At 44.5% G+C, this 144179-nt stretch overlaps 1 protein-coding gene and 1 long non-coding RNA gene across 2 annotated transcripts; both read left to right on the top strand.

Annotated features, from left to right (window-relative positions):
- The first annotated feature begins 38310 nt into the window (after positions 1-38310).
- LOC129160677 (uncharacterized) lies at positions 38311-39062 on the top strand. The gene is made up of 3 exons (XR_008561238.2): positions 38311-38398; positions 38472-38602; positions 38818-39062. It is a non-coding gene; the product is annotated as an uncharacterized lncRNA (long non-coding RNA).
- Positions 39063-41107: 2045 nt separating this feature from the next.
- LOC107372994 (zinc finger protein 665) lies at positions 41108-113160 on the top strand. Its single transcript, XM_070542567.1, has 3 exons — positions 41108-41199; positions 110423-110538; positions 110777-113160. The coding sequence occupies exons 2-3, from the start codon at positions 110502-110504 to the stop codon at positions 112723-112725; spliced, it is 1986 nt and encodes a 661-aa protein (XP_070398668.1). The 5' UTR covers positions 41108-41199; positions 110423-110501; the 3' UTR covers positions 112726-113160.
- The last annotated feature ends 31019 nt before the right edge of the window (positions 113161-144179 follow it).

Raw genomic sequence — 144179 nt, 5'->3', positions numbered from 1 at the left:
GTGCTGTTTGAATGTATAAACTGAACGCCAAGAGAAATCACTAGTTTGATTTTTTTCCCGTGAATAAAATAAATATGTCAGGCAGGAGCGTCTCAGGATCTGTCTGAGAGCTGTCTCGGTGAGACAGATAATAGCAATCCAAAGTGCTTTTTATGTGTGATCTGACAATTGATCAACCATTGCTTAAAAATTAAATACAGCTTAGCCGGTTAATTGCTGTGATCATAAAACACGTAAACAGCAGCCTGCAGAAATCACGAGGCAACGTTTTACGTGATGTTTACTTGCTGCTATGAGTAATAAGACAGAAAAATCCACGCCAAAATACGTTTAGGAAGCCCACTAAGAATCGTAATAAAAGCATTTAAAAAAAATAACATACACAGTTGAGGAAACGTTGGTTTAAGTATCTGATATGAAGTGGTCGCTGCATAAGTGAAAACCTTTACTCTCGGGATCCCACAGTTTCATTTTAGCCCAGTCACTAGCGCGTTTTATTACAATGATCCAACGTTTGCGGCGCTACGGATCTTGGGGAATCCTGTAGATGGCTCATTCCTTATGTTGTCCGCGTCTGTTCTGCATCCTGGGACACAACAGGAATCTACCATATTTCCCGTTTTATTGAGTTTTCTGACAATAACAAATAGTCCAGCTGCCGGCTTCTACCTGCCAATATGGCGCCGTTTCGATTTGAACCGTTGCATGCTGGGAGAAGTGACGTCAACTCTCGGAGCTCTATAGGAGGATCCGACATCTAAAAAGAAAAGCCTACAAGGGAGCCTCATGAGTAAAGCCGCGTGATAAAGCGTCAGCGATGATGTTCTCAGATCCCTTCTTGTGCCGAATCTCCAAGTTGAATTCTTGTAGCAAAAGTGCCCACCGCATCAGCCGCTGGTTGTGATTGTACATACGGGACAAGAAGACGAGGGGGTTGTGATCTGTGAAAACAAGAGTGGCAAATTTACTGTTCCCAACATAAACTTGGAAATGTTGCAGAGCCCAGATGAGAGCTATTGTTTCCTTTTCTATTGTAGAGTAGTTTAGTTGAGCTTGGTTGAATTTCCGGGAAAAGTAGCACACGGGGTGACCAAGTCCATTGGCATCCTCCTGGGTGAGGACAGCTCCAGCCCCTGCTTGGCTGGCGTCAACCTCCAACTTGAAAGGTCGGGTGAGATCTGGAGCAGCTAAGACAGGAGCACAACAGAGTAATTTTTGCAGAGAAACAAAATCACTTAGGCACTCCGGGGTCCAGGAGAAAGGGACACGAGTACTGAGCATATCAGTTAGGGGCTGAGCTACCACTGAGAAGTTGCGGCAGAAACAGCCATGCCGAGAAATCGTCGAAGCTCACGGCGGGTGGTTGGAGGCGGAAACGAGACCATGGCTTGGATCTTATCAGATAAGGCCCGTACCTGGCCATGACCAACTTCTTTTCCTAGGTAGCGGACCGTGGCTTTCACAAACTCACATTTAGCTAGATTCAGAGTGAGGTTAGCAGATTTCAGGCGATCGAACACTTGCTGAAGAGTCTGGATATGCAAATCCCACGACGACGTATACACAACAGTGTCATCCAGATATGCGCTACAACAGGGTATATCACCCAAAACGTGGTTTACAAGCCTCTGGAAGGTAGCCGGAGCATTTCTCATGCCAAACGGCAACACCGTATACTGCAACAGATTATCCGGAGTCACAAAAGCCGAGACCTTAGATACAAAAGGGGTTAACGGGACTTGCCAGTACCCTTTTAAAAGGTCCAGTCTAGACACAAAAGTCGCCGCCCCCACACTATCGACACGGTCGTCAATCCGAGGTAACGGGAACGAGTCAGGAACAGTGGCAGCGTTTAGCTTACGATAATCTGTGACAAATCTATAAGTACCATCAGGTTTATCTTCTAACAGGCAGGACGAACTCCAGGAGCTGGTGCTTGGTTTTGCTAGGCCGTTCATGAGTAAGTAATTTACCTCTTGCTTCATTAACTCACGCTTATGAGGACTGGCGCAGTAGGCGTGCATCCGTACCGGCGTAGGACCGGGTAACGATCCAGGCTGTCTAGGGGGCCTGGGGTAACAATTGAGGACGCATGTTCTCGTGTTAAAAGTAACAACATTTATTTACATAAATATAAACACAAAGTGCTGTGTCGCTAAAAAACAAGGGATTTGTTACAAAATGAATGGAATATTTACAAAGAATCCAAAGAACAATACTATATACAAAACAAAAGGAGCTATATTTAAAAAGGGAGAAATGGAAAATGCCACCCCAGAAGGGGGTGGGAAGAAAACCAAGAATAATAAATATATATATTCAAAAGGTGAGATCCGAGGTCAGGGTCTAAAGCCAGTCCGAAGTCTATACGCCAAATGCTGTAATCCGAAATCCAAATCCGAAATCCTATTGAGAGCAAACCGAACACTAGCGAGTGAACCGAGTTGTACCAAAAGCGAACCGAGGAGAAGAGAATAGTATAAACTGTTCCCAGTCTACACTACCCTTGACCTTCTCCTCGAACTGGTGGCTGGGAGCAGCTTTTAACTGCTGCCAAGTGATCATCAATGATTTGGAACAGCTGGGCACCGGGAGACGGGCGAGACAAAGGCCACTGAGGCCATCTTGTGGCCGAAAAGGGACACGGCACGTAACAACTACTGATCACAGGATTATAATATCAAGTAGTACATTGTCATTTCACAAAATGATTGAACATCTGATTCACATTATAATTTGCAATAACAAACGTTGTTTGATTATGTATTTATCAAAATAGTTCTCCGTCTTGTCTTGAGCTGTAAGGAAGTGAAGCAGTTTAGATGAGCAGAGGGCATGAAAGGCCTTGGGCCAATATCTCATGTAGATTAGGCCTCCCGACGGAGACATCACGTCTCCGCTCGAGGAGATGCAGCAGAGCATGTCCTTTTAGGCCAAAAACAGGACATTTCGTGACGCTACTATATATATATATATATATATATATATATATATATATATATATATATATATATATATTAGTGGTGGGCATAGATTAATTTTTTTAATCTAGATTTATCTCACTGTAATCTTGGAATTAATCTAGATTAAAATGGCTCATTCAAATTCTGCCAAAGGCATATGTGTGTGCTACCTAGATAATGAATAAAAGCAAGTCTTTGAGAATGGAGGCGTATTTCTTGATTCAATAATGCATCACAGACTGATAAAGCAGTTTTACTACGATAACTGATGATGAAAATAAATAATGATCAATAAGTATTTGTGTTTAATAGCTGTTTATTCAGTTTAGGGCTGCACGGTATTAGGAAAACGTACGATACTCGATAACAGTGCTTAATATTGCGATATCGATATTACTCACGATAAATGAACAAATACTAAAGTATGCAGTGTTGATGTCGTCTGGCGTGTGACGTCTGCTCTGGGTTCAACGCAAACAAAAACTAATGCATGAATTCCTTTACAACATAACATTTTTATTGCAAAAATATGCAGCTGCACCTGCTACTGTATTAGCAGCAAAACAACAAACTGCATGCATGCAGTTTCTCAGTGACTTTAAAACATCACCTCCACCATAAAACTTTTTCTGATGCTCCAAATACAGAAAAACATCCCTTACCAGGGTTTTTGAATAAATAAAAAAATCAGAAAATAAGTTTAAATGTTAAATAATAGTTAACATCACTTAAATGCAACAGCAAATTCTCTCATTGCTACTGAACATTTTCTCCACTTATGTGGTTATGATATAAGGCTGTTGCTGCAATTGGGAAGTGATCTGTGCTGGCCCAAACTAGGAGAACATTAAGATTTTCTGAGGGAAAGCAAAACAATTGTCTACCTTTCAGAGGTGGAACTGGCAAAAAACTACATGGAAAATATGTGAAAATGTTTGGTTTTAACCCCAAACTGAACAAGTTTACCTGGATCTTAAAAAGCAGCTCAGATGATGAAACTGCAACTATGATCCTGATAACAAGCTAACAAACTGAACTAGCTCCTCTTAAGATAACCGGCTAGCAGAGCTTCTGACTGACAGTTTATGTGCAGCAGCAAATCAACTATCCCGATTAACAAGGTTATAAAAGCTCATAAATGAAAAATCACTTTGATGTGTGGGGGAACTTTTCCCGGCCCTCTTTAGCAGCTCAGGGAGGGACTGGGAGGAGAGTGCTGTAGCCTTTTAGCTGGAAGCTAACCGGAGCCAGAAACCTCAGCACAAAGTGCGTTCGTTAAAGAAGTGGTAATGTTCCCCTCAGAGTCTTACTCCACCCACGTATCAATTTTAAAAACTGCAACATTAGTAGGCGTTGCCTGGAGGACCGAGAGGGCAGAGCCGCGGCAGTGACGAAGACGACGGCTAACTAGACGATGCTAGCTCCCTTCACTCTGAGCAGTTATTAGAAGTGGAGGACGTATCTCCCCCTCCTTACCCAGACACTCGAGAAGGAAGGGACCAAGTCTATTTGGAGGAGGCAAGCGGACCTGAGCCTTATTGTTTTAAGCTTGTGAGTTGCCTGAAACTAGCGGAACCGACCCAACAGAACCAGCTCTGAATGGTAAGTAGCCGTTAGCCATAGCATCAGATTAGCTGCAGGGTTTGACTCCACGGCCCTAGAGCTAGTATTCAGCATGTTTTAGAGATTTATTTGCTTCAACACACCTGGTTTTAATCAGCAACAAATAGCTGAGCTGCTTAACAGCTAATCCAACCTGTTAAAGCAGGAAAACCACTGAAACGTGCTGGATAGCAGCTTTCCAGGAGCCCTGGGCTCAAGTTAGTCTGCTGCATAGAAAGTTATGAAAATACCCCATGAGAAAATTATTCTGTAATGTGTTCAGCCCACTAAAACAGCCCTGATTTCATTATTTATTTACTGATAACAGCTGCTCTCTTGGTTCTAGGTCCTCTGGTGTCTGCAGCTGGTCTCCTGCTGGTGTCGTCAGGATCAGGAGCTTCCAGAAGAATGTGCCTTTCAGTGACTCGTTCCCCCTTATTTGTTATATTAATTAAATAAATCTCAATTTATATATTTCCTGTTTTTGTTCATGTCCATAAACACTTAAACATGCTTGAAATTAAAACAAGCTTTTAACAGTGAGGTGCTAGTTTAATTCATCACAATAGAGCTAGTTAAACATGCAACAATGTGATAATTCAATTGATGTAATTTATAAATATCCATTAAAATATCAAAGCTGGAATCAAAATGAGATATTTGGCAGCACAAAAAACTTGTCAAACACAATATTTATTATAATAATTGTAGGCAGACAGGAGACAGAGCTGATGGAGGTTCTCAGTCATCGAAGGATGGCTGAAGGCTTTCCAGGAACAGGAGATGTGGTGTTGTCTCTTCTCGCTCTATTCTGCCAGATGAGCTGATAGGTTACAGGTGTGTGAGGACATCCTCATGCTGTCATAACCAGATGACAGGAGTTATCAGGTGATCAGCCAGGCTAATGATGAGATGCAGAAAGAAAAATCCAGGACAGTGTACAGTAATAACAATAATAATATGTGGTGTTGCTCACTATGTGCTCTTATAGAGTATTAACGTGTGCCTGCCCATATTTTGCTGAGTGTCCTGCAATAATGCAGGTTATTAGTTAATTTACTTTTGATAGCAAAAACAAAATATTTAATGTAAAATTTATTTACCAGGTGAATCAGCTCACACGTCACCACCAAGTGTCACAGGGCCAGAATAAGTAGCCTCCTTCATGATGTCATGATGTAATCACATACTTATTTAATTGTTAATATCTTAAAAATTCTGAAATGTTTTAATTGTTTTTTACCTTGAACAGTTCACTGAGCTTGCACTGTCACTGACATGGAAGCTGGAATCAACAGCAGACACCTCACATCTTGGTCTTTTCAGGGGTGTGGACGCTGCTCTGGGACTTTCTGGAAGATGAATTTCCGTCATGGTCTCTGTGTCACAAGACACACTGCGGCTGTGAGCTCTTCTGGGTGCCTCTCCACAGTGTTGTCTACTGGTGTCTCCTCATCTGAATCTGAGTCTGATCCCATTAGTAGAAGGGTTCTTTTCTTCTTGGGTGGCTCAGGGTTCTTCTCCCTGAGTGGCTTCAGAGTAGGTTCTTATCCCTTCACCAACTCACGTAGCTTTACCCACACCGACTCCCTCTCTGCTCTGGGCAAGCACTTAAGGTCAGGGGTGGACCGTTAAAGCGCCCGAGCGCCAATGGCGCTAAATTTTAAATACTTGACGACTTACCGCCCGGGTGGTGCCCAAGCCTTATTTGTCATTTACACACCGGCTTTCACCTGCATCATGGCTCCGCCCTGTAGGAAGCCGCCGTTTTCGTTTCGCGCGAGTGAACCTGCGCGCCTCTAGCCACGTACTGCACTTGTACGATTCGTGCACGTACTGCACGATTCTAGTTATAGTCACGTGAACTATAAGTTCACTATTAAAGACGAAGTGGAACCACGCTAGAAACACACAAGCATGCAGGAAGATGGCGCCACCACAGGGATGGGATTTCTTGATGAAATCTCCGGCAAAATGCTTTAAAACTGGTGAGGAGAAGCGAGACAGTTCGAAACGGTATGAAGCAGAGAAGCATGTGCGTAAGTGGAATGATTCTTGGCAGTTTAAAGAAGACGGGAGGCACAGAGAATGGCCGTGTTCAAGTTGAGCAGCGCCTCGCCTGGAAAACAGACGAGAGCAGACGAAAGCAGCAGGGGGAGTGGCTGAAAGCCGGCGTTTAACGCCGGGGACACACCGGCCGTGGAAGCGCCGAGAAGCGAATCGCTCACGAAATTCGGCCGCTGCTCGCTGCTCCTCAGTTCAGATCAGACGCGCCCCAGTCGAGGCGCGCCTCGGCTCAGCTGTAGTTTTTCTTTTAACTACTTGGTGTCCTCCATTTCCTCTCTGCCTTTTCTCAGCTCTTTTCCTCTACGTTTGTGTGTGTGTGTGTGTGTGTGTGTGTGTGAGAGAGAGAGAGAGAGAGAGAGAGAGAGAGAGAGAGAGAGAGAGAGAGAGAGAGGGGGGGGGGGGGGGGGGGGAGAGAGAGAGAGAGAGAGAGAGAGAGAGAGAGAGAGAGAGAGATGTTTCTGCCAGTTGAATCTCTTGGAACCCGCTCCAATTCTGCAGCTGCATCCTAGCAGTTTCTTCCGAAATGGGTACGTAACAGTAGCGGCTGGTGAAAAATATTTTTGGTGGGGCTGTGCTATTTTTTTTTAAACAAACTTGTGCTTTCTGAGCTTTGTGAACAACTTCACTATTTCCTGAATTAAGCACAGCTCTTTTATTTCCTGTCTTACATTATTGGACAAAGTGATTAATCCACGTGTGTCTGACTATTGGCACACTGCCTTGCGGACCAAGGTTGAAAAATACTGCATTAAATTGCACATAAAATAACATGACCATAAATGGTCCACATCCACATTACTGTTTGTGAAACTAACATAGTGGAGAATTTCATCACAATGATATTAAATAAACAAGTATGTACCTGATCTTTTGCATACTGTTGGTGAAGCTCTGGATGACCCCTGTGATGGAGACAGAGTCAATGTTCCTCTTCTGCAGCTGGTTGAACAGCATGTCCACATGTGGCATGATCTTGTGACACAATGTCAGCAGAAAGCCGAAATCTTCTTCCTCCAGCATTCTCACAAAGTCTCCTGCCTCTCTCTCAGTGATTGGATCAAAGTCATCAGAGTCTCTGATCATCTGGAAAAATCTGAGGAGGTCATCCTTGTGCTCATACACTGTGTTGACATATCTCTCTTGGACAAAATGTGCCGGTTCTGATCCACTTCTTCATTGTGCTTCTTCACTGCAAGCCTGTGCTCGTCTCTAGCTGCATGGCAACGTTAGCTCTGCCTAGCATAGCTAGCTTCACCGTGTTGTCCATGTGTGCCCGGGATAACTCATGTTTCTTCACCTTCTCAGAAAAATGTTTCATGTCCGTAACTCCTGACTCAATCCATGCCTCATCTGTCCCAGTCGTTTTGAATAACAAACACGGAAAGCAAAATAACGCATTAGCGTGATTGCATCCAGCTAGTGAAAATATATTCTCATATGAGCTCTTTTATATTAGTATAAGCTCTTTTATATGAACAAATATGTATCTCTCACTTATGCCCCTTATATATTATCATGAATACATTATTATATGCCTTTTCTTGGAATCTTGTTATAATATCGAAAACCTCTCTGTGCCTTTTCTGCTCAAGCTGAACAGCTGCATAAGGGAGTGAAAGTGTTCCTTCCTTCATTTCCTCAATACAAGAACAACTGTCTTTGTTAGCAAAGGATGTTGCAGGATGTGTCCTGATCATCTCAAGGTTGCATGTCCTTGGGATGAATTGGTCTTTCATTAACAAGGCTATTAGCTGACGTGCGTCTGCAGGTGCAGATGGCAGAATTACGTGTGTGTATGGTAAACTACGTATGTAACATTCCTGTAATCTTCAATAAAAATCAGCCGTTTTCAGCAGAACGGCGAGAGTCTGTCCGAAGCAACTGGCAAGAGCAGATCGCGGGACCTGCTGTGTGTTGCAAAGGCTCTCCCCCTCTCGAGCGGTGAAACAGTGACTGGACTCATTTGTCTCCTCATTCTACCAACTCAAAAGGTGTTTAACTCCATCTTCTCCGTACCCGTGCTTGGTCTAACAGAAGAAAGACCAACAAATTTGGCGTCACGAACAGGATTTTTTCTTTTTGAAGAAAAAGGAGTTTTTGGAGGACGATTCGACCCACTGACCCAGCGAACAATCTTGGCACAAAAACACCGCGGTGGAAATAAGGTAAGCAGAGCCTATTATCTAAAATCAGCTCATTGGATTTATCCAAAGCCTTTGTGTCCAGAATCATAGTAGCTGCGGTCCTAAAATAATAGTTGGAGAAGAAAGTGGAGACAAGTGCAGAAAGAATAAGAGATTTTTTTGTAATGGTTTAATGGTGAAATGAAATGAGGATTTTTCTAATGGTTTAATGGTAAATGAGATAAGGAAATAGTACAGAAGAAGGGATGGTGGCCCAGGGTTATTAGAAGAGCCCTAAAGTTCCATTTCCAGGTCGTGGCTGACCACACTATTTGCTGACGAGCGAATAGAATATATAACGAGGTTATATAAGAGCTTGGCGAAGAGTCCATAGGTGTGGGAACCCTAAAAGTCCACAGGTCGAGGACCTGGTTTGTGTTGAGGCCCTGGGAGGCTAAAGAGAGCTCCCTAAAGTACAGGTCGAGGACCTGGTTCGGGTTAAGGGCAGGGGAGGCTAAAGAGAGCTCCCTAGATTTTAAAGGTCAAGGACCTTTTGTATGAGATGAGAAAAATGTTCTAAGGTAACTGTTTTTGCATAAAATAAGCAATGTTTTAAATATGACAAGCAGCCCAGTTGAAGCCATGAGAAATAAGGTTTTATTGAGAAAGTCAGCAGAAAAGGCGATGAAGGAAAAGGGGTAGATGTTAACAGTAGAGGTAACTGGAGCAAGATTTGGGAAGTGAAGGCTGCAGAATCGAGAGAAAAAGGCACAGCTGTAGACAAGCTTCACTGTGTGTGTAAGCTGAGTTCAGCCTGTGTGTGTGAGGCGCAGCAAGAGGCTGCTTACGGCTCTGGATTGAAAGTGCAGCACTAGGAGAGTGCAGAATGCAGAGCAGAGTTTTGGGAGCTCCGTGTGTGTGTGTGTGTGTACAGCGCTGGGTGTGTGTGTGAAGGCCTGATGCGGTACCAGAAAATAAATAAATAAGATAAATAAGAACTTTAAAAAGTTGCAACTCTTATATGTAAATTACACTGCAGTGCTAAAATTAATGTTTGGAGCTACGCAAAATTCAAATTCTGCAACCCTGTTCTGATCAGTCTTTGAACAGAACACCATAAGTTAATAAATAAAAGGTTTTTAAAGTAGCATATGTGTATGTATGTATGTATATGTGTATACATATATACATATGTAGTGTACAAGCGTGATAATCATTTGTGTGCGGGGCAGCATGTGAGTGACCCCGATCTGGGGGTTAAGTGGCCTGGAGATAAAAAAAAAAATAAATAAATAAAAAAATAAAAAAAAAAGACTGTGACAAACAAAGAATGTCTCTGTGCCTTGTGAATGAGTGGATGCGTGTCTTCTTGCATGAGAAGTAAATGCTGCTTTCGCTGGATCTTCTCCTGAAATGACTCAGTTTTTAATAGAGGGAGCAGCTGCTTGAGAAACGGTGCGGTCCATGTTTTTGCTAGACGGTTATTTAGTTCAAGAGACTGTGGAAACAATAGAAAAAGAATTTATCGTTAGTGTGATGACAAGTAAATCCTTTAAAATACAAAAGTTGCATGGTTGTGGTTATAAAGGAAGTATTTTGTCTGATTGTGGGCCGTGGAGTCAGCTGGACTCCCTCGCTCTCACTGTTTTTCTGTGTAACATGCAGTTTTAAGCAATTTGTGACTTTAGAAAGGATATTTTTCGGTGTTTTGGACGTACCTTAAGGCTCCTGGTTAGGGTATTCAGGAGATCCTTCCTCTCGGACAGATCTAGTGAGAATGACTGGAGTTTCAGCCTGGGGACCTGACTCCACCCACTTTTACACACAAGAATCCCATAGTCTAAAAATAGCACAGGGTGCTGCGAAAAGCAGCTCTGAACTTCTCAGGATCATCTTTATGAAAACCATAAAATTAACAAATAATCAGTCAAGAAATAAAATATTTGTTAAATCTTGCTATAAAACAAAATCCAATAATTGTCTTGCCTCAACTTTAAGAACCAGTAACGTTAATGGCTGGATTTTGGGACGCTGAATAATGAAAAAACAGATAAACTAAGTATTATTTCCTGTAACCTGGCTAGAAACTGTACTAGGCTGTTTTGAGTTAAAAACTGGTAGTTATTTTCCTAAAATAAAAATAGATAAATAAAAAATGAAAGGAGGGATCTTGCATTTGGGATAGATTGTGCCTAACGTTTAAAACCTGTGTAGAACTGATTTGATGATTCAGAACAAATTGTGCATAGGAAGTAGTCTAGATTTACCTTTGGGTCAATAAAGTCGACTAATTATTAGAAACCATCGTTGATTTTGATTTGTAAAAAGAGAAAGTTCTGTCATTTCAATCCAATCAACATATTTAAGGAAAACGTTTGCTGTGCATTGTGGTGGGCATGAACTTTACTGGGTGGGCCTGTCACAACCAGCTGCAAAGAATGTTTGGCTCTGACTTCTATACAAAGAGAACCTGGAAGCCCTCACCAAAAGCTGTGACTTATAACATCAAGACGGGGAGCACTACAAGATGGACAAAGAGGCAGAAACTTATTTGCCCTGCTGCTGATGAAACAAAGTACAAAAGGGGGAGCATGTGTGCTAACATGTGAACTTTAATCAATGACGGTGGTCATCCTGGACTTACAAAGAGAGGCTCAAAAGAGACTGTTTCCTATGGTTACACCCAGTAAAAGAGTGCTTGCTGCAGTCAGGTAATGAACAAGGCTTTTTGGCAACAACCAGTTGAATTGATGAAATGTCAGAACTGTGGAAAATTTACTAAACTACTGTAGAACATAGTTAACTGAGAAAGTTAGCCTAAAAAAAAAAAAAAAAAGATAATAATAATATCAATAAATAAATAAATAATAGGATTAGTAACCTGGATTTCAGCCCAACTCACCATTGGACGTCAATATAATCTTTATTGTCTTAGGATTCTCAGCTGCAGCGGACATGCAGTAAAGCCTTATTTTCTTTTCAAAACGGAATACATCAGCGTCATCACTTATTTTCATTGGTTAAGGAAACGGTGTCTATTTATAAGTCTAGGAGAACGCTTTAGGCTTCAACAGTTTTCTCCTTCGAGCAAACATGCGCAAATTTCCGGATAGTTTATAGTAACGTTCCATCCCATTCCATTCATTGCATAAAAATAAACATTAAATGAATAATTTGGCATTCAGCTGACTAAATGATTCATGGAACATCTCATCCGAGACAACAGTGTTGTTTCAGCTCCGTTGAGTTTCCCAACAGATCTAGCCAAACCTAGCTGATCCTATATTTTTCTATCAGCTGTAAGTTCTAACGTAGAAAATAATGTCACAAAAATATTGAATAATTGTACCCCTCATTCGATAAAAATTATGTTCACATTTTTATCTTGTGAAATCTTTAACATAATATTTTTAATTGGCCTTTTTGACGACAATTGGCTAAAAAGTCTTTAAGATTATCATCACAGGATGGCATGATAAATAAGTAAATAACATAAATAAATAAATAGATAAAAATAAGAGAAAAAAAGCAAAATTAATTAAATGAAACGTAATAGTAATAAAAAAACGTTAAATTGATCTAAAATCTGTCATTCAGTGCCACTGGAAAAAGGAAGAGGATAGGGGAGTATTTCTTAGCACAAATCATGTTATTGATTTAGCAATGCAGCTTAATTTCAGATGCTTTAAGGATGATACTAACTTGTGTTATAGATGGAGGAGTAGCACAGAAACACTTCTAGATGAGGAGATAAGGAAAAAAAAAAAAAAACTGCTGATTACCAATACTATGCACAAACAAACCTGTAACTGCAGTTTCGTTATTTATGAATTGACCTTAAGTAGTGAATTAATTCTTAGGATTTCTTGTGCGAGTAGTGTTTTTAAAAAAAAAAAGAAAGAAAGAAGGTAAGAAAGACAGGTAGTTTAGGTAAGGGACAACCTGAAACTATTTGGTTGAATTGATAGTAAAAGTGGTTGTCCTAATTTCTAATTGGAGAGATCACACCGCAACATGAGTTTAGAACAGCAGTTATGGGAAGTTTTGTTGGATTAATTTAATTACACGCTTTAGGTCTTATTTTTTTCTTTCCACTGATTTAGCGTTAGGTTGAGTGTTTTCACACTTTCGCTTCAGTCTGACATTTGCTTGGTGTGTGGGGGCACAGAGACGTGTATGGACCGTGTGTTTGACTGTGTTTGTCTTGTTTGTTTGTTTATTTATCTATATGGGTGTGGCTGAGCCTTGAGAAACATCAACAAAGCCATTGGGCTATTCTGAGTAAATTGACCAATTCAAATTCAGGATCCTGAAACAATTTGGCTATAACCTCTAATTGATGAAGGACATCTTAAGAATTCATTGTACAAGGCTTCCTCTCCAGTGTTGCCGGAACTGTTGTAAACCCATGCATGGTTGTATATTTTAGTTTGATCATTTATACTCATTGAATTATTGTTGTTTGCTTTGTGTTTTAATTTCTTTGTAATTTTTTCTCTGTGACACAGGTGAAGATGCTGGTGGCAAAGTGGATCCCACTCATTTCTTTCTCCCACACACATTCTTACTCTCTCCCTCTCTCTCTGTGTATGTGCATGTGTATGTGTTTGTGTGTCTGTGTGTGTTCATGTCGTGATGTCACTGTACCTTTAATTGCGCTTGCTGTTCGTAACTGTATGTGTCTGATGTTGAAGGTATCAGAGGCTAGGGTCAGTAAGAGCTAGGACATTTTTGTGCATAACCTTTAATCCCTAGGCGATCGGTTCGGGGAACTTCTGGTCCGGCCGGAGTGTGAATCTTCCTACCAACTATCTGCCAAGATCAATTGGACTGCACAAGCCGAGAAAGCCTTCATTGGACCAAAACCACACATGAAGATACTTCGCCTTCGGTGCCAGGCGTCGTCTGGGTCCTGCTGAAGGTCACCAAAAGAAAGTAGACGGAACCAAGGTGGAATGGGCCATACAGGATCACGGAGAGGACATCACACGCTGTCCGGCTGGACGGGAGGATCCTAACCTGGAAGAGAAGCAGCCGACATCTGCCTGACCAGAAAAAGTACCCAAGGACCAGGACGAGAAGCAGCTGACATCTGCCTAACTAAAAAAAAAGGATCACAGACTAAAACCTGGAAGATAAGTTGCTGACTACAGTAGCGTGCCAAGCTACCAATTCTGCGGGACGAGGTAGCATGCCAAGCTGCCACCACATCCTGCAGGACGAGAATTGTGATATCATCACCCCCTGCAGCTGCCTGGAGCCAGTGAAGGGACCTCAACAGGGGGAAGAAGTAACCACCCTATGAACATTCTACAAGGGTTCTATTTAACACCCTCATTTATTTTACAAGGGTAATATTTTACACCCTCCACCTGCTGACCCAATTATCCAGATGCCCTTGTTACTAGCCAATCCTAACATCTATTTGGGAGGGGAACCCTCTGATGAAAGTGATGACTCTCATGATGAAGAAGATGTTGTTAGAGTGTGAGAATATTGAGTGATTTATGTAACAATCCCTTAAACTGTTTATTTCTATGAGTTTTTTGATTGTGTTGTTTTTATTTTTTGATCATTGATGTCCTAGGCATGCCCACTCTGTGCCAACAGGCGTTCGCCTCAAAATGAGGGGACATGGGGGAATTTTCCCTATTTGACGTACGATAATTAGGGTTTTTCGCCCTCATACGGGTGTGCATGCGATCCGTTCATGTTGTAACATGTTCAGTCAAAAATATGATCATGTTTTTGTATTAGTTTACTGCTAGAAATATGAGGAAATGTAATCTGATTGATTGTTTGTATTGGTATTTTAAAACTTTGCTTATTAGATTTTTTTTTATGAAATTTGGTGTTGTTGTTTTGATTTCCTACATCTTTGTTGAACTCTTAAAAGAGTTCAAAAGGGGGATTGAAAATATATTCTCATATGAGCTCTTTTATATTAGTATAAGCTCTTTTATATGAACAAATATGTATCTCTCACTTATGCCCCTTATATATTATCATGAATACATTATTATATGCCTTTTCTTGGAATCTTGTTATAATATCGAAAACCTCTCTGTGCCTTTTCTGCTCAAGCTGAACAGCTGCATAAGGGAGTGAAAGTGTTCCTTCCTTCATTTCCTCAATACAAGAACAACTGTCTTTGTTAGCAAAGGATGTTGCAGGATGTGTCCTGATCATCTCAAGGTTGCATGTCCTTGGGATGAATTGGTATTTCATTAACAAGGCTATTAGCTGACGTGCGTCTGCAGGTGCAGATGGCAGAATTACGTGTGTGTATGGTAAACTACGTATGTAACATTCCTGTAATCTTCAATAAAAATCAGCCGTTTTCAGCAGAACGGCGAGAGTCTGTCCGAAGCAACTGGCAAGAGCAGATCGCGGGACCTGCTGTGTGTTGCAAAGGCTCTCCCCCTCTCGAGCGGTGAAACAGTGACTGGACTCATTTGTCTCCTCATTCTACCAACTCAAAAGGTGTTTAACTCCATCTTCTCCGTACCCGTGCTTGGTCTAACAGAAGAAAGACCAACACTAGCCAAGCCTTCCTGGTGTACCAATTTCGGGAGAAGCCTCGTGTGTACAGTTTACCTCTTTCCTTCTCCTGCTGGCGTATCTTTACATCTGGCTGATCTGGTCCAAGCTCTTTGACATTAACTTTTTCCACCATAGTTCTCCTCTCGAACGGATACTGGAGAAGACCAAACTGAATTCAGTGGCTGCTGAGATCCGGTATCCATGCTGGTTGTAGGCTCATTGGCGTCCATGTCTATTACATCTGCATCACGACCAAAAACGTGCTGGAGTAGTTGAGACTCTGCCGAGTTCTACCGAACACCAACGAAAGCCTTGGGCGGTAGCTCTATCGCCCATAATGCTTCTGAATCGATGTCGACGCTGATTGGATACATTCCCATTCCTACCGTTTGATTTTCTTGTCAGCAATTCGCTGGCTGCTTCAGTGCTGTTTGGGCGATTGAAACACAGCCCACAGCCTTTCTGTCCTCCACCGCTCGGCAGAGAGTTTCTCACCAATATATATATATATATATGATTTGTTTTTGTTACAAAACACACAATTAACTTAGAATATGTGATTATTGTTAATTTTATTTATTTTTTTAAATAAAAATTAAAAACACTGGGGAAAACTGGGAGGGCGGCGCCCTATCGCCCTCTACTGGCCAGCCGCCACTGGTACGTAAATAACCATGTTTTTTGGGGGTCGTACAGCTCCTTGTGTTTCTCATCTTCCATAATTAATTTAAAGTCATCCATCTTAACTGCTTGCCTCAGACTTTCTGCCTCTCTGTCCTGTTTGCTCCGGTAAAAAGACACCCAAAACCACACCCCCCTTCACGTGGTCACACACGCACACAAGTTCGATGTGTGTGTGTGTTCGTGTGGTTTTTCTGCAGTGTCTGATTACGAACACATTTGCCTATTGCGGAATTTTATTTTGAAATGCTTTATTTTGTTAACTTTACCGGCCTTCCTCTTATGTCTAGGTTTGACTTCCTGCCAGAATTGACGCGATTCACCCGCGGCTTGCGAAAAAAATAGAGCAGAAGCCGAAATGATCGCTGCACGGCGCGGGCTGGAGCGCCGGCGCGAGGCGATTCGCGGTGCTTCGGCGGCCCATGTGGTCTATAGAATAGCTTAACAAGGGCGCCGAATGAAGGCGGTCCCATTTTCGCGGCGCTTCCGCGGGCGGTGTGTCCCGTCGGACAGATTTCCCTACATGTGTAGCTCGGGGGTGACGATGGCTGAAGATATCGCGTTAGCATTCACACTTGTTCAATTTTCAATTTTAATTCTGGTGCCTGTTAGCAGCTGAAACACATCCTCACGTGCTTGTGGATATCATATATTCTATATGAAATCATGACTGTAATAATAAGTAAAGGTTATCAGCTGTAGCTTCAGTGTGCTCATAGGAAACGTGACAAAAGAACACAAAACACATTTCTCTTTATGGCCTATATTGTTGTCATCATCAACATAACGTGATTAACAGAATACATGTGACCAGCTAACATTTCATGTTCTACCACCGGATGTTTGGATCAAAATATGAACCAATCAGATCTTAGATAGGGTGAGAGCCAGGCGTTTCCCATCATCCCCTAGGTTTTGCAGCCAGTGGAGAGCAACTGCAGCACCTTGCTCCAAAATCTGCGGCCGCCTTGATCTCACAAGGTTATCGTTGCCTACGTATGCATGACGTCAGAGCAAGTCGGCGTCAATTCGGACACAAATCTAACCGGCATGCACTGCTCGCCGATCACTGCTGGTCTAATCTGCGCAGAACTGGCTCATCTCAAACACAGTCAATGGCTCGAGTACAGCAAAGCGGAGTTGGTGATGTACTGCGTTGTATGCCGGAAGTATGTGACGACAAAATCGAGTTTTGTTGAGGGAACAAACAAATTCAAACTTGAATACGTTATTATGTTTGTGAATGTGTACAAAATAAAGGTTTATTACATTTAAAACGGTTCAGTTGTTATTTTGACTCGTTTTGGCAGCTGACCAGCGGGGCCGGTAGATTCTTGGCGGGGCCGGTAAATATTCAGAGTTACCGGCCCGGCTGGCTGGTTGGTTTTGAAGTTAATGTCCACCCCTGCTTGAGGTCCTTAAATCGTGGATCTAAGGCAGTCGCCACCTTTAATAAATAAAACATAATAATTATTATTGATGAAAATTTCACTTTCCAAATCTAACCTCCATATTTGTTCATGACTCCTTCATCTATTCATTTGACCAACCTACTAGATGGCTTTCATTTCCACTGCGCAGACCGCAAGAGCGATCTCTCTGGCAAAACCAAAAGGTGTAGGTGTCTGTTATACTAACAACAGTTTGTTTGGTGTTCTGATGTGACCATAATCTCCCAGCACTGTTCTCCTGATTTAGAATGCCTACTCTTCAACTGTAACCGTTTGTACTCTCCCCATGATTTCTCCTCATTTATTCTGGCCATGTCTACATCCTGCCGAGCGCAGACATGCACGCAGCGCAGCGTGCACTTGTGGATAAAATTTTGTGCGTGGAGCAAAAATATTGTGATTACAGCATTGTTCCAACACTCACCAGACTGTATTTCAATAACGACAAACCATGGCCAAACTCAGTCAGCTCAAGATGGAGTGCGTTTACGTGCAACCAGTAACCCTTTTAAAACCCGAATATTCACAATAACCCGGTTCCGCACGGCCATGTAAACACCGCCAAAAACCCGGATATGCTCGGGTTAAGGTCGGTATTCGGGTTTCTGAGTTGATCAGAATAACTCGTTTACAAGCATAAATAGAAAGAGTTACCTCTAACTTGCATAACCCAATTTAAATGCGGACGTTGGGGTAGCGTCAGGACGTTTGGACTACGTCCAGACGCAATATGCGTCATTTCCGGTTCTTCTTGTTCTGGTATCCGTGAAAACAACAACATGCTTTCCAGTTCGGAAGAGATAGCGACCGCGTTTGTTTGCGCTTTAGTTTCCTCGTCACTCAAAGTGTGGTGCTGTGCGCAACTCGCACAGGGATAAAGCATTTTTGACGAATACGAGCATGAAATGAGTAAACCTCGTAAATATAATCGTGCTGAAGGAAAATCCTCATTGGGTAACTGACTGTCTTCACGTTCTGTGATTGGCCAGTCACATAGAGCGCCCGCCCCTCCCTACACACAAAGCTCTCTAGCCAGCCGGGAGCGCAGTCCGTCTGGCTCATCCACACACACACACAGACAGTAACGGATCTTGCTGTGATTGCTTCACTGTTGCTCACGTTTCTTCAGTTTTCCCTAGGTTTTCTTCAGCTCGCCTCTTTTTCGGCTGAATATTTAAAGTTACTTTTTTGTAACTTACATGGTGCATTTGACAAGACAGAGCTGACGTTCTGCATCAGTCACTCACTACCTCCGCTCCAGTCGGGTTTTTTATTTTTTTATCTCCATCTCTCTCCCTCTCACCCTCTCTATCTCTCTCAGACACACACACACCTTAATCAACATTGTTTTGTTTAACTTTGTGTGTGGCAAAATGCCAAGAACGTTAAGAAAAAAATCAGTTTAATCAAGTTAAAATAAAAAAAATGTACATAAAGTTGTGTCTGGTTCTACCATTTCATATTTCCTAGTTCCTACTGCATGAGTTCAGATGTATTAATCCATGCACGTAAATATTAATGTTCTAATTTTATTGAAACACTTGTTCTGAAATGGTTCCTTTACTTTTGTGATCAAAAATATTTAATCTCAATTCTGAGGCTGCTCTGTAAATAGCTTTCAAATAAACAATACACATATCAACTTCTGATCATTCCATATCAATTTCAGACTTAAAATAATATATTGATGTAAACCACACCCACTTCCGGGTTATGCCTCGCCCATTCTGAGGACAGATACAGATAATTTAGTTGGTTGAACAGATACAGATAGTGGTGTACTCGCTCATCCCTAGTTGAAATATGACGGAGCTCTCGGAGGGACACTTCTGTGTTCCATTCTTCCACCCGGTTCTCCCCAGCGGTCAGCCCGGCGCAGCTCTGACTGCTTCGGCGCCTGGCTGCTGTGTGGGCTGACCGCTTGTGGAGCGGACTCGGAGAGAGACCTGACCGCAGAAATACTGCAGCTCGGTGAGTTGGTTGATAGCAGAGGCGGTTTTACCGTTAGGCATAGGTCGGCGGCCGCCTGGGGCCCCATTGTGTTGGGGGCCCCCTAGCCCTGACCGCCGGCACCCCTCTGTTAATGCCACAATAATCTTATTACCAACCTGTCACCGCAGACGGGATTGGACATGCACACTTCTCATTACCATAATTCCTGAACCATTCAATATATCGTTAAAATTCCAAAAGTGCTGAAAAGATTAAAAATGGGGCTTTTTGTGCATGTACAATACATTACGGTAGCCACGGGGATCCCCTTTCTTGAGCGCAACGAATCACAACACAGATTCAGAGACGTGCTGAGTTTGTCATCCAAAATGCTCTGTTTTATAACTATTGGAAGGCTGATCAGATTCAAAAAATTCCAGTGGTTGCTAAAAGTACATAAAAACAGCTTTCCAACGATCTATAGCATGAAGCAATCAGAGTTATGGACAATATCGCTACGAGGGGAAATCCTGCTGTACAGCCTGATTGAAACGGAGTGCAGCGCCGTAGTGAAAGTGGATAACGGGACGGGTAAGCTAATTATTATAATTTTAAAACTGAGGCTGTAAAGGACCACGAGAAAGCTCGAAGTCACCAGGAAAGCCTCCTAATGAAGATTGCTAAGGCAGTTCCAGTTGAAGAGAGTGTTGCTGGGAAAAGCCTCTTCACTCAGAAGTTTGGAGTTGGAAAAGATGTAGCTTCTTTTTAGAAATGCTCGTGCCATCGCAAAAAAGGGAAGGCCTTTCGCCGACTTCGCATGGATGTGTGAGTAAGTAAATCAATCATTCTGTTGGGGTTATTAGGAGCGAACAATTAGTAAGCTTCAACTTACTTTTGGATTCTTCAATAAATTCTGTAAATATGGGAATATTTACTGATTTATTAATTAATTAAGATATTCTTAGATATACGGGGCACCATTCCCCTTTTTCCGGGGAAAAATTGAATCCAAAACTCTTATCAGTCTTTCTTGAAGTTCGTAGAATCCTTGGAGCAGAGACTTCTCTTCGACACAACAAAGCTACTGGACACAAAAATCTGAATTTTATAACATTTAATTAACAATTTGTCAAATGAATAAACAGTGGAATAGATGAATAATAACCATGTGATATGATTGAAGATGGATGTGTTTGCATGTGATGGAGGATGTATGAATGGGGTCCTTTGTTCTCACAAAGGAGTAGTGTGTATGTGTGTGTGTGTGTGTGTGTGTGTGTGTGCGTGTGTATGGATTCAAAATGGAGTCTTGAATACAAGATGGCTGACCCCTTTGTCTGGCTAAAGTGTGGGTGGCAACTTGCACTTTAACTTCCAAAGCACTTAGAATCAGTAGTAACTTAACCTTAAATCACTCAAAACATTTCAAAAGATCATGAAACAACACAAAAGATTAATCACAAATTAATATCTTTTAGTTTCAGCCTGGCCATGACAGAAACCATTTTAAGATACCAAACAATGATCAATAAGCAGTTTATTCTTTCAAAATGACCCGACGGACGTGTTTGGGACGAAAGAGGAAAACACGAAGCTACTTTTTAAGCAATAGACGCGGTTTATTGCTTATTCGAGACTATAGAGGAAACGGGAGAAGGAAAGAATGAGAGAAAGAGATGAGTTTCTGATCACCAGAACAGTGAAGCGTCCCTCACTGTTTTGATTTGACGGTTCTCCGTGTTTCTCCGCAGCTTTCGGCGTCGTCCGTCGGTTTGATGCTTTCTCCGTTGTTTGGCGTTCACGAGTGTTTCTCCACGGGCTGGACAGAGACAGCAAAGTTTCTTTCTGTGCTGAGTTATAACTTACAGCGTGCTTGATGGAGTTGTTGCTTTCCTCCGCAGTTCTGTGTCCTCAAACATCAGCTGGAGGGGAGCAGAAACGAGCAGATCTGATGGGCTTGCAGTTTAGTTTCCAGCAGTTCCGTGGGCTCAACTTGGCACTTAGAGCTTCCGCGTGCTCAAGTTGACGGAGCGTTCGACAAGCGTGTCCTTACCGCCAGGTATCCTGGGCAAAAGAAACGAGGTTTCTTTGTCTCTGCTGAAGATTTATGGTCTTAGTTCGCGGGAAAAGCTCCACGGCTTCCCGCACATGCGCAGAACGTGTTTCTGGTACTAGGCGGTAACATCACCCAATGCTTCCGTGTGCAAAGCATCATGGGAAATGAAGTTTCTTGGCGCTGATGTGATTATTTGCTTTTCAGAGCAATTTAAGCACAGTCATTTTGGAGAAAATCACTGCATAGTAATTTCCTCATGAGGTCAGACCCTCAACATTCCCCCTTTTGGTTTCGGGGATCGCGCCCAAAGCTCGATCGTCGGAAGCACAGATGGGTTTGTTCCTCATGAACGTAGGTCGACTTGATTGTCGGAAGCACAGGTGGGTTTGTCCCTTAGGACGTTGGTCTCCTTGGACGCCCTTGTCTTTGGTCTTTGTCTTGGATCCTGGCGCCTTTGGTCTTTGTCTTTGTCAGGCACAAAGAGGATAGGAAACGGGATAGTCCCCAACGCGCATAACGAGAAGAAGCCACTCACGCAGGTGGTACGCAATGATGATGTCGTCCATGCGAGAGGTAGTAGTGTAGAAGGAGGAAGGTCGGTGGGCGGTTAACTCCACGAGTGGACACAAAGGCATCTCACCGCCGGCCATACAGTTCAGTTTATGGAGCACGCGGTGATGTACGAGGTCCATAGTTCGCAAACGCGCATTGACCTATGTGGTCCCAAGATTCCCCCCTTTTTTGGTCCAAAGGGTGGATCAGGACAGTCTTTGGGCTAAAACAAGGACCATAAAACTAAGAGGTACTACAATGTGCTGGTGCGTCAGACAGAGTCATTGACAGACTGAGCTGGGCCGGCACATAACCACTAGTCAATATGTGACCAAGTAAGAAACAAAAATACAGAAAACCCAAAAAAAAAAAAAACATGTAACATATAACATCCAAGAAAATTCATAGCAACCTTGAGGTCTCATAAAATACATTCTTAGGTCATACATTCAGTGTGTAGCTTATAAAGAATGTGACATAATGCAACACTCAGATAAAAATGTGAGGTAGACTAAAGTGAGAACTACTCTTAGGGTTACAAAATAATAAAGAAAATGTTGCTCACCCCCTTTAGACAGGTGTGGTACATTCACGCTTGGATTCTCCCCGAACGCGGTCACGAGGCACACCGTAGGTGAGCAAGTGCATCTTATCTTGGAGTTTCTTAACACGCCTGTAGGCGGAATAAGCTATCACGGCCGTGATGAGCCATCCCATCCCCAGGGCGACCAATGTGCAGATTAAGGTGGTATAATCTGTGTCAATGTAGCGTCTTGGGTATCTATTCATGGGCGTCAAAGTAAGTTCACGCGGGGTTTGTGTGAACTTAACAAGTTTGGTTCCTTCAATCAGTAATTGTTGGTCAATTTCTAAATCGATGGTAAAGTTATAACCCTGGAAAGCGTCCATGATCTCAATCTCCGAATCATGCTGTTCGAGGTTGAGGTGATGGAGTGCCAGGTTTTCCAGGTGTACAATTGCACCTGGCGGAACTGAGAGGAAAAAGGTTTGGTTCGGCAGTTGTAACTCAGTGGCAACGTTATGCTGGTCATAAGTTACAAGGGCCGAGTCTACTGGGGTGCTGATAAGCCATCTGTCACCTGCACGTTCCACTCTGGTATCCATGTCAACATCTTTTAACGTGACCGTAGCTTGGCAATTCTGCAGGGGCGCATCGCTCCTGAGGCCGCATTGATAATTGGCAACGTCTCGGACAAATGGGTTACCAAGACACACCCAGTGAATATCTTTGGTTTTTGTGCATAAATCTAAGTTAGGGGTTAGATAGAGTTTGCTATCAGCATCTTGGTAAGCAAGGAAGCTCGGAGTTTTAAGGTGGAAATGTTTACCGTTTTTCCAGAAACCAACGTTTAGCATGGACTTAAGCCTATAGATGTGAGGTGTCTCAATTATGGGAACATTTAACAGGAAACCGAGTTCTAATTTTTCTGCATCAACGTGAATGGGAATTGCACTGCCTAGGCTGTACGCTAGGTGGATTTGTGAAGTGTGTACAGTGGAGGGAGTAGCAGCAGTCAAAACATCTTTGAGCAGATCCATTGGTACCAAATACGCAGGAATGCGACCTTCAACCAGGCTGTCCAGAGTAGAACCAATTTCCCTGAGCAGGTCCTGCATCAAATCTCTCACCACTCGTGTGTACACAATATCCTGATGTATGGTGTCAGACAAAGTCTTGATTGCACGTAGAGATTCATTAATCAGAGCAGAATGTAGGTTGACCGTTACAAGAGTACCCTGTAAGGTTTTAGTAAGAGCTTCCTGTTTGCGGTCTAGGAGGAGGAGGTTCCCCTGGATCTCTGGCATCTCATCCTGGAGTTCGGCAATGTGTCGTTGGACAGTCTTAAGACTAATTGTGTTAGCCGCCGAAAGTCCAACTGAAAAGAGGGAACCCACCGCGGACACCGCAGCGATGAGTCCACCTAGAAACCTTTTTGGGCGGTTATTTTCTCCGAGGTCATCTTCAGTGACTATAAATTTTTGAAGTTGTGCCAACATGTAAGCGGTGGTGCGCTTGGCATGTTGAACAGTACCAATAATGGACTTGTGAGGAGGAGGGGCCGGTATCACGTGTTTGTGATAGACGTCCCACGGGTCCAAACGGACAACGATACGTTGCGTATGAATGCGGCAGTGTGTGATCAACAATCCGGGGTTGTCTTGGAGGACCATCCCGGTTGGTGGTCCCGGTTTAATGATGGCTGATGGAGTGGCTGCCGTTGATCCAAAGAGGATGCAGAAGATCCAGAGGAACTCCATCCTGTAATGGAGAGACTCGTGGTTAGTGAAAAGAACGGCGGGGGGGGGCTTGGTTCTTTGTCGGTTAGTACATGTTAGTGGGTTAAACGTGCACTTCCCCCCCTTTTCCATTTCCATGCATAGAACTATATAGCGACTACGTCTACCTCCTGCGGGGAGTCTGGTCTCTGTACCCGCGGGGATGGTTTGACGTAGGGTTTGATTTGGTTTGCATGCACCCATTTGTAGACAGGCTCCTGTCTCGCTTTGGTGATGCGTAACCTGTATGCAACTGGAGAGAGTTTTGCCACGATCTCAAATGGTCCTGACCAGCAGGGCAGGAACTTCTTAGCTTTGCGTGCCGGTTGGGCGAACCGAAAGTAGAATACTTTGTCACCCACCTCATATTCGCGGCTGGTTGTCTTTTGGTCGTAGTAGGCTTTAGCGCCTTCTACGTTGGTCTCCAGTTTCTTCTGAGCGTGCGCGAACGTAGCTCTGAGGTGTGTTTTCAAGTCTGCCACATACTGATGAGCGGTATAGGCAGTGGCAACACTGACATCCTCTGGGTGATACAGGAGGTGCAGTGGTAGAGTCATCAGTCTGCCGGTCATCATCTCAAAGGGCGTAACCCCCGTGGATCGCTGTGGAGTGGACCGTATGGCCATCAGGACCAGAGGGAGCTTGACGTCCCAGTCCTTCCCAGTGGAGCAGACATACTTTTTGAGCATAGAGACGACCGTGCGGTTCATCCGTTCGACCTGTCCGGATGACTGTGGGTGATAGGGGAGGTGGAATCTCACTTCCACTCCCAGAAGTTCAAACAGGGACGTCATTACACTGGATGTGAAATGAGTTCCCCGGTCAGAGTCAATGCAGAGTGGAAGTCCCCATCGACTGAAAACGTGGTTAATCAGCAGTACAGCGGTTGTGACGGCTGTATCGTTTGGCGCTGGAAGGCACTCAACCCACTTTGTGAAACTGCAAGTTACAGTTAGCATATATTTGTTTCCTCTTGCCGATTTGGGAACCGGTCCAACCCAGTCGATCTGCAGGTGGGACCAAGGGAAGGTTATTCCCCTGCGTTGCAGTGGTGCCCTAGCAAGCGGCTGGGAGGGTTGAAACTGGGCACAGATGAGGCAGCCTTGGACATAGCTGTGTACATCCTTGGACATCGATGGCCAATATGCTACTTCTGTCAGTGACGCGAGGGTAGCTTTTGTTCCGCGGTGACCTCCAACCGGAGTGTCGTGGGCGTAGGCAAGCATCACTCCTCTGTGGTCGAGTGGAACAACCCAGCGCGGCGGGCTGTGATCGTCACGTATGTAAACTAACAAATCGTTTTGTAGTTTCAGATGCGCGAGTTGACGATGCAGGGTTACCAAATCTTGGCTTGCACCAATAGGTGGTGATGGTTGTTTAGACATCGGGCCCTTTTGGAGAAGCTCGCGGATGAGCTTCAGGTCAGGATCTTGTTCCTGCATGGTGACTAGGTCCGCGTCCTGTGGTTTTCTGCCTAGAAACACGGGTACCCCAACGTTCTGAGGTTCGTCTGCCTGTTTAGCATGGCGACGAGTAATCGCGCAGACCTCGTGAACGGCCTTGGGTGGAAGCCACTCGTCTTTGAATTCCCAGCAGGTTCCCTGGTCAGCACCGAGCTTAGCAAGGCGGTCAGCTTCGTCATTACCATCTTTCTCTGGACCTAGGGTCCTGGAGTGACCTTTGACCTTTTTCCAGTAGACCATTATGCCTTTCTCAGTGGTGAGCAGATCACACGCTAGGAATAACTCCGAGTGTTTCACGTCTCTGTTCCTGGCATTTTTCATGTTGTTCTCCTTCCACATGGGGAAGTGAGAGATGAAGCTGTGTCTAGCGTAGTTTGAATCAGAGCAAAGGACGATTTGAGTGATGTCCAAGGCTGCCGCCTGCTGGAGGGTTATCAACACTGCAGCAATTTCGGCGTACTGACTAGACTTTTGGCCCAACCGGTAGTGATTTGGTTGCTTGGTGTCACAGTCCACCCAAACGACTCCAACCCCGGCACGGAGCTGGCCTTCGTGAAGATAGGCACATCCGTCAGTGTAAACTTTCGGAAGCCCTTGGCAAACATTCTCATCAAAGTAGCGATGATTGGATGCGGTTGGGTAGACTGCGGCAGGTGTGTCCAGGGGGCCCCTGACGGAGTCAGAGTCACAGTGCTGGCAGCCTGCTAGCCCTTGTCCTAGCGCTAGCTTGGTGTTCTGACCATACTTGACCTCAATGTTGTATCCTTGGAGCACCATCATCCACGTCGCAATGCGGCTGTTTGACACTCTTCCTTCGCGCAGACGCTGGCTGTTTAGGAAGGTAACAGGCTGATGACACGTTTCAATGATCACTTTCTGTCCACCGATGTAACTACGAAAGTGTTCGACGGCCCAGACTGTAGAGAGGAGAGCTCTCTCGCAGTCTGAGAACTGGAGTTCCACCTTGCTCAGAGGCTTGCTGGCGTATGCCACAACTCTCATGTCCTGATCGTGTTTCTGCTTCAAAGCAGCGCTCAGGCAGTGAGAGGAGAAAGTAGCCTCTATGTAGAACTCTTTATCCTTGTCTGGGTAAGCCAGACAGGGTGGGGACGCCAACTTCTGTTTTAGGAACTGGAAGGAGTGTTCTTGGGGTCTGTCCCACACGAAAGGTGTGTCGTTCTGAAGCAGCTCAGTGAGGGGCCTCGCTATTTCAGCGTACTCCTCAATGAACTGTCTGGAGTAGTTGCAGACTCCGAGGAAGCTCCTGAGTTCAGTCAGATTAGCTGGGGCTTTGATGTCCTGAATGGCTCTAATGCGTCCCGCTTGGGGCTCGACTCCATTAGGGCCAACCAGCAGTCCAACATACTCCACTTTGGTTCGACACCACTGTCCCTTGAGAATCGCCAATTTAGCTCCGGCATCAGCGAGCTGTTGCAGCACGTGACGGAGTTCGGCCAGGTGCTCCTCGAAGGTTCGACTCCTCATCAAGATGTCATCGACATATATGAGGTTCCCTCTGGAAGCAGCATCTGACATGGCTTTGTGGAGGAAGATGTTGAACTCTGCAGGTGAGTTAGAGTAGCCAAAAGGGCAGCGGTTCCAAGTATATTGGCGATTTCCAAAGGAGAAAGCTAGTTTATACTGGTCCGCCGGCTCAACCTTCATGGTCCAGAAGCCGTTGGCTACGTCAACCGTAGAGAAGAAACGAGCATCTCTGACTCTGGCTAGCTCTTGATCTAAATGGATCATAGGCCACCTGGAGAGAGGTACCTGTTTGTTCAGTGCACGATAGTCTATGGTGAGACGCCATTTCCCAGTCGGTTTCAGAACCGGCCAGATGGGAGAGTTGTAAGTGGAGTTACACTCTCTGATGATGTTTTTCTCCTTCAGCTGATTGAGGATCTCCTGGATCGACTCATAAGCAGCGAGGGGAATCTTGTACTGACGTACATAAGTAGGAGGGGCATTCGGGTTCGTCGGAATGCGAACCGTGTGCAGGTTTGTGAGTCCACAGTCCAGGGAGTCCCTGGATAAGACGGACTGAAACTCATAGAACAGGCTTCTAAGCGCTGCTCTCTGCTCCTCTGACTCCAGCGCATCCGCTTTGTCAAGCTGCTGGCTGACTTCGGCCTCGAAGCCGTCATAAGGTTCAGAGGAGGAGGGTCTCTGGTGTTCCGGGCTTTCAACCGGTGACTCAGAGGGTTGAGTATTTATCGCAAAAACCGCTAGACACTGACCGCCGTCAGTATCTAAGGTTGCACTGCAAATGGGTTCCTCAGGAAGGGCTTCATGCCGCTTGATGGTAATCATTTGTGAGGGGAAAGTACTGAATGTGTCTGCACCAACCTGTCTGTCGTTCAAGAACAACGGAAGTTGTCCGATCACGGGGACTGAAAGTTCGAAGTCATGGAATGAGCTATCTATCAGCATGCCCAAGGGCTTTCCTGCCGGCATGTGGATAGGACTCTGGGTCGGATTTTCGACCAACAAGTACGCAGAACGATTGTTCAGCTCCAAGAGTGGCGTGCCACAGACGGCTAAGTTGAGCTCCAAGAAGTGTGGTGATGGCTGGAAGAAGGCCTGTGTGCCTGGCAGCTTCTGATGCTTCATCAGAGTCAGACGAACAGGCACTCCTTTGACCAGTGGGGGCAGAACCGTGCTGGCCTCAACCACTGCACGGCAGGCCTGTGGAATGGTCTGACCGGACAGCAAGTGTTCAGGGCCTTCTGAGCAAGGCTCAGAGGATGGTGTGGCCCGGGCCCAAAGGACTTGATTGCAAGTGTCCAGCTGGGCACCGAGTCGAACCAGCAGATCTGCTCCGATGAGTGCAGGTGGATCAAGCTGTGGTATGATGCTGAATGTATGTGTGAGCTGTCTTACTCCAAGTTGGATAGTCAGAGAGCAGACCTCTGGCGCTTTCAGGAGCCTCTGCGGCCAAGTAGCTGACAAGAGCCGGTGGCTACATGTCACACTGAAAAGAAGGGGGTCCTTCTGACGCAGGTGTTCAAACGTCTGCTGGCTGATGGCTGACTTTTCAGACCAAAGAGCAAGGCGAGCATCTGAGATGTGGGTGCAGTTGATGGTAAGACCACCAACTATGTGTGGTGCATATGGCTGCAGGCTGACGTTCTTCAGCGAGCAGAGAAAAGATGAATGTGTGCGGAACGGAGTTCCAGGAGCGGTTTCATGCCTTTGCAGGCGGTCATCGTCTGTGGGAGCCGTAGGGAGGGGCATGACCTTGGAACAAGGGTTTTGCTGCTCACTTATGCTGACTTCAAGAATGGAGGATGGTCGGCTGCTATCCGGGTTCCAGGGCTTAGGTGTGTCCACCTGGGCCCACAGTTGACCCTTCTGGCAGTCGATGAGGGGAGCTAGACGTTCAAGCAGGTCCTGACCAATGAGAAGTGGTTCAGTGTCTAGCTGGCAGACATAAAACGGGTGAACCAGAGTCATGTCTTGGAAGGTGATATCCAGCCACGCCCGGTGAGTGATACACTCCCGGGTCTGGGTGTAGCTGGTGATTTTCAGGTCACAGGGTTCTACCTGGACTGGTTTCCCGAGCGACCGCATGGTGTCAGACAAGCGATGGAACAGTGTGGAGCATATCAGGGTGATTTCTGAGCCAGTATCCAGCAGAGCATCAACCTGTATGCATCCACCTACGTTGGTGCTACAGTACAAACGGCGAGCATGATCATGGTTTGTTAAGTCACCAAGGAACTTCAGAAATTTAGTATCAGGTTTCTCTGGGGGGTAGATTTCAGGAGACTCCTGTGATCTACCCGTAGTGTTCCCCCAGCTGATCAGGTAGGTCCTGTTCACGCTGGGGGGTTGAGCCACGCCTAGTCATGCTGACGTTGGCTCTGGGTCTGGCTTCTTAGAAGACGACTTTGGTGTAAGGGTTTCTTCTGCAGATCTCAGCTGTTCCTTCTGTTTAGCTAGGAACTGCTGAAACATCTCCTGGACGTCGGCTTTGGTCAGAAACTCATCTGCGGACTCGCGTCCGGGACCTACCTGTGGGCGGCGCTCCTTAAACCTTCCATTGTTCCGACCTGCCTGCCGTTGGTTTTGGTTGGGCCACTTCCTGTCTGATTGTCCAGACCTAGGTGGCCAATCAGCACCCCCCTTCCCCTGTTGAGGAGATTGGGACTGCTCTCGCAGTTTAGCAGGTCTAGGTTTAGCAGATTTTGGCTTAGTGGGTGGAGCTTCTGTGCCTTCAAGCTCCAAACGCGGCTCGGCGTCGGGAGCTAGGTGCATGACGCGGTGATGTGCGTCAGGCTTTTGGGGCTTTCCGCCGGCTTCCCAAGCCTGTTGAGCGTATCTCCTAATCTCCTGAGTTGTCAGTTTTTTCATCCGACAATACATTGAGACTTCGGAGCGAACACACTCGTGCAGGTTGTGAATGAAAAGGGATCTGAAGGCAGGGTCTTCCTCGAGCCCAGGGCCGTTTCGACCTTGGAAATAAGCACTTTTGAGTCTGCGATAATACTCTCTGGGGGGTTTGTTCCTCCCGTGTTTGATGGAGAAGGCCCCCATTGTAGCTGACGCGGAGTCTGCATACGTGGCGTATTCATCCCTCAACGCTCGGCAGAGCGAGGAGTACCGATCTCGAATGTCAGATGGTAGAGTTTCCATGAAACCATGCACCGTTCTAGATGTAGTTTTCCAAATTAGCTTGAGCTTTTCCCTTGAAGAGGGTGCTGGAAGATCAAGCAGACAACGTTCTATCTCCCTGAGATAATCGTCAACATTGGATTCATTGGTGTTAGGATCAAAGCGTTCTATGTCTTTAGCTAGCGATTCAATTTGACGTACACGGAGCCCTGACTCACGGTACGGCGCGTCATCCTCTGACTCTGACCCACGGTCTGTCTCAGAGGGCGCTGGATATCGCTGGTGTGCTCTGGGCTCCCAATGTTGACTCCTGGGGCCCAAATCGGGGTCCGGCATGTTGTGGCGGGCTGCTGGCACGTCACGTGGGTGTCCTGGGAGATCCTCCTCCCGGGGCACGTCTGCGTAGTGCAGCCTGCGTCTTTCAACTGGGGCTTCTGCGTAATACGCTCTGTCCGGGTACGGACTGGCGTATGATGCTTGGTCATGCAGCTGGTTATCGGCATGCCGAATACCGGAGTAGCTAGGATGGGTGGATGGTTGAGGTGCAGCTTGGGGTGCATAACCCCAATCGGCACCTTGCACCCTTCGTGGACTGGGGGAGCGGTCTAAATAGAGGTGCCGCTCAGCTGGTCGACTTCTCACTGATTGAGAAGGTCGTGAAGATGAGGGTCCAACCTGGGATTCGAGGGTGAACTGCTCTCGGCCCCTAGGTGGTCCTGAATGCCCTATAGTGTGTGTAGGGAACGGGGCCGAAGGTTGGAACAGATGAGCTTCATCTCTCCCCTGCGGCGTGCGTCCGTCCAGAGAGTCCTGGTGTTTCCCCCCTTCCCACTGTCTGTTGTCATCAGCAGAGGGGGGCGGGGTCTCCTCCCCATCTTCCCCAGAATCGGTGCGGGTGTCGTCTTCCTCGATCAGCCTTCCATTTCGCTGTTTTTCAGCTAGCATACTCTGGAGGTTCATGATCTTCTGACCACGTTGGAGTCCTCTCTGATAGAGGATCAGGGCTAACTTAGCTAAGTGAACCTGGATTGGTTTTGTACCATCCGGGTTTTCTATTCGATCGATTACAGCTTCTAGCTCGACGCTACGCTGTTCTTCAGTGAAATCCCTAGAAGGGTAGTCGGGTTCTCGAGCAACCGCGACCAGTTTGGACAATATTTGTCCAGAAAGTAGGCCAGGTTCATAGTCGTGGGCCGCAGCGCCACCTGGTTGCTGGGAGTTGGTCAGTTCACTACTCTGTCCCTCCATTTTAACAACCGAACCAAAAATAGCCTAGTAGAGCTTCTGCAGATAGCTCAAGGCTGCACCTTTGGCAGCAACTGCTAGCTTTGTAGCAGAAAAACACTAAATTAACCTTTGTGCGCACAGGTTTTAGCGTTTTAAGATTGCACGGAATGCCGTGACTAACGCCTAAAATACTATTCCTTTCAGTATTTTAGCAAAAGCTGGTGCGTTGCCGTAGCAACGTCTTACAACACTTGCAGTGTTAAATATGCTAGTTATTCCTTCAGAATATTAGCAAACAAGGTGTTATCAGTCTTTGAGTGAAGGTTTCAGTTAGTTACAATAGCCACTGTGAGTTAAAGTCGCTAAATTAGCAGTTAATTTTAGCCTAAAAGGGTTAGTCAGAATTACTTACACACTGCACCTTTAATGAAGAACTGAATTTTAACCTAAAAGGTTAACCAGAATTAATTACACGTTGCACCTTTAAGGAAAAACTGAATTTTAACCTAAAAGTCAACCAGAATTAATTTACACGTTGCACCTTTAAAGAAACACTGAGTTACTGGTGAGAGTTCGATGCAGCTTCCTGCTCAGCGAAATCAGCACCACTCTGTTGCTGGTTCAAGGCTGAACAACGGATTATTTTTAATTCAAGCTCTTTGGATTTATTTGTTTGTTTGTGCCGGATAGAAATCTCTGTGTATCCAAGCCTCACGCGGGCTGCACCAATAAAATGTTGGGGTTATTAGGAGCGAACAATTAGTAAGCTTCAACTTACTTTTGGATTCTTCAATAAATTCTGTAAATATGGGAATATTTACTGATTTATTAATTAATTAAGATATTCTTAGATATACGGGGCACCATTCCCCTTTTTCCGGGGAAAAATTGAATCCAAAACTCTTATCAGTCTTTCTTGAAGTTCGTAGAATCCTTGGAGCAGAGACTTCTCTTCGACACAACAAAGCTACTGGACACAAAAATCTGAATTTTATAACATTTAATTAACAATTTGTCAAATGAATAAACAGTGGAATAGATGAATAATAACCATGTGATATGATTGAAGATGGATGTGTTTGCATGTGATGGAGGATGTATGAATGGGGTCCTTTGTTCTCACAAAGGAGTAGTGTGTATGTGTGTGTGTGTGTGTGTGTGTGTGTGCGTGTGTATGGATTCAAAATGGAGTCTTGAATACAAGATGGCTGACCCCTTTGTCTGGCTAAAGTGTGGGTGGCAACTTGCACTTTAACTTCCAAAGCACTTAGAATCAGTAGTAACTTAACCTTAAATCACTCAAAACATTTCAAAAGATCATGAAACAACACAAAAGATTAATCACAAATTAATATCTTTTAGTTTCAGCCTGGCCATGACAGAAACCATTTTAAGATACCAAACAATGATCAATAAGCAGTTTATTCTTTCAAAATGACCCGACGGACGTGTTTGGGACGAAAGAGGAAAACACGAAGCTACTTTTTAAGCAATAGACGCGGTTTATTGCTTATTCGAGACTATAGAGGAAACGGGAGAAGGAAAGAATGAGAGAAAGAGATGAGTTTCTGATCACCAGAACAGTGAAGCGTCCCTCACTGTTTTGATTTGACGGTTCTCCGTGTTTCTCCGCAGCTTTCGGCGTCGTCCGTCGGTTTGATGCTTTCTCCGTTGTTTGGCGTTCACGAGTGTTTCTCCACGGGCTGGACAGAGACAGCAAAGTTTCTTTCTGTGCTGAGTTATAACTTACAGCGTGCTTGATGGAGTTGTTGCTTTCCTCCGCAGTTCTGTGTCCTCAAACATCAGCTGGAGGGGAGCAGAAACGAGCAGATCTGATGGGCTTGCAGTTTAGTTTCCAGCAGTTCCGTGGGCTCAACTTGGCACTTAGAGCTTCCGCGTGCTCAAGTTGACGGAGCGTTCGACAAGCGTGTCCTTACCGCCAGGTATCCTGGGCAAAAGAAACGAGGTTTCTTTGTCTCTGCTGAAGATTTATGGTCTTAGTTCGCGGGAAAAGCTCCACGGCTTCCCGCACATGCGCAGAACGTGTTTCTGGTACTAGGCGGTAACATCACCCAATGCTTCCGTGTGCAAAGCATCATGGGAAATGAAGTTTCTTGGCGCTGATGTGATTATTTGCTTTTCAGAGCAATTTAAGCACAGTCATTTTGGAGAAAATCACTGCATAGTAATTTCCTCATGAGGTCAGACCCTCAACAATTCCATTTACATGTTTCAGAATCACTGCATTTAAACTGATACAGAGTAATGATGTACATGCCTTTACTGACACAAATGAAATGTTATGCTTGATTTCAAAAAGAAAAAATAAAAGAACTCAGTAACTGAACTCTGCACTAACTTTGGCTTTATTCACATGATTAATTTAGGGTGGACAGAAAGAAAGGCTTGAAGATAGGAGAGACATATACAAATGACCACCAAGCAAAATAATTCATACACTACATAGCAGAGGATGAGAGGAGAAAAATGAAGACAAGATTATTAGATGGCAAGTTCATGTCAGTCATGTCAGATGTGTTGGGGTTATTAGGAGCGAACAATTAGTAAGCTTCAACTTACTTTTGGATTCTTCAATAAATTCTGTAAATATGTAAATATTTACTGATTTATTAATTAATTAAGATATTCTTAGATATACGGGGCACCATTCCCCTTCAACCGGGGAAAAATTGAATCCAAAACTCTTATCAGTCTTTCTTGAAGTTCGTAGAATCCTTGGAGCAGAGACTTCTCTTCGACACAACAAAGCTACTGGAGACGAAAATCTGAATTTTATAACGTTTAATTAACAATTTGTCAAATGAATAAACAGTGGCATAAATGAATAATAACGATTTGATATAAGAAAAGGATGTATATTCAAATTAATGTTCAAGGTGTTTTGTGTGTATGTATGTGTGTGTGTGTTTCTAAAATGGAGTCTGTATACAAGATGGCTGACCCCTTTGTCTGGCTAAAGTGTGGGTGGCAACTTGCGCTTTAACTTCCAAGGCATTTAGAATCATAAGTAACTTAACCTTAAATCACTCAAAACATTTCAAAGGATCATGAAACAACACAAAAGATTAATCACAAGTTAATATCCTTTAGTTTATCAGCCTGGCCATGGCCAAAACATTTAAAGATACCAAACAATGATTAATAAGCAGTTTATTCTTTCAAAATGACCCGACGGACGTGTTTGGGAACGAAAGAGGAAAACACGAAGCTACTTTTTAAGCAATAGCGCGGTTTTATTGCTTATTCTGGACTATAGAGGAAACGGGAGAAGAAAAGGAGAGAGAGAAATGAGTTTTCTGATCACCAGAACAGCAAGGCATCCCCAGATGTTTGATTTGACGGTTCTCCGTGTTTCTCCGCAGTTTGGCGTCGTCCGTCGGTTTGATGCTTTCTCCGTTGTTTACCTCCACGAGTGTTTCTCCACGGGCTGGACACAAAGAGAACGAAGTTTCTTTTGTGCTGAGTTTGACAACTTACAGCGTCTCTGAGAGCTGGATGGAGCTCCGCTCCTTCCCAGTCAGGTCCCGATGGAGTTGGAGTGGTTTCCAGCGGTTGCGTGGCTCAACTTGGGCACTTAGAGCTTCCGCGTGCTCAAGTTGTCGGAGTGTTCGACAAGCGTATCCTTACCACCAGGTATCCTGGGCAAAAGAACGAGGTTTCTTTGTCTCTGCTGAAGATTTATGGTCTTAGTTCGCGGGAAAAGCTCCACGCTCCCGCCTCCCGCAGATCGTGTTTCTGGTATTAGGCTGTGACGTCATCACAATGCTTCCGTGTGCAAAGCATCATGGGAAATGAAGTTTCTTGGCGCTGATGTGATTATTTGCTTTTCAGAGCAATTTAAGCACAGTCATTTTGGAGAAAATCACTGCATAGTAATTTCCTCATGAGGTCAGACCCTCAACAGATGGATCCCTGGACAGTGCAGTGATAGAAGAAGAAATTGTTTATGTCAGGAGTGCCAGTGAAGGAGAAGGTAAAGTTGACTTTGTTGGGGTTAAATCAGTCTCAAAGCCAGATGCTGCAAATATAGCTGAAGCTGTGTGCGGTATGTTGGACAGTGAAGTCAGCACTGATTGGAAGAAGAAGCTGGTTGCCATCACTACTGATGGAGCATCTGTAATGACAGGAGTAAACAATGGTGTTGTTACAAAACTGCGTGGAGACAGATGTTACGTGCTTGGAATCTACTGCATGGCCCATAAGCTTGAACTCTCCTTTTCGGATGGAATAAGGAAGAATGTGATGGTCAGGAAAGTTGAGGACCTGTTGAGTGGACTCTACACCTTATATCATAAGAGTGGCGTAAACAGGGCCAGCCTAAAGGATCACTTCAGGGAGCTCCACCTGAAGCCTTTGATGCCAACCAGAATAGGTGGAACCCGGTGGCTCCCACATTTCTTCAATGCGCTTGATCATTTTCTCAGGGGATATGTTGGCTTTGTCCACCACTTAGAGGAGATGGTATGTTAATTTTAGGGATGCACCGATGGTTCGGCATTTGATCCCAATCGGCCGATAGCGCCCCTATCGGTTTTGATCGGAGTTTTCAAAATAGATCAAAGCAGACCGATCAGGTAGGGTTGTCATGGTAACCGGTGTAGCAGTAAACCCCGGTAAAAAAAAAATTGACAATAATAATAACCGTCTTGTTTTTAAAAAACTATATTATCTCGGTGGGTTTACCGTGGCTGCGGTGTAGGCGCGGTGACCCTTACCAGCCACCGTATCATCTGCTGAAGTTGCCGGCGGCACATGCGCGCTTTGTTGTTTACAACCAAAACTTTCTTGAAGCTAAAGCTGAAATAATGGCCAAAGGACGAGACGGCAGCGCTCAGGTGGACATTTATTATCCCTCAAAGAAGACAACGTCGGAAGTACGGGCGTCTTTTGGATATTTGAAGAATGCCGAGGGACAGCTGATGGAAGACGGCTATCCTGCTTGCAGCACGTGCAGAAAAAGTGTCTGTGAAAGGCAGCAATGCTTCAAATCTCATGACACATGTGCGTGACCATCACCCACAACTCTACAGTCAACGCAAGGCAAGTTAGCGTTTGCGTTTTAGCTAAAATGCGTGATCCGAGGATTTGGGTTGAGGGAGAATGCAACGAGTCACTATATAAAGCAGCTGCAGCACTGCTGCATATAAACCGTGTCGCGGACACCCCCATGTTGAAATGACGCTATGCATTACGGGGCTCCCAGGGGCAGATAAGAGTTGGTCTCTCTCCGAGAATAATTATGAATTTAACAATGATTACTGCCTGATGACATTTTCCTAAATCTGCAAAGCTCACTGGAAGGACACAAACCGAGGACAATACTTTCCTGATGTAGGGTTTATTACTCAAGTAAGGGTAAAAAAGTATCTGATTAGAAGGCTACTTGAGTACTGAGTATCATCTGATCTAATATTTTTAAAATGATGACATCAAACAGACATAAAATAAGAAGTTATGGGCAAATATTGGTATTTTAAAGACTAAAGGGAAAAATGTAAACAAATAAACAACATAATTACAAAATAACACATTTTAGGCTAAATTTAGACACAAACTGAGGACAATATTTTCTGACATACAGGGTTTATTTAGTTGTGTGAAAATGTAGCAAGTTTAAAAAAATACTGCGATAATACAGAAAACCGTGGTAATTTTGGTCACAATAACCATGAGGTTAAAATTTCACAACGTGACAACCTTAATACAGACCATTTTAGATTAGGTTACATTTCCTTTATTCCCAGATTATGTAGTTTGTAGCACTCATTATAATGTTGTAGAAAATTTCTGGCCAATCCACGTGATCGGTATCGGTGATCAGCATTCTTTGATATCGGTATCAGTGATCGGCAGCAAAAAACCTGATCGGTGCATCCCTAGTTAATTTACAGCCTACTAAAACTAGTGTAGATAGATACAATGTTCTCTAAATCTGATACTCATTATCATCAGTTTTAATGCGGTCTGTGGCTGTGATATAATTTAGTTTGTTTGTCTGTAGTCCCAAAATACCACGAACACCAATGCAGTTCTGAGGGCAAAGGCCAAGGGGTTCCTCAACATAGCCAAGGATGGTGGGGTGCTCAGGTTTTGCTGCCTTCTCCATGACACCATCTGTCAACTGAGCAGCCTCTCCAAGTCACTGCAGAGGTCTGTGTCAACCCTGGCTGAAGCTCAGAGTTGCCTGTCTTCTACTCAAGCTGTCATTCAAAAGTACAAGTCAAGGTATGTAACCTACATTGTATTCTTTGATTTAGGTTATGTTGCTTTCAAATAAATACTGTAGATATGTGGATGGATGAAATGACACCCATCAATCTATCTGCACAGCTGTAGACCTGGGCCTAAGCTGAGATCAGTGCTGGACACAGACACATATGAGGGAGTCCTTCTGAAGCCTTCTGATTAGGGCTGCAGCAAACGATTATTTGGATAATCGATTAATCGGATGGGGTCTCGACACGATTAATCGGATTACATGGGGGCATTTTTAAAAACGGCTAGGGAAACGTTATTTCTCTCCTTCCTTCACTTTATTAAACACAACATTATTAGAAAACAGTTCAATAGCAGAAAAACAACATGCCATCTGGGCCTAAGCTGAGATCAGTGCTGGACACAGACACATGTGAGGGAGTCCTTCTGAAGCCTTCTGATGCTGGCCAGCACAACAAGGCAAAGAACGAGTTGATCGATTCTCTGTGACAATGCATCACTGCGAGATTTAGTGATGTGAACAGTGGTGTCCTGCATGCTATGCGACTGACCAGTTTCCAGTGCTGGCCAGAGGCAGACACGAGTTTCGGTTAGTGATGGACACATCTTTATGATTTACGACAAATTCTGAACTTTGTAGTAATGTTTTCCCTTGTTCTCAGATTTTGGTGATGAGGAGATAAACAAGCTCACAAGTCACTTCCGACCTCTTCTGCTGGAGTGGATGTGGACTTGATCCCTGATCAATGGACAATTCTTAAGGCTGAACTGTACACAGCAGGATTTAGCCAAGGTATTTAGAGAATTATGTTAGAGGAAAAAATTAACATTGATGTTCCTAAATGGCAAAGTTTTTAACAAGTCCTTGAAAAGCCAAATGTCTAATAGTGTAAGATTTTAATTTGTTAAAAGCGCATTACAAATGTAATTATTTCTTTAAAATAATATATAAAGTAGCATTTTAAACTATTGCTTGCTAGACTGTAATTTTGTCTGACCCTTCTGCAGGAACTTTTGAGAAAACCTGGCCTACTGTGAACAGAATGCTGCGCCATCGGTGTCCTGACGTCCTTTACCTCTTTGATGCTCTCCTCACCATCCCTGCAAGTACAGCTGACTGTGAAAGAGGGTTCAGTGTCATGAAGCAGGTAAAGAGTGACTGGCGTTCACGCCCAAAGTCTCCTAACGATCTTCGTCCTGTAGCTCTAACCTCCTTGGTGATGAAGGCCATGGAGAAGATCATAAAAGAGCACATAGTAAGATCAACTGAGCCCCTGATGGATCCACTCCAGTTTGCTTATCGTGCACGCAGAGGCGCAGATGATGCAAAAATCTTCATCCTGGGCTCCATCCACAAACATCTGGAGCTCCCTGACTCCTCCGCCAGGCTTCTGTTTGTTGACTTTTCATCAGCATTCAACACTCTGCAGCCTCACATCCTGGCTACTAAACTTTCCTCCCAATTTCATTTAGATGACCAGTTAACCCTGTGGATACTGGACTTTTTAACCAACAGGACTCAGAAAGTTCGGGTCAACAACTGTCTCTCCGGTCTCCGTTCCACCTCCACCGGCTCCCCCCAGGGCTGTGTGCTCTCCCCCTGCTCTACATCCTCTACACCGACGACTGCAGAGCCACACATCCCAATTGTCACCTGGTGAAATACGCTGATGATACAGTCCTCCTGTCACTGCTGTCAGGCTCCGCTCCTCACAACACCACAGACCTGCTCTTCAGGAGTTTGTAGAATGGTGTGACAGCTCCAAACTTGAACTGAATGTGAGCAAAACCAAAGACATGGTGGTGGCCTTCTCCAGGAGGCCGAGGGATCCGGCTGCTTCAGTCACCACCATTATCCATGGGAACCCAGAGGAGGTAGTGGAGGAGTACAAGTATCTGGGAACCACCTTTGACAACATCCTGAAATTCTCTGCTAACACAGAGGAGATTCTCAGGAAGTGCCACCAACGGTTATATCTCCTTAGGAAGCTCAACTCGTTTGGAGTCAGCTCCTCAGTCATGATGACTTTTTACTGTGCCTTCCTGGAAAGCATCATGACCTTCTCCATCACTTGCTGGTTCTACTCCAGCCTCCAGAACAGGAACAGACTGCAGCACACTACATCAGTGTGTTCCAAAATCGTTGGCCTGCCTGTCAGAACTCTTGCTCAGGTTTTCTATCAACAAGCCCTGAGACAGGCAGCCAAAATCCTCCACAACCCCTCTCACATTCTTCACTCCGCATTTCAATGGCTCCCCTCTGGGCGACGCCTACGCTGCATTTCCTGTAAGACTGAGAGGAGGAGCCACCTTTGTCCCCAAAGCCATTCTGCTCTTTAACTCCAGCAGATAAGACCATCCCCTGATAAACCCTCTCCTTGGCCCTCCATATATTTAACTTTTATACAGATGACACTTTAGTCACTTTATTCACTTACTCAGCGATTTTTGCATATTTTACTGTTTTATCCATCTTCTTTATTACTTCCTTATTGCCTATTTATTCAATGTTCGTATGTCCAACATCGTGTTGCTCTGCTGTTATTTTTTTAATTGCCCCTCGGGGATAAATAAAGTTTTTCTGATTCTGAAAGGTGAGACCCTCTCTGACCTCCTGAAAACCCAGTTGTTCTCACCTGACATTAAAGACTTTGATCCAACCAAAGCCATTGACATCTGGCATGCTGACAGTTTGCGCAGACGCAGGCCTGAATTTGTGCGCAAAAATGCAACAAAAGAAAGTGATGCTTACTCAGATTCAGAAAAAGAAACAAGTTCAGAGAGCTCTGAGGATGATTGATTCAGAGGGAGGAGATACAGTGGAAAAAAAATAAATCAATGTTGCACTTTCTATATGTTCTTGTGTGTATTGCAGTATGTGTGCGTTTTTCACAGCAGTGTTAATAAAATGACAAAATCTTCATTCAGTGGCATTCTTAATCTCTTTTTTGACTGCAGAAAAAATGGCTAGTGGAAATCCAAGGTGATGATCATAAAGGTTAATTTTGAACCCTGGTATTTTACAATGAAAGAAAGTTTATATTTTGGATTTGTACTTCAAGCTCTCACTTGGTGTCGTTCTTGTCCTGACCAGCAGGTGGCGGTAACACGTTCATTGTTCTCCGAGCACCAACCAAAACCAAGACGAAGAAGAAGTAAAGGACTGTTGGCAAAATTAGCTTGTTGTTGTAAGAGGTGAATATCGAGTCTCTGGGTTAAACATGTATTCAGGAGAGTCTCTGATGGACTTTGTCAACAAGCAAGTAGCTACTGCTAGAAAACTCATCACGAAGGTTGAAGAAGCCTTGGCCCAGTTCGAGGATGGGCTCGGTGGTCAGCGCAGACTATCGGATATGAGCTGGGAACCACAGAGCAGCTCACACGAAGCAGGTAAGAAACACCAGCAGGACTCGTGCAGAGACGGACTGGGACAATAATTTTGCCCGGGGCCCTGTCCTGGTATTATTTAAAGTGTGTAGAAAGCTGCTTTCTTGTGTAGATCATCTCCAGCAAGCGGACCTCAGTTATCTGACTGCCTTCTAGCCAGCCGTCTTTCGATTTTTACAGGCGCAACTACAAGAGAAATTACGGTGTCCTCGTTATATAGAGTGCCTTTCAAAATAAAAGCGCTCAAAACACATTTCAAAATTTGTGTAAAATTGTGTCTACGATAAAACTGCGATTTTATGATTTTATCTATTTAAAAATACTTTTAATTAAAATAATGAACACGATATAAACGTGTGTGTAAAATTGTGTGCAAGATAAAACTGTGTTTTTATGATTTTATCTATTAAAAATACTTTAAATTAAAAGAATAAACACATTTGTCTACTTTGCAATTCTTATCCCTCCCCTCCCTTTCATCCTGATCTGATGTGGCATTTCAAAAGAAAGTGAATATTATTGACAATTATCACTAAATTCAATGGTTTCATTCTCAAAAACGGTCTAAATGAAGTGCAAATTTAACTATAAAGACAATTTTCACCATATTCAATGGTTTCTTTCTCAAAAACTGATTCCACGACAGTCTTAAAGTACACACCGACTGCTAAAACCTCCCCGACTTTCATAAGGATCTGATGTGGCATTTCAAAATAAAGTGCAATCAAAAATGACTTTAGAGACAATATTCACTATATTCAATGGTTAATTTCTCAAAAACTGTCTGATTCCACAACATCATTCCACCTCAGTCTTAGAGTACACATCGAGGACTCCATCCTCTGCAAATTTTATTAAGACCTGATGATACATCAGAAATTTTGTGATGATGTAGTCGTTTATGTGTACTTTAAGGCAGATGTGGAATGATGTTGCAGAATCAAACAGTTTTTGAGAAATCAGCCGTGGAATATAGTGAAAATTGTCATTACTGACTAGTTTCATTGCACTTTATTTTGAAATGCCACATCAGATCTTTATGAAATTTGGGGAGGATGTAGTGCTCGATGTGTACTCTAAGATTGAAGTGGAATGATGTTGCGGAATGAAACAGTTTTTGAGAAATTACCATGGAATTAGTAAAAATAGTAGGGCTGCACGATATTAGGAAAACCTGCGATATTCGATAACAGTGCTTAATATTGCAATATCGATATTACTCACGATAAATGAACAAATACCAAAGTATGCAGTGTTGATGTCGTCTGGCGTGTGACGTCTGCTCTGGGTTCAAAGCAAACAAAAACTAATGCATGAATTCCATTACAACATAACATTTTTATTGCAAAAATATGCAGCTGCACCTGCTACTGTATTAGCAGCAAAACAACAAACTGCATGCATGCAGTTTCTCAGTGACTTTAAAACATCACCTCCACCATAAAACTTTTTCTGATGCTCCATATACAGAAAAACATCCCTTACCAGGGTTTTTGAATAAATAAAAATATCTGAAAATAAGTTTAAATGTTAAATAATAGTTAACATCACTTAAATACAACAGCAAATTCTCTCATTGCTACCGAACATTTTCTCCACTTATGTGGTTATGATATAAGGCTGTTGCTGCAATTGGGAAGTGATCTGTGCTGGCCTAAACTAGGAGAACATTAAGATTTTCTGAGGGAAAGAAAAACAATTGTCTACCTTTTAGAAGAGGAACTGGCAAAAAACTACATGGAAAATATGTGAAAATGTTTGGTTTTAACCCCAAACTGAACAAGTTTACCTGGATCTTAAAAAGCAGCTCAGATGATGAAACTGCAACTATGATCCTGATAACAAGCTAACAAACTGAACTAGCTCCTCTTAAGCTAACTGGCTAGCAGAGCTTCTGACTGACAGTTTATGTGCAGCAGCAAATCAACTATCCTGATTTACAAGGTTATAAAAGCTCATAAATGAAAAATCACTTTGATGTGTGGGGGGAACTTTTCCAGGCCTTCTTTAGCAGGGTGGGACTGGGAAGAGAGAGCTGTAGCCTTTTAGCTGGAAGCTAACCGGAGCCACCACCCGGTGGAACACTAGCGACATGAAGGTGGGTTGGTTCACCGGCACATGTCGGAGTCAGCCTGGTAAAAATGATTAACGACACCGAGCAGAGTCACGTTCACGTTTGAAAGCAGCACTGAATCCAAAAACATCAGCACAAAGTGTGTTCGTTGCTCTGAGCCAGCATGACAGACAACGGAACAGCGCCGCAAACTCTGTTCGGGTGATGCTTTCCAAAAGGGTCTACGTAGGGGGCGGGCGTATTACGTGAACGGAACCATCTGATTTGCCGCATATCAGAAGGACTACATTTGATTGGTCAAATAATACTTCCGCGTAAAAAACAGAGCTGGTTTACAAAAAACTGATGTATGACGTGGATGGAAATGTTTGAACCAAACATTTATCGCTTTTTTTGCCGTGTTTTGCGATGGGCCTATCGCACGTCCTGTTATCGCGATGACGATAATTTTTTGGTATATTGTGCAGCCCTAAAAAATAGTCATTAATGACTTTTGATTAGGGCTGCAACAAACGATTATTTGGATAATCGATGAATCGGATGGGATCTCGACACGATTAATCGATTAATCGGATTACATAGGGACATTTTTAAAAACTGCTAGGGAAACGTTATTTTTCTCCTTCCTTCACTTTATTAAACACATTATTAGAAAACAGTTCAATAGCAGAAAAACAACATGCCATCACCTAAATTGTCTTATAAGGTGTATAGACAGAGACCCTAAGCTACACCTATCTGTGACCTAAAATGCTTGGTCCAAGTTAAACAGCTTAAGGGCAATTCTCATCTGTTTTGTTTGATCTCATCTGTAGACATTTATTATAATTGGGGATGTCAAACAACTAATTTTTAAATGTAATCAAACATAGGCTGTGAATTAATCAAAATTAATCACTATTTCCAAAAATAACTGAAAAATACCAAATAAAACAAAAGTAAATGAATGCCATCCTCCTTGCGATGATGCCCTGGGCAACTGCCATAAAGTCACATCAAGAAATGCTGCTGATCATTCCAATGATCCCAAATAGACTCACATTAGGCCACATGAAAGCAACTGAACCCAAAAATATATTAACCAGTATATAACTGCACACACACAACACGCCTGCAGCAACAGTTAGGACTCCTCCCTCCCTTTTAAAAGCGTTTTCGCTTCTGAGGACATTGTGGTTGTAAAGCCACATGTTAGTAGTCTGGTCCTGGTGTGATCAACCAGTTTCTGCGGGAATGTTACGGTGGAACCGTTTCGCAGCGGCGCGAGTCCCCCCCCCCCGCCTATCTAATAGCGTCGCGCTTACAATTTTATAGACTTTTTTTAACGAGCTTAGGGCATGTCTAGCCTGTGTGATAATCTGGGGCTTGGGTGAATCACTTTTGAAAAGTTTTTAACTTACCCGGACACCGAGCTCTCTCCTTCCTCGCTGATGATTCTGACATGCTTGCGTTTAAGACGCTGCATCATCACCGTAGTATCCCCGTGCCATGCTAAGTCTGACCTACAAACGTTGCATGTCTTCGCCTGATTTAACTGAAAATGCTCCCAAACTTTAGAAGTTTTTACTTTTTTGGGGTCTCGCTGCTTCTGCCATGTTCCTCTTACAAACACCTGCCTGCTCTCCACCGGTCTGCGCGCAACGGCGGGCGGGAGGGGAGGGGGCTTTTGGAAGAGTTGCGCAACACAACGAATCGATGACCCAATTCGTTGCCAACGCTTTTAGTAATCGATTTTCATCGAATTTATCGATTCGTTGTTGCAGCCCTACTTTTGATTGCAATTTATTTTGAAATGCCACATCAATCAATCAATCAAAGCTTTATTTATAAAGCGCCTGTCGGGAAGGACAAGGCGCTGAACATGGTACATGAGAAATGTGAAACATGATGAATAAATTGAAAATAAAAGCAATTCAAATTAGGGATGAGTACCGAATTCGGTACTTTTTAAGGTACCGACCGAATTCCATAGTACCGACCGAACACCGATTCACGTCATTTCAAACGGTGCCTCGTTTCGGTACTGCCAAGACAGTTGCGCATGCGCAAGAGCGTTATGTCGCCGGTCCCTGCGAGCCCGTTGTAAACAGAGCAAGCATGGTAGAAAGAACGCACGCTAAAGCTTGGGTCCACTTCACTAAATGTGATGGGTAAATGGGTGATGAAACTAGCGACAGACAACGATCTAAGTGAGACATCCTCATCTTAATCTGCTCCAGTAGGTAAATAAAATGTTTAAGATAACGTTACCTTGATTTGTTAGCTTCCGTTTCGCTAATGGTGCGTTCGCTTCCTCCTCGGAACTCCGAATTTCCGACTAGAAGAACATGAACGCGCTCTAAAGTTTGGCTTTACTTTACTAAATGCGACGGGTGATTGGGTGAAGGTAAAACCAGTGACAACGATCTAAGTTTGAGGCATCATCGTTTTAATCTGCTCCAGCAGCTAAATAAACTAAGATAACGTTAGCTTGATATGTTAGCTTCCATTGCCACCGTTGTTATCAGCTAATGGTGCGTTCGCTTTCTCCTCGGAAATTCTACAGGGTGTCCGCGGGGTTTTAAAAAGTATTAAAAAGTGATAAATAAAAATAGTCAAATTTAAGGCCATTAAAAGTGTTAAATTTGGTCTCAGAGGTATTATTTTTTCCAAATTAGGTATTATTTTTTTCAGACTATCAGATGTCGTATTCTGAACATCGACATAGAAATATATTCCGAATGAAATGTTTTGAACGATTATAAAAACAAAACAAGCCGATTATTTGCTCCTCCCACTTGCGCTGCCTTGAGTTGCAAATGAAGCGCTCCTCCCAGTGTTGCCAAGTTAACGTAGCTACTTTGACGCTATTTCTAACAGCTTCTCAGACCCGCTTCTTGACTTTTTAAATCTTAAAAGTACCTGGCGAACACCTCAGAAACATCTCTGGTAACCCTTAGCTTCTTTCTGGATAACTGTCGTCAACATTTCCTGCAGGTTAGCTAAACACTCCGCCTGCACTCCGGACCGTTCTTCAGGACATTATAGGAAAGGGAATGATGTAGTGATGTGTCAGTTGCTAAAGACAGCTCTCGGAGCCGACTCCCTGTTGGATTAACCAGAGTGAGTGACACACACAACGCACCTGCGGACTCCTGAGCCGCTAAAAACGGCTAAATGTGCGCGTGCGGCGTGCTAAACACGTGCAGCTTGCTCCTGATTGCTGTGAGACCGGGTTGGGGGTGGGGGTGCAGCTGTGGTTGGGGCAATTATTACATTAACGGATGGACTTGTAAATAAATAGTTTATAAATAAGGTAGAAATAAGTTCCTCACGCTGATAAATAATAACTAATCTCTCTGAGGACACGGTGCTAGTGCACTCTCCTACAGCACCTTGACATGACTAAATAAATGCTACGCAACATTTAGTGAACATCAATTTGCATGTATTTGTTATAAATGCCACTGTATAATTCTTGCTGTCAGTATTTGCAAGATGTTGGTATTTGGGTCTGTACTGGTTAGACTTAAATGAGTTAAACCAAGGTCTATAGCCCTTGGGTCATAAACTATGAGCTATAAGTATATTGGTCTTTTTATACTGGAAATCAGGAGTTATTTTAGTGATCATCTTGTTTCTTGTTTATTTTTGCCCTGATTGTTCCCTGAGCAGTTTTATGACTGAATAAAAAAAAAATCTACATAAATTGAAAAATCGTCTTAAATAATCGAGATCTCAATTTCAGTCAAAATAATCATGATTATTGTTTTTGCCATAATCGAGCAGCCCTACTTTAGCATATCCGGTCACATAATGATGACGTCATATTCAGTGGTCGTTGTGCATCATTTCAGGCCTCGTGGTCAACTGTCTGAACCGCTGAACAGAAGTGCCTGGCTTATTTTCTAAGTAAAATAAATACGTGCAATACGTTGTCAACATCAGTGAGTCTCTAAGTCTATTCTTTTTGTATGTTATATATGTTAAAATATGTGTAAATAGGTCGCTGATTAACACTTGCAATTTAGTGTTGTGATGGTTTTAAAAAAAATTCTGAAGGTAGTAAAAAAAAGTATTAAAAAGTAGTAAATTTTACTTAAGGATTGCTGTATATACCCTGTTCTAACTTCCCAGTAGGAAAAATCAAATGAAAAAGGACGGCAAAAGGAATGAAGATGCACAGTAAATTTAGTTCACAGTAAAGATGTTTGCTTCAGTTTAATTATCAGCTTATAAAACTACAAGGACGATGTTAAAATACAAACTTGTATGTTATTTATCGTGATATTTATCAAATATGGTTATATGTTGAGAAAAATATATATTTAATTATAAAAGAGAATTAAAATAATAAACACTCAAAAGTATCGAAAATTGGTACCGTTAAGTACCGGTATCGACTCGTAGGTACCGGGAATTAGTACCGGATCGATTCAAATGTCAAAGGTACCCATCCCTAATTCAAATAGTGCAAAAAAGGTAAAACATTAAAGTAGAAGACAAATGGGTAAAAAAGGGATAAAGAGACCAATGAAAACAGGGAAATAAAATCAACATAAAAGAGGGCCATATTCAAACATGTTCAGGGAATGCCAAGCGGAGGAGGTGGGTTTTTAGGCAACTCTTAAAAGACTGGCAGAGATGGGGACAGCCTAACTGAGGGTGGCAACTGGTTCCAGAGTGACGGTGTTAGGACAGAGAAAGCCCGGTCCTCGCGAGTACGACACCTAGAATGAGGGACAGCGAGCAGGCCTTGGTCAGAGGAGCGCAGAGCGCGTGATGGGGAATGTCTGTTCAGGAGTGTGGCTAGATAGGGGGGAGCACCACCCTGGAAGAAATTGTAAACAAAGACGAGGGGTTTAAAGTGTGAACGATAACAGACTGGAAGCCAGTGCAGGGAGGCCAGAACCGGACTGATGTGGTCCCATTTCCTGGTCCCAGTCAAGAACCTGGCTGCTTTGTTCTGCACAACCTGTAGACGACGCAGTGATGACTGACACAACCCTGCATATAGAGAGTTGCAGTAATCAAGCCTAGAAATTACAAAAGCATGGAGTCCGGCTCCAGGTGGGCTCTCGACAGCATAGGCTTGATTTTTGCAAGGCGTCTCAGATGAAAGAAACTAGACCGGATCACAGAGTTGATGTGAGCATCAAATTTAAGTCCAGCGTCAATTTTCACCCCCAGACTGGTGACAACTGGTTTTGACAGTTTAAAGGTTGGTTTATGCTTGACGAGTTTATGCGCGAGGTCCGCGCGGCGAAATTGCTTCATTTTAACAACCACGCCCCTCCACCGCGCCTCCGCACGGCCCAAAATTTCCGCACCGCGCACCTAGGAAATTTTCTAACCACGCGGACGGTCGGACGTGGAAAAACATGGCGGACCAGCAAGAACTAGTATGGCAGAGGTTCGTAAATATGGACATTTGAATGATTCAGCTCTCAAAGATCACCGTGATCAACATGTTGTTAATAATTCTTGGAGAGAAATAGCTCGCACTGTCGGAAAAGACGAGGACGCTGTTAAAAATGCTGCCCCGTTCAGTTTGGGAGAATATTGGCTCACCGCAGAGACAAGCTGCATAAACCATAAACGCTGCAAGTTGTGAAGCGCGTTCCATCCGTGAGCCGCATCACCAAGCGGAAAGTGAATGCGTCAAGCATAAACCAAGTTTAACACTAGAACTCCCATTGACTTGTCATTTGACGGGATCCCCCATCTCTGCCAGAGAGCTGTCATTTGACTGGGCTGTTGTTATCTAGGATTCTTAATCACTTGTGGATGGTTTCCTTTGTTCTGTAAAGGTGGCAGTTACTTACATGTGTATCAGTGGTGTAGTGACAATTCATTCAAAGATTCCAACATTTCAGGTTCCAAAATGTTGCCTGTCTGTCAGTGCGTTTACATGCAGCCAGTAACCCTTTTAAAACCCGAATATTCACAATAACCCGGTTCCGCAGGTCCGTGTAAACACCGCCAGAAACCCGGATATGCTCATAACCGGGTTTTTAAAAACCCGGTTACTACACCTGGGGTAACCCTTTTCTAACCCGAATTTTTGGTCGTGTAAACGCGTGTGTTCTGCGCATGCTCTGTTCGCAAGGAATCTTGGTCTTTTGAGTAGCGAGACGTCTTGTATGCGCCAGAACTCCGGAAGTAAACAACAAGTTGGGAGCAACATGGCGAGTCGCTGCACAGCACCACACTTTGAGTGACGGGGAAACTAAAGCGCAAACAAACGCGGTCGCTATCTCTTCCGAACTGGGAAACATGTTGTTGTTTTCACGGATACCGGAACGAGAAGAACCGGAAATGACACATATTGCGTCTGGACGTAGTCCACACGTTCTGATGCTACCCCAACGTCCGCATTTAAAGAGCGGGTCAATTGAGCCTCGGAGTCCTTCTCCACCCACGTATCAATTTTAAAAAATGCAACATTAGTAGGCGTTGCCTGGAGGACCGAGAGGGCGGAGCCGCGGCAGTGACGAAGACGACGGCTAACTAGAAGATGCTAGCTCCCTTCACTCTATGCAGTTATTAGAAGTGGAGGACGTTTCTCCCCCTCCTTACCCAGACACTCGAGAAGAAAGGGACCAAGTCTATTTGGAGGAGACAAGCGGACCTGAGCCTTATTGTTGTGAGCTTGTGAGTTGCCTGTAACTCCCAGAACCGACCCAACAGAACCACCTCTGAACGTAAGTAGCCGTTAGCCATAGCATTGGATTAGCTGCAGGGTTTGTCTCCACGGCCCCCAGAGCTAGTATTCAGCATGTTTTAGAGGTTTATCTGCTTCAGCACACCTGGTTTTAATCAGCAACAAATAGCTGAGCTGCTTAACAGTTAATCTAACCTGTTAAAGCAGGAAAATCCACTGAAACATGCTGGATAGCAGCTCTCCGGTAGCTCTGGGCTCAAGTTACAGTCTGCTGCATAAAGTTATGAAAATGCCCCATGAGAAAATTATTCTGTAATGTGTTCAGCTCACTAAAACTGCCCTGGTTTATTTATTTACTGATAACAGCTGCTCTCTTGGTTCTAGGTCCTCTGGTGTCTGCAGCTGGTCTCTGGTGTCTGCAGGTGGTCTCCTCTGCTGGTGCCATCAGGATCAGGAGCTTCCAGAAGAATGTGCCTTTCAATGACTCTTTCCCCCTTATTTGTTATATTAATTAAATAAATCTCAATTTATATATTTCCTGTTTTTGTTCATGTCCATAAATACTTAAACATGCTTGAAATTAAAACGAGCTTTTAACAGTGAGGTGCTAGTTTAATTCATCACAATAGAGCAAGTTAAACATGCATTGTGATAATTCAATTAATGTAATTTATAAATATCCATTAAAATATCAAAACTGGAATCTATGAGATATTTGGCAGCACAAAAAACTTGTCAAACACAATATTATAATAATAGTAGGCAGACAGGAGACAGAGCTGATGGAGGTTCTCAGTCATCAAAGGATGGCTGAAGGCTTTCCAGGAACAGGAGATGTGGTGTTGTCTCTTCTCTCTCTATTCTGCCAGATGAGCTGATAGGTTACAGGTGTGTGAGGACATCCTCATGCTGTCATAACCAGATGACAGGAGTTATCAGGTGATCAGCCAGGCTAATGAGATGCAGAAAGAAAACAAATTCAGGACAGTGTACAATATGTGGTGTTGCTCACCTTATGTGCTCTTATAGAGTTATTAACGTGTGCCTGCCTCATGGTGTAGAGTCCATATTTTGCTGAGTGTCCTGCAATAATGCAGGTTATTAGTTAATTTACTTTTGATAGCAAAAACAAAATATTTAATGTAAAAGTTGTTTTCCAGGTGAATCAGCTCACACGTCACCACCAGGTGTCACGGGGGCAGAATCAGTAGCCTCCGTCATGATGTAATCACATACTTATTTAATTGTTAATATCTTAAAAATTCTGAAATGTTTTAATTTTTTTTTTACCTTGAACAGTTCACTGAGCTTGCAATGTCACTGAGGTGGAAGCTGGAATCAACAGCAGACACCTCACACCTTGGTCTTTTCAGGGGGTGTGGCCGCTGCTCTGGGACCTTCTGGAAGATGAATTTTCATCATGGTCCCCGTGGGTCACCAGACACACTGCGGCTGTGAACTCCATTCTGGCTGGCTATGTAAAAACAAAGAAGCAGCACATTTATAAATGTTTAAAAGAGCATAAAATCACGTGTAACAATAATCTGTAAAACAAATTAAAACTAGAAGGTAATAATAAAATGTTTACATAGAAGATTATTAAAAATAATTCACCTTTGCTATGCCGGTAAAGCTTCACATCAGCCTGGACAAGTGCATTCTTGCAGCTAAATCAGTCTGACAGCCAGTGTCTTGGGTAGATTTAGCCTGAAAAAAATATATAAGCACATTGTTGTTGGGAGTTTATAAAGTCAGATAATATACAAAAGAAACTGTCCCATATAGGCGCTTTATAACATTCCTAGTGTGTGATCATTATAACGTAAAAGTCAGTCACATATGATGTGGAGAGCCTGAAATGCGACCTCCTGAACAGAATTCCTCACAGAACCGGGTCACAAGCTGGATTTCACGCTGTAATGCTGTCTGTCAAGTGCTGCGTCAGTTAGAGCCACTGTTGCAGAATTACCGACTGACTAGCTAAAGGAAGTGAACCACGTCTCTCAGACTTTGCATTTAGGTAGGGAATTGTCTTTAGAAGATGTTAAAACGTTTATTTAGCTTACTCACCTCAGACTGGAGCCCGCCGTGGTGGGGGAGCAGAGTCGGTGGGCTGCATCTAAATCGCTGAAGAGCCACGGTGGGCGGCCTCCCTCTTCAAACGGAGACGTGCAGAATCGTGGGTAAAATGCCCACAGAGTCACCGCAAGCATACTACACTACACCTACTCACCAATACTAAGACGATATGGAGCACTAAACCCGAAATACTTTCCCAATTACACTAACAGCCAAACACTAACTGAACTACAATATCCAACAGCCAAATCTAACACTAAATAAGTATTTATAACACTAAAAGATATGCTAAGACTAGGATACGCTAATGCTATATGCTAATGCTGAACTACCGCTGACCTCCTACACTCGCTTGCAAATCCAACTCCCACTCGCCACAGGGCGTGGCCGAGACGCTCGTTGCTTTTATAACTTTGGCACGGAGCTGCTACGTAGTACTCTACTGGTTTACGTAGTACTTTACTCTTTAGCCATTGGCTAAAATGTATTCAAAATGACTCAAATTCTATGTTTTCAGCTGAAGGTGGCGCATTACTGTGGTTTTTAGACAGAATTTTTAATTTTTAAAGAAAATGCACCAAAATGCTAAAATAAAGAATGCACACATTTAAAAACCTATTAGACACTCATTTATACAGTTCATCAGCAAAAAAAAAGTTAATTTAGACGTTACTTGCTCTTTAAATCGGGTTATGCAAGTTAGAGGTAACTCTTTCTATTTATGCTTGTAAACGGGTTATTCTGATCAACTCAGAAACCCGAATACCGACCTTCACCCGATCATAACCCGGATATTGGCTGCATGTAAACGTACTCTGTGTCTCCAGTCAACCTTTCTTATTTAGAGGAGTTCTCCTCTCTGACGTGGAACACAACTCATCATCTGAAGACAATTCAAAACTCTCCTGCAAGAGAATGGGTTCTTCCTCCCCCAACTGAATCACAAGAACCCATATTTTGCAGCAGAGCCAAAGCCTCGGCAGCAGTGTAGCCTTTAAGCATCTTTGTGTCGTGTTTATCAAGCCAAAGGTTCTTGTAGTAAACTGTCCTTCTTATTCCCAGGTTTATATTGTCATCACAGTTCACAATCCCGCCCACCGTCCAACACACCACACCCAAGTCTGTGTATGAGTATGACTTGTTTTCTACGCCTGAAAAGTAGCCTTATCATAGGTGTTAGGAGCCATCTTTTCAAATGCAACTATAGCAAGTTCGTCTGCTAAAAGTCACCTATTCACAATTAGCTGAACAGTTCAAGTCGGCCTTGCAGTTATCCTGCCTGTGAGGCTCTAATGGCAGGCCTCCGTTGTTGTTGGTTGGTTGTGATTTCTGACCAGAATACACTTCCTACTCTGTGTATGTAACCACACATAAAAGGCATAACAGAAAATAATGGCAACAATGAAAACACACAACATAAGTACACCAACAAAACCATACATTACAGTTAGAAAAAGACTTGTACACCCCAAAGACAAGATATCAGCAGAGCACAAATGTGGAGTCATATATAAAATCCCACGCAAACTATGCAATAAAACATACATTGGTGATGCCGGAAGGCAACTCAACACACAAAAAGGAAAGGAAGTGATGCCACTAACAGTGGCAAAACTCTAAAGAAGGCTGCAGTGATTGTCGAAACATCAGTAAAAACAAGGTAAAAAATAACACTTTTTCTGTGTTAAAATAAGAACCATAATGCAGTGCAAACTTGAAGATTACTGAAAGTGAAAAGCTAGGAGAACATAAGGATAAACTAACAAAATGATAAAACTTAACACCAAGAAAAGGATCTTACAAAGTCAATCAAAGAGCAGAGGGGATAAACACAATTGGAAAAAAAACTGAGGATAAAACTAGAACAGGAGAAGAGACTAAACAAAAAAAAAAAACAACCTAAGAAAAATGCAGTGCTCAAAGGCACAAAAATGGAAGCTAAATAAAACATGAAAATAGAAAAATTACACAAAAAATAAGAAAGTGAAAACTGATGAGAAATAAAAGCTGAAATAATCAGAGGATAGAGCTGGGAATCACTGGACTGACACTAACAAGGGTGTGTGTATGAATAAATAGAGGGACAGAAAACGCAAAGATGCATAGGAAAAGGGGAGAGACATGGGAGACATAGGACAGAGGACATGAACAATTCCACATTTTTCAGGATCCCATGCTAACCTTGTTTATTTATTTATTTTTTACTTTTATTCTCATTTTCTAAAATCTCAATTCTTCATTTTGTCTTCAATATTTTAATATATTTTTACCTCTTTTATATTTTAATTGTTCTTTTGAAGCGACTCATGCTTTGTTTTTATTAAGCGCTACATAAAAAATCCTTTCTTGTCATTTGTGTGCTTCTGTGAAGTCTTTGGATGGACAAGTTCAGTTAACCAGATTCAAGACAGGAGAGAGACAAGTAGAGCCACTGGGCCAGCCTGAAAGACTGACAACCCCCAACACCCAAGCACATTCCATTGGCCATCATCTGTGGCTGGCTGCATTTACAAATGAAAGGCAGCTAACAATCAGTGATTTAGTCATTGACTACGTTTACATGCAGCCAATATCCGGGTTATGATCGGGTTAAGGTCAGTATTCGGGTTTCTGAGTTGATCAGAATAACCCGTTTACAAGCATAAAGAGAAAGAGTTACCCCTAACTTGCATAACCTGATTTAAATGCGGACGTTGAGGTAGCGTCAGGACATATTGACTACGTCAAGACACAATAGGCATCATTTCCGGTTCTTCATGTTCCGGTATCAGTGAAAACAACAACATGTTTCCCAGTTCGGAAGAGATAGCAACCGCGTTTGTTTGCGCTTTAGTGTTGGTATTGACCCACCGATGAAGACAGAGGTTTCCTCGTCACTTCAAAAGTGTGGTGCTGTGCCGCGACTCGCCATGTTGCTCCCAACTTGTTGTTTACTTCCGGTATTCTGGCGCATATAAGACGTCTCGCTACTCAAAAGACCAAGATTCCTTGCGAACAGAGCATGCGCAGAACACACGCTTTGATGGGGATATCCTGATATGCGTTTACACGACCAAGCATTCGGGTTAGAAAAGGGTTACCCCAGGTGTAGTAACCGGGTTTTTAAAAACCCAGTTATGAGCATATCCAGGTTTTTGGCGGTGTTTACATGGCCGTGCGGAACCGGGTTATTGTGAATATTCGGGTTTTAAAAGTGTTACTGGCTGCATGTAAACGCACTGACTGTTCTGTTGTGGAGATACGATCTAAACCAATCCAGAGCAGACCCTTTGATCCCAACCCATCGTTCCAAGCGATCAAGTAGAATCGCGTGGTCAACTGTGTCAAACGCTGCCGTCAGATCTAACAACAGAAGCACCACAGATGTACCCTGATCTAGTTGTGACAGTGTGAGTGTCCTGTCACAGTGTCCCGATTGATCATGCGCCCTGGCTACTTGGCCAAGGGGATGTCCCTTTGGCTGACTGGTTAGAGCGTGTGACTCTCACCCGGGAGTCAGGGGATCGAATCCCGCTCGGGCCCTCGTTTATCCACCTTGCCACACTTAGCGTTGTTGGCAGGATCCATGTAGTACTGTCAAGTAGGTCCATGGATGTGAAGTTTGTGGCACCCTGCGCGGGAGCACGAGGACATGCTTGTGGAAAGAGGGGGGAAGATGTGACAGTGTGAGTGTCCTGTCACAGTGTCCCGATTGATCATGCGCCCTGGCTACTTGGCCAAGGTGATGTCCCTTTGGCTGACTGGTTAGAGCGTGTGACTCTCACCTGGGAGTCTGGGGATCGAATCCCGCCCGGGCCCTCGTTTCTCCACCTTGCCACATAGTGATAGATAGATATCATTTAAGACCCTCAGTAGAGCCGACTCAGTACTATGGCCAGACCTGAACCCTGATTGGAAAACCTCAAACAGATCAGAGTCAGCTAAATGTGAGACCAGCTGCTGATAAACAACTTTCTCAAGCAGTTTTGATGTAAAAGGCAGGGTAGAGATAGGCCTGTAATTTTCGATCACAGAGACATCAGCACCAGGTTTCTTTAGGGTCGGCCGAACAACTGCAGCTTTCAAAGCAGCTGGGACCACACCTGTGCTGAGGCTCCCATTGATAATCTGACCAAGTGATGGGCCAAGACACGGAAAGGCAGCCTTCCAGAGACGAGGCGGCAGGACCTCAAGTGGAGAGCCAGATGGCTTCTGCCTTTCAACAAGCTTACTCAGCTCAGAATAAGAAACGATATTGAGGGAGCTCAGGGTGGGTGGTGATGGAGGAACTGGAACAGTGTCAATAGAGTTACCAGAAATAGCTGCTCTAATGTCTGATACTTTATCAACAAAGAATTTGTGAAAATCTTCAGAGTTTCCAGCAGCTGTAGGAGACATGAAGTTGGGCTCCTGATACACCAGAACAGAATTCAGTGTTTTGTAGAGAATCTTGGGATTCTTAGAGTTTGTTTTGATGATGTCTGCAAAATAGGCAGTTCTAGCAACCCTCACTGCATCCTGATAAGCAACCAGGTCCAGGGTGTGACCCCTGGCATGAGTTGGGGACGATAACCATTGAGTTAAATTGAATGAATCTAGCAAATTCAAAAAACCTTTAGCAAGCACATTGTCAGGACAGCAGATATGGATGTTAAAATCACCAAAAAATAGGACATAATCATATTTTAGGATGCAGTCTGCCACAAGATCACTGAAATCATTAAGGAAGTTAGTCAGTCTCTGGAGGGCGATAAATCAGCACGGAGAGCAGGCGGGGGGAGATGCACAGTTCAAATAGACACGGTTCAAAGGAAGAAAATGACATGGTGGGTGTAAGCTGTTTACAAGGAAAGCTGGATTTTAAAACAACAACCAGCCCACCACCTCTGCCCCGCAATCTAGGGATATTAAAACAGGAGCAGCCAGGTGGTACCAGCTCCAGCTGGGCGCTTGATTCACCAAACGGGATCCAGGACTCACAGATGCACAGAAAACACAAATCGTGTTTAATAAAAAAATCCTGAAGAATAAAAGTTTTGTTCTGCACAGACCTGGTATTGACCAGACCAAACCGGGTCTGCGGCGGGGCCGCAGCACCGGGATTGCGCACGGGCACCGTCTTCTCCAACTCTGAGCCCGTAACCAAGCGTAGATTCTCCCAGCAAACCCCACTCTGGCGAGGTTCTCGAGCCGATTGGCCATGGCGCGGTGCCAGCTCACCCTCATAGCCAGCCAAGTTCACAAGGCAGGGCGCAGAGTAAACCATCAGACGTCTCGGAACCACCGGGTCACAAGCTGGGCCGAATCGGACCAGCCGCTTCTTCAGGGATCTAGGAAGTCCAGCCCGACTTCTCACGCGCCAGCTACCTTGCTGTCCCCGTCTTCTACGATGCTTCCTTCTCGAGCTGGGGAGACATAGGGCCAACACCTCACGGTTTGGGGGGAGAGAGCACAGGGGCAGTCCAAACAACAATGCTATCCGTGAGGTTCCCAGCGTGCAGCGACCGCTACATCAACAGGAGTACGAAGCCTCAGCAGCGCAGCTAAATCAAAAGTCACCAGAGAAGCCACACCATTCAAAAAAAGCATCAGCGACAACAAAAATACATAAAAACCAATAAAACGCAAGTTTCCATTGCGTAAAGTGGACGAGCAGCTCGCTGCGTGCACCTGCGCGAGCTCCATCTGAACTCAACATCAGACTCAACTCAACATCAGATCTTTATGAAATTTGGGAAGGATGTATTACTCGATGTGTACTCTAAGACTGAAGTGGTTTGATGTTACGGAATTGGAGAGTTTTTGCGAAATTAACCATTAAATATTGTGAGATTTGTTTTATAGCCAACTTTGATTGCACCTTTTTTTAAATGCCACATATGAAAGTTTGTGAGGATGTACTAGTCGATGTGTACATGTATTTTTTAAATCACGGGTGGGGAACCGTGGTCCATCGAGGGCCACTATCCAGGATATTTTAGTTTCAGCCCTGCTTCAACAAACCTGATTTCAATCAGCAGGTGATTAACAGGCTTCTTCAGAGCCTGATGAGATGCTGAACAGGTGAATCAGCACCTGAATCAGAAGTGTTGGAGCCAAGACATGCAGGATGCCGGCCCTCGAGGACCAGGGTTCCCCATGCCTGGTTTAAATAGACAGAATCATTACACACAATTGCACACACACAATTACACACACACGCACGCACTCACACACACACACACACACACAAAATAACATTCCATACCACTTTATTTGTAGAGCGCATTTAACACAGCAATACAACTGACCACAGCGCTGCTTATGAAAACAAATAAATAAAAACACAAGCTAAATTAGTCGTGTATATCATAAGAAGTAAAAAAGATGAAAGAGTTAAAAGAACAACAAACTAAAACCAATAGAACAAGTAAAACCATAATATAAAAAACACAAATTTAAAATCGAACAAACAAGGTGGAAAAACTAAGGATGAGTTAATGCTTTATGGTTTGGGAGTTGAAGGCCAGGGAGAAGTAGTGGGTTTTCAGGCGTCATTTAAAACGGCAATAGAGGGTGCTTGCCTAACCTGAAGAGGTAATGAGTTCCACAATTTTGGGGCACAGACCGAAAAAGCCCTTTCCCCGCGGGTCTTCAAACGTGCCTCAGGGACAGTTAGGAGGAGCTGATCTTCAGACCTAAGAGCATGAGGAGGGTGGTAGTAGTTAGAATAACATTCAAATCTAGTTCATTCTTTTCATCAAAAGTATTTTAAATAGATAAATCATTGTAAAGCTGTTTTATCTTAGACACAATTTTACACAAACTTTTAATTGAGTTCATCAGCATGCTCAGACACATCTTAAAAGTGCACTTTTATTTTTCAAAGGCACTCAAAAATGAGGGCACCGTAATTTCTCATGTAGTTGTGCCCATAAAAATCGAAGGAGGGCTGGCTTGACGCTTGTTTCCGAACAGTCATGTCTGCGCTTAAACATTTTTAAAGAGAAGATCTGGACTTCTCCACAGCACAGCCAATAGTTGAAAGTACCAAAGAGGCTCTGAAAGAAATAATTGTCCATCTTAGCTCTGCTGAAAGGGAATTATTTAGCTCTCTTGATGGATCCTGAGCATGTGCGAGGAAAACAGGCGCTGAAGTCGCTGAAGGAACACGCCGGAGTTCTGGAAAGTGGTTAAAAACTGTCAAGATTGATGGAGTAATATTCTGGATAAAACTTTTCGAATCACTTTTATTGTGAAGGACTTCTGGCTGATTATTTGGAGCTTACAGATGACGTTATGTCATTGAAAAGGTCAAGGACAAGGAACGCGAACAAGAAAACAACGCTGGAGCAAGGTGTGGCTGACGAGCAACAGGTGACAGGAGTTACAATGGCAGGCATGGATGATCAGCAACAGGATTTACCGACGACGAATTTCATGATAATAGGAGAGGAAATAAGAGGGGTAATAGAGACCTTGTAGCCACAACTGGACGATTTAATGCAAGAGATATTGCAGGCTGGCAAAAAAATTGAAGATGTGGAAGAATCGTGTGAAATGGACAGTCGGATTAAAATATTGGAGAAAGAAAACGGACAACTTTGTAAGGTGAATAGTGAGTTAATAAAGAAGGTTGATCATCTTGAAAGTTACTCTAGGATGTGTAACATCCGCGTTTATGGGCTGCTGAAAGATGTAGAAAAGGAACAACCCTCAAAATACATGGCTTCTCTCCTGAGCGAGATGTTTAAAAGTAAACTAACTTCGGAACCTGAGGTTGAAGTGGCTCATCGGATTGGATTAGCTGGGAAGACTGGAGACAGAGCCATGATTGTGAGACCACAACGATATAAAATGAAGGAAGAGATCATGGAAATTATGAAGAAGGAACGTATCTTTGAAAATCGCGGGATGAAGCTGCGAATTACTACAGACCCGACGGAGATGGCGAAAAAGAGGGCAAGCTTCCGTGATGTGAGAGATAAACTGTGGAAGGCAGGGGTAAAAAATGGGATCATTCATCCTGCAACATTAATTATAACATTTAAAGAAGAAACCAAGAGGCTCGTAGATCACCTCCAAGCTGAAGATTACTGGAAAAAAGTGATAGAGCCAAGCTTGAGTACTAGAGAATGATATATTAAGACCACAGGATCTAATTTAGGTTAAAATACAGCTGGCGTGGTGAGACACTTCTAATTTAGATATGGTTAAAGGGGGTATGGAGTATGAATGGGTGAATGTGTGTGATGTGATGGGGGTTTTCTTGTGGTTGAATGTCTGTAATGTTATGTGTTGCTCAAATATATATTATTATATGACAATGGCAAAGGTTTGTGTATTGAGAGGGAAAGTATTGAAACTACATAATGACAAATGTTCTTGAATTACCTAATTCCCCTACCGGACCGAGTACCCAGAGGCTGATCAACATCCTCCCTTGACCTCCGGATCTGAACAGAGGGTCGTCTGAACGGTGAGGTAGAACACAGATTGCGTCTGAGTGCCTCTTTTAAGAAATAATTTAGCTTAACTGCAAACCAAATTCTTTCACCCAGAACGTGTTTTTCTCTCTCTAAGATAAAACCTTCTGAGACCTACATTCACACATTCAAACACACACACTTCATGTTTAGTTTCATCCTGACACGGACTGCTTTAATACCAAGTTTTAATACCAAAGCTTTTATAAATTGTCATTTATGAATTGTCTTTTAAATTGTCATCTTTAAATTGTTAGTAATAAATTATTAACTTTTTAAACCTGACTCTTCTTTGAAATAAGACACAGAGTGGTGCATTTGGTCACTGAACGAGCAACGATTAGTGCTGGGTATCGATTCAAATTTCCAGAATCGATTCGATTCCGATTCTTGGGATTTAGAATCGATTATCACTATGTAATCCGATCGATTCCGATCCGATATCGATTCAATTCAGGTCATCAATTTAAAAACATTTTTGCAGTTACCTTAATTCCATGACTGCATAGTTGTGCAGTTTATTGATAATATCGACATTCAATGATAAATTAATGAAATATTGGCTATTAAAAATGGTTGTAAGGACCAGTTAGGAATTCAGCCAAAAGCTATTGCTGTTGAAAGCAAATGCCATTTTTATTCAAATAAGTTTAACCATATGAAAAAAGATATTATTTGCCAGTGCAAATGTAAACACAAGCAGAAAGCTTAAAATTAACTGCTTTCGTTTTACTTTGTGCAAATAGAAATTAAAAGGTACAGAACCTTAAACAACTGTTCCACAGTCTTGTGCAAAAACTTAAACACTTCAAGTATCCAGAAACATTCAAATGCCGTTAAAGTACAAAAATGTAAACTTGTGAAAAGTGAAAACTGAAAGGCATTCCATATTAATGTACACACAAAATTGAACAGGAAATTAAACTTGACTAAAGACAGTCTGTGTAAACTGTCCTCTTATGAACATCACTTGGGAATGGTAAGATTTTTCTGCAGGAAAAGTAGCTGATTCACATGACCAGGGGTGAGACCGCTTCTTTTTGCAGTGATTATATCACCTGCAGTTGAAAAAACCCTCTCAGACGCGACACTGGTCCCAGGGACACAGAGATATCGCTTAGCCATGCGAGCCAAAAGAGGATACTCTTTTTCATTCTCTCTCCACCATACCGGAGGATTGTCCTGCAGTCCTGCAGGTCTCCTCGCCCTGTACCTCTTGATCTCATCTTCTGCCACCTCTGCAAAAGTTTTCTTTGCATGCCCCCTCTCCGCTCTTGGTATGTAGGCTTCCCCAAGGAGAGACTCCAAAGCACTGGATTGCTTGGGGTTATGTGCAGGTGGGTTGTTTTCCTCCTCTTGCTCCATTTCATCAACTTCATCTTGCTGCATGAGAGAAGAAATACTTATATGTGTTGTTGTGCAACAATAGGCTTCGGTTTGGCTATGAATAACTTAACATAACATAAATCTGTCATTTTGATCTAAACTATCAAGTCAGACAAGCACTTGGATATCAGGAAAAGTGTTCAGTCTTGGTTCTTAGAGTTGTGTATTTTTTGAAGGTTACAATAGCTACTGCCTTGTGTATTTAAGTGTAATCTTATTATTTTTCTTTTTCTCCAAGGATATGTGCTGCTGTAGCGATTTAACTTCCCCACTGTGTGATTAATCAGAATATATTCTGTTATCTATGAATACCTGCCTGCTCAGGCTGAGATTTAAAATATGATAAAATATTTAAAAAATAAAAAAATATGTTTCTGAACAGTAAGAAACTGCACATTTATAATTGGAATAAACACAAACAACTTCTCCCTGATAGGTAAGAGTTTAACAAATGTAATTAAACATTTCAGTTAAACTTCTATCAACAAACTCACTAACCTAGTAACACTCAACTAAGATACTACTAAGTAAATATGAAAGAATAAATGATAACTAAAATGAAAAATATACAAATAAGACTAAAACCAATAACATGTTGTGAAAACCAGGTTTAATGGGATGATTTCAGAAAATAGGCAACATTAGCTTTCAACTAATTCAGATCAGACTTCACCAAAATATGTAATGTGTGTGTGAGAGAGAGAGAGAGAGAGAGAAGAGAGAGAGAAGAGAGAGAGAGAGAGAGAGAGAGAGAGAGAGAGGAGAGAGAGAGAGAGAGAGAGAGAGAGGAGAGAGAAGAGAGAGAGAGAGAGAGAGAGAGAGAGAGAGAGAGAGAGAGAGAGAGAGAGAGAGAGAGAGAGAGAGAGAGAGAGAGAGAGAGAGAGAGCCTGGAGAAGGTGTGCTCTCGCTCCTCCTCACCCAGAAATGGCAGGGCTTTGAAGCGTGAATCAACAGCTGAGGCGGCATGCAGCATGGCCGTCTGATTCACATACCTGAAATATAAATGTCACACATTTAAATCTATGCAATTAGGGAGATAATATTTTCTTAAATTGTTTAATTAAATACACAATATAACCTATTTTCTCTCTCACACACACAAAATAGGCCTACCTTGTGCTCAGGTTTTTCCTGATCTCATTCTTCATATCCTTAACAACTTTGGAGTCTTCTGGGAGGCTGGTCATCTCCTTCAGTAGCAGAGCACACAGGGGTGCCATCACTGAGAGTTGGTGACTTTTCTTCTGACATGACTTCAGTAGCTTTTTTCATTGGCTTCAGAGCTCTTACCACATCTTCTGCATCAGTTATGTCTTCCTCTTTCAGGCTGCACAAATCTTTTTCATTTCTGCAGACTTCAGGTGAGAGCAGAGATAGCAGGCTGCTGCTCCAGAAAACGTTCGAGCATTTCCAGTGCACTATTCCATCTGGTCACATCAATTGTGAGCTTGTGTTGTTTAAGCTGCAATAGTTTCTGCTTTTCTTTCAAGATGCGGCTGGCTGTTGTGCTGCGATGGAAGAATGTTACAATTAGGGATGCACCGATGGATCGGCATTTGATCCCAATCGGCCGATAGCGCCCCTATCGGTTTTGATCGGAGTTTTCAAAATAGATCAAAGCAGACCGATCAGGTAGGGTTGTCACGGTAACCGGTGTAGCGGTAAACCCCGGTAAAAAAAAGTTGCCAATTATAATAACCGTCTTGTTTTTTAAAAACTATATTATCTCTGTGGATTTACCGTGGCTGCGGTGTAGGCGCTGTGACCCTTACCAGCCACCGTATCATCTGCTGAAGTTGCCGGCGGCACATGCGTGCTTTGTTGTTTACAACCAAAACTTTCTTGAAGCTAAAGCTGAAATAATGGCCAAAGGAGGAGATGGCAGCGCTCAGGAGGAAATTTATTATCCCTCAAAGAAGACAAAATCGGAAGTACGGGCATCTTTTGGGTATTTGAAGAATGCCGAGGGACATTTGATAGAATGCCCGCACTGCCCGCTCACCACAGCCATGGAATACACCTCATGATCACACAACACTATATTGGAGCAGGCGGAGGGAGACTATGGGTCTTAGCCACCTCTGTTGTTGCTTGGCTTCCTGGGGCTGGAGGCTAGGAGGGAGATCTGGCCGTCTAGTTGGGGTCTGGGGTGGTAGGTTGCTGTGCTCGGCGTTGGGCGGGGGAGCCTGCTCATCAGCACCCCAGCAGAAAGGGTTAAAACTCTGGTTACCAGTGATGGTTGTACCCAATGTGCAGCAGTACCGGGACCAGAGTGAATAGGGTGTGTATGGGGAGCATGAGTGGGTGTCCGGCGTGCATTTTTGTAAGTCTTGGGTTGTATGTGCATGTGTGAGCATGAGGGAGGGAGTGTGTGACTGTGTTTGTGTATGACTGTATATGTCAGGTGGGGCCTTTGACTCCTCCCCTCTCCTGGAACTTCTTTTGATGATATAGATCTTCGTCCCCCCCTTCCCCTGCCACACCTGGTGTGAGGGGTTGTGCCTTGGTCTGCCTGAGTGTTCATGGCAACCGGGTCTGGGGGTTTAAGATTTTGGCATCTGCCTGATAGATCCCGGTGGCTGTCTGGTGGGGTCTGGGTCCCTGGGCTCTGCTGGGTCCCCGGCGGGGGTGGTCGCCCCTGGGTCCCGGGTCGCTGGGTCCTGGGCTCAGCCGGCTAGGGGGTGGGAGGCTGCGGGCAGGCCTGTGGGCTTGCCGCTGATGTCTCCCGGGACTCTGCCGGCTGCTGGTTGTGGCCCCCCGGGGCGATCCTGTCATGAACTCCTCCTCTTAACCTCCTCTGCAGGCCTGGCTGGCACTGCACTCCAGTTCCCAGCATCCCTGTCACCGACGCCACCCGGTGACGTCATCCCGCTGAGCCTATTTAAGGACCTGTCACAGCTGAGCCGGCACTCAGTCATCATCTCACGATAGACGCCAACCTATTCTCAAAACGCCTAAGCCTAATCTGCCATCTCTAAAGACCATCCGGGAAGAGAACTTCCCACGCTGTAATCAGTCACGACCAAATACCAGTCTCTCCCCGCCTGGGTCTCCAAGCCACACTCCAGCTCAGCCGATCGTACCTGACAGGATGACTGAGTCTCGAGTAGACCCAGCGGAGATCGCACAGCTGCGAGCAGACGTTGCACAGCTGCTCAGCCGTGTAGAACGCCAAGAGGCGGAAAACGCCCAACTTCGAATTAGTGTTGTCAAAAATATCGATACCCAGATATAAATCGATACTAAAAGTGGTATCTAAATGAGATATTCCATCCCTGTGGTATCGATATTATGGACTATTATACACAGCCTTCTTCAAGTACACGACATGCACGACAGCCAGATGCCGTAAAGCAACCTCCGCCTCCCAGACAAACAGAAGAAGACGCCGCATGGCTACATAGCAATTTCCCACGCGAGTTGTCTCCGATCCAAGTTTTGTCTGCCAAATAAATAAACAAAAACATAAACAGCGAATTTGGGAGGCGCTTCACAGCCCAACTTAATTAGCATACCAAGTCCGACACGTAGTTGTATATTCACGCTTATGTGCTTAAAGGAAACTCCCGTTTATTGCAACCCGGACTTAATTTCTAGCATGCAGTACATTTGTTTACTCACGCTGACAACTTTGGTGCTACTTGGATTCCCCGGGGTATTTACCGTAGGTCCATCGCCGAATCGCCGTCAGCGTATATCCATATAACGGGTGCGGACGGGCACCCATGGTGCAGCCTCGAAATAAGACATTTTCTGCACCAAAACATCTTCATGTCGAAAGGTTTTGTTAGGAATCATTAACGTGATTCCCCTGTTTGTTTGGAGCGGGTCTGGGATTTCTAGGCGTAAACAGACTAGCTGCGGCTAATCTAACCGGCGCTTTTAATGACGTCACTGCCGTGCGCCAATCTGTTTTTATTAAGACTACCGGTAGATGTACCTTTGTCCTACTGTGGAGAAATTCGTTTTCTCCCTTTATTGACCAACAGAGTTGTTCAAAAGTACAAAACAAAATGTATGACATTACATCTTTTGACAAAAATGCACCTCAAACAGAGTTTAAGCAGCAAAACATCACTCTGCAAATAGTGTATATATAGTAAGACAATTCATGATTTAAAGTGTTAACTTTCACCAGTTTTTGTATGCACGTTTTAAAAAATGCTGATACTTGAAAGGTTTAAGCACTTTGTACACTTAATTCTTAACATTTAATTATTGTAATATAAATTGAGGAATGTTATTTTTTGAATAAACTTGTTCGATAAATGGGTGTTTTTAAATTGTATCGAAATCGAGTATCGAGTTTTTTTTCAAGTATCGAATCGAGTTTGAAATTTTAGTATCGTGACAACCCCACTTCGAATAGAGAACAACCAGCTTCGTGCTGTTACTGATCGCCAAGCATCCAAATTAGATTCTGTCACCGAACTGGTCGTCCAACTCTCCTCGGCACTCCAACGTCAGGCATCTGCCACTTCTAACACTGTGGAGCCGTTTCTAAGTCTCCCCGACAAATGGGATGGGATTAAAGGATCCCCGGAGGGCATGTTGGCCGTCCTGTCAATGACTTTCGAGTGTCAGCCGGCACGCTACCCGACTTCCTGCTCTCGCGTTGCCCTGTTAACCTCCCTGCTGACGGGGCGAGCCGGTGAATTGGCGGCTGCCCTGTACAACCAGAAGTCTCCCGTGTGCAACGATTATGAAACCTTTGTGAAGGAACTGAAGAAGGCATTTGTGCATCCCAGCAGCGAGGTCGCAGACGAGACACGCCTGCTCCAGCTTCGGCAGGGCTCTCAGACCGTGGCCGAGTAAACGTCATGCTTCCGAACCACCGCTGCCCGTCTGGCCTGGGGTGATGCCGCGGTGAAGGCTGTGTACTTGGAGGGATTGTCACCTCGCATCCGGGAGGGCATGATCGGACACGAGGCCCCGACCTCCCTGAACCAGGCTGTGGACCTGGCTCTCCAGCTGGATCGCTGCCTTCTCACCAGACCAGGAGCGAGGGCGGTTCCCATAAAACCCAGAACGTTCCCCCACCGTCAGGAGAACCAACCCACGGAGGAACCCATGCAACTGGGTCATTTGCCCCCCGAGGAACGGGCGCGACGTTTTCGGGAGGGACGATGCGCCTATTGTGGGGATCTGGGCCATCCCCGGGCAACATGCCCCATACGCCCGGGAAACGGTTCCTCCGGGTCGGTGTAGGAGCAGTCTCACCCGGAGCCTCCATTCATGCAGCTCCTCATCACACCACCCTCCCGGTCTCCTTCCAGCTGAGCCAAGGACCGGTCCCCCTGGTGGCTCTCCTCGACACCGGAGCTGCAGAAATCTTTATCGACCAGGGGTTGGTCAACCGGCTCAAGATTCCACTCACTCTCCTCGATCACCCCGTTCCCGTCACTTCAGTGGACGGTCGCCCTCTCATGCCATATCCTATCACGCACCGAACCCAGAACCTCCGGATGACCATCGGAGAACACATAGAGACCCTTCATTTCTTGGTCATTCACACCCCCACGACTCCTCTCATTCTGGGTCATTCCTGGTTCTGCCTCCATGACCCTCACATCTCCTGGTCCACCGGTAAAGTCATGGCGTGGGGTGTTAACTGTCGCCTTCATCATCCGTCTCCAGGATCACAGTCTAGGGAGACACCACCCAAGGATGTGGATTTAACACTCCTTCCAGGATCACAGCCTAGGGAGACACCACCCAAGGATGTGGATTTAACACTCCTTCCACCCCAATACAACGATCTGGCTCGGGTCTTTGCAAAGGAGTCTACCACCAAGCTGCCTCCTCATCGACCCTACGATCTGGAGATCAGGCTTCAGCCCGGAACCACCCCGCCTCGGGGTCGGCTGTTCTCGCTCTCCCTGGCAGAGACCCAGGCGATGGACGCTTATATCAACGAGGCTCTCCGGAAGGGGGTTATCCGACATTCCACATCTCCTGGGGCGGCAGGGTTCTTCTTTGTGAAGAAGAAGGAGGGTGACCTCCTGCCCTGTATAGACTATCGTGGGTTGAATAAGATCACCATCAGGGACCGCCATCCTCTCCCTTTAATGAGCACGGCTTTGGACGCCACCGCCCAAGCCACACTGTTTACCAAGCTGGACCTCCGCAGTGCCTACAACCTCATCCGCATAAAGGAGGGGGAGGAGTGGAAAACCGCTTTTATTACACCCACTGGACATTATGAGTACCTGGTCATGCCCTTCGGCCTCTGCAACAGCCCTGCCGTCTTTCAGCGTTTCATCACCGATGTCCTCCGTGACATGCTGGGTCGTTGGGTTTTTGTTTACTTAGACGACATCCTCATCTACTCCCGCACGGCCGAGGAACACACCCAGCATGTTCGAGCCGTTCTGTCACGCCTCCTGGAGCACGACTTATTCTGTAAACTGGAGAAGTGTGCCTTCCACCAGGAGTCCACCTCGTTTCTGGGATTCATCATCTCCTCCCAGGGCCTGCACATGGACCCACAGAAGGTTCAGGCGGTCGCGCAGTGGCCACTACCAAAGACCCTGAAGCAGCTGCAGAGTTTCCTGGGGTTCTGCCACTTCTACCGCTGGTTTATCCGCAATTTCAGCGCCCTGGCGTCACCATTAACTTCCCTGACTAAAACAACCAATCAGCCTCGCCCTTTCCGCCTCTCCCCGGAGGCCGTTGCTGCCTTCCATGAGCTGGTCCGCCGCTTTGTAAGCGAGCCCATCCTCCTCCACCCGGACCTAACACGGCCTTTCATTGTGGAGGTGGACGCCTCTGAGACGGGCGCGGGAGCCGTACTGTCACAACGTGGCCAGGACTCCAAACTCCATCCCTGCGCATTCTTTTCCCGGAAGTTCTCTCCTACTCAGCAGAACTAAGGGTTCGTGGACCGGGAACTGTTGGCGATAAAGTGGGCCCTGGAGGAGTGGCGACAGTGGCTCCTGGGTACCCCCACTCCTTTTCTAATCTGGACTGATCATCAGAACCTAATCCATATTCAGACCGCTCGCCAACTCAACCCTCGTCAGGCCCGGTGGGCCCTCTTTTTCGAACCTTATAACTTTCACATCGCCTACCGCCCCGGCTCAAAGAACCTCAAGGCGGACGCCCTTTCCCGTCAACACACCCAGGATCCAAGGCCTCCTGAACCGATGTCCATCCTCCCGACCGAACGGTTCTTGGCTGCCCTGCAATGGCCCCTGGAAGCCTCCATCCGGGTGGCTCTCCCGGCTGACCTGGCGCCCCCAGAGACGCCTCCTAACCGCCTTTACGTTCCGGCCGTGTGTCGACAGGAGGCCTTGAGGTGGGGGCATAGTTCACGGCTCGCGGGACACCAAGGCCAGACTCGTACCCTCCAGTTTCTCCGCCGGGCCCTTTGGTGGCCCTCTATGAGAAAGGACGTGCGTGAATACACTGCTGCATGCGACACTTGCGCCCGGTCTAAGTCCTCCACCCAACCTGGAGCCGGGGAATTGCAACCGCTCCCTGTGCCCAAAAGGCCGTGGTCGCACATAGGTGTGGACTTTGTCACGGGGCTCCCTGCTGCCGACCACCTGGACACCATCCTCACCATCACCGACCGCTTTTCAAAAGCTGTGCACTTGGTGGCTCTGGCAGGGCTCCCCACGGCTAAGAGAACAGCGGAGCTCATCCTCGATCATGTGGTGAGGCTCCACGGATTTCCCCAGGACGTGGTGTCTGAAGGAGGACCCCAGTTCATCTCACGTTTCTGGAAGGCTTTCTGTCGGTTGGTGGGCGCTTCCTCCAGTCTGTCGTCAGGCTATCATCCCCAGACTAATGGTCAGACGGAGAGAGCAAACCAGCAGCTCGGGCGTTACTTACGCTGCTTCGCCTCATCTCAACCGTCCACCTGGCCTCGTTACCTCCTGTGGGCGGAGCTCTCACACAACCTCCAGACGTCCTCCGCCACGGGTCTATCACCCTTCGAGACCTGCTACGGATACCAGCCCCCTCTTTTCGACCATCAGGTGCCGGAGGTGGAGGTTCCGGCGGCTCAGGATATGGTCTGCCGCTGCCGCCTCGCTTGGATCAGGGCTCGCGCCACCATCACCCGGGCTAATACGGAGTACTCCCGACAACATCGTCGCCGCCACCGGCCCGGCCCTGTGTTCCAGCCAGGTGACCGGGTTTGGCTTTCTACCGCTAACCTCCGGTTGCCGGCTGGTTCCAGGAAGCTGTCGCCCCGCTTTTTGGGACCCTTCCAAGTCCGAGATGTCCTCGGTCCGGTCGCTTACCGGCTGCGCCTCCCTTCCACTCTTAAGGTGCACCCGGTATTCCACGTCTCACAGCTCAAGCCGGTGGTGTCGTCTCCCCTCATCCGCCTCCGGCCCGGGTGCCGACGCCCCGAGATGTCGATGGGGACCCCGTTTACACCGTCCGTAAGATTCTGGATGCCCGCCGCCGGGGCCATGGATGGCAGTATTTGGTGGACTGGCAGGGTTACGGTCCGGAGGAGCGTAGCTGGGAGCCTGCCCGCTTGTTTCTGGATCCTTCCCTGTTGGCTGATTTCTGGTCTCGTCGCCCTGGGCCTTCTGGAGCCGTCCCTCACGGGGGGGGGGGGGGGGGGGGTCCTGTCATGAACTCCTCCTCTTAACCTCCTCTGCAGGCCTGGCTGGCACTGCACTCCAGTTCCCAGCATCCCTGTCACCGACGCCACCCGGTGACGTCATCCCGCTGAGCCTATTTAAGGACCTGTCACAGCTGAGCCGGCACTCAGTCATCATCTCACGATAGACGCCAACCTATTCTCAAAACGCCTAAGCCTAATCTGCCATCTCTAAAGACCATCCGGGAAGAGAACTTCCCACGCTGTAATCAGTCACGACCAAATACCAGTCGCTCCGCGCCTGGGTCTCCAAGCCACACTCCAGCTCAGCCGATCGTACCTGACAGATCCTCTGTGCCTCTTAAGGGGGGCGGGGGCCTTTCTGGTTGCAGTCTCCTTGGGGTTCCTGTGTTCTGGGGCAGCGCCTGGATCTCTGGGACTTGGAGCCCCCCCCCCCCCCCCGTCTCCTGCACATCTTTGGGGGGCGGATCTGTGGTCCATCACACTCTCTGTTGGACGCTGCTGTAGAGCTCCGGACCCCACGTGACTCTCAGTTAGTGGACGCCATTTTGGCATGCAAAAAAGGTAAACAAACACGGATGTAACCATGAACATGAACGAGATCCGCTTGGATTTTACTTCGTCGGAGTTTACTTCACACTTTAAAACAGAAGAAATCGTTTTATATAGTCAGAAATTAAATAGACTAAACATCTCCGACCCTTTTCCGTGCCCCTGGGATACTTTTTAAAAACGCCAGAAGCTGTCGTAGCGGACTTCTTACCGGCACAACACCGGACCTGGCCGGGGAAACCCCTTGGGATTCCCCTGGCCGGAGGATCTGGCTCCGGCGGCTGGGGAGAGGGAAGTCACGCTACTGCCCCCGTAACCCGACTCCGGATACGCGGATGAACATGGATGGATGGACGGACAAATAACAGATTTACACGTAAGGAGTCTCGGTGAGACGGATAATAACAATCCAAAGTGCTTTTTATGTGTGATCTGACAATTGATCAACCATTGCTTATAAATTAAATACAGCTTAGCTGGTTAATTGCTGTCATCATAAAACACGGAAACGGCAGCACTCAGAACTCACGAGGCAACGTTTTACGTGATGTTTACTTGCTGCTATGAGTAATAAGACAGAAAAAGCCACGCCAAAATAAGTTTAGGAAGCCCACTAAGAATCATAATAAAAGCATTTAAAATAAATACCACACACAGTTGAGGAAACATTGGTTTAAGTACCTGATATGAAGCGGTCGCTGCATAAGCGAAAACCTTTACTCTCGGGATCCCACAGCTTCATTTTCGCCCGGTCACGAGTGCGTTTTATTACAATGATCCAACGTTTGTGGTGCTCCGGATCTTGGGGAATCCTGTAGATGGCTCATTCCTTATGTTGTCCGCGTCGGTTCTGCATCCTGGGGCACAACAGGAATCTACCATATTTCCTGTTTGATTGAGTTTTCTGACAATAACAAATAGTCCAGCTGCCGGCTTCTGCATGCCAGTATGGCGCCGTTTCGATTTGAACTGTTGCATGCCGGGAGAAGTGACGTCAACTCCCGGAGCTCTATAGAGAAACCTTACATAAACAAGCGCGTGTACACACACAGGTGCTCACATGGTGCTCTCAAAAGTATGGGCTTGGGCACATTAAACACAGGTCTTAAGACTATGGTGGGCACTTAATGCACTGTGATTTATTATCGTGATTCTTCAGTTAAGCAATGTTGATTATATATTTCTTCATCAAGTTGACGCAGTGATAGCTTGATCTTGTTGTATTGTTGTTGTGTCCCATATTTTTTGTCCTTTTGCTTTTTTTTTTGTCTTTTTCTGCAGGTCTAGAAGCAGACTCTTGTTCATTATTGTTTATTATTGTGGGAACCCCCCCCCCCTCCTCCTCCTCCTCTCTCCCCACCTTTTCTTTTCCTTTCTCTTTCACCTCTGTCTCCGTGTCTGGTCGGAATTACAAAGCATTCAAAAACAATAACAATAAAGTTTTAAGTATTAGGCGTGACATTAGAAGCAGACGCTTTGATGCTCCACCTGAGAGTAAATCTGTAAGGCTTGTTACCAGCATTCAGACATCAATTCTGTTTGCTTCACAGCCAGATTGGACACGGTTAAAAAAAAATAAAATAAAATGTTTATTAAGACGTAAGTTTGTGTTTATAATGGTATTTATAAAATAAAACACTATATTGTATTCATAATGTTGAACTCCTCTTTGAGCACATCCCTTGAAGGATCATAGGTATTAGCAACACCTGTGAAATTGAATTTGCAGGAAAGAAGTGTGTCCCGTTTATTTAAGTATTTTGTGTTTAGAGTTTTTGACATCTTGTACATGCGTAGTTCAGTTACGCTCATAGCTGCTAGCCAAAACTCTGGAGTTAAAAGTTTTCTGGCTTTACTAAAATACCAGTCTGTACTTATTTGATTGATGGTAGTTTTGTTTATGTTTATGTTTATGTGCTTAGCAGACGCTTTTACCCAAAGCGACTTCCAATTTATTTTAACCTATAGGGCATGTTGTGATCTGTGGGGGAAACCGGAGTACCCGGAGAAAACCCACGCATGCATGGGGAGAACATGCAACTCCACGCAGAAAGGCCGCAGCCGAGTTTTGAACCTGCGACCTTGGTGTTGCGAGGCAACAGTGCTAACCACTGCGCCACCATGCAGCCCAAGTTTTACTTTCCATTAGACTCCAAATGTAATCATTTGGCACGTTTCTAATTCATAATTTGTAATAATGTAGTCGGTGATATTAGCATTAGCATTCCTATGGGTTTTTCCATGTATATTAGCATTGCGACTTGTCATAATTTCTTCCCAAGCCCCCCACCCCCCCCCCCCCCACCCCCCACCCCCACCCCCCCCACCCACCCCGCCACAGCTGGAAAAATTTCTAGAGAAAACACTGTAACACTGCAAGTGTCGTAAGACGTTGCTACGGCAACGCACCAGCTTTTGCTAAAATACTGAAAGGAATAGTATTTTAGGCGTTAGTCATGGCATTCCGTGCAATCTTAAAACGCTAAAACCTGTGTGCACCAAGAGGTTGATTTAGTGTTTTCTGCTACAAGCTAGCAGTTGCTGCCAAAAGGTGCAGCTTTTGAGCTATCTGCAGAAGCTCTGCTAGGCTATTTTTGGTTCGATTGTTTAAAATGGAGGATCAGAGTAGTGACCTGATCAGCTCCCAGCAACCAGGTGGCGCTGCGGCCCATGACTATGAACCTGGCCTACTTTCTGGACGAATGCTGTACAAACTGGTTGTGGTCACCCGGGAACACAACTACCTTTCTAGGGATTTCACTGAAGAACAGCATGGCAACGAGCTAGAAGCTGTAATGTACCAAATAGAGAACCCGGATGGTAAAGTACCAATCCAGGCCACATTGGCGAAGTTAGTTCTTCTGCTCCATCAGAGAGAAATTCACCGTGATCAGAAGATCATGGAACTCCAGAGTATGCTAGCTGAAAAACAGCGAAATGGAAGGCCGATGGAGGACAATGAAGACGACGAAGCCCGCACCGATTCTGGGGAAGATGGGGAGGAGATCCTGCCCCCCCCCCACCCCCCCCCCCCCACCCCCCACTGATGAGAACAGACAGTGGGAAGGGGGGGTACACTACGACTCTGAGGTTGAGTCAGAGTCCTCCCCCACGCCGGTACGCAAGCAAACCGGCAGAGCCGACTGGGGTCCGCCCAGGACGATCGGCAAAGAGCAATTGGTTTCCTCCACCAGAGGAAGCGAGGGACAGCCGTCCCGCCGTAAAGGTAGGCCACCTCTTTCCAAGGTACCTGGTAGCATGCCTCCTGATTCATCCCCGTACAGTAATCGACAGTATGTAGTGTGGGACACTCTGGACGGACGCACACCGCAGGGGAGAGATGAAGCTTATCTGTCCCAACCTTTGGCCCCGTTCCCTACACACTCTATAGGGCACTCAGGACCACCTAGGGGTCGAGGTCAGTCCACCCTCGGACCCCAGGTTGGACCACCACCCTCATCTTCACAGCCTTCTCAATCAGTGAGAAGTCGACCAGCCGAGCGGCACCTCTATTTAGACCGCTCCCCCAGTCCACGAAGGGTGCAAGGTGCCGGTAGGGGGTATGCGCAGTATGGCCCAGCACTCCAACCTTCACCTCAACCATCCTAGCTACTCCGGTATTCGGCATGCTGGTAACCAGCTGCATGACAAAGCATCCTATGCCAGTCCGTACCTGGACAGAGCGTATTACGCAGAGGCTCCAGTCGAAAGACGCAGGCTGCACCACTCAGACGTGCCCCGGGAGGAGGACCTCCCAAGACACCCACGTGACGTGCCAGCAGCCCGCCACAGCATGCCGGACCCCGATTTGGGCCCCAGGAATCAGCATTGGGAGCCCAGAACACACCAACGATATCCAGCACACTCTGAGACAGACCGTGGGTCAGAGTCAGAGGATGACGCGCCGTTTCGTGAGTCAGGACTTCGTGTACGTCAAATTGAATCGTTAGCTAAGGACATAGAACGCTTTGATCCTAACACCAGTGAGTCTAACATCGACGACTATCTCAGGGAGATAGAACGTTGTCTGCTTGATCTTCCAGCACCCTCTTCAAGGGAAAAGCTCAAGCTTATTTGGAAAACCACATCTAGAACGGTGCATGGTTTCATGGAAACTCTACCACCTGACATTCGAGATCGGTACTCCTCTCTCTGCCGAGCATTGTGGGATGAATACGCCACGTTTGCAGACTCTGCGTCAGCTACAATGGGGGCTTTCTCCATCAAACACGGGAGGAATTAACCCCCCAGAGAGTATTATCGCAGACTCAAAAGTGCTTATTTCCAAGGTCGAAACGCCCCTGGGCTCGAGGAAGACCCTGCCTTCAGATCCCTTTTCATTCACAACCTGCACGAATGTGTTCGCTCCGAAGTCTCAATGTAATGTAGAATGAAAAAACTAACAACGCAGGAGATTAGGAGGTACGCTCAACAGGCCTGGGAAGCAGGTGGGAAGCCCCACAAGCCTGACGCACATCAACGCGTCATGCACCTAGCTCCCGACGCCGAGCCGTGTTTGGAGCTCGAAGGCACAGAAGCTCCACCCACTAAGCCAAAATCTGCTAAACCTAGACCCGCTAAAACGCGAAAGCAGTCCCAACCTCCTCCACAGGGGAAGGGGGGTGCTGATTGGCAGCCACCTAGGTCTGGACAATCAGACAGGAAGTGGCCCAACCAAAACCAACGGCAAGCAGGTCGGAACAATCGAAGGTTTAAGGAGTGCTGCCCACAGGTAAGCCCGAACGCGAGTCTGCGGATGAGTCCCTGACCAAAGCCGACCTCCAGGAAATGTTTCAGCAGTTCCTAGCTAAACAGAAGGAACAGCTGAAATCTGCAGATGAGACCCCTGCACCAATGTCTTCTTCTAAGAAGCCAGACCCAGAGCCACCGTTCGCATGACTAGGTGTGGCTCAACCCCCCAGGGTGGCTAGGACCTACCTGATCAGCTGGGGGAACACTACTGGTAGATCACAGGAATCTCCTGAAATCTACCCCCCAGAGAAACCTGATACTAAATTTCTGAAGTTCCTTGGTGACTTAACAAACCATGATCATGCTCGCCGTTTGTACTGTAGCACCAACGTAGGTGGATGCATACAGGTTGATGCTCTGCTGGATACCGGCTCCGAAATCACCCTGATGTGCTCCACACTGTTCAATCGCGTGTCCGACACCATGCGGTCGCTCGGGAAACCAGTCCAGGTTAAATCCTGTGACCTAAAAATCACCACCTACACCCAAGACCCGGGAGTGTATCACTAACTGGGCGTGGCTGGACATGACCTTCCAAGACATGACTCTGGTTCACCCGTTTTATGTCTGCCAGCTAGACACTGAACCACTTCTCATTGGTCAGGATCTGCTTGAACGTCTAGCTCCCCTCATCGACTGCCAGAAGGTTCAACTTTGGGCTCAGGTGGACACACCTAAACCCTGGAACCCAGATAGCAGCCGACCATCCTCCATTTTCGAAGTCAGCCTAAGTGAGCCACAAAACCCTTGTTCCAAGGTTATGCCCCTCCCTACGGCTCCCACAGACGATGTCCGCCTGCAAAGGCACGAAACCGCTCCTGGAATCCCTCTCCGCACACACGCGTCTTTTCTCTGCTCGCTGAAGAACGTCAGCCTGCAGCCATATGCACCACACATAGTTGGTGGTCTCACCATCAACTGCAACCACATCTCAGATGCTCGCCTTGCTCTTTGGTCGGAAAAGTCAGCCATCAGCCAGCAGACGTTTGAACACCTGCGCCAGATGGACCCCCTGCTGGTCAGTGTGACACGTAGCCACCGGCTCTTGTCAACTACTTAGCCGCAGAGGCTCCTGAAAGCGACAGAAGTCTGCTCTCTGACTATCCAGCTTGGAGTAAGACAGCTCACACATACATTCAGCATCATACCACAGCTTGACCCACCTGCACTCATTGGAGCAGACCTGCTGGTTCGACTAGGTGCCCAGCTGGACACTTGCAATCAAGTCCTTTGGGTCCGTGCCACACCATCATCTGAGCCTAGCTCAGAAGGCCCTGAACACTTGCTGTCCAGTCAGACCATTCCACAGGCCTGCCGAGCAGTGGTTGAGGCCAGCACGGTTCTGCCCCCACAGGTCAAAGGAGTGCCTGTTCGTCTGACTCTGATAAAGCATCAGAAGCTGCCAGGCACCCAAGCCTTCTTCCAGCCATCACCGCATTTCCTAGAGCTCAACTTAGCCGTCTGTGGCACGCCAGTCTTGGAGCTGAACAATCGTTCTGTCTACTTGTTGGTCGAAAATCCGACCCGGAGTCCTATCCACTTGCCGGCAGAAAAGCCCTTGGGCATGCTGATAGATAGCTCTTTCCATGACTTCGAACTTTCAGTCCCCGTGATCGGACAACTTCCCTTGTTCGTTAACGACAGGCAGATTGGTGCAGACACATTCAGTATTTTCCCCTCACAAATGATTACCATTAAGCGGCATGAAGCCCTTCCTGAGGAACCCATTTGCAGCGCAACCTTAGATACTGACGGCAGTCCATGTCTAACGGTTTTCGCAATAAATACTCAGCCATCTGAGTCACCGGTTGAAAGCCCGGGCCACCAGAGACCCTCCTCCTCTGAACCTTATGCCGGCTTTGAGGCCGAAGTCAGCCAGCAGCTTGACAAAGCGGATGCGCTGGAATCAGAGGAGCAGAGAGCAGAGCTTAGAAGCCTGTTCTATGAGTTTCAGTCCGTCTTATTCAGGGAATCCCTGGACAGTGGACTCACAGACCTGCACACGGTTCGCATTCCAATGAACCCGAATGCCCCTCCTACTTTTGTACGCCAGTACAAGATTCCCCTCGCTGCTTATGAGTCGATCCAGGAGATCCTCGATCAGCTGAAGGAGAAAAACATCATCAGAGAGTGTAACTCCACTTACAACTCTCCCATCTGGCCGGTTCTGAACCCGGCTGGGAAATGGCGTCTCACTATAGACTATCATGCACTGAACAAACAAGTACCTCTCTCCAGGTGGCCTATGATCCATTTAGATCAAGAGCTAGCCAGAGTCAGAGTTGCTCGTTTCTTCTCTACGGTTGACATAGCCAATGGTTTCTGGACCATGAAGGTTGAGCCGGCGGACCAGTATACTTGGAACCGCTGCCCCTTTGGCTACTCTAACTCACCTGCCGAGTTCAACATCTTCCTCCACAAAGCCATGTCAGATGCTGCTTCCAGAAGGAACCTCATATATGTCTATGACATCTTGATGAGGAGTCGAACCTTCGAGGAGCACCTGGCTGAGCTCCGTCATGTGCTGCAACAGCTCGCTGACGCCGGAGCTAATTTGGCAATTCTCAAAGGACAGTGGTGTAGAACCAAAGTGGAGTATGTTGGACTGCTGGTGGGCCCTAATGGTGTCGAGCCCCAAGCGGGACGCATTAGGGCCATTCAGGACATCAAAGCCCCAGCTAATCTGACTGAACTCAGGAGCTTCCTAGGAGTCTGCAACTACTCCAGGCAGTTCATTGAGGAGTACGCTGAAATAGCGAGGCCCCTCACCGAACTGCTTCGGAACGACACACCTTTCATGTGGGACAGACCCCAAGAACTCTCCTTCCAGTTCCTAAAACAGGAATTGGCGTCCGCACCCTGTCTGGTTTACCCAGACAAGGATAAAGAGTTCTACGTAGAGGCGACTTTCTTCTCTCACTGTCTGAGCGCTGCTTTGAAGCAGAGACACGATCAGGACATGAGAGTCGTGGCATACGCCAGCAAGCCTCTGAGCAAGGTGGAACTCCAGTTCTCAGACTGCGAGAGAGCTCTCCTCTCTACAGTCTGGGCCGTCGAACACTTTCGTAGTTACATCGGAGGACAGAAAGTGATCATTGAAACGTGTCATCAGCCCGTCACCTTCCTAAACAGCCAGCGACTGCGTGAAGGAAGAGTGTCAAACAGCCACATTGCGACGTGGATGATGGTGCTCCAAGGATACAACATTAAGGTCAAGTATGGTCAGAACACCAAGCTAGCGCTAGGACAAGGGCTAGCAGGCTGCCAGCACTGTGACTCTGACTCCGTCATGGGCCCCCTGGACACCACTGCCGCAGTCTACCCAACCGCATCCAATCATCGCTACTTTGATGAGAATGTTTGCCAAGGGCTTCCGAAAGTTTACACTGACGGATGCGCCTACCTTCACGAAGGCCAGCTCCCTGCTGGGGTTGGAGTCGTTTGGGTGGACTGTGACACCAAGCAACCAAATCACCACCGGTTGGGCCAAAAGTCTAGTCAGTACGCCGAAATCGCTGCAGTGTTGATAACCCTCCAGCAGGCGGCAGCCTTGGACATCACTCAAATCGTCCTTTGCTCGGATTCAAACTACGCTAGACACAGCTTCATTTCTCACTTCCCCATTTGGAAGGAGAATCACATGAAAAACGCCAGGAACAGAGACGTGAAACACTCGGAGTTATTCCTAGCGTGTGATCTGCTCACTACCGAGAAAGGAATAATGGCCTACTGGAAAAAGGTCAAAGGTCACTCTAGGACCCTAGGTCCGGAGAAAGATGGTAATGACAAAGCTGACCGCCTTGCTAAGCTCGGTGCTGACCAGGGAACCTGCTGGGAATTCAAAGATGAGTGGCTTCCACCCAAGCCCGTTCACTAGGTCTGCGCGATTACTCGTCGCCATGCTAAACAGGCAGACGAACCTCGGACCGTTGGGGTACCCGTGTTTCTAGGCAGAAAACCACAGGACGCGGACCTAGTCACCATGCAGGAACAAGATCCTGACCCGAAGCTCATCCGCGAGGTTCTCCAAAAGGGCCCGATGCCTGAACAACCGTCACCACCTACTGGCCAAAGCCGAGATTTGGTAAACTTGCGTCGTCAGTTCGCGCACCTTAAACTTCAAAACGATTTGTTAGTTTACATGCGTGACGACCACAGCCCGCCGCGCTGGGTTGTTCCACTCGACCACAGAGGAGTAATGCTTGCATACGCCTACGACACTCCGGTTGGAGGTCACCGCGGAGCAAAAGCTACCCTCGCGTCACTGACAGAAGTAGCATATTGGCCGTCGATGTCCAAGGACGTACACAGCTATGTCCAAGGCTGCCTCATCTGTGCCCAGTTTCAACCTTGCCAGCCGCTCGCTAGAGCACCACTGCAATGCAGGGGAATAACCTTCCCTTGGTCCCACCTGCAGATCGACTGGGTTGGACCGGTTCCCAAATCGGCAAAAGGAAACAAATATATGCTAACTGTAACTTGCAGTTTCACAAAGTGGGTGGAGTACCTTCCAGCGCCAAACGACACAGCTGTCACAACCACTGTACTACTGATTAACCAAGTTTTCAGTCGATTGGGACTTCCACTCTGCATCGACTCTGACCGGGGAACTCATTTCACATCCAGTGTAATGACGTCCCTGTTTGAACTTCTGGGAGTGGAAGTTAATTTCCACCTCCCTTATCGTCCACAGTCATCTGGACAGGTCGAACGGATGAACCGCACGGTCGTCTCCATGCTCAAAAAGTACGTCTGCTCCACCGGGAAGGACTGGGACGTTAAGCTCCCTCTGGTCCTGATGGCCATACGGTCCACTCCCCAGTGATCCACGGGGGTTACGCCCTTTGAGATGATGACCGGCAGACTGATGACCCTACCACTGCACCTTCTGTATCACCCAGAGGATGTCAGTGTTGCCACTGCCTATACCGCTCATCAGTATGTGGCAGACTTGAAAATGCACCTCAGAGCTACGTTCGCGCACGCTCAGAGGAAACTGGAGACCAACGTAGAAGGCGCTAAAGCCTACTACGACCAAAAGACAACCAGCCGCGAATACAAGGTGGGTGACAAAGTATTCTACTTCCGGTTTGCCCAACCGGCAGGCAAAGCTAAGAAGTTCCTGTCCTGCTGGTCAGGACCATTTGAGATCGTGGCGAAACTCTCTCCAGTGGCATACAGGTTACGCATCACCAAAGCAAGACCGGAGCCTGTCTACAAATGGGTACATGCGAACCAAATCAAACCCTACGTCAAACCCTCCCCGCGGGTACAGAGACCAGACTCCCCGCAGGAGGTAGACGTAGTCTCCACATAGTTCTATGCATGGAAATGGAAAAGGGGGAAAAGTCCACGTTTAACCCACTAACATGTACTAACCGACAACGAACCAGGTCCCCCCGCCATCCCTTTCACTAACCAAGAGAAACTCCTCCTCCTAGACTGCAAACAGGATGTACTTACTAAGACCTTACAGGGTACTATACTCTGCTCTGATTAATGAATCTCTAGTGCAATCAAGGCTTTGTCTGAAACCATACATCAGGATATTGTGTACACACGAGTGGTGAGAGATTTGATGCAGGACCTGCTCAGGGAAGTAAGTTCCACGCTGGACAGCTTGGTTGAAGGTTGCATTCCCACGTACTTGGTACCACTGGACCTGCTCAAAGATAGTTTGACAGCTGCTACCCCCTCTACTGTACACCTTTCACAAATCCACCTAGCGTACAACCTAGGCAGTGCAATTCCCATTCACGTTGATGCAGAAAAATTCGAACTCGGTTCCCTGTTAAATGTTCCCATAATTGAGACACCTCACATCTATAGGCTTGAGTCTAGGCTAAACGTTGGTATTTGAAAAGACGGTAGGCATTTCCACCTTGAACTAGAAACCTGGCACTCCATCATCTAAACCTCGCACAGCATGACTCAGAGATTGAGATCATGGACGCTTTCCAGGGTTATAACTTTACCATCGATTTAGAAATTGACCAACAATTGCTGATTGAAGGAACCAAACTTGTTAAGTTCACACAAAACCCGTGTGAACTTACTCTGACGCCCATGAATAGATACCCAAGACGCTACATAGACACAGATTATACCACCTTAATCTGCACATTGGTCGCCCTGGGGCTGGGATGGCTCGTCACGGCCGTGATAGCTTATTCCGCTTACAGGCGTGTTAAGAAACTCCAGGATAAGATGCACCTGCTCACCTACGGTGTGCCTCGTGACCACGTTCGGAGAAAGTCCAAGCGTGAATGTACCACACCGGTCTAAAGGGGGTGAGCAACATTTTCTTTGTTATTCTGTAACCCTAAGATTAGTTTCACTTTAGTCTACCTCACATTTTTATCGGAGTGTTGCATTATGTCACATTCTTTATAAGCTACGCACTGAATGTATTACCTAAGAATGTATTTTATGATACCTCAGGGTTGCTATGAATTTTCTTGGTGGTTTTTTTGGGGTTTTCTATGTTTTTGTTTCTTACTTGGTCACATTTTAGCTAGTGGTTATGTGCCGGCCCAGCTCAGTCTGTCAGTGTATCTGTCAGCCGCCCAGCACAATGTAGTACCTCTTAGTTTTATGGTCCTTGTTTTAGCCCAAAGACTGTCCTGATCCACCCTTTCGACCAAAAAGGGGGGAATCTTGGGACCACATAGGTCAATGCGCGTTTGCGAACTATGGACCTCGTACTTCACCGCGTGCTCCCTGAACTGAACTGTATGGCCGGCGGTGAGATGCCCTTTTATCCCTCACGGATGCCCCTTTTAAGCCCATGGACGGTGGACTGCCTGATCCCTGTCCCCTTGTCCCCATGGACTGCCTGATCCCTGTCCCTTTGTCCCCATGGACTGTGGACTGATGATCCTTGCCTTTTGTCCCCTCGTGGAGTCAACCTCCCGCCGGCCTCCCTCCTTCCACACTACTACCTCTCGAATGGACGACGACATCATTACGTACCACCTGCGTGGGTGGCTTCTCCTCGTTATGCGCGTGGGGACTATCCCGTTTCCTATCCTCTTTTGGTTTTGTGCCTGACCAGGATCAGAGACAAAGACCAAAGACCGAAGGCGTCCAAGGAGACCTACGTTCCTAAGGGACAAACCCATATGTGCTTCCGACAATCAACCAACGTCATAAGGGACAAACCCATCTGTGCTTCCGACAATCAAGTCGACCCAACGTCATGAGGGACGAACCCATCTGTGCTTCCGACGATCGAGCTCTGGCGCGATCCCCGAAACCAAAAGGGAGAATGTTGAGGGTCTACCCTCATGAGGAAATTGCTACGCAGCATTTTATCAAAAGACTGTGTAATCTGCGCTTTGAAAAAGCAGATAATAAGTTCCAGCGCCAAGAGAGACTTCATTTCCCATAATTCCTTGAGCCGGAAACAATGTGATGACGTCACAGCCAAAGCGGAGCACGGGTTTCGGTGCATGCGTCGAAACCTACCGCACTGTCCAGCCCCTCTGGACAGCTGGAAGTTATAAATTTCAGCGAAGTGAAACTTAACTCGTCTTTTGTTCAGTCAACTGACTTGAAGACGCTCGTGGCTGTCGCTCCGATCAACGCAAGCACGCGGGAGGCCTGGTGCTGAAGTGGATCGAGCACAGAACCGCTGAAAAGCAACACAAACCCATCAAGTCCAGCTGATGTGTGAGAAAACGTTCACTGCTACGACTCCGGACGTGTGAGGACAGAACCTGGCTGGAAAGCAGCGGAGAACCATCAAATCAACAGAGAACGCTGATTAAAACCGCGGGGGACGCCTCGCTGTTCGGTTTTGATAAACAAGAGTTCTTCCTCTCCCTTCTCTATCTTCTTCTCCCGTTTTCTCTATAGTTCAAAATAAGCGATCAAACCGCGGATCGTTTTAAAGTAGCTTCGGGCTCTCTTTCGTACCAAAATACGCCATCGGACAATTGAAGTAAGATCTTTTCTTTGTTTAATATCTTAAATAGTTCTATGCTGTGGCCAGGCTGTTAAACTATCAGATATTAATTTATGATTAATCTTTTGTGTTGTCTCTTGATTTCTGTGAAGCGGGTTTAAACTTTTGAAGTGTTTAAGTTACTGTGAAATTTAGTTGAAAGGTAAAAGCTAATTAAAGCTGCAAGCAGCGTCGTTCGGCCCTCGCAGCGAAGCTGCTCGCCCTCCTTCTGCACCCCCTCCGCTCCATCCCCGACGCTCTCCAAACCCGGCTCCGCGCTTTTCCATCCTGGCCGGCAGCCGAGGGCACCAGGGCATGCCTGGCGGAACAGAAAGTCAGCCACCCCGACACCGGAAACAGTAAAAGGCCTCCTCGTCCACACCTCACCCTGACTCAGCATCCCTTCTGAGCCCACCATTACATGTCTCACCACTAGGAGATACTCTATCTTTACCACACTGGTGATGTGATGTTCAGTCTCGGGCAAATCGGAGTCTGTTTGTGGAAGTTACAGTCAAACGTAAGGTCACAGCGTCACGCCAGAAATAGCCATGGCATCAAAGCCCCTCACTTTCTAAAAAGCTATCAGATCTGAATGGTCATTACAACATCATGAAGACAGTGCATGACCTTAGTGTCATCTTGACTAAATTAGAGGGGACAAATATGGGCAGTTCACCATAAAACAATAGACTTCCTGTAGTCAGGGGGTGGGGCTTAGGTGATGTCAGCTGTCCACATTGTCACTGTCTTCAGATGTGGTCAGTGATCACATAGACAAAGTATGAAATTGATCTGATCATGCACATGGGAGTTGTTAAGTCAAATAAGGTAATGGCGACTGGTCAAAGTTTGAGGCTTAGCCACGCCCACAACTTTATACTTATTTAAAATCCGACGGTTGAATTTTTTCCTCTATGTCCTAAGAGTATATAGCAGAAGTTTGAAGGTGATCGGTGGAAAGGGCGAGGAGATATCATTCTCCTAATAACGTGTGTGAAAAAACACTAAATTGAGTACTTGGACCAAAATGGCCGACCTCCTGTAGGACATTGCTCTTGGCTCCAAGAGACTTTTTTGTAGGTCCTGATACACTACATTAGTGTGCCAAATTTTGTGATCCTCAGTCAAAGCATGGCTTGGGGCTGACTGTTTTAATGGTCCTAGGGGGCGCTGTTTCAGAAAATAGGCCACGCCCACAAACTTCAGCTGTCCAATTCTATTAGGGGTCAGAGTAGGATCACTCATCAGAACTTGTGTGGTGATGTCACAATGACTGAAGAAATGAGAGACAAACATATTTCCATGGCGTGATGGCAAATTTCGCCATGCTCCCAAAGCCCCGCCTTTATTCGAAACCTGCCAGTACTATAGAACAAGTGACCTCAACTTGTCTGCTGCTATTTGCCAGTGATTGCTGGTGATTGGTTAAAAGGAGTCCAATAGGGAGCTGTGAAAATAAGAGTGGCGTGGCGACAGGTCAAAGTTTGAGGCTTAGCCACGCCCACATCTTTATACTTATTTAAAATCCGACGGTTGAATTTTTTCATCTATGTCTTAAGAGTGTATAGCAGATGTTTGAAGGTGATTGTTGAAAAGGGTGATGGAGAATCCTTATCCAAACAATGTGTGCGAAAACCACTAAATTGAGTACTTGGACCAAAATGGCCGACTTCCTGTGCGAAATTGCGCTTGGCTCCAAGAGACTTTTTTGTAGGTCCACAGACCCTACATGAGTGTACCAATTTTCGTAATCCTCAGTAAAACCTTGTCTTGGGGCTGACAGTTTTAATGGTCCTAGGGGGCGCTATTTCAGAATATAGGCCACGCCCACAAATCTCAGCTGCCCAATTCTATTGGGGGTCAGACTAGGATCACTCACCAGACATTTTGTGGCGATGTCACGATAATTGAAGAAATGAGAGGCAAACGTATTGCCATGGCGTGATGGCGAATTTCGCCATGCTCCCAAAGCCCCGCCTTTTTTCAAAACCTGCCAGTACTGTAGACCAAGTGACCTCAACTTGTCAGCTGCTATTTGCCAGAGATTGCTGGTGATTGGGTAAAAGGAGTCCAATAGGGAGCTGTGAAAAAAAGAGTGGCGTGGCGACAGGTCAAAGTTTGAGGCTTAGCCACGCCCACACCTTTATACTTATTTAAAATCCGACGGTTGAATTTTTTACTTTATGTCTTAAGAGTATATAGCAGAAGTTTGAAGGCGATTGGTGAAAAGGGCGATGGAGCATCACTGTCCAAACAACGTGTGCGAAAACCAGTAAATCGCGTACTTGGACCAAAATGGCTGACTTCCTGTGCGACTTTGCACTTGGCTCCAAGAGACTTTTTTGTAGGTCCTGAGACACCACATTAGTGTACCAAATTTCGTAAACCTCAGTCAAAGCATGGCTTGGGGCTGACAGTTTTAATGGCCCTAGGGGGCGCTATTTCAGAAAATAGGCCACGCCCACCGGATGTTCACATCACATTTTTGGGGGGGCCGAACTAGGATCACTCCCAAGAGATTTCGTGGCGATATCTCTAGAAATGACGAAATGGGAGGCAAACGTAAGGCCACGTCGGTATGCCTGACTTCGCCGCGCCGCCACAGCCCCGCCTTCTGCAGAAAACTCATATAAAGTGACGCCAAGCAACCCCCACTTGTCTTCAGTTACCTGCTACAAATTTGGGCTGATTATTTGAAACGGCGAATTTTGGAAAATTTCCCAGTAAAACTTGACCTTTTAAGGCCTGAGGGGGCGGGGCTTATGTGACATCATCAATCGACCATTCATTTGTCTTCGGGGGGCGATGAAAATTATCCATAGAAAGTTACTTTAACTCTAATTCTTTCATTTATGAAATTATAGCAATTTGAATTTTTTTGGCGAGTGCTCAAACTTTGAGGTCTGGCCCCGCCCCTTCAGTATTTACGAAAAGTCAATTTTATTTGCTCATTTGATTCGTCCATCGCTTCTGTTCGATCGCACACTATTTTTGAGACAATCGTGCAAAAAATGACCAAACTGTTCAACCAAATGTAGACCCTAGAAATGGCCAAAACGGGGTCAAAATGGCCACTTTAGTCCAAAATGGCCGACTTCCTGTTTGATATTGATCATGGGTGCAAGAGGCTTTTCTGTGCGTATTGATGAGTTCTACAGGTGCACCAAATTTCATCACTCTACTATGAAAAAAGGTCAATGCGGAGGGGTATTTTTAATTTTCCAGGGGGCGCTGTTGAAACATTTTTATACCAACTTTCACGTTGCCAGTGAAATACGTAAATTTCACGCACTTTCTATATTGGGCCAGAATTTGGTGACTTTTTGGATATGCTAAGACCCCCTAAAGGCCGTCCAAAGACGCGGAAGAAAAAAAAAGAAAAAAAAAAAAGAAAAATTAAAGCTGCAAGCAGCGTCGTTCGGCCCTCGCAGCTCCGCGCCGCTCCGGCCTGGCCGGCAGCCCTGGGCACCAGGGCACGTCCGCAGAACACAAACGTCGACCACCCCAACACCAGAAACGGCTAACGGCCACCTTGTCCGCACCTCACCCTGACTCAGCATCCCCTTTGAGCTCACCATTACATTTTATGTCTCACCACTAGGGAATCCTCTATCTTTACCACACTGGTGGTGTGATGACAGTGACCAACTTTAATGCTATTCTGACCATGTTTTTTAAAGTTATCGAAGGATAACGTTATCTAGGTGGCGCTGTGACCAACTACAGAAAAGTCCCATTGAGGTCAGCTTTGGTGACATTATATAACATTCACCAACCGTTTGTGCCTCATTGGCTAAAGGGCATGATTGTTCATTGCCATATTCAGTTTCGGGCAAATCGGAGGCCGTTTGTGGAAGTTACAGTCAAATGTAAGGTCATGGCGTCATGCCAGCATTCACCATGGCATCAAAGCCCCTCCCTTTCTGGAAAGCTATCAGATCTGAATGGTCATTAAAACATCATGAAGACAATGTATGACCTGAGTGTCATTTTCACTAAATTAGAGGGGACAAATATGGCCATTTCACCATAAAACAATAGACTTCCTGTTGTCAGGGGGCGGGGCTTAGGTGATGTCAGCTGTCCACATTGTCGTTGTCTTGAGATGTGGTCAGTGATCACACAGACAAAGTTTGAATTAGATCTGATCATGCACATGGGAGTTATTAAGTCAAGTAATGTCATGGCGAAAGGTCAAAGTTTGAGGCTTAGCCACGCCCACACCTTTATACTTATTTAAAATCCGACGTTTGAATTTTTTCCCCTTTGACTTAAAAGTACATAGCATAAGTTTGAAGGTGATCTGTGTAAAGGGCGACGGGCCATCAATGTCCAAACAACGTGTGCGAAAACCACTAAATCGAGTACTTGGACCAAAATGGCCGACCTCCTGTGCGAAATTTCGCTTGGCTCCAAGAGACTTTTTTGTAGGTCCAGAGACCCTACATGAGTGTACCAATTTTCGTAATCCTCAGTCAAACCTTGTCTTGGGGCTGACAGTTTTAAAGGTCCTAGGGGGCGATATTTCAGAATATAGGCCACGCCCACAAATCTCAGCTGCCCAATTCTATTGGGGGTCAGACTAGGATCACTCACCAGACATTTTGTGGCGATGTCACGATAATTGAAGAAATGAGAGGCAAACGTATTGCCATGGCGTGATGGCGAATTTCGCCATGCTCCCAAAGCCCCGCCTTTTTTCAAAACCTGCCAGTACTGTAGACCAAGTGACCTCAACTTGTCAGCTTTTATTTGCCAGAGATTGCTGGTGATTGCGTAAAAGGAGTCCAATAGGGAGCTGTGAAAAAAAGAGTGGCGTGGCGACAGGTCAAAGTTTGAGGCTTAGCCACGCCCACACCTTTATACTTATTTAAAATCCGACGGTTGAATTTTTTACTTTATGTCTTAAGAGTTTATAGCAGATGTTTGAAGGCGATTGGTGAAAAGGGCGATGGAGCATCACTCTCCAAACAACGTGTGCGAAAACCAGTAAATCACGTACTTGGACCAAAATGGCTGACTTCCTGTGCAACTTTGCACTTGGCTCCAAGAGACTTTTTTGTAGGTCCTGAGACACCACATTAGTGTACCAAATTTCGAAATCCTCAGTCAAAGCATGGCTTGGGGCTGACAGTTTTAATGGTCCTAGGGGGCGCTATTTCATAAAATAGGCCACGCCCACCGGATGTTCACATCAAATTTTTTGGGGGGCTGGACTAGGATCACTCACAAGAGGTTTTGTGGCGATATCTTTAGAAATGACGAAATGGGAGGCAAACGTAAGGCCACGTCGGTACGCCTGACTTCGCCGCGCCGCCACAGCCCCGCCTTCTGGAGAAAACTCCCATAAAGTGACGCCAAGCAATCCCAACTTGTCTACAGTTACCTGCTACAAATATGGGGTGATTAGTTGAAAGGGCGAATTTTGGACAATTTCCCAGTAAAACTTGACCTTTTAAGGCCTGAGGGGGCGGGGCTTATGTGACATCATCAATCAACCATTCATTTGTCTTCGGGGGGCGATGACGATTGTCCATAGAAAATTACTTTAAATGTAATTCTTTTATTTATGAAATTAAAGATATTTGAATTTTTTTGGCGAGTGCTCGAACTTTGAGGCCTGGTCCCGCCCCTTCAGTATTTACGAAAAGTCAGTTTTATTTTCTCATTTTAATCGTCCATCGCTTCTGTTCGATCGCACACTATTTTTGAGACAATCGTGCGAAAAATGACCAAACTGTTCAACCAAATATAGAGCCTAGAAATGGCCAAAACGGGGTAAAAATGGCCACTTTAGTCCAAAATGGCCGACTTCCTGTTTGATATTGACCATGGGTGCAAGAGGCTTTTCTGTGCGTATTGTTGAGTTCTACAGGTGTACCAAATTTCATCACTCTACTATGAAAAAAGGTCAATGCGGAGGGGTATTTTTAATTTTCCAGGGGGCGCTGTTGAAACATTTTTATACCAACTTTCATGTTGACAGTGAAATACGTAAATTTCACGCACTTTCTATATTGGGCCAGAATTTGGTGACTTTTTGGATATGCTAAGACCCCCTAAAGGCCACCCAAAGACGCGGAAGAAAAAAAAAGAAAAAAAAAGAAAAATTAAAGCTGCAAGCAGCGTCGTTCGGCCCTCGCAGCGAAGCTGCTCGCCCTCCTTCCGCAACCCCTCCGCTCCATCCGCGACGCTCTCCAAACCCAGCTCCGCGCTTCTCCATCCTGGCCGGCAGCCGGGGGCACCAGGGCACGTCTGGCAGAACAGAAAGTCAACCACCCCGACACCAGACACCGTGAACGGCCTTCGCGTCCACACCTCACCCTGACTCAGCATCCCCTCTGAGCCCACCATTACACGTCTCACCACTAGGAGATTCTCTATCTTTACCACACTGGTGATGTGATGTTCAGTCTCGAGCATATCGAAGGCTGTTTGTGGAAGTTACAGTCAAACGTAAGGTCACAGCGTCACGCCAGAAATCGCCATGGCATAAAAGCCCCCCTTTTCTGAAAAGGTATCAGATCTGAATGGTCATTACAACATCATGAAGACAGTGCATGACCTTAGTGTCATCTTGACTAAATTAGAGGGGACAAATATGGACATTTCACCATAAAACAGTAGACTTCCTGTAGTCATGGGGCGGGCTTAGGTGATGTCAGCTGTCCACATTGTCACTGTCTTCAGATGGGGTCAGTGATCACACAGACAAAATTTGAAATTGATCTGATCATGCACATGGGAGTTATTAAGTCAAGTAACATAATGGCGACTGGTCAAAGTTTGAGGCTTAGCCACGCCCACACCTTTATACTTATTTAAAATCCAACGGTTGAATTTTTTCCTCTATGTCTTAAGAGTATATAGCAGGAGTTTGAAGGTGATCGGTGGAAAGGACGACGAGACATCATTCTCCTAATAACGTGTGCGAAAACCACTAAATCGAGTACTTGGACAAAAATGGCCGACCTCCTGTGCGACATTGTACTTGGCTCCAAGAGACTTTTTTGTAGGTCCTGAGACACTACATTAGTGTGCCAAATTTCGTGATCCTCAGTCAAAGCATGGCTTGGGGCTGATAGTTTTAATGGTCCTAGGGGGGCGCTATTTCAGAAAAAAGGCCACGCCCACAAACTTCAGCTGTCCAATTCTATTAGGGGTCAGAGTAAGAAATCGCCATGGCATCAAAGCCCCTCCCTTTCTGAAAAGCTAGCAGATCTGAATGGTCATTACAACATCATGAAGACAGTGCATGACCTTAGTGTCATGTTGACTAAATTAGAGGGGACAAATATGGGCATTTCACCATAAAAAATAGACTTCCTGTAGTCAGGGGGCGGGGCTTAGGTGATGTCAGCTGTCCACATTGTCATTGTCTTGAGATGTGGTCAATGATCACACAGACACAGTTTGATATAGATCTGATCATGCAGATGGGAGTTAAGTCAAGTAATGTAGTGGCGAAAGGTCAAAGTTTGAGGCTTAGCCACGCCCACACTTTTATACTTATATAAAATCCGATGGTTGAATTTTTCTCCCTTTGTCTTAAGAGTATATAGCAGAAGTTTGAAGGCGATTGGTGAAAAGGGCGATGGTGCAACACTCTCCAAACAACGTGTGCGAAAACCACTAAATCGAGTACTTGGACCAAAATGGCTGACTTCCTGTGCGACTTTGCACATGGCTCCAAGAGACTTTTTTGTAGGTCCTGAGACCCCACATTAGTGTATCAAATTTCGTAATCCTCAGTCAAAGCATGGCTTGGGGCTGACAGTTTTAATGGTCCTAGGGGGCGCTATTTAAGAAAATAGGCCACGCCCACAAACTTCAGCTGTCCATTTCTATTGGGGGTCAGACTAGGATCACTCATCAGACATTTTGTTGTGATGTCACAATGATTGAAGAAATGAGAGACAAACGTATTTTCATGGCGTGATGGCGAATTTCGCCATGCTCCCAAAGCCCCGCCTTTATTCGAAACCTGCCAGTACTATAGATCAAGTGACCTCAACTTGTCTGCTGCCATTTGCCAGTGATTGCTGGTGATTGGTTAAAAGGAGTCCAATAGGGAGCTGTGAAAAAAAGAGTGGCGTGGCGACAGGTCAAAGTTTGAGGCTTAGCCACGCCCACACCTTTATACTTATATAAAATCCGACGGTTGAATTTTTTCATCTATGTCTTAAGAGTATATAGCAGATGTTTGAAGGCGATTGGTGAAAAGGGCAATGGTGCAACACTCTCCAAACAACGTGTGCGAATACCACTAAATCGAGTACTTGGACCAAAATGGCCGACTTCCTGCGCGACTTTGCACTTGGCTCCAAGAGACTTTTTTGTAGGTCCTGAGACCCCACATTAGTGTATCAAATTTCGTAATCCACAGTCAAAGCATGGCTTGGGGCTGACAGTTTTAATGGTCCTAGGGGGCGCTATTTCATTAAATAGGCCACGCCCACAAACTTCAGCTGTGCAGTTCTATTAGGGGTCAGAGTAGGATCACTCATCAGAAATTGTGTGGCGATGTCACAATGATTGAAGAAATGAGAGACAAACGTATTTCCATGGCGTGATGGCGAATTTCGCCATGCTCCCAAAGCCCCGCCTTTATTCGAAACCTGCCAGTACTATAGATCAAGTGACCTCAACTTGTCTGCTGCCATTTGACAGTGATTGCTGGTGATTGGTTAAAAGGAGTCCGATAGGGAGCTGTGAAAAAAAGAGTGGCGTGGCGACAGGTCAAAGTTTGAGGCTTAGCCACGCCCACACCTTTATACTTATATAAAATCCGACGGTTGAATTTTTTCATCTATGTCTTAAGAGTATATAGCAGATGGTTGAATGCGATTGATGAAAAGGGCAATGGTGCAACACTCTCCAAACAACGTGTGCGAATACCACTAAATCGAGTCCTTGGACCAAAATGGCCGACTTCCTGTGCGACTTTGCACTTGGCTCCAAGAGACTTTTTTCTAGGTCCTGAGACACCACATTAGTGTACCAAATTTTGTACTCCTCAGTCAAAGCATGGCTTGGGGCTGACAGTTTTAATGGTCCTAGGGGGCGCTATTTCAGAAAATAGGCCACGCCCACCGGATGTTCACATCACATTTTGTGGGGGGCCGAACTAGGATCACTCCCAAGAGGTTTTGTGGCGATATCTCTAGAAATGGCGAAATGGGAGGCAAACGTAAGGCCACATCGGTACGCCTGACTTCGCCGCGCCGTCACAGCCCCGCCTTCTGCAGAAAACTCCCATAAAGTGACGCCAAGCAACCCCAACTTGTCTTCAGTTACCTGCTACAAATTTGGGATGATTATTTGAAAGGGCGAATTTTTGAAAATTTCCCAGTAAAACTTGACCTTTTAAGTCCTGAGGGGGCGGGGCTTATGTGACATCATCAATCGACCATTCATTTGTCTTCGTGGGGCGATGCCGATTGTCCATAGAAAGTTACTTTAACTGTAATTCTTTCATTTATGAAATTATAGCAATTTGAATTTTTTTGGCGAGTGCTTGAACTTTGAGGCCTGGTCCCGCCCCTTCAGTATTTACGAAAAGTCAATTTTATTGTCTCATTTTAATCGTCCATCGCTTCTGTTCGATCGCACACTATTTTTGAGACGATCGTGCGAAAAATGACCAAACTGTTCAACCAAATATAGACCCTAGAAATGGCCAAAACGTGGTCAAAATGGCCACTTTAGTCCAAAATGGCCGACTTTCTGTTTGATATTGACCATGGGTGCAAGAGGCTTTTCTGTGCGTATTGTTGAGTTCTACAAGTGTAGCAAATTTCATAACTCTACTATGAAAAAAGGTCAAAGCGGAGGGGTATTTTTAATTTTCCAGGGGGCGCTGTTGAAACATTTTTTTACCAACTTTCACGTTGCCATTGAAATACGTAAATTTCACGCACTTTCTATATTGGGCCAGAATTTGGTGAGTTTTTGGATATGCTAAGACCCCCTAAAGGCCGTCCAAAGACGCGGAAGAAAAAGAAAGAAAAAAAAAATAAATAAACGGAGCAGATACAATAGGCCTTCGCAGCGCTTCGCTGCTCGGGCCTAATAAACGGAGCAGATACAATAGGCCTTCGCAGCGCTTCGCTGCTCGGGCCTAATTAAAGCTGCAAGCAGCGTCGTTCGGCCCTCGCAGCGAAGCTGCTCGCCCTCCTTCCGCACCCCCTCTGCTCCATCCCCGACGCTCTCCAAACCCAGCTCCGCGCTTCTCCGTCCTGGCCGGCAGCCGGGGGCACCAGGGCACGTCTGGCAGAACAGAAAGTCAACCACCCAGACACCAGAAACCGTGAACGGCCTCCTCGTCCACACCTCACCCTGACTCAGCATCCCCTCTGAGCCCACCATTACAAGTCTCACCACTAGGAGATACTCTATCTTTACCACACTGGTGATGTGATGTTCAGTCTCGGGCAAATCGGAGGCTGTTTGTGGAAGTTACAGTCAAACGTAAGGTCACAGCGTCACGCCAGAAATCGCCATGGCATCAAAGCCCCTCCCTTTCTGAAAAGCTATCAGATCTGAATGGTCATTACAACATCATGAAGACAGTGCATTACCTTAGTGTCATGTTGACTAAATTAGAGGGGACAAATATGGGCATTTCACCATAAAACAGTAGACTTCCTTTAGTCAGGGGGCGGGGCTTAGGTGATGTTAGCTCTCCACATTGTCAGTGTCTTCAGATGTGGTCAGTGATCACACAGACAAAGTTTGAAATTGATCTGATCATGCACATGGGAGTTATTAAGTCAAGTAACATAATGGCGACTGGTCAAAGTTTGAGGCTTAGCCACGCCCACACCTTTATACTTATTTAAAATCCGACGGTTGAATTTTTTCCTCTATGTCTTAAGAGTATATAGCAGGAGTTTGAAGGTGATCGGTGGAAAGGACGACGAGACATCATTCTCCTAATAACGTGTGCGAAAACCACTAAATCGAGTACTTGGACCAAAATGGCCGACCTCCTGTGCGACATTGTACTTGGCTCCAAGAGACTTTTTTGTAGGTCCTGAGACACTACATTAGTGTGCCAAATTTCGTGATCCTCAGTCAAAGCATGGCTTGGGGCTGACTGTTTTAATGGTCCTAGGGGGCGCTATTTCAGAAAATAGGCCACGCCCACAAACTTCAGCTGTCCAATTCTATTAGGGGTCAGAGTAAGATCACTCATCAGAAATTGTGTGGCGATGTCACAATGATTGAAGAAATGAGAGACAAACGTATTTCCATGGTGTGATGACGAATTTCGCCATGCTCCCAAAGCCCCGCCTTTATTCGAAACCTGCCAGTACTATAGACCAAGTGACCTGAACTTGTCTGCTGCTATTTGCCAGTGATTGCTGGTGATTGGTTAAAAGGAGTCCAATAGGGAGCTGTGAAAAAAAGAGTGGCGTGGCGACAGGTCAAAGTTTGAGGCTTAGCCACGCCCACACCTTTATACTTATTTAAAATCCGTAGGTTGAATTTTTTCCCCTTTGACATAAGAGTCTATAGCAGAAGTTTGAAGGTGATTGGTGAAAAGGGCGATGGTGCAACACTCTCCAAACAACGTGTGCGAAAACCACTAAATAGAGTACTTGGACCAAAATGGCCGACTTCCTGTGCGACTTGGCGCTTGGCTCCAAGAGACTTTTTTGTAGGTCCTGAGACACCACATAAGTGTACCAAATTTCGTACTCCTCAGGCAATGCATGGCTTGGGGCTGACAGTTTTAATGGTCCTAGGGGGCGCTATTTCAGAAAATAGGCCACGCCCACCGGATGTTCACATCAGATTCTTTTGGGGGCCGGACTAGCATCACTCCCAAGAAGTGTCGTGGCGATATCTCTAGAAATGACGAAATGGAAGGCAAACGTAAGGCCATGTCGGTACGCCTGACTTCGCCGCGCCGCCACAGCCCCGCCTTCTGCAGAAAACTCCCATAAAGTGATGCCAAGCAACCCCAACTTGTCTTCAGTTACCTGCTACAAATTTGGGATGATTATTTGAAAGGGCGAATTTTAGAAAATTTCCCAGTAAAACTTGACCTTTTACGTCCTGAGGGGGCGGGGCTTATGTGACATCATCAATCGACCATTCATTTGTCTTCGGGGGTGATGACGATTGTCCATAGAAAGTTACTTTAACTGTAATTCTTTCATTTATGAAATTATAGCAATTTGAATTTTTTTGGCGAATGCTCGAACTTTGAGGCCTGGCCCCGCCCCTTCAGTATTTACGAAAAGTCAATTTTATTTTCTCATTTGAATCGTCCATCGCTTCTGTTCGATCGCACACTATTTTTGAGACGATCGTGCGAAAAATGACCAAACTGTTCAACCAAATATAGACCCTAGAAATGGCCAAAATGGCTAAAAATCGCCATTTCAACCCAAAATGGCCGACTTCCTGTTTGATATTGACCATGGTTGCAAGAGACTTTTCTGTGCGGACTGTTGAGTACTACAAGTATACCAAATTTCATAACCGTGCGATAAACTAAGCTTTATGGAGAGGGGTATTTTTCACTTTCTAGGGGGCGCTGTTCAGCCACTTTTTTACGAACTTTCACATCGCCAGTGAAATACGTAAATTTCACGCACTTTCTATATTGAGCCAGAATTTGGTGACTTTTTGGATATGCCAAGACCCCCTAAAGGCCATTCAAAGACGCGGAAGAAAAAAGAAAGAAAGAAAGAAAGAAAGAATAAACGGAGCAGATACAATAGGCCTTCGCAGCGCTTCGCTGCTCGGGCCTAATTCCTTTTTGTCTGCATCTGAGAGAGGAAGAGTCCCAGCCTGCAAGCTCACATTCCTTCAGCATTACCTCACTGAAACACACACACACACACACACACACACACACACACACACACACACACACACACACACAAACACACACACACACAGACACACACACACACACACACACATGGTTTGATCTTTTCAGTCAGACAAAGGACCAGCCATCTTGGGTTTTCAGATTCTCATTCAATCTTATTACACCACCTCAGAATGTGTTCACATTATTATTTCACTGTTTGATTAAATGTTATTCAATTCAGTTTGTCTCAAGCGACTTTGTGTGTGTTGGCTGAAAATCTCTGCTCCTAAACGAATTTCACGAACTTCAGAAAGATTGATAAGATTTTTGGATTCAATTAATTTTCCCTTTCTAATTAGAATGGGTGGTGCCCCGTAGATATCTAAGGATATCTTAATTAATTAATAAATCGGTAAATATTTCCATATTTACAGAATTTATTGAAGAATCCAAAAAGTAAGTAAAAGCTTACAAATTATTCGTTTACCTAATAACCCCAACACTGTTTACCCAGAAACATGACCATTCATAGTTGCTTGCCTGAAAATGTCGAACAAATCTTTTCCCCTGCTGTGACAAGCCAGCTAACATTGGGGTCGGGACAACCTGTTCTCACAAGATCCATTTTTTTCTTGAATTCATCTTGAAAATGGCGTGGCAAGTAAATCTGCAACCAAGTCTGTCCTTTCTCCTCTTTCAGCCATCATGTGTTCAAAAAATACACAATAGCTGTCTATAGATACAAATCTCTGTGTTTAGTTTTGATATTTTGCTTAATGGCGCTAGACAAGTTCAAACTACTGCTTATCCAATCACAGGATGCGTTCATGTCAGCTTTTGCGTGGGCCACGCTGACTCGTGAGCTGATTGGCTATTGCAACTGGATTGTCTCTGTTCACTTACACTCCGAGCGGACTGCTTGGTTTATTCTGAAGACCTAGGGCAGACTTAATCTACCTGAAAACGCAAGCTAGCTGAAATCTTATTGGATAACACCCAACCATGGTATTTTAACACTGGGAGCAGTGCAACCAAGTGGGTATAATAGGATATAAAGAAAATAGGCCAGTGAAAAAATGTTGATTTAAAAATATTTACCAAAGGAAAAAATACATTTACTTTTTTGAGTAAGTTTAGGCCAGCAGAGAAGGCTTTGCTGGCCCTGACTGACCACCAGTGGTACTAAGCAGCAGTAGCTCAACAGGTTGAGCGGGCAGCAGTAGCTCTCAACAGGTTGAGGGGTTGTCCAGTAATCGGAAGGTTGCAGGTTCGATCCTGGCTCCGGACAGAGAATTCTGCTGTTGTGTTCTTGGACAAGACACTTAACCCACTTTGCCTGCTGGTGGTGGTCGGAGGGACCGGTGGCACCTGTGCTCAGGCGCCTCGCCTCTGTCAGTGCGCCCCAGGGCAGCTACATGGCTACATCGTAGCTCATCACCATCAGTGTGTGAATGTATGTGTGAATGAATGAATGATACACTGTAGTGTAAAGCGCTTTGGAGTCCTTACACTGAGAAGCGCTGTACAAGTGTGGGTCATTTATCATTGATCATTTAATATTACTAATCTTAATCAAAAGAACATATATAAATATATCCACAGTTAAACTATGATGAGTAGAATTTAATGTATTTCATTAATCCTTAAGACCTGCCAGAGTTCGCCAGAACTTATATTTACATTTTTACATGCTGTGGTGCCATTTTTTTTGGAGTATTTCAACTTGGTTTACATCAATACAACCGTACATTCTAAATTTTAATAATATAAATGTAAAATGTTCATAGCAACTAAATATTTTACTAAAAAATGCTATTATCCATACACAAATTGAAAATCGTTTTTTTGTTTTAACACATTTTTCATTATACAGAAATGACAAACCTTTATCCCTCAAAATTGTCAATGGCAAAAAGTTTCACACAATCCTTTCAAACAACAACAAATTTATTTGAAGTGCTTTTATAAATTAGTTTCTGAGATACACTCATTTAAATAAACTATTTGTAGCTAATTTTTCAGGAGTATAAAGTTTTCCTAATCTCTCACTAATAATAATAACAATAATAAAGATTATTGCATTAATATATATGTGAGGAAACTGAAACTTAATCACCCAGCGCTGTAATAGCGTCAACTGCTTCGAGGAGGGAGGATGCACCATTTGGTAGGTCCATGATATGTCTAAACCAGGGGTGTCAAACTCATTTTAGCTCAGGGGCCACATTGCGAGAAATCTAGTCCCAAGTGGGCCGGACCGGTAAATTAAAAACAACTTCAGATTGTTTTCTTTGTTTTAATACAACCAATATAAAACAAGGCTGGAGCCAGAGGACAGTGTATCCAAAATGGTACAAGTGCAACACCTGAAGTGTACTTGAAAATTTGAAAAAAAAAAAAAAATAAAAAAATCAATCAATAAAAAATACATTCCTTAGTGATTAAAAGAGCTTACAGATCACATGGCTAGGTCAGTTTCGTGCAGCACTTAAAATATATTTGACTCATTTTACTTTACATCTTTTAGCTTTCACCAGCACATCAATATCAGAAGTCACATCCTGAGTGGCAGCCAACTTCAGGATGTGATTCAAGTTCTTGTGTGAGCCTTGAGCGCAGCTTTGTTTTATTTATACTCATTACAGAGGAAACTTGCTCACAAAGATAAGTTTATTTTCACTCTACATTGTAAAGTATGAAAATAAAGTTTACACAACCATCTCGCGGGCCGGATTGAACCCGCTTGTGGGCCGGATCTGGCCCGCGGGCCGCATATTTGACACCCCTGGTCTAAACGTTTTTTAATGGTGTGAGTGTGTTGGGAGTTTGTAGTAGGGTTTGTGATGTGTGTAGGATGTGTTTGTCTAAATGTATTATTGCAAAAAAGCACATCGCTCTGGGACATGTTTAGCGTGTGAGATATTAGTGTAAATCCTCCGGTTTAATATACAAAAAATAAATAAATTATATAATTTCAATTCTACAAGCATTTGAACACTGGTATGCAAATGGGAGCGCCGGCGCTCCCGCCAGTCTCAAAGGGCTAAGATAGTGGTACTGGAACTGCTTAAACATTTAATTTTTACTACTAAATTGGAATGGTGACATATCTATTATGTACAGGTTAGCAATAATATGTTTTAAATAATTTTTGAAAATAGACATGGTTGCGAATTAAATGCTACAGTGGCTTGCCATGTTCCTGCACACTGCATGGAGCAGACTTGAAGCAGCAACCTGACTTTGGCCGTTCTGCTGCATAGCACTGCCGACAGCTAAGAATACACAGCGCTTGTGTGTGTGTGTGTGTGTGTGTGTGTGTGTGTGTGTGTGTGTGTGTGTGTGTGTGTGTGTGTGTGTATAGTGGTGGGCATAGATTAATTTTTTAATCTAGATTAATCTCACTGTAATCTTGGAATTAATCTAGATTAAAATGGCTCATTCAAATTCTGCCAAAGGCATATGTGTGTGCTACCTAGATAATGAATAAAAGCAAGTCTTTGAGAATGGAGGTGTATTTCTTGTTTCAATAATGCATCACAGACTGATAAAGCAGTTTTACTACGATAACTGATGATGAAAATAAATAATGATCAATAAGTATTTGTGTTTAATAGCTGTTTATTCAGTTCAACAAATTCTGCACTGTAGATCTACAGAATATGTCATGATTCACTATTTACAGTCAGTAGCATTTGGTCAATCAGTCCAAGCTCTATTTCTCCTTCTTCCGCCAGTCACTCAAGCAGACCAGCTTGTTCACATTGTCTGGTGACAAACTAGATCTTTTGTTCTGCACAATATGGCCTGCTAATGAAAAAAGTATATAGATATATATACACACACATACATACACACACACACAAACTATCTGGCCTGGGGAGGGGGTTAAATTTCTGGGGTGCCCTTCCAATGCCCCCCTTTAGTTTGCATGTAGGATCGCCTCTGGTGAATATAAGCGAGAGCTGGAAATGATGCCACAGCTCACCTGTATGAGCAGAAGCCAACTGTTGCTGTTGTTGTCTCTGAAAACAGCAAGGGGAGTTATCCTAGCTCAACTTTTCTAAACAAATATAAAAATTTATGAGTAAAACGTTTATTATTACAGGTGAATTTGAGTCGAAGCCACATGAACAACGACCTGTAGAAACAATTTATCACAATAAACAGCTGCTAAAAGAGCTAAACTTAGTTGGAAACCGCACCTGTCTGAGAAAGTCTTGTCTCGGTTTTCTCACATCCGAGCGCTGCTTCGGCCGCGGATGGTTAAGTTTGGCCCGGGGAAAGCCCGGCTGGAAATGTCGGAGGTAAACAAAACAAAATAAAAAGAATGAAAGTCGGATTTATGGATTAAACTCTGGTGAAAGTACATAAATTTTTTACTTGTCCCGCGCGATGAGAAGGGAGAAGCGCTGCTGGTGGCGAAGGTGCGACCGTTCGGCTGCATGGGGAACATTAAACTCCGCGAGCCTGGCGTCCGTCCATATGTACGGTGATCCGCGCCGAGTATACATCCGCGCCAACCAGGTATCCATCCGCGCAATGTGAAAATCATCATAGCTTACTTAGTATAGACCCAGATCCCAACCCAACTTTGAGAATAGATTAACGGCGTCATTTTTTTATCGCGCGATAAGAGTCTGGCTTTGCCGCAGCGTGTTAACGCCGATAACGGCCCACCCCAATATATATATATAGTAACAATGGGCAGTTTACATCTTACTTATGAACCATAAAATGTGAGATTCCATAGAAATATGAAATATCAATCTGATAGATCTTTGAATATTTTAACCAGAAGATCAGAACTTTTTATTGCAGTGATTACTGGACACTTTCTATTAACTCAGAGAAAAGAGAGAGAGTCAGGTTTATAATAGTTAAGAAATTTGTTTCTACACAATTTAAACAAGTCTAACTGTAAACACTCTGTGTACTGATGAAATTAGGTGGAGTTAATCAATTTCCCTCCGGGATTAATAAATTATTTTTGAATTTAATTGAATTGAGTTGAATGAGACGTGAGATGATTGGTGTATGTGTGGAATGTTGTTTTCAGAGCTCTCGTATCCGGAGAAGCAATTAGTTCTGAGTGGGAGCGAATGTTTCGCTCTAAACTATGGTTGGTGATTTATAAAACACATTAAACGCCATCTGTCGGTCTACCTACCCACAGGGGAAGCCTCCGTTTCGATCCAGAATGTCGAGGTCCGTGGACCTTCATTGGTACCGAAGCCGGTAGAGACAGCAGCAGTGCTGACCAGACTAGTCTTGGAATGCTTCCAAGTCACGACAGGTTATTATTGGCGTCAGCGAGACCCTGAAGGGGTCGTTAGGTTCAGCTTTTATTCTGAAGGAACCGCTGCGGTCAGGTGTAACGTGCAACAGATTTTTTCCAGCTTGTCAAGGTTCTTATGGTTGTAAAGGATCCGGATGGCCAGTCCAAAACTTCTCTAGAACGCTTTGAACTGAAGTAAAGGTAACGTGGGAATAGTTTTTATAATTGTCATATTTTGGTATACTGGCGAATCAGAATTTGACATGCAAAAGAGGGCTTATACAGACACCACAGATAGGGATGGGTACCTTTGACATTTGAATCGATCCGGTACTAATTCCCGGTACCTACGAATCGATACCGGTACTTAACGGTACCAGTTTTCGATACTTTTGTGTTTAATATTTTAATTCTCTTTTATATTTAGATATATATTTTTCTCAATTTATAACCATATTTGATAAATATCACGATAAATAACATACAACTGTTTGTATTTTAACATCGTCCTTGTAGTTTTATAAGCTGATAGTTAAACTGAAGCAAACATCTTTACTGTGAACTAAATTTACTGTGTATCTTCATTCCTTTTACCGTCGTTTTTCAATTGATTTTCCCTACTGGGAAGCTAGAATTTCCGAGGAGAAAGCGAACGCACCATTGATGATAACAATGGTGGCATAGGAAGCTAACATATCAAGCTATGTTATCTTAAACAGTTTATTTAACTGCTGGAGCAGATTTAAACGATGATGCCTCACACTTAAATCATTGTCACTGGTTTCATCTTCACCCAATCACCCGTCGCATTTAGTAAAGTAAAGCCAAACTTTAGTGCGCATTCATGTTCTTCTAGTCGGAATTTCGGAGTTCCGAGGAGAAAGCGAACGCACCATTAGTGAAATGGAAGCTAACAAATCAAGCTAACGTTATCTTAAACATTTTATTTACCTACCAGAGCAGATTAAGATGAGGATGTCTCACTTAGATCATTGTCGCTGGTTTAATAATCACCCAGTTACCCATCACATTTAGTGAAGTGGACCCAAGCTTTAGCGTTCGTTCTTTCTACCATGCTGCTCTGTTTACAACACGCTCGCAGCGACCGATGACATAACGCTCTTGCGCATGCACAGCTGTCTAGGCAAGTTCTCGTTGTGAAGGACGGGTACTGAAACGAGGCACCGTTTCAAATGAAGTGAATCGGTGCTCGGTCAGTACTGTGGAATTCGGTCGGTACCTTAAAAAGTACCGAATGCGGTACCCATCCCTAACCACAACAAACCACGCCTTACATCAGAAACGTAGGTTCTGTTTGTATCAGACAAAAGGAAATGTGTAATGTGACTTAACATAACTCTGTGTCAACGTGTCTAGTGCAGCTGTCCAAAATTATAATTAAGTACTACTGTTACGTCCCCGGCTCTCTAGGAGAGATGAGGAGGGGAGTAATAAAATTAGTGTGTGGGATAAATAATAACAGAGTGCTGTGTCGCTAAAAAACAAGGGATTTATTACAAAATGAATGGAATATTTACAAAGAATCCAAAAAACAATGCTATATACAAAACAAAAGGAGCTATATTTAAAAAGGGAGAAACTGAAAACGCCACCCCAGAAGGGGATGGGAAGAAAACCGAGAATAATAAATATATATATTCAAAAAGGGAGATCCGAGGTCAGGGTCTAAAGCCGGTCCGAAGTCTATACGCCAAATGGTCTAATCCTAAATCTAAATCCGAAATCCTATTGAGAGCAAACCGAAGACTAGCGAGTGAACCGAGTTGTACCAAAAGCGAACCGAGGAGAAAAGAATAGTATAAACTGTTTCCAGTCTACACTACCCTTGACCTTCTCCTCGAACTGGTGGCTGGGAGCAGCTTTTATCTGCTGCCAAGTGATCATCAATGATTTGGAACAGCTGGGCACCGGGAGACGGGCGAGACAAAGGCCACTGAGGCCATCTTGTGGCCGAAAAGGGACACGGCACTTAACAACTACTGATCACAGGATTATAATATCAAGTAATACATTGTCATTTCACAAAATGATTGAACATCTGATTCACATTATAATTTGCAATAACAAACGTTGTTTGATTATGTATTAATCAAAAGAGTTCTCCGTCTAGTCTTGAGCTGTAAGGACGTGGAGCAGTTTAGACGAGCAGAGGACATGAAAGGCCTTGGGCCAATATCTCATGTAGATTAGGTCTCCCGACGGAGACATCACGTCTCCGCTCAAGCAGACGCAGCAGAGCATGACCTTTTAGGCCAAAAACAGGACATTTCGTGACGCTACAATAGATATATATATATATATATATATATATATATACCGTAAATCCTCTAACACAGGCCGGTATTCAATTTAAGGCCGGGTCTCCAATTTTGGCCGGTGTCGGAGCCGGCGGAGGTAAATAAAGGCCGGCCTCTTATTGTGGCCGGATGGAATGTGGTAACAAGCAAGTGCGAGCGTTCCAGCGGCAGGGTTATAGTCACCAAATCAACCAGCAGGAGGCAGTAGGAATTCACGCAGACCCTTACTAGGCTTTTTCTTCAACATTTTGTAACGCTACAGACACGATCCTCTATCACGCTCCTACCACACAGAGTCACGGTGTCAGTTAACCATGCTAATTCAACCCGCTCCACAGAACACACATCACCTTCCCTGTGGCTTACATAACACTCACACAACACACAAATCAGCACATAGGAACTAGCAGAACGATAGGAAACACATATAACATAATACCCAGAATGCACCTGGCTTACAACCCCAGCCAGGTCATTACACTATCAAGTTCAAAGAGAACGTGCTGATTATGCTGCAGAACACTCTGGGGAGCAGCAGTAGGGGGTGGATGAACTACAGTAATCCCTCGTTTATCGCGGTAGATGCGTTCCAGACCTGGCCGCAATAGGTGAAAATCCGCGAAGTAGGGACTCCCAGCATGCCCCTCGCGGGGATTCCCTCCACGTCGCACCTACGTCACAAACCGCAGCTATAAACGGAAGTCGCCTTTCCAGCTCACCACACAGTCATCGTTTCTTCAGATTCATGATCAGAGTTTCCAACCTACCGATCAATCCAACGAACTATCAGCTCATAGTAAGTTATCTTACTTACTTCTGGAAAGCCCGGCATTTCCGTGTCACTTCGTTGACGCTCGAACGCTCGGGGGTTTCCTAAATCAGCCGGCGTTTCACCGACGCTATCACTTCCGCGTCTGTGAAACCACGCTCCCTATTGAATTATTGTATGATCACATTCTCTGTGATCAGCAACGCGCTGTGCCAGACCGTAGGTACTGACACGCGATCGTTCATGTCGGTTCATTTCCTTTAATGTTTTCTGTCTTTTATTTGCGCCTGATGTGTATCGCTGCTGTGGAGCGGGGCGCATCAACTTGTCCTCTGACGCACAGATCACTGATGCGGCCGGCAAGCAGGGAGCGCTCCGCTGTTTTCGCGGTCGGTAGATCTGCCTCCTGAGCACGGCCACAGTAACAATCAGGTGTCGCCACCTCAAAAACTAATTTAACACGCGATCGTTCATGTCAGTTCATTTCCTTTAATGTTTTCTGTCTTTTATTTGCGCCTGATGCGTTTCGCTGCATGCTGTGGAGGGGGCGCTGCGGGTATCACCTTGTCCTCCGATGCACTGATCACTGATACGGCCGCCAAACAGCAAGCACTCCGCTGTTTTTGCGGTCGGTAGATCTTTTAGAACTGCAGTTCAAAGGTAACTCATGAGGTGAATATATATGAACCCAGGCAGCAGTTTCTCTTTAGGATTGAGAGGAGATGCAGGAAGATAATAAACAGACAGGACAGAAAAATAGTCAAATAAAAACAAGTTAGTTTTTGTACCTGCTGTTGCAACAAACAGACACCATTGAAGGTAATCAGAAGTGAGGAACAGAAAATGAAATAATTATTTTAATGTTTAGAGCAGCAGGAACTCTGAGAGGCTGCAGGCGCATCAGTGAGTTTGCGGCTGCTGCGCAGGGGGAGGGGGGAGAGGGCTGAAGCAGAAACTACCGTTGTTAAAAGAAATGTGTTTAACTTTGAAAATGTAGGCGCAATTTTAATTGTCAAAAACTCCAGCGAACCATTAGTTCATTTTGCTCAAATAGAAATAGAGGCCTGCCTCTAATACTGGCCCTCCTTCCAATAAAGGCCTGGAGCTTGATGAGCTTGAGTCAAATACAGGCCCGGGCCTGTATTAGAGGATTTACGGTATATATGTATGTGTGTATATATATATATATATATATATATATATATATATGTGTGTGTGTGTGTATGTATATATATATATATGTGTGTATATATTAGGGGTTGTATGAACTAGTCGACTAGTCAACTTCACGGCTCTGTAGTGACTTTTTATGCCTGTCATCGACTAGTCGCTGTTAGAGCTGAGGAAAATAATCAAATAATCGATGCATCGGGATGCGGACATAAACGATTCTGCATTGTAGAAGAGTACGCCATAATCGATTATAGTGGAATGTAGTTTTGTTTTCTTAACGGCGACACCAGCGCCGTATCCAAATCTGTCAGAGTGAGCGTCCTCCACATTTACCTCTGCCTTAATGTGGTACTGCAGGGCTGAGTGCTAGAGTTGTCACCCGAGACCAAACCGGAACCGAATCAGCCCGACCGGTTCTGTTGGATTTGGGCCGTGAATTATGTTAATTGAGCGGGTTGTCGTGCGGCTCGCTCGATCAGCGACCGAGAGAGAGAGACACTGTCTGCTCACACAAGAGAGAGGATCGGAGGATGCTCCTCCAAACCGATGCTCCAAACACGCTTTATTATTTTCATAATTTAACTATTATTTCTCCTGGAAGCGCTCAGTCAGACTGCTTGTTGTAATGTAGGGAGATCCGGTCTTGGGGAGGGGGCGGGGTCAATGACGGCGGCTGCCGTGTGATCGTCTGTCTCTTTTATTTAGGGACACGGAGAAGTTAAATGGAGAGAGAAATAGAAGATAGAAGTTCTTGTTCCACGTTATTTTTTTGTTTCATGAAGATGAACTGGTGTTAAATTCAGCTTAAAGAGAAGCTGGGAGGAAGCATTGGTTCATTTTAGGTCACAGGAGACTTGTCTCCTATCTGCTCCTCCAGAGACAGCATGGACATGAGGGTTACATGGTGAGGGTCACACAGGACAGGTCAGTGGAAAGGTTTGTAGTTAGCTGGTTGGTGAAAGAGATCCATCAGCTGGGTAATTTAATCCTAATCCAGCCCACAGCCTTCTGCTGGTGTTATTATCAGAAAGAATAAAACACACATCTTAAATATTATTGGAAGTGTAGAATTTGTTTTATGTTTTATTATTTTCTGCATCAAACAGAACTTGATTCATTCTCCAACATTTCAGAAATGAACCACTGGGTTCAAATAAAATAAACTAAGTCAAACATTTCATTTGGTGTTATTTCTGACACCCTTCAACTGTGGCATAAATATTTGACTCTAGAGCTGCTCAGAGACATTAAACTCTCCTATATGAACCCATTATGTATTTTATTATTACATTATGTGTCCTGTAGGTTTTCAGTACTTTTTTAGATTTTGTGAGTTTTTGCAAAGCGTGTTTTTCTAAGCCTGAGGCGTGGTGTTGAACGAGGAAACAGATTGTTTTACTTTGTTAAATCTTCTTAAATGTTTAAAATGTTTTGTCCTAACCTGTTGTGAATGGAGAGCTTTTGAGGGATGGCAGGTTGTGTCAATTACATTTTTGATAATAAAAAAAAGCAATTATCTGACACCTTCTATTTATCGATGAATACAAATCAATATGAAATAATCGTGATGCATCGTGATGCATCAGGATATCGAGTCGAATTGAATCGTTGACCCAATAATCGTAATCGAATCGAATCGGGAGACAAGTGAAGATTCACACCTCTAGTCGCTGTCACGTGATAATGACTGACAAGATGCAGTCCTCGGAAAAGACAGCAGGTGATGAGCCCCTGCGTCGGGAGGCGGAGGCAACGCGCTGTGCCAGAGTGTCGACACCGACGGTAAAACGGACATTCAACCAAACTGTGACCTTTTCCCTCTTGCAATTTTACCTTCCCCTCACCCCCATCCTAATCTTAACCAGTTTGCGCATGCAAAGCTCTGATCGTTGATGCGCTCCAGACATCTGCGTCCTGAGCACCGCCACATCAGGTGTCACCTCCTCAAAAACAAATTAAACACGCGATCGTTCATGTCGGCTAATTTCCTTTAATGTTTTCTGTCTGTTATTTGTGCCTGATGCGTTTCGCTGCTGCGGAGCGAGGCACATCACTTGTTTTGTTCTCCGGTGACGCACCCCCAAAATTCCACTATCTCTGCTCCGCTCCGGCACGAACTCCGCAGCAAAAACGGTCCCGTTGTAGTCGGCCGGCGAGCAGCGGCACTCCGCTGTTTTCTGGTCGGTAGATCTTAGAATTGCAGTTCAAAGGTAACTCATAAGGTGAATATAAATGAACCTAGGTAGCAGTTTTTCTTTAGGATTGAGAGGAGATGCAAGAAGATAATAAACAGACAGGACAGAAAAATAGTCAAATAAAAACAAGTTAGTTTTTGTACCTGGTGGTTGCAACAAACAGACACCATTGAAGGTAATCAGAAGTGAGGAACAGAAAATGAAATAATTATTTTAATGTTTAGAGCAGCAGGAACTCCGAGAGGCTGCAGGCTCATCAGTTTGCGGCTGCTGCGCAGGGGAGGGGGGAGAGGGCTGAAGTAGGATGCAGAAAGTATTATTGAAAGAGATGTGTTAGCTTAGAAAATGTGGGCGCAATTTTAATTGTCAAAAACTCCAGCGAACCTACCGACCCCCCCGCTTCAGGTGTATGACGTCATCAACGACTAGTCGAAGTCGACTCGATTTTCATTACTTGACTGTCGACTTTAAAAAAAATTAAGTCATGCAACCCCTAGTATATACAGTTGTGGTCAGAAGTTTACATACACTTGTAAAAAACATAATATAATGGCTCTACTGAGTGTCCCGTTATTTCTAAAACTCTGATTTTTCTCTGATAGAGTGATTGGAACAGATACTTCTTTGTCACAAAAAACATTCTTGAAGTTTGGTTCTTTAATGTCTTTATTATGGGTTAACAGAGAAAAGTGATCACATTTGCTGGGTCACAAATATACATACAGCAGTGCTAATATTTGGTTACATGTCCCTTAGCCATTTTCACTTCAATTAGGCGCTTTTGGTAGCCATCCACAAGCTTCTGGCAAGCTTCTGGTTGAATCTTTGACCACTCCTCTTGACAGAATTGGTGAAGTTCAGTTAAATTTGATGGCTTTCTGACATGGACTTGTTTCTTCAGCACTGTCCACATGTTTTCAATGGGGTTTAAGTCAGAACTTTGGGAAGGCCATTCTAAAACCCTTATTCTAGCCTGATTTAGCCATTCCTTTACCACTTTTGATGTGTGTTTGGGGTCATTGTCCTGTTGGAACACCCAACTGCGCCCAAGACCCAACCTTCGTGCTGATGATTTTAGGTTATGTTGAAGAATGTGAAGGTAATCCTCCTTCTTCATTATCCCATTTACTCTCTGTAAAGCACCAGTTCCATTGGCAGCAAAACAGCCCCACAGCATAATATTCCCACCACCATGCTTGACTGTAGGCATGGTGTTCTTGGGGTTAAAGGCCTCACCTTTTCTCCTCCAAACATATTGCTGGGCATTGTGGCCTAAAAGCTCAATTTTCGTTTCGTCTGACCACAGAACTTTCCTCCAGAAGGTCTTATCTTTGTCCATGTGATCAGCAGCAAACTTCAGTCGAGCCTTAAGGTGCCACTTTTGGAGCAAGGGCTTCCTTCTTGCACGGCAGCCTCTCAGTCCATGGAGGTGCAAAACACGTTTGACTGTGGACAATGACAGCTGTGTTCCAGCAGCTTCTAATTCTTGGCAGATCTGCTTTTTGGTGATTCTTGGTTCACTCTTTACCCTCCTGACCAATTTTCTTTCAGCAGCAGGTGATGGCTTGCGTTTTCTTCCTGATCTTGGCAGAGATGAAACAGTGCCATGCACCTTATACTTACAAACAATTGTTTGCACTGTTGCTCTTGGGACCTGCAGCTGCTTTGAAATGGCCCCAAGTGACTTTCCTGACTTGTTCAAGTCAATAATTCGCTTTTTCAGATCCATGCTGAGCTCCTTTGACTTTCCCATTGTAGCGTTTGTGGGCGTTTGTATCCAATGAGCCCTATTTACCTGGCCTAAGAGAAGTCACCAGCTGTAGTCACTCATAATCACTCACAAGAAGTTAAGAGGCCATGCTATGAAGCTCAGTTCACTGACACGTTTCTAAGTCATCAAAATTGCTAGATCTTGTTGCGGTATGTATATTTGTGACCCAGCAAATGTGATCACTTTTCTCTGTTAACCCATAATAAAGACATTAAAGAACCAAACTTCATGAATGTTTTTTGTGACAAAGAAGTATCTGTTCCAATCACTCTATCAGAGAAAAATCAGAGTTTTAGAAATAACGGGACACTCAGTAGAGCCATTATATTATGTTTTTTACAAGTGTATGTAAACTTCTGACCACAACTGTATATATATACCTTCTCACTCATGTTTTCTTTATTTTCATGACCCTTTACAACGGGGCCAACAAGTGCTAAACACCTCTGGGAACTTCTTCAAGACAGTTGGAAAAACATTTCAGGTGACTCCCTCTTGAAGATCATCAAGAGAATGCCAAGAGTGTGCAAAGCAGTAATCAGAGCAAAGGGTGACTATTTTGAAGAAAATAGAATATAAAACATGTTTTCAGTTATTTCACCGTTTTGGTTAAGTACATAACTCCACATGTATTCATTCATAGTTTTAATGCCTTCAGTTAGAATCGCCCAATGTAAATGGTCATAAAAATAAAGAAAACACGTTGAATGAGAAGCTTTGTCCAAACACGAGATTTTTTTTTTCATTCACATTAATCTGCATTTTGTTTTGTCTTTTATCCTGTCCAGAACTTCCACAGCATCATGTCTGGGAAAAAAAGATGGCTCTGACTGACCAGCAGCTCTCTAAACAGAAATGGACCTCCAGTTTGGACCAGAAGGAACCAGAACCTCCACTGATGAAAGAGGAACAACAAGAACTCCTTATCCATCAGCATGAAGGGCAGTTTCTTCTGAAGCAGGAAGTTGTTACCTTCATGGAGCCTTCACCTTCTGAAGAAATAGACTGTCATGAACCAGAACCAAACAAGAACCAACCCTTGTGTCAGAGTACTACAGAAGCTGAGAACCAAGATCAGGGTGGATGCAGGAAAGAAAACTTAGAATCAAACAGCAATGAAAAACTGACACGTAATAAAATATGCCAATCCAAAGATCACAGAGACAGTGTAGATGATAAACAAAAAAGGCACATGAGAACTCACACAGGTGAGAAGCCATATTCATGTAAAACTTGTGGTAAATGTTTTAGTGAAAGAGGTAGCTTGACTACACACATGAGAACTCACACAGGTGAGAAGCCATATCCATGTAAAACTTGTGGTAAATGTTTTAGTGAAAGAGGTAGCTTGACTACACACATGAGAACTCACACACGTGAGAAGCCATATCCATGTAAAACTTGTGGTAAATGTTTTAGTGACAGTGGTCACTTGACTACACACATGAGAACTCACACAGGTGAGAAGCCATATCCATGTAAAACTTGTGGTAAATGTTTTAGTGAAAGAGGTAGCTTGACTACACACATGAGAACTCACACAGGTGAGAAGCCATATCCATGTAAAACTTGTGGTAAATGTTTTAGTGTCAGAGGTAACTTGACTACACACATGAGAACTCACACAGGTGAGAAGCCATTTCAATGTAAAAGTTGTGGTAAATGTTTCTCACAGGGTGCTGCTTTGATTTATCACAATAGAACTCACACAGGAAAGAAGCCATATCCATGTAAAACTTGTGATAAACGTTTTAGCGGCAGTGATTCCTTGACTAAACACATGAGAACTCACACAGGTGAGAAGCCATATCCATGTAAAACTTGTGGTAAATGTTTTAGTGTCAGAGGTAACTTGACTAAACACATGAGAACTCACACAGGTGAGAAGCCATTTCAATGTAAAAGTTGTAGTAAATGTTTTTCACAGAGTGCTGCTTTGATTTATCACATGAGAACTCACACAAGCAAGAAGCCATTTCATTGTAAAACTTGTGGTAAATGTTTTAGCGGCAGTGGTCACTTGACTAAACACATGAAGACTCACACAGGTGAGAAGCCATTTCAATGTAAAAGTTGTAGTAAATGTTTCTCACAGAGTGCTTCTTTGATTTATCACATGAGAACTCACACAGGCGAGAAGCCATTTCATTGTAAAACTTGTGGTAAATGTTTTAGCGGCAGTGGTTCCTTGACTACACACATGAGAACTCACACAGGTGAGAAGCCTTATTCATGTAAAACTTGTGGTAAATGTTTTAGTGTCAGTAGTTCCTTGACTACACACATGAGAACTCACACAGGTGAGAAGCCTTATTCATGTAAAACTTGTGGTAAATGTTTTAGTGTCAGTGGTCACTTGACTAAACACATGAGAACTCACACAGGTGAGAAGCCTTATTCATGTAAAACTTGTGGTAAATGTTTTAGTGACCGTAGTCACTTGACTAAACACATGAGAACTCACACAGGTGAGAAGCCTTATTCATGTAAAACTTGTGGTAAATGTTTTAGTGTCAGTAGTTCCTTGACTAAACACATGAGAACTCACACAGGTGAGAAGCCTTATTCATGTAAAACTTGTGGTAAATGTTTTAGTGTCAATGGTCACTTGACTAAACACATGAGAACTCACACAGGTGAGAAGCCTTATTCATGTAAAACTTGCGGTAAGTGTTTTAGTGACCGTAGTCACTTGACTACACACATGAGAACTCACATTATAGCATTGAATTGCTAAAGCCTCATACTCCAACCCGAGCCCTCAGGTCCACAAACTAGAACCTTCTAGAAGTTCCAAAGACCAATTATAGAAGTCCAGGTGATGGCTCCTTCCAGACTGTTGCACCCTGACATTGGAGTGTTCCTCCTTTTAGCCTTACGTAGTCTTGACAGTCTGGACACTTTAAAAAAAACAGCAGAAGACCCTTTCATTTAAAGCTGCCATTTCTAAATATTGTATTTTCTTATTTTTAACTCAAATTTGTAATCATCTTTCCTTTGTTTAATGGTATTTTATAAATATGAGACTTAGATTTTTATTTCTGTTTTAAGATCACTATGATTTTATGACTTAATGATTTGTTTTGATCTTTGTGAATGTGAAACACCATGTGATTTTCTGTCTGTGATGAGTGCTATATAAATAAAATGTACATACATGTGAAAAGCCATATCTAGGGATGCTCCGATCAAGTTTTTTTGCATCTAATCACGAATTCAAAGAGTGTTGATTACTGATACCGATCACACAGCTTGGCCAAAAATTTCCTGTGAAGTTATGAGTTCTACAGATATGATCTGGGCATAAAGGAACAATAACATCCACTAAAATGGCCTATATTAATTCGAAAGAAAAGGAAACAATTTTTATATAGCTCCACTCAAGATAAAAATCAGAGGCGCTTCACAAGAACAAAAAATTGCAAATATAAAAAAAGATTTTGACAAAATTCTAAAAATTGTGATTAAAAATGTAAAGAAAGGGAATGCGAAAACGAAGAGGAAAGAGAGAAATCGGTGGATCCCGGGCAGAATAAGGAGGGTCATGATGAAGGTCACTTCAAAGCCAGCCTGAACTGGTGAGATTTCAGCTGCTTTTTAAAGGAGACCACTGAGTCCAATGATTTCAGGCTCAGGGGGAGAGAGTTCCCGAGCCTGGTGCGCTGCACAACCAGGCTTTGGTCAATGGACCTCAGGGACCTGCTGGGGGTGTAGGGACTGAGAAGATCACCAATGTATGATGGAGCTTGTCCATGTAAGGCCCTAAAACCAGAACCAGGATATTATATTGAATTTGACTGGCAGCCAGACATGTTAGACAAAGACATATTTTTAAACATTTTTAAGAGATAAAAAGACTTGCAACACAATAATTGTGTTTGTTTCTGTATGTTCCCCGAATAAGTCAAGAAACTAAAGTCTTCTGATTAAACATTCAAAGGCCAATCAGATTGATATTCCATATTTACATGGAATTATCACATCTTATTGATCAGTTCATATATATGCAGCCAATCCTTAATGCAACAGTGTTGTAAACTTCTACCTTCTACTACCTTCTCAGATGTACCTAGGTTTGGTGCAGGTTGTGTTTTTTGTTTCTCCCAAGCCCCCACAATGCGGTCAAAAACTGAAGCAAATGCGGAAGTGAAATAAATTGCAGTTCCACCCTCATCCGCTGGGGGCTGGTGTCAGAAGCGAGCAAACCCTTAAGGTTGGTTTATGCTTGACGCGTCCGCGAGGTCCGCACGGCTCCGCGCGGAAAAGTTGCGTCATTTTGCGTCATTTTAACAACCACGCCCCTCCACCGCGTCTCCGCACGGCCCAAGATTTCCGCAACGCGCACCTCGGAAAATTTCTAACCACGCGGACGGTCGGACGCGGAAAAACATGGCGGACCGGCACGGCAGAGGTTCGTAAATACAGACATTTGTATGATTCAGCTCTCAAAGATCACCGTGATCAACATGTTGTTAATAATTCTTGGAGAGAAATAGCTCGCACTGTCGGAAAAGACGAGAACGCTGTTAAAAATGCTGAAATACCATGTTGTAAACAGTGATTTCTACTTCTACTATGGTGTAGTGTTGGATGCATGCTGTAGAGCTCCATGCTGCCCCGTTCAGTTTGGGAGAATATTGGCTCACCGCAGAGACGAGCCTCACAAACCATAAACGCTGCGAGTTGTGAAGCGCGTTCCAGCCGCGAGCCGCATCTCCTCGCGGAAAGTGAATGCGTCAAGCATAAACCAAGCTTTATTGACTCCCATGTTAAAAATACCAATTTCACAGCAGAAATAAACATGTTTACAGCCTGGTATCAGAACATGTTTTTGATTTAAATGATCTAGTTTACACTCATGACAACTCTGAGGGGGGTGAATTTTTTTCTCACTCTTCTGTTTAAATGTATTAAATGCCTAAAATTATGTATAATTAATGAGCATCAGACCCATGTGACCGCCGCCTCAGACCCACGTGACCACAGAGCTAGCTCCGCGAAAAGGCCTCAGTAGAGCCTCGGTCTCGCCTGAAAACTGTTCCGCAATTTTTAGTCTCTGAAATTAGACCAGTAGTTGTAGCGTTTGTGCATTCTTTTTGGATATTATTTGTGCAATTGTTTGACAAAATGACTTGCTGTGGTATTAATTGCACTAATAGAGCGCCCAAGGAGTCTCCACTTCATTTTTTCCAGTAAGTAAAATTATATTTATGTTTTTTAGGTCACTGCCGCTTTTGCACTAGCTGAGCTTATCAGAAAACTGCCATTTTAACGTGTACTGTTTAACCATGAAATTTGGATGTAATATACGGTAAAATACTTAATAGGGTATATGTTGTAGTGATTTGAAGTTGTATATTTATATGCTGTAATTAGATAATTTAATTATCTGATTTTTGTATATTTATACACTGTAATTAGATCTAAGTAACCAATCAGAAGTGGTTGTTTTTATCATCAGGGAGTCTACTTAAACACTCTGTATTGACTGAGAGACAAGAAAAGAGAGAGAGTTGGGATTGTTTAAGAATCTTTAATTTCTATAATTATAAATTCTTACAATCTACCAGGACTATCTCAATGATGAATGCATATGGATTTAGATGTTTCGTGTTGGTGTGTGTGTGTGTTTTGTTCAGAATCTCTAGGCTGAGTAGCGAATCTGGTTGTTATGACTAGGCTACCACGAGGCTTCAGAAGCTGATGACATGAGCCGCCATTTTTGCCGTGACCACGTACCGCATATGGAGTCTCCCGTGTAGATCAGGAAATGCCAGGTCCTGAGACCTCGGTTGTACTGGAGCTGGTGAAACAGCGGTCGCAGCACTACAAAGCCCGTCTGAGGATAACTCCGGTAGTAGTCGGCAGGCGTCAGCAAGTTCACTCTTATTTTGAAGGAACGTTGTCTCGTTGGTACAAACGACGGAAATCTCCAGCTTGACAGTTCTCAGCTTAAAACAGGAAATACAGCTGGCCAGCCTGTACTCCTCTTTGCAGTGATAGATTGAGAGCTGGTTGAAAACAATGTTGAGAGTATGATGTAACTCCTTTGGAGCTCGGATCGAACAGAGCTGTTGTCAACGTGGAACTTAACGTGGAACTGAATATAAAATGGTGTTGCCTTCTTTTATATCTCCTAATTGTTTACCAGTCTTAGTAAACCGGATTGGACACATTAAGTAAACATCCCAGATTCTCTCTACGACAGACGAAAGTTCTGATTGGTTGAGAATAATGTGTCATGCGTTTCCATGGTAATGTATATCAGTCTGTCTGGTGCAGTCCTGTTTATTCATTTAAACACATAACTCATGACATCTTTATTTCACAGATCATTCACCTGATTATTAATGATCAACATATGCTTTGATTAGCTTATCACAAATAAAGTACTTTGATTAATCAATGAAAAGCGTTCTTCTTCTGTTCTTCTGTCTCTTCTCCTGGAATGTAAACATACTGAACCAAGCGTCCGACCTTGGTGATGTTACTGTGTGAAGGGGCAGCTGTTAAGGGCAGACCATTATAAGCTTCATAACGCTACACATCCCCCCTTTTCAAGGTCAATGTGGTCCTGCAAGAGACCACTTGGTCGTTGAACAAACCCAAGTTATGAAGAATCTTCACAACCGACAGGATGCGATCCCACTGGAACAGCCAACTGTGGTGAGTACGAACCCCACGCCGAAGAACAGTCTCGCACACTCCTCAGAAAGAACACAAGTCAGCAGGTTATTAACTATTCCCCATGGAAGCCACAATTGAAGCAACAGCAGCTGTATATCCTCACGGCAAAAATGCAAAGCAGGAGCAAATCTTGTTTATATCCACGAGCAGGTAATTATTCCAAATAGCAAATTGATCTTTGTATCCACTGGCAGGGTAATATTCCAAATAAAAACTGAACTTTGCAACAGTACTTATCGTAATCCACAAAAAGGGAAGAGCAGTAGACAGTAATCCCAACGAATGAGGTGTCCCAGCAGCCATGCCGGAACCACGGTCGTCCAAGGCCAACGAGCCGGAGCACCACCCAGGAGTAGTCGATGCCGATGACGAGTCACGGATCCACCCCCAGGAAGCAGGATCCTCACGAGCTCAGCAGAGGAGAGAGAGCACAGTGCAGGCACTTCAATGTAGACACGACAAAATGGCATTTCATGTCATCAAAGAAATAAAAACCTAACTCTATGAGTACCTGTTGTACTATGTGTAAGTTTTATGTGACTTACCCATTAAGTGAAGAAATGGATGCAACCTTCTCTGTGTGAGATGCAAAAAGAATGATGCGAAAAGCAGAAAATGAAAGAACCCTAACTGGTATCAGTGAATCCTCACTGGAAATACACGCTGTCAGGATAGGGGCAAAATTGGTTATGGCCCGTAAGATAAATCAACTCGATAATCATAACAATCACTTTTAAATCAACTTCAAAGATACTATAAAAAAACAGAAATGTAAATCAGTACTAAAATGTAAATCAGTAGTTAGTAATCCCTCCATGTGAATGTACCCATAAGGAATTGTGATTAGTAAAGATAAAAAAAATTTTTTTTTGGACAACAGTACTATGTGGCCTAACCCACTTACTGTTACCTGGCCGTCTACCTGACTCCAGGAGCCCACAGCACGTCCGTCTCAACACACCCTAAGTCTGCACGTGACGTATAACATGAAAGACAACCATGCACACTCACAAACAAACAAATTTGTGTAACCAGAGATAGAAATCTGTGGAACCAACGGGACGTATTTTTCACCCCCCTTTTGAAGTCGTTAGATTGTTGTTGTCATCGGCCAAATCTGCAGAACCCTTGTGCAGTTTGATATGGTCCCTGTGTACCCATTTGTAGACGGGCGCCCTGTTTTTGCCGGTGGTGTGGTGACCAATTCGCGAATATGTCAGTGGGTAAAACCATGGTAAAACCCAGTGCATTTAACATAAAAATGGGTTAAAATTAGGGATGAGCCGAGTATCCGGTACAGATAAAGCATTTTTGACGAATACGAGCATGAAATGAGTAAACCTCGTAAATATCTGTAATCGTGCTGAAGGAAAATCCTCATTGGGTAACTGACTGTCTTCACGCTCTGTGATTGGCCAGTCACATAGAGCGCCCGCCCCTCCCTACACACAAAACTCTCTAGCCGGTCGGGAGCGCAGTCCGTCCGGCTCATCCACGCACACACACAGACCGTAACGGATCTCACTGTGATTGCTTCACTGTTGCTCCCGTTTCTTCAGTTTTCCCTAGGTTTTCTTCAGCTCGCCTCTTTTTCGGTTGAATATTTAAAGTTAGTTTTTTCGTAACTTACATGGTGCATTTGACAAGACAGAGCTGACGTTCTGCATTAGTCACTCACTACCTCCGCTCCAGTCGGGTTTTTTATTTTTTTATCTCCATCTCTCTCCCTCTCTCTCTATTTCTCTCAGACACACACACACCTTAATCAACATTGTTTTGTTTAACTTTGTGTGGGGCAAAATGCCAAGAACGTTAAGAAAAAAATCAGTTTAATCAAATTAAAATAAAAAAAATATACATAAAGTTGTGTCTGGTTCTAGCATTTCATATTTCCTAGTTCCTACTGCATGAGTTCAGATGTATTAATCCATGCACTTAAATATTAATGTTCTAATTTTATTGAAACACTTGTTCTGTAATAGTTTCTTTACTATTATGATCAAAAATATTTAATCTCAATTCTGAGGCTGCTCTGTAAATAGTTTTCAAATAAACAATACACATATCAACTTCCGATCATTCCATATCAATTTCAGACTTAAAATAATATATTGATGTAAACCACACCCACTTCCGGTTAAACCACGCCCACTTCCGGATTATGCCTCGCCCATTCTGAGGACAGATACAGATAATTTAGTTGGTTGAACAGATACAGATAGTGGTGTACTCGCTCATCCCTAGTTGAAATATGACGGAGCTCTCGGAGGGACACTTCTGTGTTCCATTCTTCCACCCGGTTCTCCCCAGCGGTCAGCCCGGCGCATCTCTGACCGCTTCGGCGCCTGGCTGCTGTGTGGGCTGACCGCTTGTGGAGCGGACTCGGAGAGAGACCTGACCGCAGAAATACTGCAGCTCGATGAGTTGGTTGATAGCAGAGGCGGTTTTACCGTTAGGCATAGGTCGGCGGCCGCCTGGGGCCCCCTTGTGTTGGGGGCTCCCTAGCCCTGACCGCCGGCACCCCTCTGTTAATGCCACAATAATCTTATTACCAACCTGTTACCGCAGACGGGATTGGACATGCTTCTCATTACCATAATTCCTGAACCGTTCAAGATATCATTAAAATTCCAAAAGTGCTGGAAAGATTAAAAATGGGGCTTTTCGTGCATGTACAATACATTACGGTAGCCACCGGGATCCCCTGTCTTGAGTGCAACGAATCACAACACAGATTCTGAGAAGTGCTGAGTTTGTCATCCAAAGTGCTCAGTTTTATAACTATTGAATGGCTGATCAGAGTCAAAAAATTCCAACGGTTCCTAAAAGTACATAAAAACTGCTTCCCAACGATCTATAGCATGAAGCAATCAGAGTTATGGACAGGGCCGGAGTGGGACACATTTTCAGCCCTGGAGTTTCAGACCCCAGACCGGCCCACTTAACGACTTATTATTAAAATCATGTTACAACTTCATATGTATAGTCTACAAAAGCACACTACTCGGTAAAGCCTTGTAATTCAGTGCAAGAAAGAGTTGCTTTACAATGTAGGTTTATTTGAACATCAGTGCACATCTCCAACATTGTTCTTTACAACACATTCTCTAACAATATAACAATCTACATTCTGTTCAAACAGCTGTTCTGAGATTTTCAAACCTTTAAAATGAAATAAAATAATAAATGAAAATATAGATTTCAAATAGTGATAAATAAAATAAAGTGTTGCACTTTCTATTAGCACTAGTTTCTTTTTTCTCTGTAAGAAAACAGTTTCACCACAACTTAGTTTTAACAAATAAGCTCTTAAACGCTTTTTACAACGTCAAATTGTCTTTTTCTGCTAAATCAAATACCAATCAATTAGTGTTCACAGACATCTAATCAGTATGAACAAAGAATCAAAAAATTGCACTGTTTTCTGCAAGTTTGCAATTCACAGTATGAGATAATGTTCTAATGATGCCATTATACCCCCTAAAAAAGGTTCTTCATTATCTTGTTTTCCTTTGCATCGTAGTTTCAAAAACACATGCCCAACCTACAACAATAATAAATGCTTGAGAAGTGCACTGGTCTCTGCGACTTTGTTTATTACTGTATCATTGTCCAAAGACATGAGAATTTCTTTCTCAGTGCACATGAGCATGAAGGCCTCAAGTTTCTTCTGGGTCAAAGTGCTCCTTAGTCTGTTTTGTCTGTGCAAAAATCTTCATCCTGGACTCCATCCACAAACATCTGGAGCTCCCTGACTCCTTCGCCAGACTTCTGTTTGTTGACTTTTCATCAGCATTCAACACTCTGCAGCCTCACATCCTGGCTACTAAACTTTCCTCCTAATTTCATTTGGATGACCAGTTAGCCCTGTGGATAATGGAATTTTTAACCAACAGGACTCAGAAAGTTTGGGTCAACAACTGTCTCTCCGGTCTCTGTTCCACCTCCACCGGCTCCCCCCAGGGCTGTGTGCTCTCCCCCCGCTCTACATCCTCTACACCGACGACTGCAGATCCACACATCCCAACTGTCACCTGGTGAAATACGCTGATGATACAGTCCTCCTATCACTGCTGTCAGGCTCCTCACAACACCACAGACCTGCTCTTCAGGAGTTTGTAGAATGGTGTGACAGCTCCAAACTTGAACTGAATGTGAGCAAAACCAAAGACATGGTGGTGACCTTCTGCAGGAGGCAGAGGGATCCGGCTGCTTCAGTAACCACCATTATCCATGGGAACCCAGTGGAGTAAGTAAGTAAGTAAGTAAAAGTTTATTTATATAGAGCCTTTCACAGATATAAATCACAAAGCGCTGGAGGTAGTGGAGGAGTACAAATATCTGGGAACCACCTTTGTCAACCTCCTGAAATTCTCTGCTAACACAGAGGAGATTCTCAGGAAGTGCCAACAACGGTTAGATCTCCTTAGGAAGCTCAAGTCCTTTGGAGTCAGCTCCTCAGTCATGATGACTTTTTACTGTGCCTTCCTGGAAAGCATCATGACCTTCTCCATCACTTGCTGGTTCTACTCCAGCCTCCAGAACAGGAACAGACTGCAGCACACTACATCAGTGTGTTCCAAAATCGTGGGCCTGCCTGTCAGAACTCTTGCTCAGGTTTTCTATCAACAAGCCCTGAGACAGGCAGCCAAAATCCTCCACAACCCCTCTCACATTCTTCACTCCGCATTTCAATGGCTCCCCTCTGGGCGACGCCTACGCTGCATTTCCTGTAAGACTGAGAGGAGGAGAGCCACCTTTGTCCCCAAAGCCATCCTGCTCTTTAACTCCAGCAGATAAGATAAGACCATCCCCCGATAAACCCTCTCCTTGGGCTCTCCATATATTTAACTTTTATACAGACGACACTTTAGTCACTTTATTCACTTAGTGTTTTTTGCATATTTTTCGGTTTAATCCATCTTCTTGCTGCTTTATATCTTATTGCCTATTTATTCAATGTCCAACATCATGCTGCTCTGCCCTTGGCTCCTCTCGATGTGGAGGAGCAGCAGTTACTCCGAGCCCCTGATGATTGTGCTTCTCACCCTATTTCTAAGGGAGAGCCCAGCCACCCCGCTGAGAAAACTCATTTGGACCGCTTGTATCTACGATCTTGTTTTTTCAGTCACTACCCAAAGCTTGTGATCATAGTTGAGGGTAGGAACGTAGATTGACCGGTAAATCGAGAGTTTTGCCTTCTGGCTCAGCTCTCAATGCCCACATCACTGCAGACACAGCACCAATCCGCCTATCGATCTCGCGCTCCATCTTTCCCTCACTTGTGAACAAGTGCCCGAGATACTTAAACTCTTCCACTTGAGGCAGCATCTCATCCCTGACCTGGAGAAGTCATTCTACCCTTTTCCGACTCAAGACCATGGTCTCAGATTTGGAGAAGATTCAGCTACTTCACACTCAGCTGCGAACTGCTCCAGCTAAAGTCGGAGATCATGTTCTGATGAAACATATTATGGAGCCTTTTATAACAAGAGTCTGACATTTAAGCCTCATAATTTAGTTGTTTTATTTCATATTTTTTGCAGCAGACCACAGGCTCATATGTGGCTCCTTCATCACGTTACACTTGTTTCACTTGAAACCAGAGGCGGTTTTACCATTAGACATAGGTAGGCGGCCGCCTGGGGCTCCCTTGAGTTGGGGAGCCCCCTAGCCCTGACCGCCGGCACCCCTCTGTTAATGCCACAATATTCTTATTACCAACCTGTGGCCGCAGACGGGATTGGACATGTGCGCTTCTCATTACCATAATTCCTGAACCATTCAAGATATCATTAAAATTCCAAAAGTGCTGAAAAAATGGGGCTTTTCGTGCATATACAATACATTACGGTAGCCACCGGGATTCCCTGTCTTGAGCGCAACGAATCACAACACAGATTCAGAGACGTGCTGAGTTTGTCATCCAAAATGCTCCGTTTTATAACTTTTGAATGGCTGATCAGATTCAAATAATTCTAATGGTTCGTAAAAGTACATAAAAGCAGCTTTCCAACGATCTATAGCATGAAGCAATCAGAGTTATGGAAAATATCGCTACGACTCCGAGGGGAAATCCTGCTGTACAGCCTGATTGAAACGGAGCGCAGCAGAGTGCAGTGCCACGGTGAAAGCGGATAACGGAACGGGGAAGCTAATCAGCATAAAAAGCCAGCATGAAATTATGGAAATGCCTCATAGAAAAGCAACACGATCTATTAGGTGTCCCAGAAGGCTTATATCTGAAGACAGTGACGACGAAGAAGGACACATCTCCGGTGAACCAGGGTATGAATGTTTGTTCAGTCTTTAATTTTTTTATTTGAATAACCCTCAACTATTTGCTAATTGTAAGATTCAGCTTCATTCCAGCATTATTTATATTTTTACCATAAATAATTACATTTGCTAAAACAAAAGTTTTTGGTATAGCAGTGCACGGTGTGCAAGAGAAGCACCCCATGACAGTGTGAGGTGTGCAGCAGTCTGCCTGCAGCTGGAGAGACACTGCTTCAAGGTCTACCACATCAAATAAAAAAGTCTGAAAGTTTACAAAAATAAATGGTCTTAAAACTGCTAAAAAAAGATACCAAGGTTCAAACTTTTTTAAGAATAGATGCATTACAGATCAAAGTTTAAATTGTTCATTCCAAATTGTTCGCCCAGTAATTTAGAAGTTCCTGTTCAGTAATAAATGTAAAAAAAGTCAAATCCGTTTTTTGCTTTTTTCACTTTTAAGCTGATTTTTTAAAGGCTTTAATAGAAATAAATTCTAAATACAAACCATACACTGAAAGCTGAGGTTGTTCTGAAAAAAGGAGAGTTACACACACTTTGCGCTTTTTATTACAATTTTACAGCCATAAGATTCAAAAAATACCAGGCGGCCCTGTTATAATTATGGTCATAAGAGGGTTATTAAGACGGCGATGCACAAACAGGAAGTGATTGGTAGTCATTCCACTCCAATCCAGTTGGTGGCTTTAATGCACCAAATTGTTGTTTGCCAAGTGCCATAAGACCACAAATAATAATAAGAAGAGAGGCGGGAGCATTCGTAACAAACTCAAAGCGATAGTCAAAACATTAAGCATGAAATGGAGTTATCCTAGTGGCTCCAATAAGAGAAAGAAGTAGCTTGCTTCATAAAAGCTTTTATTTTCACTTCTGAAAGTGACGTCGTTTTTCTATGTAAACATAAAAAGGAAGCAGAAAGGAAAGACAATGGAAAATGTTTCAAGGGAGGAAAACATAGACCAAAATGGAAAATATAAAAAAAAATAGCTAAGGCTAAAGCACAGGAGCACTGACAGGAAGAAGAAAGCAGAGCAAATATTGAAAACACTCAAAGGGAGAGAAAAACAGGAAAAAAGAGGAGGACTAATAAAAAGTTAAAATAACTCGTGTCAGGAGAGTTTCGCAAATCCGGTTAAAGGTAAGATTGTCGAAAATTTAGTGTAAAGGGCCCCATGTCTGTGTTCGCCTTGGGCCACCAAATTGCTAAATCCGCCCCTGTGTCAGAGCATGGGCTCCAGGTGGGGCCTACCCTGGCAGAATTTCCTCAGGTGAGAGGTCGGACTAAGAGTGATTCAAAGACTTATTTTATAGAAAGCCATGAAAAGAGGCTTTTGTCACACATCACACCCACCTGGAGTCATGATGCTTTCCACCCAGTAGGCAGTAGGTAGGTGTGGAGTCAAAGTGAAAAGTCCAGCTAGCTAGAAGGCTTCAAACTAGAAGTTTTTAATTAACATGAAATAAATGAGGGGGGAAATGTAGCGCTCTCCAGTGGAGGCTCTTTGGAACTTCACTTTGGTCATGGGACTCTGTAGTCCACCAGAACTGAAAAAATAAATTAGGCAGCATTAAAAAAAATAGCTGTCACCTTGAAAAAGGAGGTTGATAACAACTGTAGGACACAGAATAGTTTGAGCTTTATACAATATAAACCTATGTCTAAAGTATTTAAGCTCAGATTAAGTAAATTACTACATTGCACGTACGTGTGCAGTCAATTACTCTTCTTCACCAGAGGAAATTATTTCTTGATTAGGAGTGTGCTTCCTCACAAATGCGGCATCAAAACGAGCGGCTCGGCCATGAAAGGTGTACTATTACTTTTCTAAGCGTTTCAATTTACCACGGTGGTGCAAAAATGCCTCATATATATCTATATATCTATATCTATATCTATATCTATATATATCTATATATATATATCTATATATATATATATATATATATATATATATATATATATATATATGTATATATATATATATAGATTATGACCCTAGGAGCTAAGATGTCTGAGGTTTTCTGCCTCTGGTAGGGTCACCCATGGCAAACAGGTCCCAGGTGAGGGATCAGACAAAGAGCTGCCCGAAGACCTCTTATGATTAATTATATAAATGGAAACCGTGTTCCCTCGCCCGGACGTGGGTCACCGGGGCCCCCCTCTGGAGCCAGGCCTGGAGGTGGGGCACGTTAGTGAGCACCTGGTGGCCGAGCTTTCACCCATGGAGCCTGGCCGGGCACAGCCCGAAGAGGAAACGTGGGTCCCCTTCCCATGGGCTCACCACTTGTGGGAGGGGCCAAAGGGATTGGTTGCAGTGTGTGACGGGTGGTAGTCGAGGGCAGGGACCTTGGCGGTCTGATCCTCGGCTATAGAAGCTGGCTCCTGGCACATGGAAAGTCACTTCTCTGGTGGGGAAGGAGCCTGAGTTGGTGATTGAGGTTGAGAGGTTCCGACTAGATATAGTCGGACTCACCTCAACGCTTGGCTCTGGCTCTGGAACCAGTTTCCTTGAGAGGGGTTGGACTTTCTACCACTCTGGAGTTGCTCCCACAGAGAGGTGCCGAGCAGGAGTGGGAATACTAGTTGTCCCCCCAACTTGGTGCCTGGACGTTGGGGTTTACCCCAGTGAGTGAGAGGGTAGCCTCCCTCTGCCTACGTGTGAGGGGACGGGTTCTGACTGTGGTCTATGCTTATGTACCAAACTACAGTTCAGACTACCCACCCTTTTTGGAGACCCTGGAGGGGGTGCTGGAAAGCGCTCCTTCTGGTGACTCCCTCGTTCTGCTGGGGGACTTTAACGCTCACGTGGGCAACGACAGTGAGATCTGGAGAGGTGTGGTTGGGAGGAACTGCCCCCCCCCGATCTGAATTCAAGTGGTGTTTTGTTATTGGACTTCTGTGCCAGTCATGTATTGTCCATAGTGAACACCATATTCAGACATAAAGGTGTCCATGTGTGCTCTTGGTACCAGGATACCTTAGGCCGCGGCTCAATGATCGACTTTATTGTTGTTTCATCTGACCTGTGGCCGCATATCTTGGACACTCGGGTGAAGAGAGGGGTGGAGCTGTCAACTGACATCTACCTGGTGGTGAGTGGGCTCAGATGGTGGTGGAGGATGCTGGTCAGATCAGGCAGGCCCAAACATATCTCGAGGGTCTGCTGGGAACATCTGGCAGAGTCTCCTGTCAGAAGGAGCTTCAATTGCCACCTTCGACAGAACTTCCAAAATGTTCCGGGGGAGGCGGGGGACATTGAGTCTGAATGGACCCTGTTCCGTGCCTCCATTGTTGAGGCGGCCGACCGGAGCTGTGGTCACAGGATTGTCAGTGCCTGTCGTGGTGGCAACCCCCCGAACCTGCTGGTGGACACCGACGGTTAGGAATGCTGTCAAGCTGAAGAAAAGAGACCTATCAGGTCTTTTTGGCCTGTGGGACTCCAGAGGCAGCTGACGGGTACCGGCAGCCCAAGCGGAACGCGGCTTGGGTGGTCACCAAGGCAAAAACCCGGGCATCGGATGAGTTCAATGAGACCATGGTGCAAGACTTCCGTAAGGCTTTGAGGAGATTCTGATCCACCATCCGGCGCCTCAGGGAGGGAAAGCAGTACGCTACCAACACTATCTATAGTGGGAACGGTGTGCTGCTGACCTCTACTCAGGACATTGTGGATTGGTGGGCAGAATACTTCGAAGACCTCCTCAATCCCACTGACACGTCTTCCAGTGAGGAAGTAGAGTCTGGGGACTTTGGGTTGGCCTCTCAAATCTCTGGTGCTGAGGTCACGGAGGTGGTTAAAAAGCTCCTCTGTGGCAAGGCTCCGGGGGTGGATGAGATCCGCCCGGAGCTCCTTAAGGCTCTGGATGTTGTGGTGCTGTGTCTGCTGACGCAGCTCTGCAATATCGCATGGATATTGGGGGCAGTTCCACTGGACTGGCAGACTGGGGTGGTGGTCCCCTTATTTAAAAAGGGGGACCACAGGGTGAGTTCCAACTACAGGGGGATCACACTCCTGAGCCTTCCTTGTAAGGTCCATTCAGGGTTTCTGGAGATGAGGGTCCATCGGATTGTTGAACCTCAGATTCAGGAGGAGCAATGTGGTTTTCGTCCTGGCCGTGGAACACTTGACCAGCTCTATACCCTTAGGGGGATCCTGGAGGGTGCGTGGGAATTTGCCCAACCAGTCTTCATGTGTTTTGTGGATTTAGAGAAGCCGTTTGACCGTGTCCCTCGGGTTACCCTGTGGGGGGTACTCCGAGAGTATGGGGTACCAGGCCCTCTGATATGGGCTATTAGGTCCCTGTATGACCGGTGTCAGAGCTTGGTCCGCATTGCCGGGAGTAAATTGGGCTCGTTCCCAGTGAGAGTTGGACTCTGCCAAGGCTGCCCTTTGTCACCAATTCTGTTCATAGTCTTTATGGACAGGGTTTCTAGGTGCAGCCAAGTTGTGGAGGGCATCCGTTTTGGTGGCCTAAGGATCAGGTCTCTGCTTTTTGCAGATTATGTGGTCCTGTTGGCTTCATCAGACCGTGATCTTCAGCTTTCGCTGGAGCGGTTCGCAGCCGAGTGTGAGGCAGCTGGGATGAGAATCAGCTCCTCTAAATCTGAGACCATGGTCTTGATTCAGAAAAGGGTAGAATGCCTTCTCCGGGTCAGGGATTAGGTCCTGCCCCAAGTGGAGGAGTTTAAGTATCTCGGGGTCTTGTTCACGAGTGAGGGAAAACTGGAGATTGATAGGCAGATTGATGCTGCATCTGCAGTGATGCGGGCATTGTACCGATCTGTCGTGCTCAGGAAAGCTTTTTTCTCTTGTTCTGATGTCTTAGCAGTGGCTTTCTTACTGCAACTTGTCCTGTCAGACCTGCAGCTCGAAGTCTTCTCTTCACAGTTGAAACTGAGATTTTCTTACTACGACCACTATTAAACTGTGCTTGAAGCTGTTGTCCTGTGAGCCGCCTATCATCACGCAAGCTTTTAACCCTCGTAGACTCAAAATAAGTTTTGATAAAAGGACGAACAACTAAGTCCTTCAGGGGTACTTCTGAGTTTAAAAATGCTCATGAAATACATATGTGGAGTAACCAGGTACGTAGGTTTTAATGATGCAAATCTTAAATGCCTGCCTCCAGAGGGTTGACTCTCAGAAACTTGTCCTCTGATGCAGTTGTGGCTTTGGGTCTGCCAGACCTCTTCCTGTCAGAGTTTGCCCCAGATTCAATTCAATTCAATTCAATTCAAAAATACTTTATTAATCCCAGAGGGAAATTGATTGCTGTAGTAGCTCAGGATAATAATAATAATCAAGTCATCAAAGAGTTATTGTATATTACAATGGCTGTTGGCAGGAAGGATCTCCAGTAGCGGTCAGTTTTGCAGCGAAACTGAAGAAGCCTCTGACTGAAGACACTCTTCCATTGTCGGACAGTCTTGTGAAGAGAATGCTCAGGATTGTCCATCATTTTCTTGATTCTCTGGAGAATCCTTCTTTGCATGATCTCCTCCAGTGGTTCCACAGTCGTCCCCAGAACAGAACCAGCCTTTTTTATTAGGCTGTTGAGCCTTTTCAGGTCCCTGCTTCTGATGCTACTACCCCAACAGACGATGGCCGAACAGATTACACTCTCAACAACGGACTTGTAGAAGATCTGCAGCATTTTGCTACAGACCTTGAAGGACCTAAGCGTCCTCAAGAAGTGCAGTCTGCTGTGTCCCTTCTTGTAAACAGCTTCACTGTTCTTTCTCCAGTCCAGTCTGTTGTCCAGGTGAACTCCAAGGTATTTGTATTCCTCAACCACCTCCACTTCTTCTCCCATGATGAAAACAGTGTTTGACTCCACCCTGTTTCTTCTGAAGTCTAAAATCATCTCCTTTGTTTTGTTCACGTTCAAGGTCAGATGATTGTTTCCACACCATCAGGGCTGGACTGGGACAAAAATTCAGCCCGGGCATTTTGACTGGAGACCGGCCCATCACCTGTTTTTTTTTTGGAAAAGACATTAAGCCTTACGCTGTTTCTGACACACACAACGTACACTTTCTTATTGGTAGTATTTATGTATCAATCTAATAAACGTAAACCTACACCATCCTTCCTATCCTGGTATTCTAAAAAGTAGGGTTGGGGGTAACTGATTATTTTTAAAATGATTATTCTGACGATTATTTTATCGAATAGTCGACTATTCTAATGACTATTTAGATGATTAATCTAGCTATTACTTTTCTATTGCACAATTAATAAAAGCCAAAAAATTCTCAAATAAATTCCTCCAAAAAATTGATAAGTTGTTACTGTAAGAGAATAAACACTACAGGCCTTCCATTTTGTATAACACTGCTTTTATTGTGTTGCGGTTGTTTATGTTCTGGTGACGTGTAGAACTTGGGAGTGCAGGCTGCTGCCTGAGAGGTGGTTGGAGACGGAGTGTCTCCATGCTGCTTTGTTTTGTTCACTTATGTGCATGAGGCGAGTGGTGTTACGACCCTTCCTGGGGAGTCACGTGTTTCTCCTATTTTAACTGTAAATCCTTCTAGCTGTTATATTTATAACAAGAAACAGATATTCGGACAGAATATTTTCACGTTTATTCGAATATGATTGTGGAACACACCCAGCATCATAATAAATGAAGTAATATTTATGCCAATTTAAGCCTTTATGGGTGACCAGGACTCTGTGTTTATGAATGTGGAAGACACCCAGCATCCTGTGATGGCACTAATAACATCAAGAGATAATAAATAAGGTAATATTTAGGTCAATTTAACCCTTTATACGTGACCAGGACACTGTAATCAATTTTTGGCAAGGGAAATGATCATTTGTTGCCATTTTTGAGGTGTTTATGAATGTGAAAGACACCCAGCATCCTGTGATGGCACTAATAACATCAAGAGATAATAAATAAAGTAATATTTAGGTAAATGTAACCCTTTACACGTGACCAGGACACTGTAATCAATATTTGGCAAGGGAAATTATCTTCTTTTTTTCTTTTTTTTTTGTCATTTTTGGGGTGTTTTTGATGACACAATAGGCAGTATGAGTACAGTAACGTCAACAGATAATACATAAAACCCTTATTTGGTCAATTTTAGCCTCCATGAAAATCTTAGCGATTCAATCACTTTTTGGCAAGTAAAATGCCATTTTATTTGTCTACAATTAAATCATCAATAAAGAATTTAAAGATATTTTGAGGCATTTCTTATAGGTAAACGGGAGGGTGTAGTCTATTTGGCAAGTGACAATCTTAATTTTATGTGCTGAAGTGCTTTTATCTTGTTACTTTTAAATAGAGCAACGTAATGAATAGCAACCTACACAGTGTCATTGTAAAGCCAAAGCTTGATCATTTTAAATACTTTTTTTCAAGTAAAAATGTGCCCCAAACTAGTTAACTGTGGCTCCATGTCAAGTGGACTAAAGAAAGGAAGGGGAAAAAATGAAATCGCTGGAGAATTGTTTATTTCCATTTATACAACGTTTACATTCAATACAGGGTGCCATTTTACATTGTTTATTTATTGTTTTAGTATCAAGGCTGTAACATAAAGAAAGCCAGTTCTTACCACAAAGTTTGTGGCACAAACCATCTTTCAATCGCAAATATTGCAAAAAGGATTAATATACCCTCATTGTGAACGTTTAAGACAAATAGCAACACTTAAAACAACTTCCGAACTGGAAAAACTAATGTGGCAAGGTGCAGAAACGGTGCCCGGACGGATTTCGATCCCCAGTCTCCCGGGTGAGAGTCATACTCTCTAACCAGTCAGCCAAAGGGACACCTCCTTGGCCAAGTAGCCAGGGCGCATGATCTATCGGGATATTGTGGATGCTCACACTGCCACATCTTCCTCCCTCTTTCCACAAGCACGTCCTCGTGCTCCCGCGCAGGGTGCCACAAACACTGCCACACTAATATCCGCGATAAACATCTGTTTAAGTACCGGAAGAGGTTATCTTTGCTTTCCGAATGTCCATATTGCTAGATATGCTGAGTTTTAGGGCGAAATCCTGGGGAATCTTGTCTAGAAATGCAATTACCTAACCGTGCGCGATCCCGCGGTGGCTAATCATTTTTTGGCAGCGAGTCAATTTATGGCACAACACCGGCTCGGGTTTCTCCTCCTCCTCCCTCTTTTCTTCTCCAACCTGTCGCTGGGCCTGAGGCTCCATCACTTCCTAAATTGATTTTACTTGAACCTTCACTACCAAACAACTGTGAGATTTTAACACATGTGCCAGCATCAGCCTGAAGGGCCAGTTTCTTTTTTAGTCGAATTTTCTCCGCTCCTCCTTTCCGTTTTTTGTTCTCCATTTTGTTAAGCTCGTCTGTCTGTTTACTGAGATTCACAAACAACTGGCGGGTGCATCAGACCTCTGGCTATTGGTCCAGCCCAGAGTGTATTATGATCAATTGGCCAATCCACCAACTTTTACGAGGCGTCGCGTGGGGCGGCGCGGACAAGTTGTCCGCAACAACTAGAGGCCAGGAAAAAAAAAAAAAAACAGACACCGGCCCATAAAAGATGAAAGGGTCGGCCCAGCGGGCAGTTGCCCGCTATGCCCTATGGTCAGTCCAGCACTGCACACCATGCCACAAAGCACTCCACCAGCTCTCTGTACTCAGCTTCCTGTCCATCTCTTGATACACCCGACAACTGCAGAGTCATCTGAGTATTTCTGTAGATGACAGGTCTCTGATTTGTACTGGAAGTCTGAGGTGTACAGGGTGAAAAGGAATGGTGAGAGTACAGTCCCCTGTGGTGCTCCAATGTTACTGATCACCTGGTTTGATGTGAAGTTCTTCAGCCTCACAAACTGTGGTCTGTTTGTCAGGTAGTCTTTAATCCAGGTGATAGTTGAGGCCCCCACCTGTGTCTTCTGGAGTTTCTGGCAAAGTACATCAGGCTGGATTGTGTTAAATGCACTGGAGAAATCAAAGAACATGACCCTCACAGTGCTGCCTGCTTTGTCCAGATGACAGTGGGTTGGTTGAAGCAGCTGAATGATGGCAGCTTCAACTCCAACTGCATGGTGATAAGCAAACTGCAGCGGGTCCTGATATGTTCTAGTTTGCTTATTCAGGTGGACCAACAGGAGTCTCTCCAGGACCTTCATGATGTGGGATGTCAGGGCAACCGGTCTGTAGTCCTCATTGACTGATGGGCGAGTTTTCTTTGGAACTGGAACAAGGCAGGATGTCTTCCACAGGACTGGAACCTTCTCCTGGGCCAGGCTGAGGTTGAAGAGGTGCTGCAGAATCCCACAGAGCTGCTCCGCACAGGCCTTCAGTACTCTGGGGCTGACACCATCTGGACCTGCAGCCTTGTTCCTGTTCAGTCTCTCCAGCTGCCTCTTCACCTGACTTCTAGAGACAAATAGGTGTGAGGGGGAGGTAAATGGGGCAGCAGCATCTCCTGACTTGGTTGAAGACGAATTTATAGAACCAGAAGAGTCCACGACTGCGTTAGAGGACAAAGGAACTGGCGTGTGACAGGAAAATGTTGGATCAGAGGAGGATGGGATGTCTGATTGGCTGGGGACAGGCGAGGAGGATGCCGGGTTTGTTCCTGAACTGAACCTATTGAAGAACTTGTTCAGTTCATTGGCTGTGTCCAGGCTGTCATCTGTGCAATCCTTCCTCTGCTTGAAGCCTGTGATCTTCTTCATCCCTGACCAGACATCTCTGATATTGTTCCTCTGTAGGTTGTTCTCCAGCTTCTTCCTGTATGCCTCCTTGCCGTCTCTGATCTTGATCTTCAGTTGCTTCTGTTTACTCCTCAATAATTCCCTGTCTCCCTCCTTGAAGGCTCTTTTTTTCTCATTTAGCAGATTCTTCAGTTCACTGGTGATCCAGGGTTTGTCATTAGCGAAGCATCTCACTGTTCTGGTGGGTATTATATTATCCACACAGAAGTTTATATAATCAGTGACACATCCAGTCATGGCATTGATGTCCTCTTCATGGCCGTGGCAGAGTGTCATCCAATCTGTGGTCTCAAAACAACTCTGCAGGGCTTCTTCAGCATCCTGTGACCATTTTCTCACAGTTCTTCTTGTCACAGGTTGCCTCTGAACAAGTGGTTTGTATTCCGAGCAGAGAAAAACAAGATTGTGATCTGATTGTCCCAGAGGAGGTCTTGTTTTGGACATGTATGCATTCTTTACATTTGCATTACACAGATCCAATGTCTTGTTTTCTCTGGTGGATTAGCTGACAAACTGTTGAAATGTTGGAAGTGTAGCAGAGAGTGAGGCATGATTAAAATCACCAGATATAGCCACAAATGCATTGGGGTGCTGGGTTTGTAGCTTAGCGACAACGGAACTGATGGCATCACATGCATTTTCAGCAATGGCTGAAGGTGGAATATAAACGGTTGCCAAGACAACACTGGTGAACTCTCTTGGCAAATAATATGGGCGACAACTTACTACCAAGAGTTCAACATCTGGGCTGCAGAGACGACATTTCACTGAAACATGACCTGGATGGCACCATCTGTTGTTGACAAGCACTGCCACTCCACCTCCTTTTCTTTTCCCGCTCCTCTTCAGATCTCTGTCTGCTCGTACAGTCAGGAATCCTGGCAGAGAGATGCTGGAATCGGGGATATGGTCCTGCAGCCACATCTCACTGAAACACATAACACTGCACTGCCGATACTCTGGCAGAGTTTGCCCCAGATTCTGAGTGCCTTTTGATGGTGAAGGAAACTGTATGCACCGACACCTTGATTTCTTTGCAATTTCTCTGTAGGAAAGACCTACATTTTTAAGTGTTTTGATGGTCTGTCTCTCTTCCATTGCATTTTTGTAGCAACACACTATTATCTGCAGTACAATACTGTCCAACTGATGCTCACGTCATGAGGGTATGGTACCACCGTATGTTCCAACCATCGACATATAAATATTGGACAATGGGTTTCCATAGCCTCCAATAACACCTTTTTGAAGAAAAATGGGAGGTGGCGACCACCACCATTTTGACCGTGTCACAGGTTCCGTCAAGCCCAGACAATTCCACATAAGGGAAGAGAGGTGGAGCAGAGGGTGGGGCTGTAAGGCTGGGATCAACTGACGACACCCGGTTGAACTAGCTACAAGCTAACCTGAAGCTAACCCAAAGCTAACGCGGAGGTGAGAGCTAAGCTAACGGAGGTAGCAACCTAGCTACAACCGGAGTTAACTGTGCACAACACCAGAGCTTCTGATTCAGAGATACGCCGGGCTGACCGCTGGGTAAAACCGGGTGGAACATAGAGGTCTCCGAGACCTCCACAAGCTGGCAGCCGCACAGCAGACAAGCGCCGCTGCGATCTGAGATGCGCAGATATGCTGCTGGGGAGAACCGGGTGGAAAGGTTTCCCTCCCAGAGCTCGACAAGCCGGCAGCCCGCGCAGCAGTTAGGAGCCGCAATCAGACAGAGATGTGCCGAGCTGCGGGGAGAACCAGCCGGCAGCCCGCGCAGCAGCCCGCACAGCAGACAGAAGCCGCGATTAGACAGAGATGCGCCGAGCTGCGGGGAGAATCAGCCAGCAGCCCGCACAGCAGACAGAAGCCGCGATCAGACAGAGATGCGCCGGGCTGCGGGGAGGGGAGAAACGGGTGGAAAACATCGGTCTCCCGAGAGCTCCACCAGCCGATAGTCGGAACCCAGCTCCACCAACATGTTATATTTCAACCCATTTTCTAAAGTGCAGCACTATGTTAAATGCACCTATTACATTTAAATTTCATGGTTAAACAGTACATGTTAAAATCCAAGCTCAGCTCGGCAGTGACCTAAAATACATAAATATAATTTTACTTACCGAAAAAAATGAAGTGGAGACTCCTTGGACGCTCTATTAGTGCAATTAATGCCACAACAAGTCATTTGGTCCAACAATTGCACAAATAATATCCAAAAAAGAATACACAAACAAAGAGACTCCAAATCCCGGAACAGTTTCCAGGCCAGACCGAGGCTCTACTGAGGCCTTTCCACGGAGCTAGTTCTGTGGTCACGTGGGTCAGATGCTCATTAATTATACAGAATTTTAGGCTTTTAATACACTTAAACAGAAGAGTGAGAAAAAAATTCACCCCCCTCAGAGTTGCAGGGGCGTCGGACTGGGGGGGGGAAGGGTACCGTTTACCCAGGGCCCACTGCAGGGAGGGGCCCTGAGACAGCTTTGAATAAAAATGTTTTATTGTTGTTGTTTTTTCCCCCCAACTTACTTAATGTCTTAATAAACTTCCCTTTACCTGGATAAAGAGGTTAAGAAACAGAATTTCGCCTTAAAAATAATAACTGAATAATCTCTGAGGCATCTATCACCCCTTAAAAATGTGCAAAGTGGTTTAGTCCACACCAGCAGCCAGGGGCTGCACGGCGGCATGTACAGCTAATGAGACATCGCAGATGCCGACAGCCAGAGCTGGAGGCAGGAGAGTCAGTCATGTCATTTTCCCAAGAAAGGGAAATCTGGCTTCCAGAAAAGAAAAGAAGGAGAAAAAGTTAATTGAACAGAAGCAAGTAGAAGGAAGGTGAGCAGCAGCAGCAGAACACAGTTTTTGCTGATATTAGCTAGCTCTCAGAAGCTGCATTCATGTTAGGAGTTCAGTGTTAAACGCCTTTAGTTTCACCATCAAGATCAAATATAAATTAATTAGTGTTATCAGTGAAAACACTAATTAATGTATATATATTAATCAGAATTATTATCGCGGGCGGCCGCCGCCAATTAATTCACGAACCTCGCAGTAAAAACAGGTTCACTCTGTGTGGATATTTCAGCTCCTTCCCAGTCATGGACCAGGACAAACTTGGTATCGATGGATTCGTGGTAATCTCAGGAATGAGAAGCTGCCACTGTTTTTCGTATAGCATGATGACACTGGTGTTAGAGGATTGTTATTGACTTGGTTAGATATTTTAAGCCTATTTTAAATTTCTTTATATTTGATCTTGAAAACAGACAATCTTATAATTTGGCTGATAATCCAGGGATTATAAAATTTAGAGTACATTACATTCACAGAGAGAACCTGGTTTATTTCATGTCATATGTATTTAATATATCAATACATATCAGTATCAGCAAAGCTTAACATCATGAACCATGAAAGACATGACTGAAGAGCAGATGAAGATATCATGCCAGGCACTGATGAGATAATATTACAAGGATCTCACAGCTGAATTTGAGAATGAGATGCTACACCTGAGAACAATATATGGTGCCACATTTCCACACATTCAGTCTCCTCTTGAGCTGCTTAATGCCATCTACAGGATGCAATTACAGGGCATTTTTGGAGAAGTTTGTATTGGACTGAGGATATTTTGCACACTACCTGTGACTGTTGCTGGGGGTGAACGGGCTTTTAGCAAACTGAAACTGGTGAAAAATTATTTGAGATCAACAATGTCCCAGGATAGACTGAACAGCCTAGCTCTTCTTTCTATTGAAAGCCAATTAGCCAAAGGATTGGACTTTAAAGATCTCATAAGTGATTTTGCTAACATGAAGACCCGTCAGTGGGCATTTACTGGAAAATAAATTCCAGGATTTTTGTTTGAACACATTGTTGGCAAATAAAAATAATTATATGTGAAGTCTGGGCATTTCACTTTTATTATGCTGGCATTTGTATTTGCTCAATATAGAGGTTAAACTAAGATCATATTTATTATCTTGTCTTATAGCATGACAAAAAATGTGTAAGAGAGATATTAAGTAATTGAGCATGGGGGCCCACCTAGAAGACTTGTACCTAGGGCCCAGAATTTGGTGCTACGCCCCTGCAGAGTTGTCATGAGTGTAAACTAGATCATTTAGACAAAAAACATGTTTTGGAACCAGGCTGTAAACATGTTTATTTCTGCTGTGAAATTGGTATTTTTAACATGGGAGTCAATGAGGATTTGCTCGCTTCTGACACCAGCCCCCAGCGGATGAGGGTGGAACTGCAAATTATTTCACTTCCGCATTTGCTTCAAATTTTCACCCGCATTGTGGGGGCTTGGTTCCAACACTGTTTTTATGCAGACAGAGGGGGTTGTAAGTAATCCAGAAAGGTTGGAACACCTGTGGGAATTAGTAGCACCAGCCTTCAAGGCTTGATCAACCTCCATTGCTGCAGAACAGCTGTGTTCCCTGAAAAAGGCCTTTTGTATAATTCTGAAATGTACATTACTTTTCAGTTTTGAGTAACCTTAGCTTTTTTTTTTTGTTTACCTCTGACAGTTCACCACTTAACTTTGTACCATTTCAAGCTATTCATTAGACTTCAATGACTTAAACTGCAGTAAAAACTGGGAAAATTGGGGCATTCTAAAACTTTTGACTGGTAGATATTATATCTATTATATATGTATATTGATTTTACATCCATTAGGGCTGCAACAAACGATTATTTGGATAATCGATGAATCGGATGGGTTCTCGACACGATTAATCGATTAATCGGATTACATGGGGAAATTTTTTAAAACTGCTAGGGAAACGTTATTTCTCTCCTTCCTTCACTTTATTTAACACAACATTATTAGAAAACAGTTCAATAGCAGAAAAACAACATGCCATCACCTAAATTGTCTTATAAGGTGTATAGACAGAGACCCTAAGCTACATCTATCTGTGACCTAAAATGCTTGGTCCAATTAAACAGCTTAAGGGCAATTCTCATCTGTTTTGTTTGATCTCATCTGTAGACATTTATTATAACTGGGGATGTCAAACAACTAATTTTTAAATGTAATTAAACATAGGCTGTGAATTAATCAAAATTGATCACTATTTCCAAAAATGACTGAAAAAATAAGTTGTCACACACTCCATGGAAACTTTCAGAGAATCCACAAATAGTGGCTTTCAAATGGTTTTGTTACTTTCTGCAAGTTTAGAAAAGAAGCAGATGAGACAGCATGTCTGATAATTTAGTTTTTCATCTGATAATATTAGAACATGTCAGTAATGCCTGAGGGACTTTTATAAACACTGTATAACTAACACTACTGGAGAGGGTATGAATTACACAGAGGCTTCTGGGGACTGGGGAGCCCAGTTATGGGAGGGGGGGGGGGGCATTTTGCCTGGCCCCCAGAATGTCTTGAAACGGCCCTGGGTGTGTGACTGAGTGTTGAAGGTGACCTGAATAGAATCAAATTTATAAATATTACATGTGTGTAACTTATTGTTTTATAGGTAAAAACGTGTAGTGGAGATAAATCTATCTACATTGTACTTTTCAACACTTTGTTTTGTTTTGTTGTTTTTATTGAACTATTTTCCTGTCCTGTCTGTCTCTCATCTTCCTGCATCTCCTCTTAATTCTCCAGAAAAACTGCTGCCTGGATTCTTAATTTTTCACCTCATCAGTTACTTCTGAGCAGATCTAAGGGATCTCCTGACCGCAAAGCGCAGAGCGTGTTTTCGATGCTGCGTGAGGTGAAATCACCACAGCACAGGTGATGAGCTCCGCAGTAGCAGAGCGCTGCAGGCACAAATAAGACAGAAAGTAGAGAACATGTGCAGACATGAATGATCGTGTGCTAATTATAGTTTTTTGGTTGCGCCACTTTGAGAATGGACCGTGCGCTGGACGCAGCTGCCTGGATCGCTGCGCGACAACACAGCGCTGTGCCGCTCTCTGCTAAAAGAGTCCAAAAATGATATAATATAGAAAACTTTTTTCCGGTTCCCCTGGATGTGTAGGATATACAGCTCCCCCATAATTCGATCCCTGCTCCTGGATGAAAAGCCGGACATTTTCATCAATACAAGAACCCGCAGTCCGGACGCGCCGGACAGAGAGTGAAAAGTGGACACGTCCGGGGAAAACGGAACGTACGGTCACCATAGTCCTCATAAAGCGGGAAATTATAGATACAGTATTTTGCTCGTGCCCTGGGCCCTTTAGAGTTCGTGGGCCCTGGGCAATTGCCCAGTTAATCCGGCCTTGGGCGGAACCAGTTCGCAGCAGCGCGAGCCCCCCCGCTCATCTAATAAGCGTCGCGCTCACGACTTTAGACTCTTTTTTTTACGAGTTTAGGGCATGTCTAGCCTGTGTAATAATCCGGGACTTGGATGAATAACTTTTGAAAAGTTTTTAATTTACCCGGACACAGAGTTCTCTCCTTCCTCGCTGATGATCCCGACATGCTTGCGTTTAAGACGCTGCATCATCCTGTGCCATGCTAAGTCTGACCTAAACGTTGCAGGTAACGCATGTCTTTGCCTGATTTAACTGAAAATGCTCCCAAACTTAAAAAGCTTTTACTTTTTTGACTCTCGCTGCTTCTGCCATGTTCCTCTTCCAAACAACTGCCGGCTCTCCCTCGTGCTGATCTGCCGGCTCTCCCTCATGCTGATCTGTCTGCGCGCAACGGCGGGCGGGAAGGGGGAGCGCTTTTGGAAGAGTTGTGCAACACAACGAATCGATGACGCAATTCGTTGCCAACGCTTTTAGTAATCGATTTTCATCGAATTTATCGATTCGTTGTTGCAGCCCTAACATCCATCCATCCATTGTCTGAACCCGCTTGTCCACGTAGGGTTGCGTGGGGGCTGGTGCCTATCTCAAGCAACCAATGGGCAATCAGGCAGGGTACACCCTGGACAGAGTGCCAGTCCATCGCAGGGCAACACAGAGACACACAGGACAAACAATGATGTATATTGATTTTCAAATATCAAAATATATTATTTGGCTGTTCTGTGAGCAACAATTTTACTTTATTATATATTTCTGTTCCTTTTAATCATGTCATCTTGGTAGCACAAGAAACCATTTTAGAGAAAATTTCACATCAAACACAATTTTATGCGATGAATTACAAGGAATTACTTTAAATATAAAAAAGATTTTTGCTACTTTGATGTGATAACAGTAAATGGGTTATTTCAGTTATCAAGCATGAGTGGAAAATGTGTTTATGAAGTGTATTGTGGAAACTTTATAAATCCATTAGTTCAGATATTTAAATAATAGAAAATATATTTTACAAGTTTTATTTTTTGGTGTAATCAGATGTTTGATTATTGCTTAAACTGTGTTCTTTCTACAGTTATTTTTTTGTTACATGACACGTTTCAGGACTACCTGATATTCTCTAAGTGCTGAAATGCATGATAGCTTTTCTAAAAGGGAAATGAAACAATGAGCATGTTAGTTACTGGAGCAGAACAAACATCTGTTAAGAACATTTAAATGACATTCTATAGTTTTTGGAAGTATTTGTTCATTTATGACAAAATAGGTTAACATATACAAAACAGGGTCAGGGATGGAACAGGAGCTGGGGCCTCATTTAACAAGCTTGCTTACGCACAAAACGGGGGCGGAAAACTGCGTAAGCAACTTTCCACGCAAACTTTGGGATTTATGAAAGAAAACTTAGTGGAAAAGTGTGCACAACTTTAAGTTGACTAAGGGACTTGCTTACGCACATTTTGGACATGGAGAGCACCTGCAATGCTTCTGCTGAGAAGGATAAAATTATGAAATCCTGCAGCATTATCACTTGTACTGCTTCGTACACACAGAACAAGGCCCCCACACGCACGCACGCACACACACACACACACACACACACACACACACACACACACACACACACACACACACACACACACACACACACACACACACACACACACAGCCTGAAGCGCAGGATATGGAATACAGATTGAGACAGAATGTCATGCGTCTGTGACGCTCCATTGGTCCCCCTCCCCCCTTCCGTTTTCACAGATGGAACACTCCTGCTGTGGAAGCCTGCTTAATGACTCTGGAAAAAGGAGGTCAGATTTTATTATCTTCTCACTGTGGACTTATTCTTTGTGTTAAAGACTTTGATGGAATCCTGTCTGGGAGAATTGAGTGAGCAGACAGTGAGTCACCATCGAGGAGAGAGTTCGGCTGAACCCTGCGTGATCAGTGGATGTGGGACTTTTGGCACGGTCGAGTGTGCACCATCAACCCAGCGCCGATTGTCACCTTCCCGCTGAATGTTGTTCCACCAAGGGAATTTCAGAAGCAGGGGTTGCTTCAGATGTTCACCGTATGTAGGGGAGCATATGTGACGTAGTGTAATTAAGTATGTGAACCTTAATTATCCGTTTTAGAGGGGAAGTGTTACGGCCCAGGGCCTTTTTTTTCCCCCTGTGTGTGTGTGAGAGAGAGAGGAGATGCAGCACCTGTCTCCCATCTCACTAAATTACCTCCCAATTAGACTCTCCCAGCTGATCCTGATCAGCTCTGCCAGCAGCATAAAAGTCAGCCAGCTCTCAGTTCAGTGAGCAGCAGGCCAAGGAGGTTCTCTCTGGTCTGCTGTCTCCTCAGCAGCTTTTGGTTTTGTTAAGTTAAAATATTATGTGACAACTTTGGTGGGTGCTTAGGAAACTCTCTGTGTTTGACCATCAGCCTTTTTAGGTGTAAAGGAAACTTTACACCTTCGCTTGTTTTAAATAAGACATCACTAGGTAAAAAGGAAATTATGTGATGGTCTTTCATAGTTTTGGTATTGATTTGGTTAATATGAGAATTTAGTTGTTACTCGTTTTGTGTTGCTGCTGATATGTCTTGTTAATCTGTGTTTTGTGTTTATATTTATGTAAATAAATGTTGTTTTGTTACTTTGAACACGAGAACATGCGTCCTCAATTGTTACCCCAGGCCCCCTAGACAGCCTGGATTGTAACACCCTTGCTACTTGGACAAGGGAAATTTTCGTTTGGGTGACTGGTTAGCATGCGTGACTTACACCTTGAAGTCTGGGGATCGAATCCTGATTGGACCATTTTTTTAAAATCCGCCTCTGAAGAATTTACAACATTGACAGCTTCAGCAACGCTGTGCCACTCAGTGGATTTTCTCTTATTTGTTTTGCAAAAGCACTTCCTTTCATTTCTTCACCTCACCCACAGGTACCTCAACTTCTGCTTGTGAAATAGCGCCTCCTTGATCTGCCTTGATCTACGGTTGCCATTGTCATTGGCGGAGCGCTGCAACAGCTGGCTTATGTATGTACATGAGATCCACAAGGCACTTTGCATTGACTATTTATGGCAGTAAGTGGGCCTGGTGAGGGTGGGATGTGACTAAAAAGCAGCTCAGAACATTTGTATATAGTTTCTGATTTATGAAGGGGAGATTGCGTGCAGCTGTGCGTACTCCATGTTTGATAGATCACAAACCTACTTGCCGTAAGTTTTTTTTTTTTTTTTGCTGAGCTTAAGTACGGTTTTAGTAAAGATTCTACGCTATGCTTGATAAATGAGACCCCTGGTGCTGTAGAACAGCTCCTCTGAACACATGAAGGGCAGAAGTTACTCCTTCGATCTAGCACCGCAGGGGAAACAAAGGCAGAGGGAAGTGAAACATGTAAAAATAATAATAAAAAGACCATGAAAAGCCCCAGCCTTAACAATATTTATATCTGCAACAGCTATGTATAAGGGGAAAATAAAAACACTGAAAATAATTTACTTGAATTTCTGTGTATCATATATTGTTTTAAGCAAAGAACACCAAGTACAGTCCAAGGAAAGATGTATATGTACCACACTGCGTTACACTTGATTATATTCTATACTTCTAGTTTCTGTAACAATCTAAAATGTTGAGTTTTTAGAAAACATGTTTGGAGACGTGGCTTATCCAGGACCCAAATTCCAGAACTGGTAACCAGAAAAAATACACCATCTTTTTGCACATTTATTTAATTCAAAACAAAACATTAATAAAACAACACACAAACATAACAATTCAGTCTAATGTTACAGTCGTGGCCAAAAGCTTTGGGAATGATACAAATATGAGAAATAGGAAAAGTTGCTGCTTAAGCTTTTATAATAGCAATTTGCACATACTCCAGAATATTATGAAGAGTGATCAGATTAATTGCTTAGTCCTTCTTTGCCATGGAAGTTAACTTAATCCCAAAGAAAACTTTCCACTGCATTTTATTGCTGTCTTTAAAGGACCTGTTGAGATCAATTCAGTAATCGTCTTGTTAACTCAGGTGAGAATGTTGACGAGCACAAGGTTGGAGATCAGGCTGATTGGGTTAGAATGGCAGACTTGACATGTTAAAAGGAGGGTGATGCTTGAAATCATTGTTCTTCCATTGTTAACCATGGTGATCAGCAAAGAAATTCGTGCAGCCATCATTGGGTTGCATAAAAATGGCTTCACAGGCAAGGATGTTGTGGCTACTAAGATTGCACCTAAATCCTGAAAAAGAAGGGCCAACGCTCCAAATACTGACTTTTTGCATAAATGTCATGTAATTGTTGATAAAAGCCATTGAAACATACGAAGTGCTCGCAATCATTTTACAGTACATCACAGAAACAACTGAAACAAAGATCTAAAAGCAGTTTAGCAGCAAACTTTGTGAAAACTAATATTTGTGTCATTCTCAAAACCTTCGGCCACAACTGTAGAATATAAGGGAGCAGATAGAAGAGACGTATTAATCACTGTCCCTTTTTCTTAAGTAAGAATTAAAATAAATTGACTAAATAAAAAACAAACAACATCAGTAAATATGTAACAAACCTAACAAATAGCAAGTACCTGAAGCAATTTTAATTTTACAGTTTAGCTTTATGAGGGGTTGTGGGGCACAAAACCAGTCAGTGTCTGGTGTGGTGACCATTTGCCTCACGCAGGGCAACACATCTCCGTTACATAGAGCTGAGCAGGTTGTGTGGAACATTGGTCCACTCCTCTTCAATAACTGTGAGAAGTTGCCAAATACTGGCAGGAACTGGAACACGCTGTCGTATATGCCGATGCAGAGCACCCCAAACATGCTCAATGGGAAACATGTCTGGTGAGTATGCTGGCCTTGCAAGAACTGAGATGTTTTCAGCTCCTAGGAATTGTGTACAGATCCTTGCAATATGGGGCTGTGGGTTATCATGCCGCAACATGAGGTGATGGTCGTAGATGAATGGCTCAACAAATGCCATCAAAAAATGCGCCTGTGTCTGTTGTTCATAACATACACCTGCCAATACCAGTGCCCAACCACCACCATGGGCCATGCGTTCCACAATGCTGACATCAGCAAACCACCCACCCACACAATGCCACACATGCAGTCTGCCATCTGCCCTAACAGTGAAAACCAGGACTCATCTGAGAACAGAACGCCTCTCCAACGTGCCAAACGCCATCGAATGTGAGTGACTGC

The sequence above is a fragment of the Nothobranchius furzeri genome, chromosome 12 (assembly GCF_043380555.1).
Source record: "Nothobranchius furzeri strain GRZ-AD chromosome 12, NfurGRZ-RIMD1, whole genome shotgun sequence".
Taxonomy (NCBI): Eukaryota; Metazoa; Chordata; class Actinopteri; order Cyprinodontiformes; family Nothobranchiidae; genus Nothobranchius; species Nothobranchius furzeri.
Note: the sequence above shows the minus strand (reverse complement) of the source record. Positions and strands in the feature narration are given on the sequence as shown.

What these genes read in the sequence shown, in the direction of transcription:
- LOC107372994 (XM_070542567.1), top strand. Translation starts at nt 110,502, where the DNA reads ATGCCAAGAGTGTGCAAAGCAGTAATCAGAGCAAAGG. An exon ending in AGCAGTAATCAGAGCAAAGG is followed by an intron (nt 110,539 to 110,776) that starts GTGACTATTTTG and finishes TATCCTGTCCAG; the next exon opens with AACTTCCACAGCATCATGTC.